Raw genomic sequence first — 106,711 nt, 5'->3', positions numbered from 1 at the left:
AAGATGTGGAGGGCGGGTGTGAAGTGCAGCCAGAAGGCAAGGAGCAGCCCCTTTAGATATTGGAACAGGGGCTGCAACTTCACACATCATGTAGACATAGAACACAGACTCGTCCAGGCTGGTGTGTCTGAACCAGGATAGGAACTCATGGGTGTAGCACCCTCCACCCCATGTCCCCTGGCCCTTCCTTCATCAACCCAGGGCTGCCTGGATGCTGAGCCTCAAGGTCAAGTTCTCGTTTATTGTCACTTAACCAACTAAGGTAGAGTGAGATTGGAGTTAGTGAGAACATAAGAAATTGCATGTCTTTTTGGGCCAAGATCAGGGGAATTCAAAGCCTTGGAAGTTGCAAGTTGTCGCCTGCAGGTGGTGCTGGCCCAGAGGAGGATCTACTATCATCCACTACATTTGTTTCATTCTTATAAGGTCATGGGATAGGAGCAGAATTAGGCCATTTGGCCCATCGTCTACTCAACCATTCAATCATGGCTGATCTATCGTTCCCTTCTAACCCCATTCCACTGTCTTCTCCCCATAACCCCTGACGTGATGGGCCGAATGGCCTAATTCTGCTCCTAGAACTTAAGAATTGATTGTGTTCGAGGGCCTGTGAAGCTGCAGCAAGTAAGAATGTCATTGTTCTGTTGCCGGCACATTTGACAATGAATCATCCTTGACTCTTAAGCATTGTCAATCATGAAAATAACGTTTCAAAACTTCTCAACTATTGAATGACCATTCACAGAAGCGCTTCGGACCATTTGGAAAACTCATTCTCTTAACAACAAGTATAAATTATTGTGTAGGAAGGAACTTCAGATGCTGGTGTACACCGAAGATAGACACAAAAAAGCTGGAGTAACTCAGCGGGTCAGGCAGCATCTCTGGAGAGAAGGAATGGGTGACGTTTTTGGTCGAGACCCTTTTTCAGACTGAGAGTCAGGGGAAAGGGAAACAAGACATAACGATGGCGATATAGAGAGATATAGATCAAATGAATGAAAGATATGCACAAAGATAATGGGAACAGGCCATTGTTAGCTTTAGGTTAAGTGAAATTAATTTCTTTATAAGGTGAACATTTCATTTCTACCAGCGGAGGGCAGTGTTTTACTAAGTTTCAACACTGGAGATCTGTTACAGACAGACATTACAACAGATAATCCTCCGACATTTTCGCCACCTCCAACGGGATCCCACCACTGGCCACATCTTCCTATCTCCTCCCCTTTCGGCTTTCCGCAGAGACCACTCCCTGGTCAATTCGTCCCTTCCCACCCACACCGCCCCCTCCTCCCCGGGTACTTTCCCTTGCAACCTCAGGAAATGCTACACGTGTCACTTTACCTCCCACCTCGACTCCATTCAAGGACCCAAGCAGTCGTTCCAGGTGAGGCAGAGGTTCACCTGCACCTCCTCCAACCTCATCTATTGCATCCGCTGCTCTAGGTGTCAGCTGCTCTACATCGGTGAGACCAAGTGCCGGCTTGGCAATCGCTTCGCCCAACACCTCCGCTCAGTTCGCAATAACCAACCCGATCTCCCGGTGGCTCAGCACTTCAACTCCCCCTCGCATTCCGAATCCGACCCTTCTGTCCTGGGCCTCCTCCATGGCCAGAGTGAGGCCCAGTGCAAATTGGAAGAGCAGCACCTCATATTTCACCTGGGCAGTTTACACCCCAGCAGTACGAACATTGACCTCTTCTTCTTTCGTGTGGCGTGCACAGCCTAAAGTTGTTGGACAACTTGTTCTATTTGATCTTCCGTTTGTGCACGTCGACATGATTGCATTAGTCGAAACAGGGCGGACCAAGCGAAGGTTGCAATCTTCCACCCCAACATTGACCTTCAATTTCAGGTAGTCCTTCCTTTCTCCATCCTTCCCCTCCCTTTCCCAGCTCTCCCACAGCCTACTGTCTCCGCCTCTTCCTTTCTTCTTCCCCCCCTCCTCCCACATCATGTTTAAGAAAGAACTGCAGATGCTGGAAAAATCGAAGGTAGACAAAAATGCTGGGGAAACTCAGCGGGTGCAGCAGCATCTATGGAGAGAAGGAATAGGTGACGTTTCGGGTCGAGACCCGTCTTCTGACTGATGAAGGAATAGGTGACGTTTCGGGTCGAGACCCGGAAGGGTCTCGACCCGAAACGTCACCTATTCCTTCGCTCCACAGGTGCTGGAGAAACTCAGTGGGTGAGGCAGCATCTATGGAGCAAAGGAATAGGTGACGTTTCTGACTGATGAAGGAATAGGTGACGTCACCTATTCCTTCGCTCCATAGACGCTGCCTCACCCGCTGAGTTTCTCCAGCATTTTTGTCCACCTTTGTACAGACAGACCTGTAACCTTGGAAGCCTGGCTGTTTGGACGTAAACAAGATAAGTGTTTAAAATTCAGGGACATGTCCCATCATGCCCATGCAGCCTATAATTTGGAAACAGTTGCTTAATGACTTGTCTATTACTAAACAAACCAAATTTCTCAAAACATTCTTGGTGCTCAAGATTTGTAATTGAATGTGCACGTCTGTTCACACTGGGTTGAAAGATCTTTGTTGTGTCTGAGATTATTGTTCAGCTTTGTTTTAAAGACAGGAGTGTTTGCAGGAGAAGAGTTTAACTGAAAACATGCAGCATCCCCTCCCTTGAATTGAAAGAGCTGGCAGCATAGTGGTTATGTGACAGTCTGAAGAAGGGTCTCGACCCGAAAACGTCACCTATTCCTTCGCTCCATAGATGCTGCCTCACCCACTGAGTTGCTCCAGCATTTTTGTCTACCTTCGATATTACCAGCATCTGCAGTTCTTTCTTAAACATGTTACTTTACCAGGTGTTACTTTAGAGGGACTTTAAGTTACATGACTTTCAGAAGTCATTAGTTCAGCCAGCAACACTGGAGGATACTCTCTAATTAGGAGATTGAGGGGGGAAAGAGAAACCAAAAATCTTAAGGGGTTGGACAGGAGATGCCATTTATTGTTCCCGATGTTATACCAGTACAAGGGTCACAGCTTAAGGATAAGCTGCTCCTTTAAAAACCGAGTGCATACAGAACTTTTTTTCACACAGAGAGTGGTGAACTGGAACTCTCTGCCACAGAGGGTAGTTGAGGCCAGTTCATTGGCTATATTTAAGAGGGAGTTAGATGTGGCCCTTGTGGGGGGATCAGGGGGCATGGGGAAGGCAGGTAGGGGATACTGAGTTGGATGATCAGCCATGATCATATTGAATGGCGGTGCAGGCTCGAAGGGCCGAATGGCCTACTGCACCTAATTTCTATGTTTCTATGTTACAGGACCAGCCATTGAGAGGGATAAGCACATGATTCAGAGTCATTAGTTCAAATGCTATCTCCGGAGGACTTTTAATCAGGTAAAATGTTAAAGACAAAGCCAAGTAATCCTAAAAGCGATGAAGGAGGTAAATCTCAGTCTCATGTCAGCACTCATCAACGTCAATGGGAACGGGAGAAGCAGTTCTATATCATTGCACCTTCAGCTGTGTGGGGCTGGCAACACAGAGCAGAAGGCAATGCTAAATAGACAATAGACAATAGGCGCAGGAGTAGGCCATTCTGCCCTTCGAGCCAGCAATGCCATGCTGTATCTCTAAACTAATACAAAACTAAACTCAGTAGGTGATCCCCTCTGATGTTCACCGAACACTGGAACAAAATGGAACTCCAATGACATCTGACAGTAAAGCTGGAAGACAGACACAAAATGCTGGAGTAACTCAGCGGGACAGGCAGCATCTCTGGAGAGATGGAGTGGGTGGCGTTTCGGATGGGAATCTTTCTCAGAAATCCAAAACGGCACCCATTCCTTTTCTCCAGCGATGCTGCCGCTGAGTTACTCCAGCACTTTGTGTCTATCTTCAGAGTGAACCGGTATCTGCAGTTCCTTCCAGCGCAGTAATGCTGAAGACTTGGAACCCAGGGTTGGCCACACCCTGAGCCAACTGACTGCAAACAACACTGACACGCATCTAACTGTGTGGATAATTGGTCAAGGTCTGCCCACAAGGCAGCATAAATCTGATTTAATTACTGCCCTAGAGCAACCCATTCGCAAAATGATGGAAAGTGGCAGATAATATTGGAGATAAACATAATCAAGTCAAACTCCAGTACAACAGGTAGAGCAAAGGGGAAGATACAGAGTGCAGAATATAGTTCTCAGCATTGTAGCATCAGCATCAGTTCCAGAGACAAAGTCCAATGTCCACAATGGGGTAGAGGTGAATCAGACAGTACCCCAGCTTATGGAAGGACCGTTCAGAAGCCTGATAACAGAGGGGAAGAAGCTGTTCCTGAGTCTGGTGGTGCACGCTTTCAGGTTTCTGTATCTTCTGCCCGATGGGAGTGAGTGGGGAGAAGAGGGAATGACTGGGGTGGGGCAAGTCTTACTGTCTCAGTGATTATGTGGGCTGGGTTTCCGCAGTCCTTTAAGAGGCGGAATGGTGGTGCACCAGTAGAGTCCGGGAGGCCCGGGTTCGATCTGGATTACGGGTGCAGTCTATACGGAGTTTGTACGTTCTCCCTGTGACCTGCGTGGGTTTTCCCCGGGTGCTCTGGTTTCCTCCCACACTCCAAAGACGTACAGGTTTGTAGGCTGATCGGTTTTGGTAACCTGGGTTTCTGGTGCTGTGAGGATGGAGTACAGACTGCAGCATAATCTGCTTCACCCCGGGTGTTGGTGCAGTGTGGATGTGCAACATGAGGGTGAGGTGGAGGCAGGCACTCTCACTGAACAAGTATTTGTTGACCAGTGGTATAGAAAGCTATGGACTGAGTGACCATAATGGTTACTTGGTGGCCGGTCATGGTGGGCCAAAGGACTTGTTGCCGTGCTGCCTGCCCGACTCCAGGACTCTCTGTAGAACTGCAGAGTTGAAATGAACAATTTGTCATCATGTGCTGGAGGTCAGACGGGCCCGTGGTGGATGTTGCTCCATGACTGGCCGCCGAGAAGGAAGAGGGGCTCGGAGTGGGGTGGGGTGGGGGGGGGGAGGCTGCCTAGAATAAAGAGGGACCCAGCATGGGGGGGTTGCTGAGGGGCCCGCCGAGAACAGAGGGACCTAGGGGGGGGGGGGGGTGCCGAGAAAAAGGAGGGGCCATTAGGGACTACATTGAAGACTCCAACTTTGTCAGTGCCCTAATACATGGCGACTCTTTGCATACTTTGCATACGGTATGCAAAAATAAGAATTTTGCTGTGACATGTCACATATGATTAAAAAAGTGTCAATCAATCAAACGTTACTCAAGGGTAATTAGCGATGGACGGCAGAGATTGGCTGCCAGTTTCCAATCTTTGTGTCTGATGGAAGAATGAGGTTGTAAGTGATAGGAGTAGAATTAGGCCATTCGGCCCATCGAGTCTACTCCGCCATTCTATCACGGCTGATCTATCTCTCTCCCTCCTAACCCCATTCTCCTGCTTTCTCCCCATAACCCCTGACACCCGTACTAATCAAGAATCCATCTATCTCTGCCTTAAATATATCCACTGACTTGGTCTCCACATCCGTCTGTGGGAAAATGAGGTGGTTTCCATGTTGGAAAAATTGGGACGCAGGCAATGATATCCTCACGATAGACTAGCTCATCACCTCTGTCTCTCTTGACGTACACAGAGGGAGGGGAATGGTGGCGGGGAATGCTGGAAACTTTGCTCAGCACCTGTGTTGTGAGAAATGGGGATAATGTTTCTTGTTTCAACAACTATTCAACATTAAACTCGAGCCGAGCCAAAATATTTCCAGCTTAACATTGCCAATGCAGTCCGAATGGATATCCAGCAGAAATATCAGCTCTGCTTCAGGTTGCCTGTTGGTAGGAGTGGAGAGAGTTTTGTGACAACTGTGTACATTCACTTAGCCCTTGGCAGTTGTCTGTATTTAGTTCTTTAATTGCAAAACAGCCAAGCTGCTCCCAATCAGCTTAATAAACACCAACCAGTCCCTTGTCCGATTCAGATTCAGATCAGATTCAGATTCAATTTTAATTGTCATTGTCAGTGTACAGTACAGAGACAACGAAATGCATTTCACTTCATGTGAAAACATTTTTGCTGCTGTTTACACGAGAAAAATGACAACGATATGCCTACAGAATATAACTTTTCTTTGCCATTAGACGATGCCTGTAAAATAAACCTAATTTGCCATAGATGAAAATGATAATATACGTTTCAGCTGCGTTTAGCTGAACAGGAACTGGTGCTTGGGTTTGTGGTGTGTTCCGTGAGGAAGTCAATGGGTGTGTCACTAAAGGAGAACCTCACGGCGCTGTGATGTCATGGAATTTCACAGGCCATCGCAGTCAATGGGAAGTAAAGCAAGAGGATTGAGAAATAGTTTAGTGTAGTTTAGTTTAGTTTATTGTCACATGTGCCGAGGTACATGTCAGCAGAAAGACAATACATGATTACAATCAAGCCGTCTACAGTGTACAGATACAGGATAAAGGGAATAGCATCGTGCAAGCTAAAGCCCAGTAAAGTCCGATTAAAGATAGTCCGAGGGTCTCCAACGAGGTAGATGGTTCGTTCAGGACCGCTCTCTAGTTAGTGAAAGGGTGGTTCAGTTGCCTGATAACAGCAGGGAAGAAACCGTCCCTGAATCTGGAGGTGTGCGTTTGCACACTTCTGTACCCCTTGCCTGATGGGAGAGGGGAGAAGAGGGAGTGACCGGGGGTGCGACTCGTGCTTGGTTATGCTGCTGGCCTTGCCGAGGCAGCGTGAGGTGTAGACGGAGTCAATGGAAGGGAGGTTGCTTTGTGTGTGATGGTCTGGGCTGTGTCCACAATTCTTTGAAATTTCATGCGGTCTTGGATGGAGCTGTTCCCAAACCATGCTGTGATGCATCCCGATAAAATGCATTCTACGGCGCATCTGTAGAAGAAGCAGAGAAGCCCTTTAAACATGCCAGACCACATTGTTATAGGAAAACATGAACTCAGTGTCCCTGGAGTACATGGATAGGTGACATTTTGGGTCGGGTCTGAAAAAGGGTCTTGACATGAAACGTTGCCTGTCCATATTCTCCAGAGATGCTGCCTGACCCACTGTGTTACTCTAGCACTTTGTGTCGGCTTACAACCAGCTCTGCTGTGTGTCCCTCTGGACTACACTAGCAACATTATACTACTCTGCCAAGCACTAGCTTGTAACTGCCAACAGAAGTAAGTGCTGCACAAAGTGCCTCTTCTATCGCTTTGAGCTCTCAGTGTTACTGGAAGGGGAGATCGTTCCTGAAATAAATCATATCGGTGCAAGAAAATCAGGAAAAAATGTAGTTGTATAAAAACAATGGTGGATTTTCAGTTTACCAGAATGCTGCCTCTATTAAAACATATTAACTATGAAGAGAGATTGGACAAATTTAGGGTGTCTTCTTTGAAGCGCTGGAAGTTGCGGGGGGACCTGGTAGAAGTGTATAAAATTATAAGAGACATAGATAGGGTAGACAGTCAGAATCTTTTTCCCTGGATGGAAATGTCAAAGACTAGAGGACATAGCTTTAAGGTGAAAGAGGAAAATGTTAAATTTGAATTGTGTATAGAAACATAGAAAATAGGTGCAGGAGTAGGCCATTCGGCCCTTCATTGCCTTCTCTCCATACCCCCTGATCCCTTTAGCCACAAGGGCCACATCGAACTCCCTCTTAAATATAGCCAATGAACTGGCCTCAACTACCCTCTGTGGCAGAGAGTTCCAGAGATTCACCACTCTCTGTGTGAAACGTGCTGCCAGGGGTGGTGGTGGAGGCAGATATGGTAGTGGTGTGTAAGAGTAAGAGGCTTTTAAATAGGCACATGGATATGCAGCGAATGCACAGACATGGATCATGTACTGGCAGATGAGATTAATTTATCTTGGAGTCATGTTCGGCACAAACATTGTGGGCTGAAGGGCCTCTTCTTGTGCTGTACCTTTCTACATTCTATGCCTATGTTTAATGTGTACGTTTAGTGCCAGGGTTTAGAATGACATCGCTGTAAAAAAAAGGCCCAAGAGGATTAACTTCAGATTTTAGAGATCCAGGCCCTTTGGCCCAGCGAGACTGCGCCAATCAGCGATCGCCCCGCACACTAGCGCTGTCCTACACACACCAGGGATCATTTTGATCAAAGCCAATTAACCTACAAACCTGCACATCTCTGGAATGTGGGAGGAAACTGGAGCACCTGGAGAAAACCCACGTGCAAGTCACGGGGAGAACGTAGAGACAGCACCCGTAGCCAGGATCGAACCTGGGTTTCTGGCACTGTGAGGCAGCAACTCTACCACCGTGACCACCCCTATTGTGCCACCGTGCCGCCCTGAAGGATCTTGAAATGAACTTAATAGCTCCTTCATTTGTAACTGGATATCACAGAGGAACGGCGGGCACTAGGGGTCTGGAAAATGCAAGATGAATACAAAACAGGCTGTGAGAGTTGGGTCAGGAGGAAGAATTTGTTTGGATGCCTTTCCATGTGGGAATACATGTTTATTTTCCTTTCTGAAAGCTCGTTTAGAAAATACTTTATTAAACTTCACCGGCTAATTATATTATGTAAACATGAAGAACTGGTTTTAAATGAAGTCTAGAAATATTTTGCCATACTTTGAAAATGAAACGAGAACCTTTCTGAAAAATCTCTTGGAAACTGAAAATAATCCTCAAAATATGAGCAATAAATAAAAATAAAAGTTCCTCGTAGACCAAATAGGAGTTGGAAATTGTAATTAGGCATCCAATGTTATCAAGTATTAAGGTTTAGGTGTCTGTCACACAATGTGCTTCAAACTGACGGAATGGAATATGTGTTGACATAAATCACACAACAGTTGAAGTAGAATCTATTAAATTGGGAACTGTTTGTTCCTGTAGATTGGGAACCCTCTCCAAAACAGACGTGAAGCTCACCGTTTGACTTGTTTTTACAAAATGTTAAATGGTCAGCTCGACATAGATTACAAGACCTACACCAAACCCAAACCAATTAGGAGCAGACGAGGGCATTCGATTGAATTTGTGATTCCAGCTACCAAGACAGATGTATACAGCAGGTTACACAAAAAAGCTGGAGAAACTCAGCGGGTGCAGCAGCATCTATGGAGCGAAGGAAATAGGCAACGTTTCGGGCCGAAACCCTTCAGGAAGGAATAGGTAACGTTTCGGGCCGAAAACGGGTTTCGGCCCGAAACGTTGCCTATTTCCTTCGCTCCATAGATGCTGCTGCACCCGCTGAGTTTCTCCAGCTTTTTTGTGTAACCTTCGATTCTCCAGCATCTGCAGTTCCTCTTAAACACAGATGTATACAGCAATTTGTTCTTCCCCCACACAATTAAAGCTTGGAATAATCTTCACCCTACCATAGTTACCCTACCAGATGCAACTACATTTAAGGCAGCTCTTTCTTCCCCAAAATCCTTTCTGCCTTAAGTCTTCCCTCCACCACCGTCATTTACGGGACAGGCCGGTGACGCACGAAGATTTCGTCCAGAACGAAATCCTGGAGCGCTGCGCGATACAGCGCGCAACTCCACACTCGTCCACGCCACTCCATTCGCCCGCCCCGTACTACCCACACGCTACCAAGTCGCGTAAATGGTGCGCAAATGACGGCCAAGTGGGACTGGCCCTTAATGGTATTCTTCAAGTGTCTGTGTTGGTCTGTAATTATTCTGGTTCTGGTTCTGGTTCTGGGTGATTACTGCGCAAACACCTCATCGGTGGTTATCTCGCGCAGGTTGGAGTGAGTGGAGTAGCGATTACATTTTGAAGTGGGCCTTTTTGACCAAGTTGAGGAGATCTAGTTGCTCAATCCCCTTTTTAAATGACTTAACATCAGGAGCAGCGCGTGTGTGGTGGATGGTAACATATTCCATTCCCTTATCGTCCTTGGGTAAAGGGGATATTGCTCGCAAAGTTTATTGAGATTTAGCGAGTTGATGATGCAGGGACCGTTATTTTGTCTTGTTTCATGGTAGTTGGTGCTCTGGGATGACGGGAGATTTGATGGCGTGATTTCGTGAATCTCCTTGTCAATTGCAATAAGTCCTAGCCTGATTCTGCGGAGCTCTAGGGTGTCCCATCCAAGAAAAGTCGGCATATTATTCACGCTTGATTTGCGCTTGTAGTCATTACATACAAAGCGGGCTGCCCGGCGTTGTACTCTCTCCAGGGTCATCTTGTTGGTGTTGAAAGGATCCCATACGGCTCCACAATACTCCAATTTGGTCCTGACCAAGTGTTTAAGAAGGAACTGCAGATGCTGGAAAATCGAAGGTAGACAAAAATGCTGGAGAAACTCAGCGGGTGCAGCAGCATCTATGGAGCGAAGGAAATAGGCAACGTTTTGGGCTGAAACCCTTCTTCAGACTTTCTTGGTCCTGACCAAGGACTTGTTTACCAATATGCATCATATTGGTAAACAATGTAAACAAGAGGACAGAACGTACACTTTTTCACACAGAGTTGTGAGTCTGTGGAATTCTCTGCCTCAGAGGGCAGTCGAGGCCAGTTCTCTGGATACTTTCAAGAGAGAGCTAGATAGGGCTCTTAAAGATAGTGGAGTCAGGGGATATGGGGAGAAGGCAGGAACAGGGTACTGATTGGGGATGATCAGCCATGATCACATTGGATGGCGGTGCTGGCTCAAAGGGCCGAATGACCTACTCCTGCACCTATTGTCTATAGACACCAGTTTACCAAGGATCCAAAGACCGCTGCAATGTAATCCGTTGAAATGGAAGGAGAGAATTACAGAAAAGGAGCAAATGATGAATTGTGGCAGATACATTGCAGAGTTTTCATTGAGTTTTATCACCTTGATACCTATGACATCCCGACCGCATCCTTTCTATGTGTGGACCTCGGAGCAGAGACGTTGTGTGTAATTGAGGGTACAGTACAGAGTTGACTAAAATATATAATGGACAAGTACAGCAAATATCTGCAAAATGATTCAAAGACTGCTGATGTTTATCATTTAGAAGTCTAGTGTGCAAAGAAGCAGGAAATACCAGAGCTATAAAAAAAACCTTGGTTACAGCACTCCCCGAGAACACAAAGTTAGCCTGTATTCCCTGCTGCAAGGAAGATTGAGTGGAAATCTGAATGGCATTCTGAAGAAGGGTCTTGATCCGAAAAGTCACCCATTCCTTCTCTCCAGAGATGCCGCCTCACCCGCTGAGTTTCTCCAGCATTTTTGTCTACCTTAGCTTAGTTTAGCATAGTTGATGTACCGAGAGATAGTGAAAAGCGTTGGTTACACAAAAAAGCTGGAGAAACTCAGCATCTAGATGCTGCTGCACCCGCTGAGTTTCTCCAGCTTTTTTGTGTAACCTTCGATTCTCCAGCATCTGCAGTTCCCTCTTAAACATAGTGAAAAGCTTTGTTTGGTGTGATATCCAGGCTGATCATACCATGAGTACAATCGTACACAAGTATAAGAGTGCAGTGATTTGTGCAGCAAATCCTCTTCGAGGACAGCACACAAAGAGTCGTAGAGTGATACAGCTTGGAAACAGGCCCTTCGGCCCAACTTGCCAATGCTGGCCAACACATCCCATCCACACTAGTCCCACCTGTCTGCATTTGGCCCTTATCCCTCTAAACCGGTCCTATCCATGTACCTGTGTAAGTGTTTCTCAAACTTTACAATAGTACTTGCCTCAATGCTACCTCTTCCAGCAGCTCGTTCCATACACCCGCCACCTTTTGTATGAAAAGGTTAGCCCTCAGGTTCCTATTAAATCTTTCCCACCTTACCTTAAACCTATGTCACCTGGTTCTTGATTCCCCTACTCTGGGCAAGAGAATCTGTGTATCTACCCAAGCTATTCCTCTCATAATTTTGTACACCTCTATAAGATCACCCCTCAATCCTGACCTCAAATGCTGTCTGTGTGAAGTTTGCATGTTCTCCAAGTAACCATATTCCTTCCGGGTGCTCCTGTTTCTTCCCAAATCCCAAAGACATACAGGTTTGTAGGTTATTTGTTCTCTGTGAATTGCCCACATTGTGTAGGGAGTGGATGAGTGAGAAAGTGGGATAACATAGAACTAGCGTGAACGGGGCATGGGCTTGAACCGATATTTGGGGGGGAAGGTGTGTCAAACGGCTTGGTTCTATGTGATTCTGGTTTTTTTTTTAACTGAAGATAGACGCAAAGTGCTGGAGTAACTTAACGGGTCAGGCAGCATCTCCTGAGAAAAGGAATAGGTGATGTTTCAGAAGAAGGGTCTCGACCCGAAACGTCACCTATTCCTTCGCTCCAGAGATGCTGCCTGTCCCGCTGAGTTACTCCAGCTTTTTGTGTCTATCCACACTACTACTTCTTGTTCTTGTGTATGGCGTGCACAGCCTAAAGTTGCAGGTCAACTTGTTCTATTTGATCTTGTTTGTGCACGTCGGGTTGATTGCATTAGCCGAAACAGGGCGGACCACGTGAAGGTTGCAATCTCCCACCCCATCCACACGACTGCATGCCGGAGTAAGCAAGGGATTCAGCAGAGTGCACCTGCTTCTGTTTTCCTGTAACCCTTCCTAAATGATGATTATTCCGGTGTGCTGGAATATTCCCAGCAGGGTGTGTTCAGTCTCTAGGTCTTTGTCCCTCTGTTGATAATTAAATACAATTCCTATTCAGGAATAATATCCTTACATAATGCAACTTTTAATCCCCTGCTGCGAGCTAGATTGAAACCGATTTTGACATAGATCGATCCCCGTAGGGCTACTGCGGACAACATTTGGCTTCTAACAAATTGTCCTTGTTTGTGGTATCATTTTTTTGTTTTGCAGTTTTAAAAGTTGAAACATATAAGATTGTTAAGGGCCTGGACACGCTAGAGGCAGGAAACATGTTCCCGATGTTGGGGCAGTCCAGAGCCAGGGGCCACAGTTTAAGAATAAGGAGTAAGCCACGGAGACGAGGAAACACTTTTTCTCACAGAGAGTTGTGAGTCTGTGGAATTCTCTGCCTCAGAGGGCGGTGGAGGCAAGTTCTCTGGATGCTTTCAAGAGAGAGCTGGATAGGGCTCTTAAAGATAGCGGTGTCAGGGGATATGGGGAGACGGCAGGAACGGGGTACTGATTGGGGATGATCAGCCATGATCACATTGAATGGCGGTGCTGGCTCGAAGTGCCGAATGGCCTACTCCTGCACCTGTTGTCTATTGTCTATAAAAGTTGTTTATAAAAATCGCTAAATTGTGGTGCCTGACAAGAATTTAATGAAATAAACTTAGTAACTATAGTTTTTGCAATTGCTATCTTCTTCTGCAATTATGCTATCGACAATGAAGGAGAGACAAGGAGGGAGGCTGCATCAATTCCTTGCAACCCATTGTCAATTTGTAGAAGGGAGTAGTTTGAAATAACAAAAATGATTGATTGAAAGATACAGCACGGAAACAGGCCCTTCAGCCCACCTTAAGTCCACGCCGACCAGCGATCGTTCTATCTTATCCCACTTTCACATCCACTCCCGACACACCAGGGACAATCTACAGAGGGCAATTGACCCAGAAACACACACTTCCTTTAGGATGTGGGAGGAATCCCGGGCACCCGGAAGAAACTCACGCGATCGCAGGAAGAACATGCAGGTAGTACCCGAGGTCAGGGTGGAACCTGGGTCCCTGGCGCTGTGAGGCAGCAGCTCCACCAGTAGCTATGGAGAGTGTTTAAGAAGGAACTGTAGATGCTGGAAAATCGAAGGTAGACAAAAGTGCTGGAGAAACTCAGCGGGTGCAGCAGCATCTATGGAGCGAAGGAAATAGACAACGTTTCGTGCCGAAACGTTGCCTATTTCCTTCGCTCCATAGATGCTGCTGCACCCACTGAATTTCTCCAGCATGTTTGTATACCTATGGAGAGCGTTTCTTTAAACACATCAGAAAAATAGTTTTTTTTTTTGCTATGTTAGTGCCTCAGGAAGTTACTTCTTCCTATCGGAAGCAATCCTATTACCTTAAATAGCGCCTTCCACGGTGCAGAAGGCCTCAAAAGCACTTTCAAGTGCATTAGGAGCTTTACATTTCTGTTCCTTACTGTAATGTGTGTGAAAGGTATAAATGTAAAAATATCTTGAATCAATAGGAAATTCCAGTTTCGGATAGCTATTGTCTGCAGTGAGGAAACAACTTAGCAGCAGATATGTCATTGCCATTTCCAACTCCCTTGGTTTCCTGAATGATTACTGATGCATATACAATGTATAGAGGTTACAGCAAGATAAAATATGAGCTGTAATGGCTTCACCCCAACACCATGTTAGACTAAAGTTGGGATGTAATGTTAAAATTGTACAAGGCATTGGTGAGGCCAATTTTGGAGTATGGTGTACAATTTTGGTCGCCTAATTATAGGAAGGATGTCAACAAAATAGAGAGAGTACAGAGGAGATTTACTAGAATGTTGCCTGGGTTTCAGCAACTAAGTTACAGAGAAAGGTTGAACAAGTTAGGGCTTTATTTTTTGGAGTGCAGAAGGTTAAAGGGGGACTTGATAGAGGTCTTTAAAATGATGAGAGGGATAGACAGAGTTGACGTGGATAAGCTTTTCCCACTGAGAGTAGGGAAGATTCAAACAAGAGGACATGACTTGAGAATTAAGGGACAGAAGTTTAGGGGTAACATGAGGGGGAACTTCTTTACTCAGAGAGTGGTGGCGGTGTGGAATGAGCTTCCAGTGAAGGTGGTGGAGGCAGGTTCGTTTTTATCATTTAAAAATAAATTGGATAGTTATATGGACGGGAAAAGAATGGAGGGTTGTGGTCTGAACGCAGGTGTATGGGACTAGGGGAGAATACGTGTTCGGCACGGACTAGAAGGGTCGAGATGGCCTGTTTCCGTGCTGTAATTGTTATATGGTTATATGGTAATACTCATACAGTATGCACAGCAGTACTGCAGGTTGCGTGCAGTCTCTGGGAACTAGGGAGCTGGCTTCGATCCTGACCTTGCACCTTCTGCCCGTGACTATGAGTATTACCCCAGTGGTGCTCATATCCTCTCTCACACCCTGAAGATGTGCAGCTTGTTTTTTTTTGACGACTGTAAATCTCCCTCGGTAAGGGCTGGATCGTGGAAGAATAACGAGGGAACCGACAGCCACGTGAGTGAGAGGGAACCAAGCCAGGTATGGGATTGCTGTGAGGGCTAGTATAGACTCAATGGCATCCTAATTCATGAGAAAATTAGGGAAATAAATATGAAAAAGTTTGTACATGGTGAGAACTGATTAATTCAACAAAACCTGCAGCACAGGTAGGGTTGCTGCCTCACAGCGCCTGAGACCAGGGTTCAATCCTGACCGTGGGTGCTGTCTGTGTGGAGTTTGCATGTTCACCCTGTGACTGCGTGGGTTTTCTCCAGGTGCTCTGGTTTCCTCCCTCATCAAAGACGTGCAGGTTTGTAGGTTAATTGGCCTCTGTAAATAGATTTAAGATCACAACACAAAATACTGGAGGGGCTTAGTGAGTTGGGCAGTACCTGGGGGTTGCACCGGGACATTGGGGTGGAAGGGCATGGGAAAGAAAGAGGAGGTGGGGGGGGGGGGGGGATTACTTAAAGTGGGAACATTCAACTTTCATGCCATTGGATTGTAAATGATCCAAGCAGAATATGAGATAATGCTCTTCTAGTTTGCCTGGGGCCTGACCATGGCAGTGCATGAAGTCCACGGCTTCAGATATATAGACAAAAGGGTTATAAGATATAGGAGCAGAATTAGACCATTTTGGCCATCAAATCCACTCCGCCATTCAATCATGGCTGATCTATCTTTCCCTCCTCACCCCATTCTCCGGCCTTCTCCCCATAACCCTCGACGCCCCTATTAATGAAAAATTAGTCAATCTCCGCCTTAAAAACATCCATTGACTTGGCCTCCACAGCTGCCTGCGGAAAGGAATTCCGCAGGTTCACCACCCTCTGGCTAAAGAAATTCCTCCTTTCTAAAGAAACATCCTTTTATTCTGAGGCTATGGCCTCTGGTGTTAGACCAGAGGGAAGTTCACAAAATTATTTCCCATCCATAGAATGATGCAGTTCTGGGATTGATGACCTGAAACTGGTGGAAAACCAAAACTTTGTTTGACCTGAAACAAAGGCGGAAACCTTTGTCACATGTAAAACACATCTGGATGAAGATCTGCACAGGACTATGAACCAGGGGCTGGAATTAACATAGAAAATAGGTGCAGAAGCAGGTAATTCCGCCTTTCGAATCAGCACCGCCATTCAACGTGATCATAACTGATCATCCAAAACCAGCACTGCGTGCTGTCTTATTCCCCATATCCCTTCATTCCCTTAGCCCTTAGAGCTAAATCTAACTCTCTTGAAATTAGTCTCAAACATTTGTTTTGTCTCCCTGCTGCAGTTTAATTCTCTGTGAACTAGTCTGCTGAAGTTTCTACCAGCCTCTCCAATTCACTATGGAATATCAGTTGCTGCAGCTAAGGCTCCTAAGATGCAACAGTTCCCCAACTTTTTTGGCAGAATGTCATGCATGTGGAAAATCTAAATGTCATTACTCATATGCAATGAGGAAAGACTCTAAAAATCTTAAAGCTCTTTACAAAGTCATCCCTTATCTCGCCCTTCTCTCCAAGAGGAAAGCCGAGAGTGGATGTGTTTACTTGACACCTCAAGCCTTCTTCGGTCTGAAGAAGGGTCTCGACCCGAAACGTTACACAAGCCAATTTACATTACCACTGCATGTCCAGGGACCTTTGCACTTTGGTTCATGGAGTCATAGGGTCATATTAGAGTCATGGAGTATGGAAACTGGCCCTTCGGCCCGACGTGTCCATGCCAACAAAGATGCTCAATCCCACACACTTGCTCGCATTTAGCCCATTCCTTTCCTATCCATGTACTTGTCCGAGTGCTTTTTAAATGCTGTTATAGTCCCTGCCTCAACTACCTCCTCTGGCAGCTTGTTCCACACATCTACCGCCCTCTGAGTCCCATCTTATGCACACACGGAAATGTTAGCAAATTAATTTGTGAGCAATCTGGTGATGGAGGTGCTGACTGCATTTTATTCATCAATATATCCCTCCACCTCAATGCAAAGAAATGTGACCGGTTCTTCCTACATTTCTGATTTTGGGGATAATTTTATTTAATCAAAGTGGATCTCACTGACTCAGAAAATATATGTATATATATATCTTGCAACATGACAGATTTACCAGAATATCTCCCTCTCTCCGCTCCTATATTAATCTGTATCTCGGCACTAGTGTGCATTCATTCATCACCATTGCCCTCCAGCAAGTTAGATTTCTCAGCTACCGCCAGAAGTGGTGAACGGAGGAAAGGGCTTTTTTTTAAAATACTTTATGTGCACAATTGTTTGCATACAAATAGAGCACAGTGTTAGACCGCCATGCAAATTAACACAAGCAATGGAGTACTGTGTTCGCCCAATGTATTCAAATCTAAAGGAAACTGCGCTGTTAATGAGGAGTGCTGATTAGCGGGGGAGGGGGGGGGGGGGGAATCATATATCATTTACTTTCATTGGATTGCCAATTGTATTTTAGTGTCTTCCAGGAATCGTGTTACATTTTGCAGTTTTAAACAAAGCTGTCATTAACCCATAATTTATTTCTCCCAAGTGTTTGTGTACATGGATTCTATGGATAGTCCTGAAAATAACCTTTATCGAATCTGCTTTCTGATTTCTCCTTAGATTTCAAACCACCGTTCATCACAAAGAGAGGCAGCGAGCTTCATAAACATAACTCTTCACTTCTTTCCATTTTCTTCTGCAAAATTCTAGCGGTTCCTCTTTGTTCCTGAAATTTGATCAGCTTACCAATGGTATTGGTTTCCTGCCTGACATTCTCCGCAGGGGAATATCTCAGGGCAACACATGGCACTCTCAATGACTTCAGAGGCCCCTGTTTCATTGTCCATTATAACCCTCCTGGCTCTCTGGCAAGTCACAAAATCAAGATAAATTATAACACTACACAAAGCTAGACTTTGCAATGCACAGTATTCAAGGTAAAATAATGTCGATAAACTCTGCTTAAAATTATTACCAATGCAATGCAGTGTTGCTAACATTAGACTTTGTCTCTGGAACTGATGCGTTACAATGCTGAGAACTATATTCTGCACTCTGTATCTTCCCCTTTGCTCTACCTGTTGTACTTGATTGTATTTATGTATGTAGTATTATCTGAGTTGATTGGAGTGCGTACAAAACAAAGCTTTTCACTGTACCTCGGCACACATGACAATAATAAATATAAGCCTAAGCATAAGCCTAAATCCAGTAATCAGATAAATAATATCCTTCGGTGGTACACAAAAAAGCTGGAGAAACTCAGCGGGTGCAGCAGCATCTATGGAGCAAAGGAAATAGGCAACGTTTCGAAACGTTGCCTATTTCCTTCGCTCCATAGATGCTGCTGCACCCGCTGAGTTTCTCCAGCTTTTTTGTGTGCCTTCGATTTTCCAGCATCTGCAGTTCCTTCTTAAACAAATAATATCCTTCTTCTGATTTAAGCCTTACATTTGGGAGCTTTATAGTATTTCAAATAGTATTATTGTGAGTCAGAAAGAGGGCAATATGTTACACTGCAGTGAAAAGAAGGGGTGGTAAGTGTTTAGTTTAGTCTAGATTAGAGATACAGGGCAGAAAAAGGCCCTTCGGCCCACCGGGTCCGCGGCCGACCAGCGATCCCCGCACACTTACACTATCCTACACGCACTAGGGACCATTTTTATATTTACCAAGCCAATGAACCTACAAACCTGCACGTCTTTGGAGTGTAGGAGGAAACCGAAGATCTCGGAGAAAACCCATGCAGGTCACGGGGAGAATGTACAAACTCCATACAGACAGCACCGGTGGTCGGGATTGAACCCGGGTCTCCGGCGCTGCATTCGCTGTAAGGCAGCAACTCTACCGCTGCGCCACCGTGACCACCGTAGGTAGGATTTTCAAATTTTGTTTTAATTGTTGCATCATTAATAATTCACTCATCCCAACAGTCCTGAACTACCATCTACCTCGTTGGTGACCCTTGAACCATCCTTTCAGAAGGAACTGCAGATGCTGGAAAAATCTAAGGTGCAGACAAAAATGCTGGAGAAACTCTGCGGGTGAAACACCAGCATGTCTATGGAGCGAAAAATCTTAGGGCTGCAGTCGTTTCTCCCTCTGGTGAGGCGATTCCGACCGGGCGATGGTACAAACAGTCCCGCAGCTCACCGAACCCCGCGAACGGGCCGGTTCAAACCGCAGACAAAATTGTGGTCGAAGCCGCCGGGGGGGGGGGGGGGGGGGGGGGGGGGTGGGGAGGCATGGGAAGAAGAAAGGTTGCATCATTAAAAAGTAGGCTGTGGGAGAGATCCCAACAGGGGACTACCATCTACTCTCGTGGGGAGAAAGCACTATCCTTTAGAAGGAAACTGCAGATGCTGGAAAAAAATCAAAGGTGGGATGCTGGGAAACTCTGGGGTGAGGCAGATGTAGGAGCGGGGGAATAGGTGACGTTTCGGGTCGAGACCCTTCTTCAGACAAATGTGGGGGGGGGGGGGGGGGGGGGGGGGGGAGGAGGAGGGGGGGGGGACAGAGGGAGGGAGAGGAGGCTGTGGGGGGGAAGAGAGGGGAAGGAGGGAGAAGAAAGCAAGGACTAAGGGGGGAGAGGAGAGGGGAGAGGAGAGGGGAGGGGGGGGAGGGGGGAGAGGAGAGGAGGGGAGGGAGGGAGAGAGGAGGGAGGGGGAGAGACGAGGAGGGAGGGGGAGAGGAGGATGGAGAGGGAAGAGGAGGGGGGGGAGAGGAGGAGGAGGGGGGGGGAGAGGAGGAGGGAGGGGGAGAGGAGGAGGGAGGGAGAGGAGGAGGGGGGGTAGAAGGAGGAGGGGAGGGGAGGGGGAGGAGGAGGGGGAGAGAGGAGGAGGGGGGAGAGGAGAAGGAGGGGGGAGAGGAGGAGGGGGGTAGTGAGGAGGGAGGGTGAGGAGGAGGGAGGGGGAGGAGGAGGGATGGGGGAGGAGGAGGGGGGGAAGAGGAGGGAGGGAGAGGGAGGAGGAGGGGAGGGAGGGGGAGGGGGGGAGAGGAGAGGGGGGGGGAGGGGAGGGGAGGGAGGGGAGGAGGAGGGAGGGAGAGGAGGAGGGGGGGGAGGAGGAGGGGGGGTAGCGGGAGGAGGGGGGGGAGGAGGAGGAGGGGAAGGAGGAGGAGGAGGGAGGGAGAGAGGAGGGAGGGGGGGAGGAGGGAGGGGGAGGAGGAGGGGGGGGAGGGGGGGAGGGGGGGGAGGAGGGGAGCCGGGCGGGCGAGCTGCGAACGAGCGGGGCTGCGGGGCCCACGGCGAGGATGGTCAAAAGTAGCGGAGGGCCGGCCGATCGCGGGTTCACGCGAGGGGAAGCCCACCCACACACGTGATAGATGATCGGGCGGGGGAGACGGAGAGGAGGTCGTCCCCCGTGACAGCCAGAGATCGCCAGGTGGGATCGGGATCACCAGCGAGGAAAAGGCGTCATGTTTCCCCGATTATTTATTTGCCTCTGTACACCAAATTTGAGATTTGTAATAGAAAAAAATCACATGTGGTTAAAGTGCACATTGTCAGATTTTAATAAAGGCCATTTTTATACATTTTGGTTTCACCATGTAGAAATTACAGCTGTGTTTATACACAGTCCCCCCATTTCAGGGCACCATAATGTTTGGGACATTCATGTAAATGAAAGTAGTCATGTTTAGTATTTTGTTGCATATCCTTTGCATGCAATGATTTCTTGAAGTTTGCGATTCATGGACATCACCATTTGCTAAGTGTCTTCTCTGGTGATGCTCTGACAGGCCTGTATTGCAGCCATCTTTAGCTTATGCTTGTTTTAGGGGCCAGTCCCCTTCAGTTTTCTCTTCAACAGATAAAAAGCATGCTCAATTGGGTTCAGATCGGGTGATTGACTTGGCCACTCAATAATTGACCATTTTGTAGCTTTGTAAAACTCCTTTGTTGCTTCAGCAGTATGTTTTGAATCATTGTCTTGCTGTAGAATGAACCGCCGGCCAATGAGTTTTGAAGCATTTGTTTGAACTTGAGCAGATAAGATGTGTCTATACACTTCAGAATTCATTATGCTACTACCATCAGCAGTTATATCATCAATGAAGATAAGTGAGCCAGTACCTTCAGCAGCCATACATGCCCAGGCCATAACACCCCCACCACCGTGTTTCACAGATGAGGTGGTATGCTTTGGACCTTGGGCATTTCCTTCTCTCCTCCATACTTTGCTCTTGCCATCACTCTGATATAAGTTAATCTTCATCTCAACTGTCCACAAGACCTTTTTCCAGAACTGTGGTTGCTCTTTTAAGTACTTCTTGGCAAACTGTAACCTGGCCATCCTATTTTTGCAGCTAACTGGTGGTTTGCATCTTGCAGTGTAGCCTCTGTATTTCTGTACATAAAGTCTTCTGCAGACAGTGGTCATTGACAAATCCACACCTGACTCCTGAAGAGTGTTTCTGATCCATAGGACAGGTGTTTAGGGATTTTTCTTTATTATAGAGAGAATTCTTCTGTCATCAGCTGTGGAGGTCTTCCTTGGCCTGCCAGTCCCTTTGCGATTAGTAAGCTCACCAGTGCTCTCTTTCTTCTTAACAATGTTCCAAACAGTTGATTTTGGTAAGCCTAAGGTTTGGCTGATGTCTCTAACAGTTTTATTCTTGTTTCTCAGTCTCATAATGGCTTCTTTGACTTTCATTGGCGCAACTTTGAACCTCATGATGATAAACAGCTATAAAAGATGATGGAAAGACTGGAGGAAAGACTAGGTGCTGAGAGCTCCCTTATACCTGCATTAAGGAGTAATTACAACACGCCTGTGAAGCCATGTGTCCCAAACATTATGGTGCCCTGAAATGGGGGGGACTATGTATAAACACAGCTGTAATTTCTACATGGTGAAACCAAAATGTATTAAAATGTAATAAAATCTGACGTAGTGCACTTTAGCCACATGTGCTAAATCTCAAATTGTGGAGTACAGAGGCAAATAAATAAATGATGGGTCTTTGTCCCAAACATTATCGAGAGCACTGTATCTTCTCTGCCTGCACATGATCCATCTCACTCCATTCCCTGCATATCCAAGTGCTTATCTAAAAGGCTCTTAAATACTACTATTCCGTTTGCCTAGCAGGCAGTGCGATCCAGGGACTCACTAATCTCTGTTTTAAAAACTTGCCCCGCATATTTCCTTTAAACGTTGCCCCTCTCACTCTGCCCTCTAGTTCTTTATTTTTCCACCCTGGAGAAAAAGTTTTTTTAAGGATGCAAATTAAATTACTGTAAACACATGGAGGCAAACTCACTGCAAGAGTTGAATATAAACAAATGTTTTAGGAATATGTGTTACGCCATTAGCTATTTGCATGATCTGTGCTACAACTCGGGGAAAAATAAGAATGTTTCTATAGAAACTAAATCATTAGGAAAATTGATTGTGCCACATATCCTTTTACCAGTGTGTTTGCGGTTAAAGGAGACAAGAGGTTATTTTCAGTCCCTGAGAGAGGTATTTTGAAATCATTGCAAAGTTAATTCATAGCTTTATCTCAGGATTTGCTAAGGCTCATTATGTCAGCCACACAACATTAACTCCCAAGATGGCGGAATAAAAGAAATCATGTCAAGAGAATCACTGTCCCCTCTTTAAAAATTAAAATTTTAGTCAGTTATACTCCAGGCTCCAAATATAAAGAGTAGAATCCAGCTTATAACATTAAGGCTGACACAATGATACTTTACTGTCATGTAGGGTCACCAACTTTCTCTCTCCCAAATAAGGGACAAAAGGTCAAAATAAGGGACAAATTCCCCACAGCAATTCGTTGACTGACTCGGCCATGGCTGGGTGAATGATGAGTTGGCCCGGGTGCTGGAATGGCCCCAGCTGAGGAGTTTTGGCCCGGGCCGCGCGATGTCGCGCGCAAAGTCCAGCACCGAATCCAACTCATGAACCGATGATCGGCCATGAGACGCAGGGGTGGTGGTGTCGGCGGTAAGGGAAGGTCTGAAGGTTGGACAGCGGGCCGGACCCTACAGGTCCACGGGCGAGGATCTGCTGCTGCACTCCATGGGCTGCACTACGTCAGGACGGGTGAGGCGGGGCCGGACACGGCACTCCGACCCGACATCCCCTCGACCCCAGTCAAATACGGGACAAGGGCGGTCCTGTACGGGACAAACCAATGTACAGGATGTTCCGGCTAATACGAGACAGTTGGCAACACTACTGACATGTGTACCTAGGTACGTTGAAATTTCTTGCAGCATATAATTCAGTAAAAATCTTACTATATAAAGGCACAATTACACTAAAATACAAGTGGGTAGGAATAGCAGATTACACTGAGAGAGGACACAAGAGTCACCATGTTTCTAGTGCCAATTTGTATCATTCAAGCCCAGAACTGTTAACAATGTATAGTTTTAACATTGCCGTAAAGGGCCGTTGTCCTGGTGGCAATGCTGGGTCAGAGTTGCAGGGTTCGGCATGGCCAGACAATGTTGTTGATGCCCTCCACTGCTTGTTCCACCGCTCTGCACCACTGCAGGCTGCGCCCGAACTGCACACTCGGCCCTGTGGAGCGGCGCCCAGCGTAATCGAACCCCAGGCTGATGTAGGGCCTCCGGTGGTTCACTTCACTGACGCCTCGATCCGGACACGTCAACCCACGAACACACCGCTCGTCACCTCGCACGGCCACAGCTCTGACTCCGTGTCCTGAGGCGCCTCCTGCAGACCAAAGTGCCTCTGAGGGTTCAGGAGGGAAGCCCCCAGCCCGCTCACCCTCACTGATGTTTTCCTGCATCTACTACCATCAGTGGTGATACAACTATCTCACAACTGCAGAGACTTTGGTTTAATACTAACCTCCTGTACAGTCTGGTTGGAATTTGTGTGTGCTCCCAAAAACTGCCTCGCGTTTTCCCCAGTTGTTTTACATTACACCCGCTTCCTCACGTTCCAGCCTTGGTAGATTGGAGACGAGAGGAACTGCAGATGGTGGAAGCTTGAGCAAAATACAAAGTGCAGGAGGAACTCGGGGGGTCAGGCAGCATCAGGGGAGGAAGTGGATAGATGATGGTTCAGGTCACAACCTCAGGACCCTTCTTCAGACTGATGGAATCGGGGGAGTTTAAAAAGAGACTTGGGGGTGTGTCATAGACTGGCATGTCATAGATGGATACAGGGATTTTTGCTCAAAATGAAATGTAATTAATTTGATTAAAAAAATTATAACATAAGAGATTGTAACAGAGGCAGGAAACATGTTCCCGATGTTGGGGGAGTCCAGAACCAGGGGCCACTGTTTAAGAATAAGGAGTAAGCCATTTAGAACGGAGGCGAGGAAACACTTTTTCTCACAGAGAGTGGTGAGTCTGTGGAATTCTCTGACTCAGGTGGAGGCAGGTTCTCTGGATGCTTTCAAGAGGGAGCTAGATAGGGCTCTTTAAAATAGCGAGTCGGGGATATGGGGAGAAGGCAGGAACGGGGTATTGATTGGGGATGATCAGCCACGATCACATTGAATGGCGGTGCTGGCTCGACGGGCTGAATGGCCTACTCCTGCACCTATTGTCTATTGTCTATTTATTGTCTATAACATGAGGCCTTTTCTGCTTTCTTCTATGTATCGGCGATGTTCAGCAGAGATAATTAAATCTGGGGGACCTTGGTGAATTTTCCTATCTCTTGAACAGGGACACAGACCTGCTGCAGTATTTCACTTGATGTTGCATCCGAGATTAGCTCATTCTGGAAATAAATCCAGGGATCTCAATCAATGCTGCATGATATACGCAGCCACTTGTAATGAGTGCAATTGCATCATCCCAAAATATTCAATGTATGGTGCTCTATCAAAGTCAGAGTATGTATTGCCAATGGACTAAAGGTAGAGGGTATAACTCACAGTAGTCTTGTGTACAGCAAGTACATTTATTTAGTATGCAGTCTGTTAAAACAGCAGAGAACATTAACTGCAGCAACAGCTCCAAGTAAAATGTAATTTCTCAAGAAAATGCAGTGAGTGATGGATGGTTACATACAAGTTATATGAATCAAATCAATCTCATTTGTATACAGCAATAAGTCCACCAAGTTTGATAGGTCATGGAATTATTCAAATCTCTCCACCACTCTTATTGGGCATTGCATTGTCAAAGACTTGGCCTATTTTTCTTTATGACTTGATTTTTAGTTGAACATTACTCATTTCTCTCCATGATTTGATTTTCTTACCTCTGTGTTGCATCAATAACTTAGCATAGTTCCCTCAAGCAATAGCAGCTCTTTCGAGTTTCCACCCAAGTGAATATTATTTGTCAGTATCCAAGTGTATATTATTTATGACACGGGTAATTAAAGCTCAGTGGAATGCATAATCACAGGAAAAGTCTCACTCAAGATTGTAGTGTCTATACGGACAGTACAATTAACTTCCGACCAAGGAAGGGAGATCCCGCAGTGGTCTTCCTCCCCTAGTCTCGGTGACATTGTTGTACACTCCTAGTTTCTCTTAGTTGAGATTAACTCACTCAGCATAGATTAGAAATCACATTTAGGATGTTTTTCTTGTTTGTATAGCTGAGTATCTCACTCGCAATTCATTTGTCCACTGCACAATAGAAAAATATGACATGCAATTTCCTTGCAACTGTTCACACATATTCATCAATATTGTGACATGGAGAGTAATTTAAAATAAAACGCATTTCGTAAGAAGCTTTCAGAAGATCATTGTGAAGCACGCACAGAAAATGCTAAATATTCAACTCAGATGGTTTGTTTAAAAACCTATGAAAAACAGATGCATCTAATCAACAATAGTGAAAGAGTGAGTTAAGAAATGCCACTCGACCCGAAACGTCGCCTATTTCCTTCACACCATACATGCCGCCTCACCCGCTGAGTTTCTCCAGCATTTTTGTCTACCAGTGATTTGTAATATTCATTAGGTTTCAGATGCACTGAAATTTGTGGACCATCAAATAATTTCTTTTTAAAAGAGGGAAATGATGAGGCACTTCAGGGCCTTTAAGAGGCCTTTAGATAGGCACATGGATATGTAGGGAATGGAGATTAGTTTAACTTGGTATCATGTTCGGCACAGATATTGTGGGTCGAAGGACCTATTCCTATGCTGTACTGTTCTATGTTCTAATATCTTGATTAGTATGGATGTTGGGGGGTTATGGGGAGAAGGCAGGAGAATGGGGTTGCGAGGTAAATCTGTGGAATTCTCTGCCACAGAAGGTAGTTGAGGCCAGTTCATTGGCTATATTTAAGAGGGAGTTAGATGTGGCCCTTGTGGCTAAAGGGATCAGGGGGTATGGAGAGAAGGCAGATACAGGATACTGAGTTGGATGATCAGCCATGATCATATTGGATGGTGGTGCATGCTCGAAGGGCCGAATGGCCTACTCCTGCACCTATTTTCTATGTTTCTAATGATAGATCAGCCATGATTGAATGGTGAAGTAGATTTGGGGGGCCGAATGGCCTAATTCTGCTCCTATCACATGAACTTATGAAAATTACAAAATTATTTTTTGCTTTTGCTTTCCAGAATGAAGCCTTGAAAGTGACAGCACTAGATGAAGCCCCACCTTCTCCATACATTATTAATTTCCTGCACAAAGTCATTATTTTTGACTTCAGGGAATCATTTGTTAATATTACATTCCACTTAAACATCTGGAACTAACTGGGTGTACTGAAAATGAGAGCAGACTTGGCCTTAATGCAAACAGGTGTCTGGTTATGGTGTGGTGGTTATCAGTGCCCTGAGAACACTCTACAGCTAGTCCTGCCAAAATGGTTTGAGTAACATAACACTATAAACTTTGTACATAAACATTTGAAGTGCTGCTATAATTCCTGAGGACTTGTTCAAGGTGTTAAATGCTAACAAGTTTTATGTGCCATCTGTTATTAATGAGGATACCCTGTTAAAATTACAAATGCAATTGTTCCCATTTGTTGCCACTCTGAGCAATAGCATGCACTTGTCTCTACCTGGAAAGCATAGACCAGACAAGAGTATTAGCATCAACTTTTTAATGTCAAAATACTCTTTCTAGTCTTGTCACATTAATCAGGGACTAAAATAGTAAATTCCAAATGGTAAATTCAATACGTCCTGGAATACTGACATGAACTAGAACATAGTTCTAGAATTTAGAATTTAGAAGATTGAGGGGGGATCTTATAGAAACTTACAAAATCCTTAAGGGGTTGGACAGGCTAGATGCAGGAAGATTATTCCCGATGTTGGGAAAGTCCAGAACAAGGGGTCACAGTTTAAGGATAAAGGGGAAATCCTTTAGGACCGAGATGAGAAATTTTTTTTTCACACAGTGAGTGGTGAATCTCTGGAACTCTCTGCCACAGAGGGTAGTTGAGGCCAGTTCATTGGCTATATTTAAGAGGGAGTTAGATGTGGCCCTTGCGGCCAAGGGGATCAGAGGGTATGGAGAGAAGGCAGGTACGGGATACTGAGTTGGATGATCAGCCGTGATCATATTGAATGGCGTTGCAGGCTCGAAGGGCCGAATGGCCTACTCCTGCACCTATTTTCTATGTTTCGATAGAACAGTAGTTTAGTTTAAGAGATACAGAGTGGAAAAATGCCCTTTGGCCCACCAGGTCCGCGACAGCTAACGATCCCCCTATGCTAGCACTATCCTAAACACGGGACAATTTTACTGAAGCTAATTAACCTACAAACCTGTACCTCTTTGGAGTGTGGGAGGAAACCGGAGAACCCGGAGTAAACCCATTCGGTCACGGGGAGAACGTACTAACTCCATATAGACAGCACCTAGTCAGGGTCGAACCTGGGTCTCTGGTGCTGTAAGGCATCAACTCTACCACTGTGCCACCATACAGCACAAGAGCAGGCTCTTTAGCCCACAATGTCCGTGTTGAACATGCCAAGACCACCCCTTATCTGCCTGCACATAATCCAATTCCCTCCATATCCTTGTGCCTAGTCAGACGTCTTTTAAATACTATCATATCTGCCTCCACCACCACCCCTGGCAGGGCATTCCAGGAGCCCACCACCCTCTGTTTAAAACACTTGCCCTGCACATTTCATTTATATTTCATATTCCATAGGAATATTTCATAGGAACATGGTTTACAACCTTGGAAATGCAATTCAAAGTGTAGAGAAGTATTTTTTGACCTGTATTTCCCTCGGAGTATGGCTAGTAAGGCAGATAGTCTAAATTATCCTTGTGCAATTTCCTAAGGGAATATGAAAGCATGATATTCTTTTATATTCCTACCACTGGAGAATGGTGGAAGACCATTTTTACTGCTCCCTATAAAATACATGTGACATTATGAGAGTCAATGCACATTTGAAGAAGTGTGCTGATTCATTTGTCTAATTCTCAGGGAAGACCATTGACTTGAATTTGCCTTGTGTCTGTCCATCCCACTCCCCCTGGTTTATGATGCAGAAGTCATGTTTGTTGCTTTGTGCCCAACTATTAGTCCATTGGGCAAAACACATAAAGTGCTGGAGGAACTCAACGGGTCAGGCAGCATTTGGAGAGGGAATAGACAGTCGACGTATAGGGTCAGGACCCTTCTTCATGTTCGTTCCTTCCGCGATGATGCTGCCTGACCCACCAAATTCCTCCAACATATTGTGTTTTGCTCAAGATTCCACCATCTGCAGTTTCTTGTGTCTCTCTCTCTGTCTATTGGATTAGAAGACGAGGAAGCAAAAGAATACGAGCAAATATGTGAAAATAAGCTTCCTCTCACCAGAGCACATGTCGAAGGCAAGTTGTGAGAATATGTATGTGGTGGTAGTTTGATCACACAGAACGCCACTGGTAAGTATTTGCAATTGGAAGTCTATAAGCAGAGGCTTACGAAGGAATTGGTATTGAAACACTTACTGTCTGTTATATACTGTATGTACATGCATTGACTGGGAATATAGGAAGTAAGATAAGTAACTTTGAAACTGATATGAAAATTGGTGGCGTTTTGATAGTAAGGAGAGTGTTTTATTGTCATATGTCCTAAAACAGAACAATTAAATTTGTACTTGCTGCAGCAGCACACAGGTGATTAACTGTACTCAATAGATAACATAATATTTTCTATTTATTTATTTATTTTATTTATTCCGAACAAGTAAAGACATTAAAGACATTAATAGTAACAAAATCGAAATTATCAAGCAATTGGACATTACAATCAATATTTACAAGCAATGAAAAGAACAAAAAGCAAATTTCCAATGTCCAACTCTGTGTCTGTACAAGCTCGAAAAGGAGTGAGAAGAAGAATAACTTATTAAATCTCACCCCTTTTCCCCAACACTTCTACCATATTTAAAAATCAATTAATTAATAATAATAATACTACCCCAGGCAATTTCCCATAATACCTACAGACATATATATATATACAACTATTATACACATACAAACTTCATATATGAAGTAACCAAACATAAGTAAACAATTGTAAAGCAATAGACAAACATCAACATTAAACATGTATTTAATTAATAAATAAATAAACATTTAATTAGTTAAAAAACCCACAATATTGTGCAAAAGCACAAAGTCCCCAGTGCAAGCCAAGCAGTTCATAGTTTAGTTGGAGTTTGATAGTGTTCAATAGCCTGATGGTTGTTGGGCAGGACCTGTTCCTGAACCTGGAGATCACAGTTTTCGGACTCCTTTAACTTCTTCCCAATGGCAGGAGTGAAATGAGAGCGTGTTCAGGGTGATGTGGGTCCTCGATGATGCTGGCTGCCTTTTTGTGACAGCACCTCCCACAGATCTGTTCGATGTTAGAGGAGTCAGGACCAGGCAATATTCACCACTTTTTGTAATCTCCTTCATTCCTGGGCGTTCAAGTGGCCAGTTGAAGTTTAAGGAGAGCTGTTCAGGCTGCTGAATGATGTTGATAAATGGATAGGGTTGGTAGAGCAATGGCAGAGTGAATACTGTGGTGAAGCAATTTGAGGGGATAAGACAAGGATGTTTAGAATGATTGGTCGGGCCATAGACAGTATGGAAGAACAGAGGGCTTTTGGCACACGAGTCCAAGGATCTTCAATGATGGCAATACAGGTAATTAAGCTAGTGAAGAATGCATATAGGACACTTGCCTCTTTAACTAGAGTATAGAATGCAAGTTGACAAGACGTCATTGAGGCCATACCTGGAATATTGTTTAGCACTCAGTCTCCTTAAATACCATCATGCAATTTAAGTAAAATTATATATTGGAAAAACTGTAGATTAGTCATCAAAAGGTTTAGTAAAGTCGTTATATTTTTCTTTTATGTTTTTGTGCCTTTTTGTTTAGAGATTATTTGCTTTGATTAAGGTAGTTTTCATTCCAGCAAGATGCTCCGTTACTAAATTAATAAATCTGGCTCTGTTGAGATGACTAAATATTCCTGGACTAATGCACTGTCTGCATGTAATACATTCAATCTCAAAATATGATTGGAATGTATACTATTATTTATTTTGTAATATAGATGTTGGGAAGTAATGTTAAAATTGTGCAAGGCATTGGTGAGGCCAATTCTGGAATATGGTGTACAATTTTGGTCGCCAAATTATAGGAAAGATGTCAACAAATAGAGCGAGTACAGAGGAGATTTACTAGAATGTTGCCTGGGTTTCAGCACCTAAGTTACAGAGAAAGGTTGAACAAGTTAGGTCTTTATTCTTTGGAGCGCAGAAGGTTAAGGGGGGACTTGATCGAGGTCTTTAAAATGATGAGAGGGATAGTCAGAGTTGACGTGGATAAGCTTTTTCCATTGAGAGTAGGGAAGATTCAAACAAGAGGACATGGTTTGAGAATTAAGGGACAGAAGTTTAGGGGTAACATGAGGGGGAACTTCTTTACTCAGAGAGTGGTAGCCGTGTGGAATGAGCTTCCAGTGGGAGTGGAGGAGGCAGGTTCGATTTTATCATTTAAAAATAAATTGGATAGGCATATGAACGGGAAAGGAATGGAGGGTTATGGTCTGAGTGCAGGTAGATGGGACTAGGTGAGAGTAAGTGTTCGGCACGGACTAGAAGAGCCGAGATGGCCTGTTTCCGTGCTGTAATTGTTATATGGTTATATATTGTCATTTGAATGCAAACCCTTTGCACTCAAACTAAATGGAAACTCATTTGTATGCTCCTTAATTAAAGGGTAATGATGAATATTAACAGATCATCAGAGGTGCATATATTTTACTCCTAAATATCAAGTTTATCAGTATTATAACCAGGGCAATTTAAAGTGATAACAAACACAATTAGAACAAAAATCTTCAGCATCAAGAAATAGAACTAAAATATAAATAACATGCTGTACAATAAGACCATATCTTATACCAAGCATTATTCATGAAGACAATAGTATTAAACAGTAAGGAAGATGCTATATGCTGATCAGATTCCAGAGTCTATGATAATATTAATCTATTTAAGAAAATCTTTCCACGTTTGATTTAGATTTTTTTCATTAACATTTTCCTGACCCATTACATTATGTAATCATATTTATTATGTAATTTATTTCGGTGACACTTTTACACATTAACAAATATAAGAACGTTTATTTTTCAGTTTGACCAAGCCAAACAAACAAAGATGTTGGCAATAGGTTTAAACTAGTTTTTCTTCTGATTGCCAATCCGAGAATGTATCTCTCTATAAATGTCTCGTTCAATGCTTGCTGCTTCAATGAATTCACCTGATTATGGTCTATGAGGAAAGATTGAGAGCAATTCATGCAACCGGCTCACCAAAATAGATGATTGTTAAAATGCTTTCTCAGTGGTGGAATAACTGGAACTTGGTAATAAATACTGGCATTGTCAACATTGTCCACATCTTGCAAGTGAGTAAAAGGAAGACACTTTCTCAGAGTGTTGTACAACACCAATATGAAGAATTTTATGATTTAGCTGGGGTTGATAAGTGAAAGGAATCAATGCAGACACAGACCCATGCCCAATTCACAAAGCTGACCTAGCAATTGCCTTGCACGTTCTGTACGGGAGCTTCATTTTAATTTGTACACCCATGATAACGAGATTTTCTCTTAGGGAATGCACCTATTTAAAGTAGGAAATGAAGGCCAAGCTCATTCCAATTTACCATATGGGGCATAATAAACACATCATTTTCAATTTAAAGCCCCATCTATCAGATAGCTAATGTGTTATTCATCAAGATCACCCTTCCTTTACTATTCTGAATGAAAACCTAACAAAGAATGTGAAAGCGCTGCAGTTTTTTCAGAATCTTAGAATTCTTCATCTTCCAGGGTGTTTTTTTAATAACATCCATATGGCTGTACACAAAACACCATATATTTTATGAGCTCACAAGCAGTTGCAATCCTTCCACTGTTAATCAGCAGAAAATTGATTTTTTTTTAAATGGAGTTGCAATACCTGTCCATTCACCTCCTCCCTCGTCATCACCTAGGGAGGCAGGCAGTCTTTTCAGGTGAAGCGGTGATTCACTTGCACTTCTTCCCACCAATTGTACTGCATTTGGTGTTCACAATGTTGTTTCCTGTAAGTTGGAGAAACCACAAACAGATTGGGTGATGGCTTTGCAGAGAACCAGCATTCAGTGCATAGGGGTGCAGAGCTCACATAACTCTTCATCTAGCTTCTATGCCTATTGGGTCTTTTGCACGGTTACAGTAAAACCCAAAGCAACCACGAGGAACAACACCTAAGCTTCTGTCTTCTGTAACCTTTAGGGCTAAGCATTTGAATTATCATTATTTCTTTTTGTGTGTATCAGATCTGTTCACTTCTGCCATCTGTAATTTTGGCTCAGTTTTCCCTCTCTTCATCTGTCTAGCCTATTCTAGTGGGCATGTCCCAGAGGTCCATTACTAGTAATATATAACAGAGACAACAAAGCATCATCTGATTCAACCTGTCGCATTAACTCATTTTGTCTCACTATGTCAGCAATATTTCCCCAACCCATCCTCCCATCCTCCCTTCCCAATTACACTGCGATTGAACACTAACTGATTTTTCTCCCTTTCCCAGTTGTTATCAAGAATTTTCCACTTGAAACATCAAGTCTCTTTCTCTTTCCACAGATGCTGCCTGACCTGCTGAGTGTTTCTGGCCATTACTGTTTTTATTTAAGTCAAACATGGAAAGTGGTAGGTGGTCATGAAAAGTGAATGACAGCGTTCAAAACACCAATCACAATTTTCAGTTTATAACTGTTCTTTACACCTGAGCTATTTAAAGAAATCTAGAAGAATAGGTCTCAGAGGAGCTAGGGTACATTTCAGTTCATGACATCATTGCAATGTCAGTTGAGTATAGGTATGAGACGTGCAGGTATTGTGGTCATTATTGCACGTAATATCAGTATGAAATACATCTTGATCCAGCGTCTTAGGCTCCTGAGGGATCAACAGGCAGCTAACCCCACGATCTGTGTCTCTATTAATTTTAATTTTACTCCCATAATAGTAAATATTTATAATGACAATGACATGCTGCAACAGCACAAAGTTGGGTCAGATCATTGATTGTTTACCGGGGAAACTTTTTTTTCAAGAAGGGTTTCTGCCAGTGACCCTGTAATAAAAGTCACTTATTCATTTCATATGTTGCAACAATGCAATGCCATTAATGGGAAATATATTGCAGCAAGGTTTTGATTTAGCAGGTTTCTAACTGGATATTGGGAGACACAGCATAGTACCTTATTAACTAAATTTGAATTCATTCTAGATTTAATGGAATTAAACTATTTGTTTCCAGTTTATAAAGATGATTAAAACATTTGGATGGTTTTGTAATAGCCATTGCAGTACAGATAATAGACAATGTTGCTCCTAAAGTGGTAAGCTAAGTCACAGATGATGTAAAGCTCCCCGACATTGAAAGTGATAGCATGTCTACTCGTATAGTAAAGATGCACTTCTCGTGTTTTATTTTAACACACATTGCTTTAGCCAAGGCACATGGAGCATTCGCAGAATTATTTTTTCCAAAAATAAACTTTATTCAGAATAAAAAATATACAAAACAAGAACTGTGCAAAAACTCTTCTAACATTCTCAACAGCTCTCCATAGATTCATTAGCGTTGGCAGCAAAGATCTTACAGCGGATAGGATCTTTGGTTGGTAGTGTTCACAAAAGCTATCAGTCTACCAAGCATTAGCAGAATTGTTTCACGTTAACTTGGCTCTGCCAACAGCGCCCTCACTGCTGAGTTAGAAAGCTATGGTTCATCTTCCACTCTTAGAACATAAGAAAGAGAGGCTTAAAGCTGTTATAAAGCTGATGTCATTGCAACTTTAAAGTATTATAGGAAGAGTAAATTTGTGTTCTCAATAATTTTTCCCCCTCAAACAAAAAACATTATATATCCATTGGCTGTTGTGATACAAACACTGGATTTAACTACATTACCTTTGTGTTTGAAGGAAATTGATTAGTTGTGAAGTGCTCAAGCTATTTTTGCTGGATGTATGTAAACTAGATCAATTGTTATGGAAATGCCCGGTGCTATTATTTTGACAAATAGGAAAAGATTAATATCTAAGAATCCATCAATGCCCGCGTTTACGACGCCGCCTTCACAGCTCTTTTAGGTAGATAATTCTCTGAGTGAAATTATTTTTCTCAACCTTATCCTGAACGTTTATCCTTTATTATGAGACTGGGCCGAAGGAACTCGTTCCTGTGTTGTACTGTTCTGTTCTACATTCCTTCATTGGGCACGGACACCAGACCTGTGCACAATATGCCAGATCAGGTCACATCAGGTCACTCTATATACATTGCCCTCCATAATGTTTGGGACAAAGACCCATCATTTATTTATTTGCCTCTATACTCCACAATTTGAGATTAGTAATAGAAAAGGGTCACATGTGGTTAAATTGCGCATTGTCTGATTTTATTAAAGGGTATTTTTATACATTTTGGTTTCACCATGATTAAATTACAGCTGTGTTTATACATAGGTAGACAAAAGTGCTGGAGAAACTCAGTGGGTGCGGCAACATCTATGGAGCGAAGGAAATAGGCAACTTTTTGGGCCGAAACCCTTCTTCAGACTGTTTATACATAGTCCCCCCATTTTAGGGCACCATAACCTTTGGAACACATGGCTTCACGGGTGTTTGTAATTGCTCAGGTCTGTTTAAATGCAGGTATAAAAGATCTCTCAGCACCAAATCTTTCCTCCAGTTTTTCCATCACCTTTGGAAACTTTTATTGCTGTTTATCAACATGAGGTTGAAAGTCGTGCCAATGAAAGTCAAAGAAGCCATTATGAGACTGAGAAACAAGAACAAAACTGTTAGAGACTCCAGCCAAACCTTAGGTTTACCAAAATCAACTGTTTGCAACATCATTAAGAAGAAAGAGAGCACTGGTGAGCTTACTAATCGCAAAGGGACTGGCAGGCCAAGGAAGACCTCCACAGCTGATGACAGAAGAATTCTCTCTATAATAAAGAAAAATCCCCCAACACCTGTCCGACAGATCAGAAACACTCTTGAGGAGTCAGGTGTGGATTTGTCAATGACCACTGTCTGCAGAACACTTCATGAACAGAAATACAGAGGCTACACTGCAAGATGCAAACCACTGGTTAGCTGCAAAAATAGGATGGCCAGATTACAGTTTGCCAAGAAGTACTTAAAAGTGCAACCACAGTTCTGAAAAAAGGTCTTGTGGACAGATGAGACGAAGATTAACATATTAGAGTGATGGCAAGAGCAATGTATGGAGGAGATCCATAATGTTTGGGGCAAAGACCCATCATTTATTTATTTGCCTCTATACTCCACACTTTGAGATTTGTAATAGAAAAAAATTACATGTGGTTAAAGTGCGCATTGTCAGATTTTATTAAAGGGTATTTTTATACATTTTGGATTCACCATGTATAAATTACAGCTGTGTTTATACATAGGTAGACAAAAGTGCTGGAGAAACTCAGCGGGTGTGGCAACATCTATGGAGCGAAGGAAATAGGCAACTTTTTGGGCCGAAACCCTTCTTCAGACTGTTTATACATAGTCCCCCCATTTCAGGGCACCATAATTTTTTGGACACATGGCTTCATGGGTGTTTGTAATTGCTCAGGTCTGTTTAAATGCAGGTATAAAAGATCTCTCAGCACCAAGTCTTTCCTCCAGTTTTTCCATCACCTTTGGAATCTTTTATTGCTGTTTATCAACATGAGGTTGAAAGTCGTGCCAATGAAAGTCAAAGAAGCCATTATGAGACTGAGAAACAAGAATAAAACTGTTAGAGACTCCAGCAAAACCTTAGGTTTACCAAAATCAACTGTTTGCAACATCATTAAGAAGAAAGAGAGCACTGGTGAGCTTACTAATCGCAAAGGGACTGGCAGGCCAAGGAAGACCTCCACAGCTGATGACAGAAGAATTCTCTCTATAATAAAGAAAAATCCCCCAACACCTGTCCTATGGATCAGAAACACTCTTCAGGAGTCAGGTGTGGATTTGTCAATGACCACTGTCTGCAGAACACTTCATGAACAGAAATACAGAGGCTACACTGCAAGATGCAAACCACTGGTTAGCTGCAAAAATAGGATGGCCAGGTTACAGTTTGGCAAGTACTTAAAAGTGCAACCACAGTTCTGAAAAAAGGTCTTGTGGACAGATGAGACGAAGATTAACTTATATTAGAGTGATGGCAAGAGCAATGTATGGAGGAGAGAAGGAACTGCCCAGGATCCAAAGCATACCACCTCATCTGTGAAACACGATGGTGGGGGTGTTATGGCCTGGGCATGTATGGCTGCTGAAGGTACTGGCTCACTTATCTTCATTGATAATACAACTGCTGATGGTAGTAGCATAATGAATTCTGAAGTGTATAGACATATACTATCTGCTCAAGTTCAAACAAATGCCTCAAAACTCATTGGCCGGCAGTTCGACAGCAAGACAATGATCCCAAACATGCTGCTAAAGTAACAAAGGAGTTTTTCAAAGCTAAAAATGGTCAATTCTTATGTGGCCAAGTCAATCACCCGATCTGAACCCAATTGACCATGCCTTTTATATGCTGAAGAGAAAACTGAAGGGGACCAGCCCCCAAAACAAGCATAAGCTAAAGATGGCTGCAATACAGGCCTGGCAGAGCATCACCAGAGAAGACACCCAGCGACTGGTGATGTCCATGAATCGCAGACTTCAAGCAGTCATTGCATGCAAAGGATATGCAACAAAATACTAAACATGACTACTTTCATTTACATGACATTGCTGTGTCCCAAACATTATGGCACCCTGAAATGGAGGGACTATATATAAACACAGCTGTAATTTCTACATGGTGAAACCAAAATGTATAAAAATGGCCTTCATTAAAATCTGACAGTGTGCACTTCAACCACATGTGATTTTTTAAAATTACAAATCTCAAATTGTGGAGTACAGAGGCAAATAAATAAATGATGGGTCTTTGTCCCAAACATTATGGAGGGCACTGTAATTGGAGCAAGGCAACTCCTTTGTAAATCCTCCTACGATAAAAAAACAATATCCAGCTTGCCTTCCTAATTGCTCATCATACATCAGGGTCAACTCTGAAAGCCTTTGAACTTCTGCCACATATCCTCATTATGAGCTATAATAAGAATTGTGGAGGTGTTAGTATAATCAAGTTGCATATACAACACAAGGTCTACAGTTGGAAAACATGTTTAAAATAAAACAGCTGGATAACAGAGGGTAGTTGAGGCCAGTTCATTGGCTATATATAAGAGGGAGTTAGATGTGGCCCTTGTGGCCAAGGGGATCAGAGGGTATAGAGAGAAGGCAGGTACGGGATACTGAGTTGGATGATCAGTCATGATCATATTGAATGGCGGTGCAGGCTCGAAGGGCCGAATGGCCTACTCCTGCACCTAATTTCTATGTTTCTATAAGAATAAAACAGAAAAATTACAGCTTAATCGTATAACAGTGAAAATTTGAAGATTTGAGAGGAATATTTTCACAGTTCATATTTTCCTTGAAAAATATCTGGAAAAGTATCAAACTGGAGTACAGGTACCACTAAATGGCTGTTTATATTGCAAATAATGTTTCTATGATGCTAAATATTTTAATTATTTAATTTTATTTCTTCTACTATTTTCCAATGGTGTCTTCATGCATTATGGAATGTATGCACGCTTTGTATGTGGTGGCATCCCATTACAGCATCTTTGTGAATGCAAGGTAACTCTCCAGGGAATTTTAGAATGTAACCCAAATGATACTGTTTCAAATAAAATGTGCTATAGAGGAAGACAGACAGCTGTGCTGGAGACACAAGAATTTACAGATGCTGGAATCTTGAGTTGTGCTGCTCGGCCATCTACTTATTTTTAAGCTTGTGGATGATTGGAAAATGCCAGAAAGACTGAAATGAACAACACAGACACGGAAAAAAAAAGAAAAAGAGAAGAAGAAAAAGAAAAAAAAACCCCCAAAAACCCCCCAGCAATTTTAAAAAGACATCACACAACAGTAAATTGGTGCAGTAAAGTTAATATATTTGCAATGACTTCCGTCTTGTTTCTCGAATGGGCATCCGTCTGTGAACTAAAACAAGTTTGTAAGACTTGGATGAAAGCCACTACCTTGTCCTTAGCTAAAAGTTCTAGCCGTAGGTACTCGGGGCATCAGGTAAGTCGGGACGTTTTTTCAGCATGATGAAAAATGTTTACGAGTGAAAAAAATAGCCCCGAGTACCTACGGCTGTCATAACGAGCCGCTACGATATATCCACGGACTCCTAAGGCCTCCTACGGACTCGTTTCGAACATTCTGCGAGTTTGAAAACTCGGGAGAATTCGTGAATAACTCAGGAGAATTCGTGAATAACTCAGGAAAGTGAGACAGGCCCTTACGACTTTACCAGACTTTTATTCTCTAGGAAAATTCTCTTTTAACCTTGTCTGCTTTCAGTTGTTCAGCAAATCTCCATTTTAAATTTACGAACAAAACCTGATCAAATTAAACTCTTTCAACATCATTGGCTAAAAGGCGCAGAAAGAAATAATCACCTAGCCCATCTTTACAAAACTTTATAAAATGTTGCAATATTTAAAGGTTTAACATCTAAATTACTTTTGCTGTCAGGTATTTCAGTTCTCATCCATCTTTTCCAGATCATTTATAACAGTCACTGTAGAGTGAGAATCATATAATATTCTCTGATTTAATCAAACTCTCAATATAATTTTTCCAAATATTCCATCCACTGCCTTCAACTGGCCATTTGCATGCCATAACCCTTTCCTGAAGCCAAGTCTCCATGTTCAAACAACATACATCAGTCAGAAATAATACTCATTGCAACTGCAACTATTTTTCCTTAATCATTATAAACTAGCATAGTTGACCTGTATTCCCCAATGAGTCTCCTCTATTTTTCTGATAAGTGAGGTGCCCATTTGCTTCAATTATTATCTATTTAATTGCAGCCAGAAAATTACCTGCAAAGGCTATTCTCAGCGCTTTTACACCATTATTTTCAGTCACATTAGAGTCTATCTTTCACCTCCTATTTTTAATCTTTAAGCTTACCCAGGCGATTAAATCTGCAAACAAGTGACAATCAGGTCTATCTCTCCACCACCTCAGATTGGTTATATTGTTCAATTGCTATTCAAAATTGGACGGGCAGTAATGTCCTCAAATTAAACATCGGAATACTGAAGTCATTGATTTTAATCCCTGTTTAAAAAAAATGTTCCTTGGCCAGCAATTCCATTCCTGACAACTCAAATGCTGAGTAAGAGCCTATGTAATCTAATTGTTGCATTAGAGAGTCTGGCCTCCTGTATATCTGTTCAGTCACCACACCATACAAATGCTGTAATAGCACTGAAGAGTAAGGGAGATTGAAACGGACATTGCAAAGGTGACATTTCTCCAATCAGACTGATCAATCTAAAGAAGGGTTCTGACCTGAAATGGCACCTGTCCATTCCCACTGAGTTGCTCCAGGACTCTGTTTTCCTCTATATACCTATGACCAGGTTGAATGTGGCAAGTGATAAGTCTGATTTGAATGTTTCGTACATCTCTCTCACAATAGTGCAAAATAACTAGTTGAAGATGTCTGAATGATGTAGGCCAATTAACATTCCACAGCATCATACGTATATTCAGCTAATATATAGACTGGTTAGTACTGGTTTGTACTTTACAGTACAATAGATTTTCTGAAGACTAGTTCTTGTTTGAGTTAATGCCTGCTTTATCCACGTCCCTGTACTTTTATAATCCCTGAGAAGACTGCATAGAATAAAAACATATCCACAGGCCTGGCTAAATGTTTGGCCCTTTCATATGCTATATACTAATAGCACCAGTACGGGTCAGTGGCACAGCTGGTAGAGATGTTGCTCACAGCACCAGAGAAGTGGGTTAAATCTCGACCTTGGGTGCTGTCTGTGTGGAGTTTGCACGTTCTCCCTGTCACCATGTGGGTTTCCCCTGGGTGCTCCGATTTTCTCCCACATCACAAAGATGTGCGGGTTTGGCCTCTGTAGACGGTCCCTGTGCCAAAGGTCAAGTCAAGTCAAGTCAAGTCAAGTCAAGTTTATTTGTCACATACACATACGAGATGTGCAGTGAAATGAAAGTGGCAATGCTCGCGGAACAACAAAACAACCAGACAAATTATAAACACAATCATAACACACATATTATTTTACGTAATAAATAATAGAAGGAAAAACGTTCTGTACAGTTAGTCCCTGGTGAGAAAGGCGTTTACAGTTCGAATTGCCTCTGGGAAGAAACTCCTTCTCAGCCTCTCCGTTCTCACTGCATGGCAACGGAGGCGTTTGCCTGACCGCAGCGGCTGGAACAGTCTGTTGCAGGGGTGGAAGAGGTCTCTCATAATTTTGTTTGCTCTGGAGTTGCACCTCTTGTTGTATAGTTTCTGCAGGGGGGTGAGTGAAGTTCCCATAGTGCGTTCGGCCGAACGCACTACTCTCTGCAGAGCCTTCTTGTCCTTGGCAGAGCAATTCCCGAACCAGATGGTAATGTTCCCGGACAAGGTGGCTGTAATGCTGCTGTCAGTAAGAATATCATTGTTCCATTGTCGATACTAATGACTATGAATAACTACATATGGTGCAATAAGTAAGAATTTATTTGCGTTATTCTCAGTGCGTGATAATTAAACACTCAACCATAGAATACAACACAACATTAACCTCAGTTAAAAACTATTGTCCGTCTTTGGTTGCACTTGGAACTTCAGCCTTGATATGGCACGAGTATGGTGTTTACAGGCCGGTTAGGCTGCAGTAAGCAGGAATTTCATCGTTCCCTTGTCGGTACAGATGACAATTAAACATTCTTGACTCTTGGTTCTTGAACACTCCACAACACTAACCTCAGCTATGAACTGCCTTCGGCTGCACTAATATCATCGGGCTTGATCATTAACTTGTGTTAAACAGGCATGTTAAGCTGTAACAAGTAAGAATTTCTTTGCCTTATTCTCAGTACGTGACAATTAAACACTCTTGACTCTTGAATGCTCCACAACACTAACCTCAGCTATGAACTGTCATTGGTTGCTCTAAGCTCTTTGAGCTTGATTATTACACATTATCCATGAATATTATGTTTATAGGTCTGTTTGGTTGAACAAGTAATAATTTATTTGCCTTGTGACAATTAAAATACATAACAATTAAACACTCTTGAACACTACACACTAACCTCAGCTACAAACTATGGTATTTGGTTGCACATGGGACTTCAGCCTTGATGATTGCACATTATCCATGAATATTATGTTCATAGGCCTGTATGGTGCAACAAGTAAGAATTTATTTGTCTTATTCTCAGTACATGACAATGAAACATTATTGAAAACTACACAACAATAACCTCAACTATGAACTATAGTCTGTCTTTGACTGTACTTGGGACTTCAGCCTTGATTATTGCATGATTGTGGCGTTTACAGGCTGGTTGGGCGGCAGCAAGCAGTAATGTTATCCATCGTTGGCTCGTCTCTGCAGATGACCATCAATGCAACCCCGCATTTCCTCTCTCTTTATCACTCCCCCACCCAAGTCGCACTAGCTTCTCGTTTTCACCCAACAAACAGCTAACAATGGCCTGTATCCATCATTACGTTTTTGCATATCTTTCATTCATTGTTCTTTATCTCTCTACAACATCATCATCTATAGGGGGGTTGCACGTAAGGTCATCGGGTCAAAGGGTGTGATGCACAGAGCAGCTGAATCCATCTGGAGGACATGGCAGCTGCCGGCATACACTATTAACAAACGAAACGCGTACTTTCTTACCTGTTAAAAACCGGCAAAATGGTCAATTTTTGCGCTGTAAATAATTGTGAAGGGTGACTGAGTGCTCTGAACCAAATGCTCTAGTATCTTTGCTCTGAACCCAAGCACTAAGGTGTAAGCGGCTGAAGGAGCGCATCCCTCGGAACAGCCCCCACTCACCCCCCATGGTCAGCACTGACCGGCCACGTCCACCCTCCGCCCCCCCATCCTCCCCGTGCGGCCGCACTGTCACAGGCTGTTGGTCAGCAGCGCCCATACACGGGACCGAGTTGAGCGGGGCCACGGCTCCTGGCAGCGGTCACACGGGGACTAAAACCTGGAAAGGTCCCCGGTCATCTGCAGCAGAGTTGGTGACAGTCTGGTCCCTCCACCCACCCAGAGTCACGACCCCCCCCCCCAGCCCCCCCACCGAGCACCCCCCCACCACCGAGCACACCCCCCACCACTGACCACCCAGCAACATCCTTGTCATCTGCAGCAGAGTTGGGGACAGTCTGGTCCCTCCGCACACCCAGTCACAGACCGCACTGCATCACCCCCCCCGACACTCCCCCCCCCCCCGACGACCCAACCCCCCGACCCCCCCCCCACCCCGACCACCCCCCACTCTGCCACCCCCCCCGGACCACCCAGCAACATCCCCATCAGCTGCAGCAGAGTTGGGGACAGTCTGGAACCTCCACCCACCCAGAGTCACTGACTGCGCTGCATCGGCATCCCCCTCCCCCCCGACCACCTCCCCCCTTCCCCCTTCCCCACCCCCGGCCGCAGGTGCTGAGACAGAAGACGGGCCCGCTACACTGGAATCCATGGTAAGTGCTTACCTGCAGTTCACCGCGTGTCCTCCAGTTGGCGTTGCATGGCAACAGTACCGGTCACGGGTCGTGACTCGACTGCCGTGCTACCTCCCTATATCTCTCGCTTCCCTTTTCTGTACCTAGTCTGAAGAAGTCTCGACTCGAAACATCACCCATTCCTTCTCTCCTTTGATGCTGCCTGTCCTGCTGAGTTACTCCAACTTTTTGTGTCTATCTTCATTTTAAACCAGCATCTGCTATTTCTTCTTACACATCAATGCGGGTTGATAACTCCCCCTCCCATTCCCACACTGACCTTTCTGTCCTGGGCCTCCTTCATTGTCAGGGTGAGGCCCAGCACAAATTGGAGGAACAGCACCTCATATTTCGCTTGGGCAACTTACACCCCAGCAGTATGAATTTTATCTCTGTTTGCTTTGTTATTTGTTACCTTCTCCCAGCTAACAATGATCTATTCTATAATTTCCTTGATCTCCATTCCCCTTGTCTTGTTTTCACACCGTACGATTCTTTATCTCTATACCTCTCCCCCCCGACTCACAGTGTGAAGAAGGGTCTCGACCCGAAACGCCACCCATTTCCCTCTCTCCACAGATGCTGCCCGACATGATCAGCCATGATCATATTGAATGGCGGTGCAGGCTCGAAGGGCCGAATGGCCTACTCCTGCACCTATGTTTCTATGTTTCTCAGCTGCACGGAGGAGGAGAGGAGAGCTCTTCAGCACGTCGTCCACAGAGCGCAGAAGATAATTGGGACACCGCTACCAGCCTTGGAGGGCATCTACCACACACGGTGCCTCAGGAAGGCCGTCAGCATTCACAAAGACTCCTCACACCCTTGTAATGGACTGTTCAAACTACTTCCTTCCGGCAGACGTTACAAGGCCTTCTACGCCCGCACCTCCAGACTCAGGAACAGCTTCTTTCCCAGAGCTATAGCTGCTCTGAACCGGCCCTGCTGAGTGCCCCCCACCCCCACGGACTGTCTCCCTCGGATGGTCACGTCGCACAGACACATCTGCACTTTAGTCTGTTTTGACTATTTTACTGTTGTATTGTTCTTTGTACAAACCATGTTCTCGGGGTATCTAAACCTAAATTTTGGTAGTTACTTAAGTTATGAGTCGGATGGAAGCTGCATACCCAGATCTCGTTGCACTTATGTGCAATGACAATAAAAGATATTATTATTATTATTATTATTACTATGACCCGCTGTTACTCCACCATTTACGTGTCTATCCCGTTGTTGACTGAAGAAGGGTCTCGACACAAAACGTCACCCATTTCGGTCCTTCTCTCCACAGATGCTGCCCGACCCAGCTGTTACTCCACCATTTTCGTGTCTATCCCCTGTTGCTGACTAAAGAAGGGTCTCGACACAAAACGTCACCCATTTCGGTCCTTCTCTCCACAGATGCTGCCTGACCCAGCTGTTACCCCAGCATTTCCGTGTCTATCTCCTGTTGCCCGACCCGCTCTCAACAGCCAAAAAGTCTGTCTCCTCCTTTTGCCTCTGGTACTTTGTTTTATTCTTCACACGCTTTAAATGATCAGAACGTTTTACTTATAATTGTCTACTGTACTGCATGGATGGTGTTTGTTATCCTTGCGGGTGGAGCGCAAAGGCAAATTCATTGTATGGTAACATTCATTTTCGTGTCTATTCCCTGTTGTTGACTGAAGAAGGGTCTCGACACAAAACGTCACCCATTTCCTTCTCTCCACAGATGCTGCCCGACCCGCTGTTACCCCAGCATTTTCGTGTCTATCTCCTGTTGCCCGACCCACTCTCAACTCTAGGATCTTTGCTCTCAACAGCCAAAAGTCTGTCTCCTCCTTTTGCCTCTGGTACTTTGTTTTATTCTTCACACGCTTTAAATGATCAGAACGTTTTACTTATAATTGTCTACTGTACTGCATGGATGGTGTTTGTTATCCTTGCGGGTGGAGCGCATAGGGAAATTCATTGTATGGTAAAATTCATGTTCGTGTCTACCTTCCTGTTGTTGGCTGTTGGCCGTTGACCGTTGGCCCGCGCGGGGTCGAGCGCGGGCACGCGGGGTGGGGGGGGGGGAGGGAGGGCGCGCGCGCGCCCGCCCGCGGGGAGGGAGGGGGCGGGGCTGTTGCGGGGCGGGCGGGCGGGCAGGCAGGTGAGGGAGCGCGTGCTGCTGCTGGCTCCGGCTCCGGCTCTGGCTCGAGCGCGGCGGTTTGTTCGTCTCTCCGGATAAAAGGCCGGCAGTGGGCGGGAGGAGGGAGACAGAGCGACAGCTCCTGCCCAGTGCCCGTCGGCCCACCACTAACGCCGGCCCTTCTCCTTATTTAAAAAAACACATATATATATATATACATATAAATATCAAAAAGGTGCGCTCTCAGTTAGCATTGTCGCGCAGGTAAGGTGATTTATAATGCGGGGATGGACAAAGGACATGTTTATGGTGTGTGTGTGTGTGTGTGAGGGGAGGTCGGAGCGGCGGTGGCCATTAGTGACGGCTGACTGGACCGGCGCCCTCTTCCCCTTCTCACTGTGTGTGTGTGTGTATATATAAAATGTACGCCCGGCAGCTGACAGGCTCAGGGCTGTGGCCGCCCGTGTTGTTTATTGTGCCGGCCAGCATGGCGGAGGCCGGCTAGGCCGCGGGCCTCCAGAGTTTGCTCTCTTTGTAAATACTTGGTGTCGGGGCCTGGGTGATTCTCCCCCCTCCTGCTCCTCGGCCTCGCATTATCTGGGAAGGTTACTGCTGCAGCGTTGCGGCCGTGAAGTCCGAGTAAATTCACCCCGCCTAACGTTTTAGTTTGCAGAACGGGAACAGTAAATATATCCTGATGAATTAACCCCTCTCTGGGTGTATGTATGTAGACATAAAGCAATTTTAATGCACGATTCTTCCCCGACGGTGAAGCACAATGAGCGGGCTCTTTGTTTCTGCTTGACACTTACTTTGCCTCTGTTGATGGGATTCGCCAGGCTCGGCCCTGCCTCACTCGGTGGGTAAACGTGGAGTGTTTAATGCCTGCAGTCCCAACACTACGTAATGTTGATATATTTTCAGAAGTAGCAGGTGCGAATTAGGCCGAGGTTAAAGGGGATTATTTTCCCAGTTGTCCTGCATGTAATGTTTAAATGTAAAATAAACTATTTGATTCCCCTGTGACTGACTAGTCTCAAGTTGAAATAATTATAGAAACCAGCTAGATGTCTTGACATTATGTCGTCCATTATTGTCATTGTATACTTTGTTTACAAGCAGATCAGATGATACTATAGATAAATACAATAAATAAAGGTGAAGCTGCAGTTCTTTTGTGATTTTGCTATTTTTCGTTTTGACCATGACCTTTATGTTTTCCCAGTTATGCTGGTCATCAAGTACCATGCTAGTCCTATTTTCCGTGGAGGTCTTGATGTGGTCATCTAAAAACTAATGTTGTGAGAGTGTCCACCTTCACCACCCACTTGGATAGTGTGTTCCAGATTTTGTCATCTGTGTTAAAAAAATATTTCCTGGAATTTCCTGTGCCTCAAACTGCTGTCTGGTCGGAGGAACAGCACATCATATTTCGCTTGGGCAGCGTACACCTCAGCGGTATGAACATTGACTTCTCTAACTTCAAGTAACCCTTGGTTTCCCTCTCTCCTTCCCCTCTCTCTTCCCAGTTCTCTGACCAGTCTTAAGGGCATGTCCCACTTGGGCGTCATGTGCGCGTAATGCATGCCATGCTCGCATCATGTGTGTGTCGTGACGTGTAAACGATGTCGCGTAAATGACGCCCAAGTGGGACAGGCCCTTTATTGTCTCCGACTCGGTTTATCTCTGTTTGCTTTGTTGTTGCCTTCTCCCAACAAACAATGGTCTATTGTGCAATTTCCTTGAACCTCATTCCCTTTGTCCTGTTTTGACACCATATACTTCCTTATCTATGTACCTCCCACTCCCCTGATATCAGTCTGAAGAAAGGTCTCGACCCGAAACTTCAGCCATTCCTTCTCTCCAGAGATGCTGCCTGTCCCGCTATTCCAGCATTTTGTGTCTATTTTCGATTTAAACCAGCATCTGCATTTCCTTCCTACACATGCTGTTTGATCATAATTGACCTTTCATGTACACCTCTCAATTTTGAATAACTACTATGTCTCCCCTTGGCCCCTCCCTAAAATTATCTGACTGGTGAATTCAGTTGAAGTATTCGTCTAAGATCTTGCCTACATACAAATTGTCATTTTGGTCCATAATGAAATAAAAGAACAACTTCTTCCCCATTGTTATCAGACGTCTGAGTGGTCTTTCCATAAACTAGGTTACAGTTCCTTTCATCTCTGCCCCATTGTAGACATTTGACTTTGTCTCTAGAATTGATGCGCTACAATGCAGCTATAGATGTTCTACACTCTGTATCTTCTCCTTTGCCCCATTGTATTTGAGTTTGACTATTTATTATTATTTATATATAATATATCTGATCTATTTGGATAACACGCAAAAAAATATTTTCACTACCTTGGGACAAGTGACAATAATAAGCCTAAACCCAAAATGAGTCCCACCCTCTCTGATTACTCTTTTCTCTCAATGTACTTGTAAAATCTACTTAATTTTTCATGATACTTGCCAGTGCTATTTCTTGTCTTTTTCAAATACGTTCATGCCCCCTTCTGCATTTTCAATACTCCTGTCAGATTTCTCCAGTTTTCACTTCTTCCTCATGCTATAGGCTATTTCTTTCTTGACAGTTTGGCCCATTGGCACTCAATTTGCTGGAACATACTGCCCTTGCATTTCTCCTTTACAGGAAAAGTTGACTCTGAACACCCTATTCCATTTTTGAATAACTTGTTTTAAGATAGGTGCCACCTCTGTCCCCTGTGCTATTCGTGTGAAATTGTTTAAGCTTGTGGGATAGCAGCTTTTTGTTTTACCAGCTTTGCTAGCAATGTTAAAGCAAGCTTGCTTTACTGACCAACAATTTCAAAGCTTATTCTCTTCAAGTACAGATTCTGTCAGCAAGAATCAACATTCCTGGAACAAATGGTGGTTGATCGAACGCAACAGGGTCAGCCTTCAAGTTGCTCTGCAATCTTGTAGCCTGTTCTATTTCTAGACTAAGTTCTCTCTGCTGGCCTGACATGTTTAATGTTGTCTTTCATTGTTGTACTGTAAACATTTTTATATTGTTTTGGATGATACAAAATTTGATTTCTCATTGCCTCCCTTTGACACGTCATTATTATGTCTGTCATTTTACTCTCTTTAGTTTTGTGCACTTTTTGTTTCTATGCAGGAAGTCTAACAATGTTTATGACTTCAGTGATTGACAACTGTTTCCCCCAATATTGAAGACCCAGGAAAGACTGAAATTATGCATTTTGGATTTTCATCTGACGATCTAAATAATGAGTACTTTCTATGATCGTGCTTGTAATAATGTTCATTTCCTAAGTGGTCGGAGTAATCATTACTGTTGAGGAAATATTGATCTTTTGGGGAAATTGCTTGATCTGTATTCATACAACTGAGAACTTTGTATTCTTCCAAATACAGACGCATGAGCATTACGGCGGTGCTTGATATTAATGTCACTGGAGCCTTTTTGTTACTTTGATTTGGAGCATACTGGGTGGTTATTAGTTAAATTGGATTTGTCCTACTTTAGAGCAGTATACCCGGGCAATTTTCCATAGGTATTGTGACTGCACTGGAACAGCTTGAAGGTGCAGATAGTTCTTGACTGGAGATCTTCAGTATGAAAGTTGTTTGTTGCCTGGTCTTGTGCCCTTTATATTCAGTGTTCTCAGTCATTTCTTGAATCAAGTGGGCTGGATTAAATTGGTTGAAGACGAGCGTCTATGGTGGTAGTTATACTTGAGAGAAAACTGAGAGTGATCATCTTTTGGCTTAATATAGTTATAAATGTTCTCCAGTGATTGCCTACTAGGCCCCGCCACCACCAGGGGATGGGGGTGTTCTTAAAGTCACTAAAACCATTTATTTTGAGATGTGAACTTCAACCTCATCCATTTGCTTGAGATAACTTGGCTCAGTTTTTGGTTTTCATTACACATTTAATCCTGACCTATTTCACTAGGCCGGCTTCTCATAATTTGTAGGTGTATCTGGTTTTGCTTTTAGTATGTCCTACATTCACGGAACCAGGGTCAATCTTCAATCTTGATAGTGATGATAGAGCAAAATAATTTGCTGGAACATGAGATTATAGATTTTGAAACAAAGAATTGTGTAAAACCTGCTGGTATCTGATTGAATCCTGTACCCTTTCAATATTCATGAAGTTGCACGAAAATGGAATTTAACAGATCAAACACCATCTGTGGAGGGAATAGACGGATGACATTTTGGGCCGGGACACTTCTTCAAGCTAATTAGAAGGGTCTCCACCTAAAACATCGTCTTCCTTCCACAAATGCAGCCTGACCTGCTGAATTTCTCCAACAATTTGTGATTAATTGGACGAAGGGATGAAGGAATTCGTAGTAACATTAGAAACATAGAAATTAGGTGCAGGAGTAGGCCATTCGGCCCTTCGAGCCTGCACCGCCATTCAATATGATCATGGCTGATCATCCAACTCAGTATCCCGTACCTGCCTTCTCTCCATACCCCCTGATCCCCTTAGCCACAAGGGCCACATCTAACTGCCTCTTAAATATAGCCAATGAACTGGCCTCCACTACCCTCTGTGGCAGAGAGTTCAAGAGATTCACCACTCTCTGTGTGAAAAAAGTTCTTCTCATCTCGGTTTTAAAGGATTTCCCCCTTATCCTTAAGCTGTGACCCCTTGTCCTGGACTTCCCTAACATCGGGAACAATCTTCCTGCATCTAGCCTGTCCAACCCCTTAAGAATTTTGTAAGTTTCTATAAGATCCCCTCTCAATCTCCTAAATTCTAGAGAGTATAAACCAAGTCTATCCAGTCTTTCTTCATAAGACAGCCCTGACATCCCAGGAATCAGTCTTCCCAGCAAATTAGCAAATTTGCAGATGACACAAAACTGGGTGGCAGTGTGAACTGTGAGGAGGATGCTATGCGAATGCATCCGTGAATGCAAAGAATGCATGGCAGATGAAGTTTAATGCGGATAAATGTGAGGTTATCCACTTTGGTAGCAAAAACGGGAAGGCAGATTACTATCTAAATGGCGTCAAGTTGGGAAAAGGGGAAGTACAATGGGATCTGAGGGTCCTTGTTCATCAGTCTGTGAATGTAAGCATGCAGGTACAACAGGCAGTGAAGAAAGCGAATGGCCTGTTGGCCTTTATAAGAAGAGGAATCGAATATAGGAGCAAAGAGGTCCTTCTGCAGTTGTACAGAGCCCTAGTGAGACCACACCTGGAGTATTGTGTGCAGTTTTGGTCCCCTAATTTGAGGAAGAACATCTTGCTATTGAGGGAGTGCAGTGTAGGTTTACAAGGCTAATTCCCGGGATGGCGGGACTGTCATATGCTGAGCGAATGGAGCAGCTGGGCTTGTACACTCTGGAGTTTAGAAGGATGAGAGGGGAATCTCATTGAAACATAAGATTGTTAAGGGTTTGGACACGCCGGAGGCAGAAAACATGTTCCCGATGTTGGGAGAGTCCAGAACCAGGGGTCACAATTTAAGAATAAGGAGTAAGCCATTTAGAACGGAGACAAGGAAACACTTTTTCTCACAGAGTGGTGTGTCTGTGGAATTCTCTGCCTCAGAGGGCGGAGGAGGCAGGTTCTCTGGATGCTTTCAAGAGAGAGCTAGATAGGGCTCTTAAAATTAGTGGAGTCAGGGGATATGGGGAGAAGGCAGGAACGGGGTACTGATTAGGGATGATCAGCCATGATCACATTGAATGGCGGTGCTGGCTCGAAGGGCCGAATGGCCTACTCCTGCACCTATTGTCTAATTATGACTTGGAAGTGGATTATATGTTGCATAATTTGAAAGATGACTCTTCCATGTTGGAAAATTGACTTGGGGCTGCAATAAAGACCCTTTAAAAAGGACACTTACCAATATTTATTTATTATGCAATTTCCTAATAACTGCAGTTCTCTTGGCTTAGTTTTTTTTTCTCCAGCTGCAGATGTTATACTGCTTTTCATCTTGTTAGGGAGGTATTTTTATTCGGTATTTAACCAATGAAAATAGCTATCTTCATTTAGTGTGTAAACCAGTAATTTGGTCACTCTTGCTCATGCTTGCTGCTACTAGGGTGGCCTTTTTTCTCCAAAAAGTAAGGAAATTTACATAGCCTTTTGCTACTTAAATGTTTCAAAGTGTTTTTTGTTTAGGTATTGTTGTTGTAATTTGAAGTTAGTGCCCAATTTGTTCATTAAGTTCCACATACTGCTGTGCAATTGCACTTCTGGCTATATTGATATGGGAAGAAGTTTGAAGAAGGGTTTCGGCCCGAAACGTTGCCTATTTCCTTCGCTCCATAGATGCTGCTGCACCCGCTAAGTTTCTCCAGCAATTTTGTGTACCTTTGATATGGGAATGTCAACTTCAGAATATCTGGATCGTATCTGTAGCCTTGGGTACCCGCATCAACTTGTTCCAGAATATCAACCTACGTCAATGTGTAGTACTCATTTTTTACCTTGTCCACATCCTCTTGCTCCAGGCATTAAACCCCCTATACTTCCAATTAATAATGCCCTTCTTGCATTTTATCTAATGGCCTTGTGACCCATTGGGCAAGTAAAATGTGTAGAACAGAGCATTGTTCAAATTAAAATGGATAGGATTGTGGTAGTGTTGGAAAAGATAGTACGATTAAAGAATAGATATGGCACTAAGGCTGTGTAAGCTTTGCTAGTATTACGGTTTTGGACAACTATCCTAGGAAGGTGCTAAGACTGGGTAGGAAGCACCAAGTAGTCATGGTCCACCATGATTCCAGCAATGTAAACAGAATTAAATTCTGCTGAAGGACCATAAGAGCCATAGTTTAAATTGTCAGAACCATAAGGAAATGATCTCGGGATTACTACCTGAATCATGTGCCAATTGGTTTAGTTGAATGTACGGCTCAGAAATTAGTGGGGCGAAATGGGTTTACTTTGTGGGACACGGGATCTAATACTAGGGAACGGGAAAGGTATTACATTTGGACAGGCTTCAGTTAAATTTGATAAGACCAAGGCTTTGGCAAATTGAGCTGGTTAGAGGTATTGTTGAATGAGAGAGAAAGTTCCCTTCAGTGAAAATTTGTACCCTTTAAGGGGACAAATATGTAGTGATGTATGATAGGAAGGTTGTGCACAAACATGAGTGCAGCAGCCGACATGAAGATAAGAGGGAAAGCTCTCCAGAGTTTTAAAAAAACAAATCAAACTTGTGGTAACACGTAGAATGTACGTAGCGGGTACGTTGGAGCTCGGGATGTCTTTTAACGGCTCGTAACGCTAACGGCAGGTACTCGGGAAACGCGGTAAGCTCGGGAAGACCTGTGAAGACTTTTCAACATGTTGAAAAATGTCCACGAGAGCCCCGAGTACCTACGAGCGGCCATTACCGTAATTCTCCGAGTTCGAATCGGGGGAAACTCGGGAGAACTCATGAATTAGCTTGTACAGTGGGACAGGCCTATAATAGCCCTGTCCCACGGTACGAGTTCATTCCAAGAGCTCTCCCGAGTTTAAAAAAAAATCAGACTCGTGATAAGCACAGAAAATGAATAGCGGGTACGTCGGAGCTCGGGGACGTCTCTTAGAGGCTCGTAACGCTAACGGCAGGTACTCGGGAAGACTTGCTAACAGCAGGTAAGCACGGGAAGACTCGTGAAGATTTTTCAACATGAGAGCCCTGAGTACCGTAAATGTTTCAACATGAGAGCCATTACCGTAAATCTCTTGAGTTCGAATCGGGGCAAACTCGGGAGAGCTCTTGAAATGAACTCGTACCGTGGGACAGGGCTTTTAGGCTGTGATGATTTGAAACATTTATTTTGGGTGCTGCGATAGTGTTTGAAGGTTTGGATATATTTTTGATTTCAACTTGGAATAAAATAAATTTTATGCTGCTGTATATGCTATGTCACCAATTAGCAAATATGGATACTGTATATTTGATATATTTGAAATCCAGTAGATTAGCTTTGGGAGTTTTTCCAGAGTTTGCTTGTAGATTACCACCAACATTTTCAGGAACAAGATTAAAATAAAGGTATTTATATAGAAACATAAATGATGAAATGCTCATTGGGATTCCTGAAGATACCAGAACATAAATAAAGTGGTTAAACGGGCACATGGGCTACGTCTGCATTAGCAAGGACATGGAGGGAGCAGGGGAAAGATTGTACAATTGTGTACAACATTTTGGTCAAGCCGCAAACCATACTGTTGGAGACGTACAGTGAGAATGACATGACTCCATAGGAAAGCCTTCAGAATGTTTCCTGGTGTGTTGTTTTAGTTATGAGGAGATACTAGATATTCTAGATTTGTTTTCCTTGGAATGGAGGAGGGATCTGATTTGGAATGATAAATAACATAGCAGATGTTTACAAAGCACAGAAGACATACCTTGGGTATCTTCTGATGTAAGGTTTTGATGTGAAATGTTGGATATTCCTTACCACCCACAGATGCTGCTTGAACTGCTGAGATTGTATTGCTCCTTTACAGTAAGTGAATGTTTTGGATAACATTTGAGGATTTTTGTCAACCTAAAGCCAGTTGGAATCTGGAACGCATCGCCTGAGGGGTTGGTGGAGTCCGAGATACTCACAACAATTCAGTATCTAGATGAGCACTTCAGTTGACAAGGTATAGAAGGCCGAGCCAGATGCTGGAAAATTGATGTTGTATAAATGAATACTTAATGGTTGGCATGGACATGCCCAAGGGCTTGTTTCTGTGTTCTTACTCAGTCATGGAATTATATAAGGGGTTGAATCTTTTATAGAAACTTGGCAAAATGTGAAATCGAGCATGTTGAGTTGCAGAGTTGAGGAAGTTGCCTCAAAACTGAGTTGCAATATGTGGGCAAATTAAAACTGAAACAAGTCAAGTGATCGAGGTTGTAGGGACAGATGTAAGCTAAATGTCATTGTCTTAAAATGCACAAGTGTCATTTGTTTAATTATGTGCTCCTGGAACAGTAAAATGAAATTCCTGCAGCTTTGCGGGCACACTCATGCAACAACACGGCATTTATTATATTGTATATTTATCAGTTGTACTAAGTAACTGGGCCTTAATAATGCAAGCTGAAGTACATTGTGCCACAATAGCAAAATTCCATATTATTTTGCTGAGGTAAGGTGGTGTGCTTCAAGAGCCTGATGGTTAATGGAAATAAGCTGTTCGATGGAGTATACTATTTAGAACTGAGATCGGAAGAAACATTTTTATCCTGAAGACAGTAACTGTGGCAATAGATGATCAATCATGTTGAATAATGTAGGGATAATTTACTGTTACTTGCTAAATCGTCTTTCGAAGTGAATTGGAAGCTGCAGCACATTTGGGACTGCTTGTGGCTGTATGTGTGAAGCATAAGATAAGTATATATTGTCTGTATATAGTATTTTCTAGGCCAGAGATATTTTTCCCTCTTCCTGAGCCCTAATTGATAAAGGCCATCCAATACAGAACATTTTTTGTGTAGGGGACATTAGGATAGTGTGAAATGGAATCTTCCCCAAAATACAGAGTGCTTAAACTTCTTTCATATTTGTGCATAATTGATTATTTGCACGTTTATTCTAAAATGTTAATTTGGTCAGTGACATAACTAATTTATTAAATGAACAGATTGAGAAATGTTGCAGCATTTTGAATTTTGACGTGAAATGACGTTACAAGAAAACAAATTTTACAACAAATTGAATAACTTGTTTAACACTTGCATAATGTGAAATCCAGTTTTATTTGGAGATTGAGTTGCATATATGTAACATTTGTATGATGTGTGCAACGATTCAATCTGGATAACAGCAAGCGGTTGGAAAGAATGATTGCTGTTTGATTTTTTTTTGGGGGGGTGGTGAGGTGTATAACTATTCTTTGGTGCATTCCTTTTTATTTTCAGAATCACGATGGAAATCTCTTATTTTCCCTTAAACAAAATTATGTGAAATACAGGAACATTTTTGTGGTTTGATAGGAATTTGGTTCTCTTGGGTGCATTTCAAATTAGAAATGCTTAAAGATGGGCCACTGGATTTAGTGCTGATAAAACAATTTTAATTTGGTTTTTGGTTGTCTTGGTGATGGCACAGTCTTGATCAGAAGATAACATGTCAAATATTGCATAGTTGAAAAATATTAATTGTATTATATGTATTCACCCCATCATTGAAATGCAGTTTTGTGAAGTATCCATTCAGCCTGGTCAGACCCGGAACATCACCCATTCCTTCTTTCCAGAGATGTTGCCTGTCCAGCTGAGTTACTCCAGCTTTTTGTGCCTATCTTCGGTTTAATCCAGTATCTGCATTTCCTTCCTACACATCCAGCCTGGTCAGTCTTGGTTTTGTTATCAGTCTGTATTGTATATTCTTCAATATCACCTCCTTTGGACCTACTGGCAGTACTTCCCTATCTTTTGCATTATTCAGTTTAATCATGCTATACTTAAAACATTGTTAACTTTAATTGTTACCATGTGTGATATGCCTGTGTTCCATCTTTGTTCTGCTAAAATTGTTGCTGGACATGGATTAGAAAATTAGTATCTTCCAGTTTTCATTCTTTGTGTATACTTTCCAAATGTACGTACTTTCAAATTTTGATCAGAGTTTCAGAATCTCTAATGTAATTTTGAAAAATGTTCTGGCACTTATGCAATCACCTCTTGCCTTTTGTTCTAAGAAAGCATTTGCTCTTCTATTTTAATAGCCAGCTCTACCTGAGCTGCTGCTACTTCCTAGAGTCCTTGGTTCTGTGTTTTAATCATATTGTGTCCTATCCCATGGGTTATTGCCCTCTTGTGGTAGACCCTGATGTGCTGAGTATCTCCAGTATTTTCTGCTCTTCAGATTGTTTTTGTTGCTTGGCTGCTGAATGCCAAATTAATTCACAAGTTTGAATACTTGGCGTTTAGGAAGGAACTGTAGATGCTGGTTTAAACTGAAGATAGACACAAAGCTGAAGTAGACAGCATCTCTGGAGAAAAGGAGTGGGTGACGTTTCGGGTTGAGACCGTTCTTCAGATACTTTGCATTGGATTTCCTAGGAAACTAAACTTGGCGAACATTGTTGAAGATGTACTAAAACAAGTTAGTACACTAGGGAATTTTACAAAGTATAAGAAGCTTAACTAATTTATAACTTGGCAGAGTTTTCTGCTTTATAGGGAAATTGCTGTATTTTTCAAAGAACAAATTGTCTTGTTTCTATCTTCACTGCAAGGATAGACCATGGAATGATTTAAGCTCATAAGTCATAGGAGCCATTCGGCCCATCGAGTCTACTCCACCATTCAATCATAGTGTTTGTTCTTGAGGACTTTTGTGCACAGGTTAACAATTGTGCTCTGGCAACTAGGCCACAGTAAAATACAACCATTCTGTGATTTAAAATGCCATTCTTACACAAAAAATCCTGGTTAAATGAAATTTCCAACATTGGCGGGCTGGGTAGAATGTATTATGCATATTTTTATGGTATATTCATGAAAATACAGTGTTCAGCCTAAGGTATATTCATATCCCTTAAGAACAACGGTGTAGCAAAAAACAATTGTAAAGAATGCTGAAAATGCTCTGCACATAAGACGGCATCAAAATGCTTCAATGATCTTTCTGCAGAACCAGGGCTGCGGAGTTGATACCCAAAACACCCGACTCCTTGATTTCTTGTGTATTCGACTGACCCAAAGGTATAATAATTCTAAATCTGCTATGATGACATCACACAAGATGGCATTTCAAAGGAACCACATGAATCATCAGGCTACCTTTTAAACCCATGTCCTTAAAGATTTGAGTCTAATGGTTGTAGCTATGCTATTGTGGCTTTTTAATAGTTTATTCTTGAAATAAAACATAATTCATTATGCTAAAAGAAAAAAAAATTACAGAGGACCACGACAAAATTAAAATTCCATTGATTTAAGTAAAAATTATAATAGCATTATTCCAAAATGTATTAAACTAAGGCCACAGGTATGAGCCAAATAGCTAAATTATGACCAAAGAAAATTCCCAAATGCAATAGAAATTAAAGGTAAATACATAGGTAGTTAGGTTTGTTACAAAAGTACATACCTAAAATTTATTAATAACTTGTCCTTAGGAACAGAATTGCTTCTGCCAGATCCTCTTTCATTGAAACCCTTAAATCTGATTTAATTATTTTCAGTGCGGAGAACCGTCTTTTTACGCTGAGCTGAGTGGGTGGTATGGCTGTTACTATCATAGCCGCACATTTTACTATTTCTGGATAAGCAGGGATGATGGGGAATTATAGACCAGTTAGCCTGGCATTGGTGGTGGGGAAGATGCTGGAGTCCTTTATTAAAGAAGTAATAATGGCGCATTTGGATAGCAGTAAGAGGATTGGTCCAAATCAGCATGGATTTATGAAGGGGAAATCCTGCTTGACTAATGTTCTGGAATTTTTTTGAGGATGTGACAAGTAAAATGGATGAAGGAGAGCCAGTGGATGTAGTGTATCTGGACTTTCAGAAAGCCTTTAATAAGGTCCCTCACAGATTAATGGGCAAAATTAGAACACACGGTTTTGGGGTTAGGGTATTGACATGGATAGAGAATTGGTTGGCAGACAGAAAACGAAGAGTGGGAATAAACGGGTCCCTGTCAGAATGGCAGGCAGTGGCTCAGTGCTGGGGCTGCAACTATTTAGAAAATATATTAATGATTTAGATGATGGAATTAAAAAGTAACACTAGCAAATTTGCAGATAACACAAAGCTGGGTGGCAGTGTGAACTGTGAAGAGAATGCTAGGTTGCAGGGTGACTTGGACAGGTTGAGTGAGTGGGCGGATGCATGGCAGATGCAGTATAATGTAAATAAATGTTAGGTTATCCACTTTGGCGGCAAGAACAAGGAGGCAGATTATTATCTCAATGCTGTCAGATTAGGAAAGGGGGAAGTGCAACCATGCAGGTAGTGAAGAAAGCTAATGGCATGTTGGCCTTCATAACGAGAGGATTTGAGTATACGAGTAAAGAGGTCCTTCTGCAGTTGTACAGAGCCCTGGTGAGACCACATCTGGAGTATTGTGTGCAGTTTTGGTTTCCTAATTTGAGGAAGGACATCCTTGCTATTAGGCGGTTCACAAGGTTAATCCCCGGAATGGTGGGACTGTCATATGAGGAAAGATTGGATAGACTGGGCTTATATTCACTGGAATTTAGGATGAGAGGGTATCATAGAAACACATACAATTTTAAATGGACTGGACAAGCTAGATGCAGGAAAAATGTTCCCAATGTTGGGGGAGTCCAGAACCAGGGGCCACAGTCTTAAAAATAAAGGGGAAGCCATTTGAAACTGAGATGAGAAATCTTTTTCACCCAGAGAGTTGTGAATTTATGGAATTCTCTGCTGCAGAAGGTAGTGGAGGCCAATTCACTGGATGAATGTAAAAGAGTTAGATAGAGCTCGTGGGGTTAGCAGAATCATGGGATGTGGGGAGAAGGCAGGCATGGGTTACTGATTGTGGATGATCAGCCATAATCACAATGAATGGCGGTGCTGGCTCGAAAGGCCAAATGGCCTCCACCTATTTTCTATGTTTACATTCAACCTCCCAAGGTGCAGCACCTCACACTTGCTAGGTCATTAGGCCAGAGGTAAGGAAGGGCATTGAATATGTGTCGGGAAGTAATGAAGTCATGATGCAGCTCTGTAGGACTTTAGAGGCCGCCATAGAAACATAAAATTACAAAAGGACTGGACAAGCTAGCGGAATCGAGGGGTATGGGGGGAGGCAGGCACAGGTTACTGATTGTGGATGATCAGCCATGATCACAATGAATGGTGGTGCTGGTTCGAAGGACCAAATGGCCTCCTCCTGCTCCTATTTTCTATGTTTCTATTCCCCATCTACAGTATTCACTGTATTCCCCTCACCATTTTATGCACGCAGGGCTTTTATGCAATAGTATTGGTGTTATTAATGTATTGAATTTGTTTATTGCATGGTACCTATGTATATTGGGTTAGGAAAGATAGCTGAATGGATAGAAAATTGGCTTCACCCTCTGCTTCCTTCCTTGATGGTGCAAGGTTGCAAAGAGGCCTCTCACTAGTGATGTGCCTCGGGGTTCGGTGCTGGGCCTGTTACTGTTTGTCATCTATATCAATGATTTGGATGACAACATACAGGGCAAGATTAGCAAGTTTGCTGGATACAAAAGTGGGTAGTTTTGCAGATAGTGAAGATGATTGTGAAAAATTGCAGCAGGATCTGGATCGATTGGCCAGGTGAGCTGAGGATTGGTTGATGGAATTTAATACAGAGAGATTTGAGGTGTTGAATTTTGGGAAGTCTAACATGGGCAGGACCTACACAGTGAATGGTAGGCCTCTCTGTAGAGCTGAGGGATCCAGGAGTACAGGAACATAGTTCATTGAAAGTGGCATCACAGGGAGATGAAGTGGTCAAAAAGACTTTTCAGAGTATTGAATTTAGAAATTGGGCCCTCGTGGTGCAGTTGTATAAGATGTTGATGAGGCCACATTCAGAGTTTTGTGTTCAATTTTGGTCACTATTTTCGAGGAAAGATGTCGTCAAGCCGGAAAGGGCACAGAGAAGATCTACGAGGATATTGCCAGGCTAGAGGGTCTGAACTATAGGGAGAGGTTGTGTAGGCTAGGACTCTATTCCTTGGCGTGCAGGCCGATTAGAGGCGATGGAGTAAAATCATGAGAGGAATAGATCGGGTAGATGCACACTCTTGCCCACTCCACCTATTATTGTGGATAATTGGCCTAAACATCGCGTTTGGGAGAGATGCCTGCTGTGTTTTTAAAAACTGGTTATTTTTGTGATCAAAATTCAATTGCAGGTACATAGCTCCTTGAAAGGTAGACAGGGTGGTCAAGAAGGCTTTCGGTACATTGGCCTTCATTAGTCAGAGCATTGAGTGTAGAGGATTGTGTTCAGTTTTGGTCACCGTATTATAGGAAAGATGTTGTCAAGCTGGAAAGGGTGGGCAAGGTGGGTCGAAGGGCCTCTTTCCATGCTTTATGACTAAGAAAAAACATTGAATAAAATGAAGAGATTGAATGTTATTTGGATCATGTTCAACACGGACATTGCAGGCCGAAGAGATCTAATATCGCCCTCCTAACCCCATTCACCTGCCTACTCCCCATAACCCCTGACATCTGTACTAATCAAGAATCTATCTATCTCTGCCTTTAAAAATATCTACTGACTTGGCTTCCACAGCCTTATGTGACAATAAATACCACAGATTCACCACCCCCTTACTAAAGAAATTCCACCTCATCTCCTTCCTTAAAGAATGTCCCTTAATTCTGAGGCTTGGTCCTAGACTCTCCCAATAGTGGAAACATCCTCTCCACATCCACTCTATCCAAGCCTTTCACTATTCTGTATGTTACAATGAGGACCCCCCTCATTCTTCTAAACTCCAGCGAGTACAGGCCAGTACCGACAAACGCTCATCATAGATCAACATACTAATTCCTGGGATCATTCGTGTAAACCTCCTCTGGACCCTCTCCAGAGCCAGCACATCCTTCCTCAGATATAGTGCCCAAAATTGCTCACAATACTCCAAATTAAGCCTTACCGAGCCTGATTATATGATTCTATGTGCTGAGGTTCTCTCTCTGTATGTAGCCGTTTGCAGCAACAGGGTTTTATCGGCATGGCAATGTGAGATTAGACGGCAGGTGGTTGGGCATATTTTAAAGATGTCGTCATTTGTGGGGTTGTGGATGGTGATGGTGTCATTGGCATTTATGATCCACCCCTAACTAACAGGATGCGGATTTCACTGCTGAGGCTTAGCGTTATGCAAGGGTGAAAGTTGGAGGCTTCTTCCCCGAACGTCCTTACTGAACTAGTGTGAAGGAGAAATTTAAATGCTTCACCTATATGCTTGATTAAATGCTGAGCATTAAAATATTACTATTTGACCTATGCTTGAGATTAGGAACTGAGCATAGGGGCATTATACAATTAAGATCGGGGAACTATATGAGACTGGCAAGGCTTACTTCATAATGCGGGCTACAGGCCAATGGCTAACTTTGGACTAACTGGAAGGTACCATTAGCCCTCGGGAGGAAACGTCTGTATAGTTAGAGAATGGAGAAGTACAGAAGATGAACATATCTAGAAATTGGGTCGTTAGTGCTGAGTCTGGAAAAATCTGATAAAGCCAGTAACTGACCTAATGGTCATTTGTACATCTGTTGGCATTAAATAAGAATAACTTGACTCTTGACCAACTGTAAGACCGTTTGTATTATGTAATCAAACTCATGATCACCCTTGAGTGCTTCTTGTTTTATGTGTATAAATATGCTGCTTACCCACTCCATCAATGAGTGGGTCTCCGAGAGACAAGTAGTATGTAACCATACTGATTGTAACTCTCCCACTCCCGGTACCGTAATATAGCTTGATTCTTTTAATGATAATTTGTCTGATGTACTCTGTTGTCATCTAACGAACTTTTACAGTAGTTCAGTTTCAATTTATGTATAGGAAGGAACTACAGATGCTGGTTTAAACCGGATAGACACAAAATGCTGGGGTAACTCAGCGGAACACGCAGCATCTTTGGATAGAAGGAATGAGTGGCATTTCGGGTCAAGACCCTTTTTCAGACTCCTTTCTCTCCAGAGATGCTGCCTGTCCTATTGAGTTACTCCAACATTTTGTGTCTTATCTTCAGTTTCAGTTCAGTTTAGTTTATTGTCACGTGTATCGAGGTACAGTGAAAAGATTTTGTTGCTTGCTGACCAGTCAGTGGTAAGACAATACATGATTACAATCGAGCCATCTACATTGTACAGAAACATGATAAGGGGATAACGTTTAGTGCAAAGTAAAGCCAGCATAAGCCGATCAAGGATAGTCTGAGGGTCACCAAAGTGGTAGATAGTAGTTCAGCACTGCTCTCTGGTTGTGGTAGGATAGTTCAGTTGCCTGATAACAGCTGGGAAGATACTCCTGTGCTTTTTGCCTGATGGTAGAGGGGAGAAGAGGGAGTGGCCAGGGTGAGACTCGTCCTTGATTATTCTGCTGGCCTTGCCGAGGCAGCGTGAGGTATAAATGGAGTCAATGGAAGGGAGGTTGGTTTGTGTGATGGGCTGGGCTGCATCCACAATTCGCTGCAATTTCTTAATGCTTGCTGAACTTTTTTCTTTTTGTGTGGTGTTTAGTTTATTGTCATGTGGACGGAGTCATATGGTCAGCATGGCCTGATTCTGTTCAGTTTAGCTTTATAACCATATATTCATCTTGAGAACATACACAGCATGATTAGCAAGTTTGCAGATGGTACTGAAATAAAATTGGTTGGTACAGTGTCAGGGGTTATGGGGAGAAGGCAGGAGAATGGTACTAGGAGGGAGAGATAGATCAGTCACTTGCCTTTTTTAGATCAAACAAGGACAGGTCAAAGTGAGATAGAGAAGTAAATGAGCAAGTAACTAGATTTATTCCTAAATTCATTTGTTACAACTACCACACTTACTTTATTTGGGTTTATTATTGACAGAAAGACTGACTGAACTTTATTGCCTTCCATCACAGTGATCACTGTGGTGGATGTTTATGTTAAGTTTTATCATTCTTTTTAATTGTGTTGTGTTCTTTTAATTGTATGGTAACCCAAATATCACTATCTTAATTGGTGCATGTGATAATAAATGTGAATCTGAATCTGCATCACATGTACTGAGGTACAGTGAAAAGTTTTGCATGCTGTCCAATCATATCAGAGAAAACTATAGATGAAACAATGTCAAGCACGAGTACATTTGTGCAAAGGAGAAGATTCAGTGTGTAGAATATAGTTCTCAGCAATGTATCGCATCAGTCCCCTAGACCAAGTCCAATGTCCACAATTGATGGATGTGAATTGGCTACAAAGCTAGCTAATGGAAGGACCCGTTAGAACTCTGTTAACAGAGGGAAAGAAGCTGCTCCTGAGTCTGGTGCATACTTTCAAGCTTCTATAACTTCTGCCAGGCAGGAGGAGTGATCAGGCTCAGATAAGTCTTTGATTATGTTGTCTGCTTTTTGAGGCAACATGAAGTGTGAAAGGGGTAGAGTGGGGAGGTCTGGTCTGTGATGGACTGGACTACAACTACAACTCTGCAATTTCTTGCAGTCTTGGGTAGAGCTGTTCCCAAACCAAGCTCTATTGCAACCTGATGGTATGCTCTATGGTGCTTCTGTAGAAGTTTGTAAGAGTCAGTAAAATGTCCCGAGTCTCCTTGATCTCAGGAAGTAGAGATATTGCTGGACCCCCTTGGCTGTTCCATTAATGTGGTTGGTGATATTAATGCCAAGGAACTTAAAGCTCAGCCATTTACATTTTAGCACCATTTGGGGCATTTGATCCATCTTGCTTGTTGAGTTGATAACTAGATCCTTTGTCTTGTTTACACCGAGTTAGGTTATTGTCTTCACACCTACTAAGTTCTCTCTCCTTGCTCTACCCCGCTTTGTCATTGTTCGTGATCCTGCCCACCACAGTGATGTCATCTGCAAACTTGTAGACTGGGTTAGAGCCATATTTGGCTGTACAGTCATGAGTGTGTAGGGAGTATATTGGGAGACTGTGTATCTGTATAGATAAGACCCGGTGTGCGACCTTGCATCACCCGGCGTGGCTTTAATGGCCGCGGAACAATCACCATCGCCTGCTGGGGGCTTTGACTTTGACTGACATCGGGGGGGAGTGCAGGGGAGAGAAGTTTTTTTTCTGCCTTCCATCACAGCGATGTGATGGATGTTTGTGTAAATTGTGTTGTGTCTCCGGTCTTTTTCGTTTTGTAATGTATGGCTGCAGAAACGACATTTCGTTTGGACCTCAACGGGGTCCAAATGACAAATAAATTGTATTGTATTGGTTGCACGAGGGCCTCTGTGATGGAGATGGATTTGACATTAACTATCCCGGAGCATTGTCCCACTAGTGCAGAAAAATGTGTATTATGAGAAAACATCTTTGAATGGGAGAATATCAAAATGACCACTTGTAATTTTCTGTTGTTAGCTCAGTAATGTTTCTAACTGTCAGGATGCAGAAAATTTGCCCAATATTTTGACATAGAAAGTGAAGAGGTCAATTACTGGCAGAAAGTTGACATTCATTATGGTTAAATGACGCTAACTTTTTTTTTTTTCTACCTTTTCCAGAAATGAGTCGTCAGACTGCCACAGCACTCCCTACAGGTACATCAAAGTGCACTCCTGCCCAGAGAGTCCCTGCATTGACGGGAACCACAGCTTCCAATAGTGATTTGGCAAGTCTATTTGAGTGTCCGGTTTGCTTTGACTATGTGCTGCCACCAATTCTTCAGTGCCAGAGCGGCCACCTTGTCTGCAGCAACTGTCGTCCGAAGCTTACATGCTGCCCCACTTGCAGGGGCCCATTGGGCTCCATTCGTAACCTGGCGATGGAAAAAGTGGCTAACTCTGTACTGTTCCCCTGTAAGTATGCCTCTTCAGGTTGTGAGATAACACTACCGCACACAGAGAAAGCAGACCACGAGGAACTCTGTGAGTTCAGGCCATACTCGTGTCCTTGCCCTGGAGCCTCGTGTAAATGGCAAGGCTCTCTGGATGCTGTAATGCCACACCTGATGCATCAACACAAGTCGATCACAACCTTGCAGGGTGAGGACATAGTTTTCCTGGCCACAGACATAAACCTTCCAGGGGCAGTAGATTGGGTCATGATGCAGTCCTGTTTTGGCTTTCATTTTATGTTGGTCTTGGAAAAACAAGAAAAATACGATGGCCACCAGCAGTTTTTTGCCATAGTACAGCTAATTGGAACACGCAAACAAGCTGAAAACTTTGCATATAGACTTGAACTGAATGGCCACAGACGGCGATTGACTTGGGAAGCAACTCCTCGATCAATTCATGAAGGCATTGCCACAGCCATTATGAATAGTGACTGTCTGGTTTTTGACACTAGCATTGCACAGCTTTTTGCAGAAAATGGTAACTTGGGAATCAATGTAACGATCTCAATGTGTTGAAACCATGACATTTCATAAATTCTCTTTCCAGGGGCCGGAAATGGGGCAGTAAATGCTGTACATTGAGCTAAATATTGGAGGAACTGTGCAACATTTTGCTGCTGAGCATTTATCAGACTGGCTTCATGGATTCTGTTTGAAGTCACAATTCTAACGTAGAACTGGCTTGCAGCAAAGTTAACACTAATTATAAATGCAGTAAACCACTGAAGAGACATTTTTTTGTAGAAAATAGTGCTAGGAGCCTTAAGAAAATGGGCATAAACACTTGCAAGTGCTACAATCCTGTTTGTTTTGACTGTACTCAGCTAAAAGTGTTGAAATTGTTCTGATTGTCTTTACCGACAAGCCATGTTGTGCAGTTTAAGTTGCTGCTTTTCTCATTTGTTTCTACATAGAATTGCTGCTGTTTTGTGTAAATTTTGTGTATGGATATTTTTTATGAACTTACTAGTTTTTCATCAATAAATTTCCCTTCCTTTTTTGTACTAAGCCCTTTGGAGCTATTTAAGTTCATCTAATATCTATTCAGTTTACAAGGTAGAATCCCATAATCTGTCCCAACAATGAGTCTTGACTATTAGGCTCTTGACTTTCAACATAGTTTGTGGCAAGTATTTTTAAATCCCTTAAGCTTTTGAGTTGTGATATCTATTGTCATTGCACAATGGTTAACAGAACTGACATTAATACATTTTGGTTATTTAGAATCGAGGTGCATTTGTATCTGAAATTGGAAGTGTTTTAAACTTCCCAATGTTTATCCAAACCTACAAGACACTTGGCCTCTTGCTCTTTTTTTCTGCCTGTTGCTTATCTTTTACTCCATTTTCCTCAGTGGTGCTACTTTGCTATTCCTCTTTGTTTTGTGTGTGTGTGTGTGTGTGTGTGTGTGGAGGTGGGGGTGGGGGGGAGGGTGGGAAATAACTAATCGTGGTAAAATGGAATAAAAGGTTCAGACATCCTTTTTGCTGTGGTGAAAGTATGCTGGTGTTATTGCATGAATGTAAACTTCAGTACCTTTTCCCTCTTTGGAAGAGAAGACTATTAGTTTAGACAAGCCTGCTTTAAAACATTTTATTTGTAGTTACATGTGAATAGCTGATTTAAAAATTGCCAAGCCCGTCTACTCTACCTAAGTTTTCTGTAGTTTAGTGTTTTGCTGAAATGCAAAAAGTTGCACACTTTTTAATTTTATACTGTGTAAATTAATACTTTCATTTAGTCCTGTTTGATTTAATTTTGTGATCATGTTTTAATGACATGCAGCTGCTTCCCTGAATGTTTCAACAAACACTGTCATTTTACTGTAAGTCAAGGTTCAGTTGTGGTCATAATTATGTGCAGAGCTTTTCCGATTCTCTGTTGTCCGAATTAGTGTTCTTTCAAATGGCTTCCAATCAGAACTATTCAGGTACATACTGTACAAGATCTGTGTGTGCCCTCTTTTTTGACTCTTTAAATTTCTCTCTCCTCACCCCATTGAAAAAGCAGAGTTTAAGTACTTGGGCAACTTGAAAAAGAAATCAAATGTCTGCATTTTTGTAACGTAACTTTTTTCTCCTCCCCTCCCATGTCCAATGCATTTAGTGAAATTATACATAAATACTCATATTCTCATTTTTGTTTAAATATGCTTGTCATAGATATTATCCAGAAGTCTGACCATAACTAAACATGATCCAGTCATTAACGCAGATGATGTTTTGCCTCTCTGACAGTATTACACCACAAGGTAATATAGTATGAGTTGCTATAATACCCAATTAGTATACATTTAACTGCTTTTATGCAATTAAGAGCTGATTGTTTAGATCATTAAACCAGTTTGTGTAAGTATAAAGACAGGAATTTGTTTCTTTCCCCCCGAACATTTTGTTTTAAGGAAGGCCACCTTCGCCCAATTTTGATTATTTAGACAGAGTTACATTGCCAAAACTGCATGATGCACATTGTTAACAGTATTTAATGTTTAAAACTAAATTAATAAAGATGGAACTCTGCAGTTGAAGTCTGCAGCGTCTGGTCTATGCGGAGTAACTGGATTACTTTAAATACACTGCACCTGGCTAAATTCTGTAACCATTGACATTTTAAATTTGTTCTATTTTCAAAGATGCAACAAACAATGTCCTCTGAATTTTAAATATCAAACTATAGTGGGAATGGATTTATACACTTGTGTAGCAAGCTTTACTTAGATACAATTGGCATCTATTATTGCATTAATTTCATGTGAACCTTTTTGAATCATTTGTGAAAACACTAAATATTGATCCAGACCTCTTAATAATACAATGCAAGATGAATAAATATTACTATCAGATCCTAAATGGCAGCTTATCTTTGATTAAACTGTTGTAACTTTGTAATTAAACTTGCTCAATGAATTTCTTCAGATTAGAATATAATGAACTAGTTGAGTTTGGCTGCAATACTACTTAAATAGTAGAATTTTTACTAATATTTCCACTTAGGGAAGAAACCTTCCCCCCCCAAATGAGTGAAGTATGTTAGCGCTATCTCAATAGTAATTCAGTCATACAAATCCTTAATTTTGATCTAAGGTTTATGGAATTGAGCCACCTATTGTGCAATGTACTGCCTCTTGAAGTTACTGGTGAACTTGCTCTCTCCTGCAAACATTATTTGCAAGCAACATTTTATCTAAAACCACTTGTCTTACACACACTAAGTTTATCTTTAATACGAGGTGGCCCATTTACTTTAACCATGCTATTGTACAGTAAATGCTGTGTAAGAGTTTCGGTTAAATCTTTTTAATACTGTTCTGCCTGAAACTTGATTTATTGTGTGTTTATGCTTATTTGCATTTTAAGCTCCAATAAAAGTTGATTCTCACCTGTTTTTAAATGGTCAGCTTCTTCTGGCAATTAGGAGAATGGTGCCTAACTTTTAAAAATGCCAGGAATTTGTTTGAGTTCTCGGGTTATTTGGGTCTTGAGCTTTTGCGCAAAGAGTAAAGAAAAATTAAACGCTCAACTGTTCAAAAGCAAACTTGTTGCAGAATAGCATCACTCTGTTGTCTATGGATTTGATGTCATTCCCCACATTAAAAAAAATACAGCTGCCAGCAGTCTAACATTGAATTTTGTGTGGGTTTTTGTAGCAGGGTTTTGCACTTTGAAATGCAAAGGTACCATGGACAGTTTATTTTCAGAATGGGAGTGGGATTTTTTTGGTGAATATTTTAAAGAAAATGTTCAATTTCACCTTAAATGTGAAAGATGAAACACACTCCTGTGCAAATAAGGTGGCACTCTACTCTAAAAAAGTTTTGACATTGGTCAATAACAAATGAGGTACATCTTTTCTAACCAGAAAGAAGTGGGACCACATTCAATTCAGCACACCTACTGCCTCTTTGCTGTTCAACAAATCACAATGATGTCAGCTTTTAAAGATGCACTCTCCATGGCACGCAGATCACAACAGTATTATGAAAGTTGCATGGAGAAGAGATGGAGTGTCCCAAGGTATGTAGAAATGTTCATGATTTAGACGCATGCCAGGAGCTTGAGGCTCGCTAGGAGCAAGAATCAACATTGGAATAAATTCCAGGAGATTGCTAGACATGTTAAATATACACCTTTTCATACTAACTTGGCCATAGATGTGCACATTCTTGCCCTGTGTCTACAATCTACCCAACACAGGTCATACAATGACTTGCCTACATTAGTTACCTAATTTGAGAAATTGAGACCATTGACGAAACTCGAAATGACCCCTTTTCCAAAGTGCCATCCACCTCAACATGCCAGTTGTGTTCTTCAACATTTTCATTGAGTAGATTAGCCCTTTTGCAATTCATTAAAAATAGATCTATGGCGTGTTGCTCTCCCCCCCCCCTCCCTCCCCCACCCCACAGTGGTGAATCTAAGAGTTTCTGCAGGGTCACTTGGGATATGTGCTGATTTCAAGCAAAATGAAGTAGTCTTCCAGCAGCAGTCAGAATGCAACCACAAATTTAGTACTAAACCATCGCTCCCGAATAATAATTGATCAAAATGGAGCCGCATTAGTGTGATTAAGGTGAAAAACAAACATAATGTGTTAAGGTCAACACATTCTTTGACTTCACTTTATACTGTAATTTTTAACACACAAATAACTTTTGTTTTCATTTAGGACAATTTTTTCAAATTGCAGTGCTGACACAGCTGCTTGGCCATTCTGCATAGCCAGTGACGCTTCACTTTCACACTTAGAAAGAGAATGGTATGCATTTTGGGTCTATGGTGCAGTTCTTAGCTTCTGAGGGATGTTCCTTAAACAAAAGGGATTGCTTTACGATGGTGTGGCATGAATGCAAAATAAGTACAACTGAAGCTATTCCTAGTGTTTAATATGGGGGAAGAATGACAATGATCTCTGACATTAACTTGGAATTCTCCACCTTGTTTGTGCTCTTAAAGGTTTCCATGACATTGTGTGAAGTTGGGGGGGTAGGGGGAGGTGGGAAAGAACCTTCTATGAGAATCGTACCAAGACAACAGTGTAATGAAACATCCTCTTAGCAGAGATGAAAGCTGCACAAGCACATCAAATGCTGTTTGGCTACGATTCCTTCATCAGAATAGCAGTATGAATATGGTAATTCAGTTAAGGTTTCATCTGCGGTTTACCATTGTGTATCGTGATTATTTGTTTCAATGGCTTATTGTGAAGCTCGAGTTCAATGAGGGTGTTTTCATTGCTGAAGGTGTGTGGACTTAATTGGCTTGAAGTTACCCCTTCAGTGCATCTCAATAACTCTTGCATGTTGATCTCATGAGTACATTGTGACAACCATTACTCCAAGCAATGGAGTAAATATTTACCATTGATGTTGAGCAGCCAGCAAAAATGTTAAGTCTTTTAACCATTAATACGAGTGAAGGATCTCTAAGGAAAGTGTTTTTTGTGCAGTTTAGTGTTTTAAGTAAGATGTTATTCATCAGTATATACAGAAATATTGAAGTCATTTAAATGGAGCAAAGATTACTTACTGCATGTGCCATATGCAGTGTAAGGAATTTGCAAAACAGCATTTGAGGGAATTGATTCCGCATCTGTGAGCTCTCAACTGTTTAATAGTGTACTGCAGCGGTAGACAGGGTTGCTTGTTTTTTTGCAGAGATGCATGTTCTGTAAGCATGTTCATGTGAGGTGAATCTCAAATCTCACTACATGGGAATTGCATGCTGTTTGTCGGCTGAACTCCTGGTGATGTTATGATGGACATCTCACTCTTGATGCAGGGTTTACAGAAACAGTATGTGTTTAGTCCAGTTTAAAAGCTATCCCAAGATTCTTTATATGTATCTTAAAAACAGAGTAACCAGGGAGAAGGTAGGACAATAAAGAATAAGCAGGGAATTTATGCTTTGAGTCGGGATGTTGTTGATGTACTAAACAAGTACTATGTGTCTGTATTCACCAAGGAGGACAGTGAGATCAATGTGGGGAAGACTAATGTGCTATGGTAGTTTGCGATCAAGAGGTGCATTGAGGTGGATATATGCTGGTAGCAACCATTCCAGGTTATTGAAAGAAACCTGGAGATTGTAGGTGCCTTGACAAAGATGTTTGCATCCACCCGAACCACAGGCGATGTCCAGGAGGACTGGAGAGTAATTAATGTTTCTTGTTTAAAATGGAATGTAGAGTTAATCCTGGAAATTATAGACTGGTGAGCCTCGTATCAGTGGTGGGGAAGCTATTGGATTCTTAGGAATAGGATTTACTTGCATTTAGAAGGATAAGGGCATCAGTCTGAAGAAGGGTCTTGGCTCAAAACGTGGCCTATTCCTTTGCTCCATAGATGCTGCCTTGCCCACTGAGTTTCTGTCTACCTTTGCTACTTGGGGACAGTCGGTGTGGCTGTCCACAGGAGGTAATGTCTTGTGTATTCGAGTTATTTGAGGAGGTGATCGATGAGCGTGGGCCTGTGGATGTTAAGGCATTTAATTGCGTATCTCATGGGAGGCTGTACCATAAGATTATGTATGGGATCCACGGTAACTTAATCGTTTGGATTCAGACCCAGCTTATTCATAGACAGTAGTGGTGGAAGGGTGTTATTCTGGTTAGAGCTCTGTGACCAATGGAATTCTGCTAGGATCTGTGTTGAGACCTCCGTCTATATTACAAGGGTATTACCATAGAAACATAGAAAATAGGTGCAGGAGTAGGTCATTCAACCCTTCGAGCCTGCACCGCCATTCAATATGATCATGGCTGATCATCCAACTCGGTATCCTGTGCCTGTAAAATGTTGGCACAAACTTGGATTGTTTTCTCTGGAATGTTGGAGTTTAAGGGGAGACCTGTCAGATGTGTAGTTTTTATGGAGGGTAACATATTTCCACACATTTAGCTTTGTAATCATGCAATTATGATATGGTTAATCTTGTCAGTTACTGCAAATGTAACATCTCAATTCCTTAAAAGTGAGGATGAGTTTGCTGAGCAGGAGTTTAAATTAATCTGTAGTGAAATAGATTAAAATGATGGTTAAAGGTGCAAAAAAATGTTACGAGAGAAACAACGCAAGGATATGATTTTATATAAATGTTATAGCAATCAACAGTGCATAAATTAGCTTAGTACTTATCTGTTGATTTAATACTACATTTTCTGGAAACATCAGTGTAACTGAACACAACTCTATCTTAATTGTACCATTTCCATTGCATCAGACATGTCGCAATATAACAGGAATACTGTTTAAACCCTAATTTTCCCAAAATTATAATGTACAGTTTAACTTCATCCATTTTATATTCTTTATCTCTAGACCACAAGTCCTAGGTAACCACCAGAATAATGTGCATGTGCTTGAATCCAACCTTTTTTCTTCCCCTGCTCGAGGTAAGTGTTTGGCCTTTACACAGCACCTTCCTTTGACTGGGATCTATGAGGGAGGAAAACTACCAGTGTAGGATAGTATTAATCAAGCATAATTTCTTGAATTATCAGTTGGATTAATGTTAAACCATCAACAGATGCTATTTTAAGTGGCAGTGATCTTAGAGTTTACTGTCTAAAATACCATGCCGTGACTCAGCTGGGAATCCTCCTTCAAATGCAGCATTAAGCACTTCATCTAAACAAAAAGCAGTCACAAAATCCAGATCTTCTCTCATGTTGGCAGGAATCTCCTCTAGGTCCTTCTCATTTCTCTTTGGTAGTATGACTCTCTTCAGACCAGCTCGATGTGCAGCTAAAACTTTATCCTTTATTCCACCCACCTATTATAAACCAGAAATTAAAATTATTCAGTGGGATTATTTACAAGATAATCTAATTCTTCGAAAGATTAAACTGACAAAATAAACTTTCAACCCACCATAAAGATTTAACTGAAGAATAATTTTCCTCCTTAAAGAACGCAAACATACTTTTATGTTTTAACTACTCCGGAACCCCTCGTACTTACTGGGAGAACAAGGCCTCGGAGCGTTATTTCGCCTGTCATAGCAACATCAGAACGTACTAAATGGCCACTGAACAGAGAGGCAAGGCAGGTTACTATAGTAACTCCAGCAGATGGTCCATCTTTTGTGACGGCTCCAGCTGGAAAGTGCAGATGTATATCTGTGTTGTCGAGGAGGTCAAAGCTTCCAGCAGCTAAATGTCGATACAAGAGAAGGTTGTTACTGTCTAGATTAGAGACAATGTTCCCATAAAATCAAATACACTTGTGTACAGTAAGGAATCATAGTTGTTATACAGCTATTTAGTTGCGATAGCAATGCTACTGCCCCAAAAGATACTCTTGCTCACAAATTTTATTTCAACAGCTGAACAGATCTAGGACAAAGGACATTTATTGCCAATTGAAATTTGAAGTTGCCAGGCAGTGCAGTGAAATTTGAGTTGCCAGGCAGCACACAAATAATATAAACACAACACTATAGAATTTAACATTAAACATAAACCCCCCCCCCCCCCCCCCCAGCTGAATCTACATTTCCCACTGAGGGAAGGCAACAAAGTTCAGTCCACTTTCTCTGTTCACCCGTGTTCAGGGCCTATTAAGGCCTCCGCAGTCGTCGCTACGGCAGCCCGATTTTTCTTGCCCTCTCACCAGATGATGGTGCTCCGGCATCGGAAGAACACTCTCAGCAGCTTGGAGTTCAGAAACGACCGCTTCCTACCGGAGACCGTGGTTCCCGAAGTCCACAGGCCGCACTGGGCGGAGCTCCAACACTGGCGCCCTCAGCAAAAGATCCCAGGCTCCGCGGTGTTAAAGTCAGCGGCGCCTGACATTACAGCGCAAAACCTGGTCTGGATGCACTCTCAACCATTTCAGTAGCAGTGTGGTGCTTTTTTGGGGGAGCTTGGAGGCTTTAGTGGAGAACTAACGTTGATTTAGTTGGCAGGAAGGGTTGGGTTCAGAGGTTATCTAGGGATTGGAGTGGTGAAGTACAGAGGAGGTGGATTGTAAGGTGGTAGGATTGACAGAAACAAGCTGGATGTGAAAGAGTTGGAATAGAGGAGCAAACCAAGAGAATTAAGACAAGTGGTCAGATGGGGTATAGGGAACGGGGAAGAGATATTGCTGATGAGATAATTAATTGGGAGGATCAGACAGGACTAAACACGCTTGCTATGGGATCAAAGTGCAAATAGCTGTGGAAGTGAAGGCAAAGGAATGAATAAAAATCTGCATCTCTTCTGGCACAATTTAAAAAAACTAAAAAAAAAACCTGACTTTGAAAATATGTATGACCATTCTTCCAGGCTAATGGGGATATGTTACCAGAAACATTAAATTTTGATTTTTCCCAGTTTGCTGCTAGATTTTGAATGGCAAATGTTACTATTCAACTTGAAGCTCAAAAGCTAACTGTATTTTATTGACTCACAGTGCATCTTATAAAACTGAAGATCAATACAGTTGCTGAAATCATATATACCGCTGTTCTCAGTAGAAAATTTATTAACATACCGTTTGTCAAATGGTATTTTTTAGCATTGCTGCGTAACCAACTTATTGCGAGATGAGCCGATTCCTTCATAACATCTCCTAACTGCCCTGTTAAAGTAAGCTGTCCCTCTCCTTCCATTCGACTCGCTTCCACAAACATAATCTCACCACCCAATGGTGTCCAAGCCAAGCCTATTGCTACCCCGGGCTGGCTCAGCCGCTGAGATACCTGTGTAGCAAAAGAAACATATTTATCAGGAAACTAATGCTTTTATAGTGTGTTAGATGCCCTGTATTTGTAGTTATGCGAGTTCAAAGTCTTGGGCCTATTATCCTATCTGTCCTATTCAAGTTATGGTAAGGATACTACATTTGGGTGGGAATTGGGAAAACAGCTGGCAATTCTGCTGTAAATTGCTCATCAAGTTAAAGCTCATTCAATATGCCCACAACATCTGTCCAAGTCAAGACCAAAACACTAACTTTCTCTTCGCACAGATGCTGCCTGACCAGCCAGGTTTTTCACTGTTTCAATCAATGACTTTTCAATGGGGGGGGGGGAGATGCGAGTATGAAGAAAAATGAAGGAAATAATCAAAGGGAAGGTTCTTTGTGCCAGGATGAAAGGCAGAAGATACTAAATAATAAAACAACGATGAACACTAGACACTAGGACAAAGGAACACTTCTGGAGAGAGAAATTATTAAGAATAACAATTGGGTTTCATGAAAACTGAACTGGAAGTGACTATTCCTCCAGCCTTGGTCTCTTTGAATCTACACGTGGTTTCTTGCTCTCTGATCAAATTAAAAGATAAAGTAGCCCACTTAGTCCACAGTCACCATCGATTCTTGCTAGTTCTATGTTACCCCACTTTCTCATTCACTCCCCACATATTAGGAGCAACTTGGAGGACAATTAATCTTAACGGACACATCCTTGGAATGTGAGGGCCCAGAGGAAACTCGGAGCACCCGGAGGAAACTCACATAGACATGGATAATTAAAAGTAGAGAAAATGATCAAATGTTTGGATGGATGGTATAGTTTACCTAATCTGGAACATATTGCTACAGGTGGTGGATGCAGATATGATAGTGATGTTTAAGCAGCTTTTAAATAGGCAAATGGATTTGCAGGCAGATGAGGTCCGTTCAGCTACACACTGTTCAGCACAAATATTGTGGGCCCAAGTGCCTGTTCCCATGCTGTATTGTTCTACAGATTACTAAAATTGTGCAAAAATTACTTGCCATCAGCTATTCAAGAACAACTCCAAATTAGTAGCTGTTCCCTCTGCTTTAATGCATCATTTGTAATAGTTTTAGCTGGTGGTTAAACCAATCATAAAATACTAGAAAGCTTATTGCATAATGTGGAGGGGGGGGGAGGGCATGATAGTTAAGAGCACAGCAGTATGTTTACTAAATATTTCTGATTACAATCTGAAAGGGTAGCTGGCTCTCACTTTGCATCAATTTAAAAGAAATTGAGTTCTACTATTGATTCCATTGTACGGGCCTTCTAAACTAATTCTAAATGTGGCGGCTGGGCTTGCATACTCAAATTCAGAAGGATTGGAGGGGATCTTATTGAAACATACAAGATTATTAAGAGATTGGACATGCTAGAGGCAAGAAACATGTTCCCAAGGTTGGAGTCCAGAACCAGTGGCCACAGTTTAAGAATAAGGGGTAGGCCGTTTAGAACGGAGCTGAGGAAAAACATTTTTACCCAGAGGGTTGTAAATCTGTGGAATTCTCTGCCTCAGAAGGCAGTGGAGGCCAATTCTCTGGATGTTTTCAAGAGAGTTAGATAAAGCTCTTAAAGATAGTGGGGTCAGGGGATATGGTGAGAAGGCAGGAACGTGGATAATCAGCCATGATCATATTGAATGGCAGTGCTGGCTCGAAGGGCCTACTCCTGCAAAATGGTCAACCAGTCAAGCTGAAGTCATGACACGGCTATTCACTAGTCCCCAATTAACATTCATGGGTTTTTCTCGGACAGCCATACATAAATATCACGGCTGCCTAGGAGATATTTCAATCAACTGGCTCTATAACAATTCTCAAATGGTAAATTAAAAAATGTAAGTCTATTGAAAAATTCATTCCTCATCAATTTATAATTTTACAAAGTTCTGACGACTTTGGTAATCTAATCACGTTACCAAGATTTATCCGAGTGGATTAAACAAGATTTAAAACCAGAATGGTATCACTGGAAATGCAGATCTATATTTGTTTCCCCTGTCAAACATGGCAATTTCTCAGAGCTATTTTGACTAGCATTGTGCTTGCATGCACCATAATGCTTCAGGAAAAAAGTTTATTTAAAATTTAAATATGTTTAAGCTTTTGTAACCAATATGTGCATTTAGTTGACATCAAAACGGATAAATACTGCAAAACAAACATAAGTATCATGCACCCACCAGTTCACTGGTTATCACAAATATTCTGTTGACATTTTCAGGTAATTGCAATAAAGGGATTGTCCTCGCATGCCAAAATAAAATTACAAATACCATCCTACCTCCATTTCATAAATGGGTGTTCCCAGAATGTCTTTCAATGCATGTCTATCAATCACAATGGGCATCTCAGGTGGCAAGGCAAGATCAGTTACATCATCAATGGATTCTTCTTTGGTTTCCTCAGGGACACTTTCTTTAACTTTAAAATAAGGGGGAAAAAAACATTAGTTGAACCATAAAGGTGTTACTTAATACACAGAAGAGGATATATATCAAATAGAGGGGGGAAAAAATCAGGGAGGATTGGAAGGGTACGAATTAAGTTTGGAACATCTGAACATTTAAGTGAAAGTTTAGTAAATAAGGCATTGCTGAAGATTGATACACTTACCAGGGGAGATTTAAAAAAAAAAAGCAGTCACGTTCATTCATGTTCCTTATTAGGAAACTGTGTCTCTGATTTTAAACCAATTTAAATGTCCAATGGAGAGCAAATACGCTGCTATATTGATTCCGAGCTGCACGGCCAGAAATGCTATGCTAGAAATTTAAGTTCATGATCAAGTGAGTTTATTGTCATGTGTCCCTGATAGGGCAATGAAATTCTTGCTTTGCTTCAGCACAACAGAACATAGTGGGCAAGTTCTCAGAGCTATTTTGAGTCTACAATTTCAGCTGGCTACTCATGACTCCTACAGTATTATTTCTAGCCCGTGTAGTTTTCCCTGGATTTTTGTCAACATTTTGCTTTCAATCAAATATAAACAATAAAAGTTGTCAACACAAGTGATCTTTTATTTCATTGTTCTTTATGCATTTTTTAAATTGGGTTTGCCAATATGACAACACATAATTGCATTTTGACAGATTTGATAAAATCCAAAAATGGCAACAAATTCCAACTAAATCTGACTTTCTTTTCTTGTGTGGTTTACTATGGTAATTAACTGAGACTGAGAGATTTCTTTCAGTCCATGATACATTCCCCTGAACTGTGCGGTTTGACGAGGGCATTGCAGAAGCCCACTGCTCTGCTGTGGAGTTCCATCACACACGGTGCCTCAGGAAGGCCGTCAGCATCCATAAAGACTCAACACACCCCTGTAACGGACTGTTTGAACTACTTCCCTCTGGCAGACGTTACAAGGCCTTCTACGCCCGAACCTCCAGACTCAGAAACAGCTTTATTCCAAGAGCTATAGCGGCTCTGAACCGGCCCTGCTGAGTGCCCCCCACCCCCCCATGGACTGTCTCCCTCGGATGGTCACGACACACAGCTTATTTATTTATTTTACTTTTCTTTTTCATTGGTTGGAGCTGCATACTAAATCTCGTTGCACTAACGTGCAATGACAATAAAAGATATTATTATTATTATCCTGGGATGCCAGGTAACTACTGCAAATTTTCCTTCCCAAAGGACATGAGTAAATAAGATGGGATTTAAAATAATAAATCATCGTTTCACATTCAACATTGCCAATTAACTTACTGTTAGATTTATTCAATTAGCCAACCTTGAACTCTCCATCTGCCATGATGGGATTCAGAACCATGTCTGTATCATTAGCCCAGGTGTCTGGATTACATAAACATTATTTGACAGTATCTCATATCATCCTTCCTAGGAAGGGACATTTACCTCAAACCCTTTGAATTTAGGAATGTTACACTTTCAGAATTATGACCTAGTTTAGGACACCCACACAAATGGAAGCATATTCCGTTCTTCTCCGATTGAACCTTTTACTCTGTAGAACCCTAAGTTACCTTTAGTGGATGGTAACAATAAACGTCACTTACAGCTGCATACAAATTAAAAATAAACTAATTGTTTTTCTCAGATCTTTGATCCGTTCTATCTAACATATGATTAGATTAAGCTAATCCTTAAGACTCAAAACATTTCTCAAATAGATTAAGACTCAGCAAATTTTGATGTTTAATGATTTTGTTAAGTTGCAGCTGAGTGATACAATTAGATTTGTAGTTCTTGGATGGTGGGTTGCCAATCAGTTCTGTTTCATGGTCCTCATTACTTTGCACCACCCTTGTTATATATTGCAGAAACATGCTGGTCGGCCCATCCATACTAATCCCATTTACCAGCACGGTGTATATAACTAGAAGCTGACTTGAACACTTATACCAATCCTGGGTCTCTAAGTCAATGTCTGTCTTTGTCCTTATTCCTGTGCATGTCATGGGGTGGAGGGCAGTTGATGTGGTTGAACATAGGTCAGGTAATAGAATAGTACTCGAAGCACAATCAGGCCACTTAGTGCGGGTGAAAGGACTATCAGTGTAAATTTAGAAGAATCAATAACTACTTTCAGAGCATAAGAAATAAAAGCAAGAGTGGCCTATTCAGCTCCGAGTGCCTCCAGTGGCCGACCTTTCGCCGTGGGAACACTACTGTACCAATCCCATCTTCCTCAATTCCCCATAGTGTTTAAAAGGCTATTGATCTTGGACAAATACATTCAAGAACTGAATCACCACAGCCTTCTTGGGTAAATAATTCAAATCATTCACTACCCTCTGGGTGAAGAAACTTCTCATCTCACTTCTGAATGACTGGCCCTTATTTTGAGATTAAGAATGCTTTTTTTATTTTTACGACCAAAGTGGATGATCTGCTATTTCTTTATGTATGCTGCAGTGTTAAATTGCAATGTCAGACATGTGTTAATGCGTGCTAATTAATATCCAGTTGTTTCCAAATGTTGCATGCCGATGTTTCTAATTTGCCTGCATTTTGCTCATACCCTCCTAAACCTCTGCTATCCATGTACTTGTTTAAATGTCTTTTCAATGCTGTAATTGTATCTCCCTCAATTACTTCCATACACTTGCCACCTTGTGTGAAAAAATTTGCTCTCGTCCCCTTTAAATATTTTCCCTCATCTTAAATCTATGCCCTTTGGTTTTAGATTTCCTTACCCTGAAAAAAAAAACTTACAAATTCAGTTCTGATGAAGAATCTTCAGTGTAAAACATTGGACAGATTCTGAACTGCAGAATGTTTCCAGTTTGTTTGTTTTCTTCTAACCTGAAGGACATTTTTAATTGCTTGAATTGAGTTTAGTTATTGCTTACCTTATTCTTTTTATAGCCTTTTAGGACGTTATAACCAGTAAGTGTGAATGAAGGTCAGTTACATATGTTAGGCACAACTTTATTTATTAATTGATGTACCACCCAAGAGATCAAGGTGGCAGCTGCAAACTTGCTTTATAAAATTATTCCTAAATACTAAACCCTTCAGAGATTTGTCAAAAGTGAATGTTAAATTGAAACAAAATAGTCATTATTTTAGCTTTCTTTGAAAACAGCTGTTGTCCTCCCTTTTCAAAAACCCATTTAAAATGCTAACAAGATTTGAAATGTCTTCCCTGAAGTCTGTAACTAAAGCCTTGGGCTGAAGATCTGCTCTTATGGAAACAGGATCATCTGCCATTATATCGTATATAAAACTAGCACTGAAGTGGAGTGACCAGAAATCCAGCAATAATCTCACAAAGTAGGAAGTTCCCTGGGGAAATGCTGGCAGTTACAAATAGAACTAAAATCCAGGCCAATACAGTAAAACTCCAATAATCAGCACTTTCACAAACAGTCTGGAGGTTTATCTATTGGATATTATTCCCTTCAATGCCATAACATCGTTTTAATTCACTTTTATTTTGAAAAAAGGTATTGCACAGCAGCATAATTTTTTTTTTTAGTGAACTGGTCAAGTTTAAAGGAATACACGGAACATTACTCATTGAGACAGATGCCAAACCATTAGGATTTCTGAGCAATCAAATGGCAGATTACTAGATTGATGGTATTGGAAAACAAGTGTAAACACTCATCTCCAATACAAGAGCCTAATTGAAAGCTAATACTAATTCTGTACTTGACATTTGGTTAAAATCTTGAGCAGCAGTATAACAGGAGTGTTCATTTTTCAAGTGCATGCACAGACATGTTGAAAGCTGGGCACAGTTGTCCAAGTGAACAATTACTGAACCAATGTGGGCCAGTGGAGTCAACCTTTTCAGAGAACTTCCGTTGTGGGAAGAATTTTTTTTATTACAAAGTGTCAGAAAACAAGTTGTATTACGGAAAGTAAAAATTTCAAATCATAATGTGCATCCACTGTTCATATATTGGTGACAATCGCTAAAGACTACCACACATTCAAATATTGTTAACTATTGCCTGATCTCCCAGCCTATTTCATTGCGGTCCTTGCACTTTAAATAAACTGGAGTTGAAACGCTGTAATGGTGCAGCACTGCATTCTGCACTCTGGTTATTTATTTAGTTTAGTTTTAGAGATATAGTGTGGAAACAGCTGAGTCTACGCCGCCCAGTGATCCCCTTACACTTGTTCTATCCTACGCACTAGGGACAATACAAAAAACAAGTAACCTACAAACCTGAAGGTAGACAAAAATGCTGGAGAAACTCAGTGGGTAAGGCAGCATCTATGGAGCGAAGGAAATAGGCAACATTTTGGGTCGATTGGCTATATTTAAGAGGGAGTTAGATGTGGCCCTTGTGGCTAAAGGGATCAGGGGGTATGGAGAGAAGGCAGTTACAGGATACTGAGTTGGATGATCAGCCATGATCATATTGAATGGCTCGAAGGGCCGAATGGCCTACTCCTGCACCTATTTTCTATGTTTCTATGAACCCCTTCTTCAGACTCTTCCTTCACTCCATAGATGCTGCCTCACTCGCTGAGTTTCTCCAGCATTTTTGTCTACCTTCGATTTTCCAGCATCTGCAATTCCTTCTTAAACTTACAAACCTGCACGTCTTTGGAGTGTGGGAGGAAACCAAATCTGTAGTCAGGATCAAACGCGGGTCTCTGTCCACTGTGCCGCTACAATAGCGATACGATATAATGGCAGATGATCCAGTGCCACTGTATCAGGTGATTATCTGGTCATTTCATCATTCTGTTTCGAGACATTGCAATAACACTCGACTCTTCACACTACCTATTGTGCTCATACATGGCTTGCTTGGACTCATGTATGTTATGATTTGACTGGATAGCTCACCAAAGATTCCCACTATATGTTGCTACTAATAATAAAACAAACCAAAACGCAGACTATTCTAATATTTAGCTAATTGATTACTTCAAAGATCCAACAATTGTTGATACCTGGATGTTTTTTTTCCCTCACATTAATTTCATTAAGTAATTGACCAAATGTGATTATTGACATCCAGAAACACAATGTCATCAAGCAGACAGTTCACGTTGAAACCAGGCCACAAATTAAAACACCAATTATATAATATAGGGGCCAGGAGCCACAGTTTAAGAGTAAGCCATTTAGAACGGAATCGAGGAAACACTTTTTCTCACAGAGAGTGGCGAGTCTGTGGAATTCTCTGCCTCAGAGGGCGGTGGAGGCCGGTTCTCTGGATACTTTCAAGAGAGCTTGATAGGGCTCTTAAAAATAGCGGAATCAGGGGATATGGGGAGAAGGCAGGAACGGGGTACTGATTGGGGATGATCAGCCATGATCACATTGAATGGCGGTGCTGGCTCGAAGGGCCAAATGGCCTACTCCTGCACCTATTGTCTAAAACATTTATGGGAACAAAATGTGGACTGAGCAAACATGAAATAGCATAAATGTTTTTAAAAAAGCACATCTTCACACAAAATTAGATTTTCAGGCTATGGTGCTTACTAGAAATAACATTGATATTCTGTTAAAATCTCAATTGTACTCAAATCAGTAAGACAACCCTGTTTTTGTACAGTAAGAGCAGTTCAAAACATGTTGAAGTTGTCATCAATTAAATTACACGAGAAAGATTTCCATCTGTCAGAAATTTAAAAAACACTTGGTGTGAAGATGAATATCACTGGAATACCGCATTTAATTGTACCAATCAGGATATTAAAAGTTGCTATTTCAAAACATTGACGACATTGATAACTTCCACAAAATATAGAACCACATCTTGAGATCTCAAACCTTCTGTTTGAAAGAACTGTGCTCAAACATTTGCTTCATTCTTCCCTTAAGAAGACTTCCATCAAAAACTAACCATCTGGCTTACAACCTTCCCTTGCATTTCCCCACCACTGGGTTCTTCCCATAACACGAGCAAAACTGATCACAGCATTCCCAGGCCCCATGAAAATGTCACATTCTTAAACAGATCCTTGTTTCCTCACCTTTCTCACTTACTGGTCCGCAGTTAGACTCAGTAACCTTGTGTTGACACTCTGCCACCTTTACAGCCACAGCCCGACAAATGGCACCTATTTTCCTCTCAAGAGACCGCACTCCTGCCTCCCTGGTATATCTGAAAAGAATTAAACGATTTGTTTTACATGTTTAACTTGTTTTAAAACAAGGTACTCAAAAAAAAACCATTATAAACGTCGCTCCATAGATGCTGCCTCACCCGCTGAGTTTTTCCAGCTTTTTTTGTCTACCTCCTATTATAAATGATTAAGTCACCTACAGTTAATAAGATCAGCATTAAGTTACAATATTCATTATTAACTGGTGGGCCTGTTTTTGAATGTTGTACTCTGTTTGAACAGATGTAACTACTTCAATTTATAAGAAATTTATCAGCATCTCAATAGAAATCAGAATGAAAAGCACTGCATCCAAGTTGGCCATTGGCAAATGCATAACCTTGGGAGTCATAGAGTCATACAGCACAGAAACAGGTCCCTTGCCCAACGCACCCATGCCACCAAGGCGCACCCATTCATACTAATTCTATGTTGACCCACTTTCTCATCCACTCCCTACACATTAGGGGCAATTTTCAGAGACCAATTAACCTACAGATTCACATGTCTGGGACGTGCGAGGAAACCGGACCACCTGGAGGAAACCCATGCGGTCACAGGGAGAACGTGCAAACTCCACATGGACAGCACCCGAGGTCAGGATCGAAACAGTCTCTGGCGCTGTGAGACAGTGTGAATGGGTGATCGATGGTGGGTGTGGACTGGGTGGATCAGTCCATGCTCCAAAAATGACTGACCTGCTGATTATACCTTCCGTTGCTTCATGTTGAATCTGAATCTCTTGGGACGTTAGCCCATGCAGCTCCAGTTGTTTAGGAATCAAATGCCTATGGGCAATTTCCATTTTCTCCTCCTGAATATAACCTAATATTTGAAGAATTAATTAATATTAAAACTTGTGATAAGCATGCAATTATAACAACATATGCAAATGCATATCCTCTTCTTGCATCTCATTACATCAAGGAATTCCCCAGAATTTCGCAATTCTCCACTCAACTTGCACACGTTCCTTTAAATAATGCACTGTGTCATGTTAATTTGTGGGTTACCTTATACAAACGGATTGGAAATTGATCCGACAATGCAGTTAGCCATTTAATACATGCTGTTGCTATTAACTGCGGCATTGGACTGAATTATGTAATAACAAAATAAATTAAACACACAAATTGTGGATAATTACGAATAAGATGAATGCATTCTGAGAAAAAACACTAAGTGCCGGAGGAACCCAAAGGGTCAGGAAGGCTGCTTCCACAGGTGCTGCCTGACCTGCTGTGTTCCTCCAGTATAGTGTGTTTTGCACCGGTGTTCAAAGCAGTTCAGGCCAACAAGCAGGCAAGACTTAACTTTGGATATGTAGGAGATACGTTCTCCGACAACAGAGCACAGAAATCCCAGCGTTTGGGCTTTCTTCCCTGATAATGCATGTATTCAGATTTGATTAAAACAATAGACAATAGGTGCAGGAGTAGGCCATTCGGCCCTTCGAGCCAGCACCACCATTCAATGTGATCATGGCTGATCCACAATCAGTACCCCGTAACTGCTTTCTCTCCATATCCCTTAACAAATATCAAAAACAGTTGATATTTGAGCGATAATTTCCTTTTGAGTTTACAGAGTTGGCTTTTAAAACTGCAACACTTTGGGATTTTACCTGGCACTTGGATGAGTTCCATTCTGTCAAGTAAAGCAGGAGGGATGGTAGCAGTAGTGTTGGCAGTAGCTATGAAAAGCACTTGCGACAGATCAAAGGGGACATTTAAATAGTGGTCCGTAAAACTATGATTCTGCTCGGGATCTAGCACCTGAAAATAAATGGGCACCATAAATTATTCTATTAAAACACAACCCATCAGTGCAGAGAACAGGACAAATAAAACATTGACAACACGCTGTAAAGACACACACTGCAAAAAGATAAAAAATAATTCAATAAAGTTTTCATTGTTTTGTGTTCCTAACATCCCACATTCAGGGTTATCACTGAAGGTTTATGATGGCTGTAGGTGATCTATTAAATCATTTTTAGTATCGTAAATCATAAAACAATTACGACTATTAAACCATGAAATGGACTCGGTGCCAACTCTTCCGCAAACTACTCAGCTTCCCAGAACAATGACAGCCCGAGCAGGAAATATTTACTTTCAATGAAGTCTTTGTTCTCATGCAATTGGAACACTAACTAGATGGAGAAGTGATGGAGATATAACTGGGAATAATGGTCTAAAGAAGGTAGTGCAGTTGGCTGTTAAATAAAAAGTGAGGCATCCATACCCTTTAAAGTGTAAAACGTGTTTCTGAAATTTCTCATCCCCATTTTAAAAAAAGAATGGTAAAATAAAACATTCTGAGATATTAAAATCTGTTAAGATGCCTGGTACTAAAAGTAACTTAAAGTAAGCATGCGGGTACAGCAGGCAGTGAAGAAAGCAAATGGCCTCATAACAAGAGGAGTTGAGTATAGGAGCAAATAGGTCCTTCTGCAGATGTAAAGGAACCTAGTGAGACCACACCTGGAGCACTGTGTGCAGTTTTGGTCTCCCAATTTGAGGAAGGACAATCTTGCTATTGAGGAAGTGCAGCGTAGGTTCACCAGGTTAATTCCCGGGATGGCGGGACTGTCATATGTTGATAGAATGGAGCGTCTGGGCTTATATACTCTGGAATTTAGAAGGATGAGAGGGAATCTTATTGAAACATGTAAGATTATTAAGAGTTTGGACACGCTAGAGGCAGGAAACATGTTCCCGATGTTGGGGGAGTCCAGAACCGGGTGCCACAGTTTAAGAATAAGGGATAAGCCATTTAGAACGGAGATGAGGAAAACCTTTTTCACACAGAGAGTTGCGAGTCTGTGGAATTCTCTGCCTCAGAGGGCGGTGGAGGCCGGTTCTCTGGATGCTTTCAAGAGAGTTAGATAGAGCTCTTAAAGATAGTGGAGTCAGGGGATATGGTGAGAAGGCAGGAACAGGGTACTAATTGTGGATGATCAGCCATGATCACATTGAATGACGGTGCTGGCATGAGGGGCCGAATGGCCTACTCCTGCACCTATCATCTATTGTCTAATCACCCTCATGATTTCTTCAGTTCTGCTTAAAACAGGTCAAATAAAAAAATGTATTCATGCAAATGTTCAAGACTAGAGAGCCTGCAAAGGTAACATTTCTATGTTGGACTAAGGAGGGTCTGTAAGTAAAGTGGAACAGTTCAAAGTGAAAAGGTTCCTAATCATTTCTACTCGGTGATGATGTACTGTGCTTTCACTTTTTTCTAAAGTAAAATGCAATCTGAAGGGTCCCGACCCGAAACGTCGCCTATCCAGTGATGCTACCTGACCTGCTGAGTTACTCCAGCACTTTGTGTCCTAAAATGCATTTCAAACCATATTCATCTAATTGCTGGCAGTAATACATTTTGAGATACGAAGAAACGAGCTCTAATGCATCATAATTTAAGCGTTCAGTTTGTGCTTCCTTTTAAGCCAAGAAAAATATCATTTATTTAAGCTTGTTTACTTAAATTATTTGTATTAATCAATGAGGAGCATTGGGGTAAATGCAGGAGATGCCTAATTCAATGAGTGCACAATTTAATAGTGGAATGCATCTTTTGTACCTCCAACAGTGCTGCTGCAGGGTCTCCTTGCAGACTCTTTCCTAATTTATCTATTTCATCCAGCAGGAAGACAGGATTGCTCACGCCAACAGTTTTTAAGCCGTTCACGATTCTGCCAGGCATGCTACCTACATATGTCCTCCTGAAAGACAAAGCACTTCAGAAGATAGGAAGCACAGGGTGTTGTTTACATACGTGGGTGTACTTGAGAACAATATGGAGGACACTGATCGACTGGAAGCATCTACCAGAGGTAATAAATCTCACCCACATCTCTTTTCCAGCTTTCTCCCACCCCCGCTCCCCCAACGGCAATCAGTCTGAAGAAGGGTCCCGACCCAAAGTGTCGCCTGCCCATTCACTCCACGGATGCAGCCTGACTCCTGAGTTACTCCACCCCTCAGTCTCCTTTACTGCAGGGAGTAAAATAGTCCCTACCTATCCAGTCTGTTCCTATAATGCAAACCCTCGAGTTCTGGTAACGTCCTGGTGAATCTTTTCTGCACCTTTTCCAGCTCAGTGACATCCCTGTACTAGAGGCGTTAGCAAATGCACCAGTTTGGAGGAGAGCTGTAAAAGGCCTTATGCCTCAGGACGACCCATAAAAACAAAGTAAAATGTTTATGAGGAGCAGCCAAGCTTAATTAAATACCAGTGACATCACAAGCTCCTTTTCCCTTTTGGATCTTTTGCAAGATCTTAGAACAAGAGTTAATTTTTTTTTTTAAACCTGTACAACATAACACTTGGAGGAAAGACACAAAATGCTGGAGTAACTCAGCAGGTCAGGCAGCATCTCTGGAAATGAGTCTGAAGAGGGGTCTCGACCCGAAACATCACCCATTCCTCTCCAGAGATGCTGCCTGTCCCGCTGAGTTAGTCCAGCTTTTTGTGTCTATACTCAGAGATGCTGCCTGATCCGCTGCGTTATTCAAGTACCTTCTGACTTTTTTCATAAACCAGCATCTGCAGATCCTCGTTTCTAAATAGCGCTATGAAGTATAATTAACTCTGAACCATTAGTGAGTAAAAATGTCCCAATGTAAACAGCATAAGTATAATTACACTCAAGGGCTGTATTGGGTTTTGTTACAGTGCTTTCAGCTGAGGGCCATGCACGACAATGAATAAATGTATAACAGTCACTTAGACTCAAACTAAACCATATTTATGGATAACGATATCAGGGTTTGTGGGAGACACATACCATGTTATTATAATGGGATCCCTTGTTAAAGAATTGTTTACCTCCCTTCCAGATATCAATTTTAGAAGCAATTATTTAAGGCAAAATAAAACAAAAGAGATCAAAACACAATATGTAAGAGATAGGGCGTGAATGACTAATTGGTGTTAAAATCAAATTTACACAAACGCAGTCTCAAAATATTACTTTTATCTAAAAATGCAATTTATATTAGTAATTGTTCAATACCTGTGACCACGGATGTCAGACTGATCGCAGACACCACCCAATGCTATCCTGTAAAACTCTCTGCCAAGGGTCTTTGCTATTGATCTGCCAACACTGGTTTTGCCCACACCAGGAGGTCCCACAAAGCAGAGGATGGGTCCTTTCAAATTGTTCTTCAGTTGTCTGACAGCGAGATACTCCAACACCCTCCGTTTTAGCTTCTGCATTGCATAGTGGTCACTGTCGAGTAATACTCTTGCAGCATGAAGGTCTAAATGATCTGGAAACCAATGACATTAAACATAGTCGTTCAAGAAAGAAATGCAGATGCTGGAAAAAAGCATGTCCTTCTTTCACCCTAATGATGTGGGGTGCCCAAAGGAAATCAGAAGTTCAGTTTGGGAGCTCATGTTTTTTTTTTTTAATCAAAAAATGTATTCAATTATTAAAAATAATATTTACACTACAATAAAACAAGCCAGAACCCATCACAATACAATACGAACATATATCAATAATAAACTATAATACAACTATGATACAATGCTACAATTCTTCGGACTGATGAAGGAATAGGTGACGTTTCGGGTCGAGACCCTTTCGGGTCTCGACCCGAAACGTCGCCTATTCCTTCGCTCCATAGATGCTGCCTCACCCGCTGAGTTTCTCCAGCATTTAACATACTAAGGACGCTACGACTCTTTGGGTGACTAGGAGACTACTCACGACCATACAGGCGACACCCTGGCAACATGTCGCGGGGTGAAGCATGTATGGTCGTGAGTAGTCGCCCAAAGAGTCGTACCTTGTTCTGGTCGCCGCTGGATTTTCAACATGTTGAAAATTTTCACGACCTGTAATTACCTATGACGGCTGCCGGCAGTCGCAAAAAAAAAATTGCGTAAGTGGGACAGCCCCTTAAGGATGACCAGGAAATCTTGAACGTGGCCTTTCCGTTCTGCTTTTGTGGAAGTCCTTTTACTTATAGCAGCAAATTGAAAATGTACGATAAAGCTTACGTTTTGTACAAATTCTGAACCATGGAATGATGGAATTAATTCTTTCCAGACGTCCTCTGATGGCTATACCTTTGGTATAATCTGGTTTCAGCATTTAACGCTTCTTATACTTTCTATATGGTTTAGTTTTTAGTTTTAGAGATACAGCGTGGAAACAGCCCCTTCTGCCCCTCATACCTGCACCAACCAGCGATCACCCGCACACTAGTTCTATTCTACACACCAGGGACAATTTACAGAAGCAATCAACCTACAAACCTGCACGTCTTTAGAGCGTGGGATGAAACCGGAGCACCCGGAGAAAACCCACACAGTCACAGTGTAGATTGGTTATTTCCTACTAACCAATTGCAGTGCTTATCAATAGTTGCTCTGCCTAATATGCGATTTATATTACCAAGATCTTGCTTACGTCATTCAGTCTGAGTAGCTGCTAGTTACTGTAATGTCCTGCAGACCAATGGTGTAAGTGGACTTTAATAAATATGTGTTGTATCTTGGCGTGTGTACGACTCGACTCATTACACACAGGGAGAGCGATCAAACTCCGTACAGACAGCACACGGAGTCAGGATTGAACCAGAGTCTCTGGTGCTGCAAGGCAGCAATTCTACCGCTGTGCCACAATGCCACCCACATTTGTAAATACGGTTATTAGCTTTTTATGATCACGGAACCTCTTGATTTACATCATAGTGTTTATCATTTTTGAACACAATGTATTGAAGAGGTCCAACTCCAAAGTAAATTTGATCAGAAGATTATCTCAACAGGGAGTAACATCTTGTCGAGGAGGATTAGCAAAAAAACGACAGCTTCCAGATTACTGAACAAAGGGAATTAACGGCACTGAACGAAGAGGACCATTCATAAAGCAACTTCACTAGACACAAATCCTTCTGCAAAAAATACATTGAAATGTAAAAATGTAGACATTTAAATTAGCCATTTATAGGATATTTGGACAAGTACGTGGAAAGGAAAGGTTTAGAAGAACATGGGTCAAATGCAGACAGGTGGGACTGGTGTAGTTGGGACATGTTGGTCAGCATGGGCAAGTTGGGCCAAAGGGTCTGCTTCCATGTTGCACAACTCTATGACTTTAATGGGAATTACTGCAGGTTTGATCCTCCAAAGCTACTAAATGAACAGGGAATGGTTGCTGCAGTTCAGCCCATTACACAAGCACAGACTTCTAGCATGCACAATTTAACATCATCTTCCTGTTACCCATCAACAATCAAGTGAATGCAGCCACTTGATAAATTACAACTCAGCAAAAAGCATACAACCACATCAAGCTACTGTGCGAATTGCACAATCCGCAGGAACATATGAAGAGTGTTCCACAAGACTAACTACTACATTCAGCACTTTTGTCTGTATTTATAGCAAATCCCCAAGGTTTAAAAGGCAGCACTAGTGCAAGCAATTTTTACGCAAGGCATTACAAAAGTTTAACCCCTTCAAATCGGAGTGATTTGTAATGGATTTAATGAGATACAAGTAGGAGTTGTTGCTGTGAAATATCGTATGAGATTAAATGCAACAAAAACATACCAATACAAGGGAAAAAAGTGCACAGAAAATAGGCAGAATTTGAAAGACTGGTGGATGGGAGGATCAAAAAGGCAGGCAATTGGCCCATCAAAAAAAATGCCAACAAAGATCAGTCTGTAGAATGGTCTCAACCCTAAATGTCACCTATCCACGTTCTCCAGAGATGCCGTCTGATTTACTGTGTTACTCCAGCACTTTGTGTCTTTTTGTGTATTAACCGGCATCTGCAGTTCCATGTTTCTTCACAAAAAAAAACCAACCAATTTCTAGTTTTAGTGGGAATGTCAAGGAACATTTCTTTACAGTGGTTTATTTAATCAAGGCATTTCCTCTGTGATTTACCTGATCGCATATCCATGGGTAGACAAAAATGCTGGAGAAACTCAGCGGGTAAGGCAGCATCTGTGGAGCGAAGGAAAAATGCGACGTTTCGGGTCGAGACCCAAGGGTCTCGACCCGAAACGTCGCCTTTTTCCTTCGCTCCACAGATGCTGCCTCGCCCAAGGTTTAGACCCAAACCTTCACCTTTTTCCTTCGCTCCATAGATGCTGCTGCATCCGCTGAGTTTCTCCAACATTTTTGTCTACCTTCGATTTTCCAGCATCTGCAGTTCCTTCTTAAGCATATCCATGGGGATCAGTCAACTTCCCAGCCAACCTGCTCCACTGAGCATCACTGCATCCCGTGAGCAGGTGAGCAGACTGCCCGATCACCGTGACTACTACAACACACCAGCCTGTGGGCTTTTCATCCTATTAGGATTCCAGTGCCTGGGGACCCTGCTTTAAGGTGCCCTACAGTGAAGCTGATGAATATTACTCCTAACCTCACTCCACTCAACCTCACACTCTAAAATGTTCACAAGTTGCAACATCTCTTGGACCCACAATACCTCAACTCTGGTCAAGAAGGCTCACCAGCGTCTCTTCTTCCTGAGGAGACTGAAGAAGGTCCATCTGTCTCCTCAGATCCTGGTGAACTTCTACCGCTGCACCATCGAGAGCATCCTTACCATGTATCTGCAACAGTATGGTATGGCAACTGCTCTGTCTCCGACCGGAAAGCACTGCAGAGGGTGGTGAAAATTGCCCAACGCTCGGTTCCTCGCTCCCCTCCATTGAGTCTGTCCAAAGCAAGCGTTGTCTGCGAAGGGTGCTCAGCATCGCCAAGGACTGCTCTCACCCCAACCATGGACTGTTTACCCTCCTACCATCCGGGAGGCGCTACAGGTCTCTCCGTTGCCGGACCAGCAGGTCCAGGAACAGTTTCTTCCCTGTGGCTGTTACACTACTCAACACTGTACCTCGGTGACTGCCAATCACCCCCCCCCCCCAGACACTCCTACCACCAGGAAAAAATAAAATTGCACTACTATGACTGTATGCACGGAAATATATTTATTTATTGCTCATATTCTATGCCGCTCTTCTAGGGAGATGCTAACTGCATTTCGTTGTCTCTGTACTGTACACTGCACAATGACAATAAAGTTTGAATCTGAATCATAGATAACACAATAAACAAAAGAAAGTTCAATAAATTACAAATAAATTTTGCCAACTTAATTTCAGTTCCATAACTCAGCACGATAAGCCAAAGGGAATCTGCTTACCTACAGAGTATACAATACTAAGTGTGCCTACCATTTATACATTTCTCCTCTTTAATGTTTTCAATAGTTCCCTGTGGGACCACAAGCCCCTGTATATCTACAGGTTTCAGCCACAAATGCTCCATCACCAGTAACCCCTAGCAAGGGGAAATAAATAAACCGCAATATAAATGCATGCCTGGTTTACCCACCCATTGTATTTTAACTGTTCCCACTTGGTTTTTACTGCATTATATGAAAACTAGAACGTGTTCACTTTGTCTTAAAATGGCAAGAAAGTTTGTGAGGGAAACGTGGTGTATATTGTATTTTGTATATCGTGCTATTCCCAATATATAAAAGTGATAGTAATAGTGCTCTTGTGCACAGTTATAGAATGCTGGACTGTTTCAGTTTTTAAGCCTTGCATTATACTTCAACAAAAAATATAATCACATAATGTTCTGGTAGTTTCACTTACCAAAACCTATGCAAATTCTTGTCCTAAAAAAAAATAATTCTAAACTTCCTCCTACAAAGGAACAGCAAACGAGAATATAGTGCACCCCCATCAAACAGCAGTTTGTGTATTGGAAAGTCACCCTTACTGAGTTCACCAATCACTGCCCGAAAATTGAGATACAAGTAATTCACTCTGCCAGAATTTTATATATAAAATATAATAAGATGAACACGATATATTTCTCACGTTATTGCCGGAATGCTTCATGCTGGGGATTTGCTAGGAACGCAACCCTTCCATAACGCAATGATTTATATCACAACTTTTAATCTCTTTGTCACAAGCATCATTATTCACTTCCCTCAGCCCAGAGGCATCCACATACAAGAGCATCCACAGCCTCACAGCGCCACATCGATCCTAATTCACTGATTCGAACTCGCAGAAGTGGTCTGTGTGGAGTTTGCACGTTCTCCCTGTGAGTTTCGTCCCAGTTTCCTCTCACACCCCAAAGACATGTAGGTGTGTAGGTTAATTGGCCTCTGTAAAGTGCCCCCGGTGTGTAGGGAACAGTCGAGAAAGTGGGATTACATAGAACTAGTGTGAACGGGTGAACGATGATTGGCGTGGACTTTGTATGTTAAATAAAACAATGTGCAATAGATACAAGCGCAAATGATGCTAGCCGAGGATAGAAATAATGAGAGACACAAGAAAACAAAAATAGTGCTGCCATGAGCGAGATGAAAGATCTCCACAATAACCCTGTTCTAATGATTCCTGCATTTCACAGGGCGCTTGCAGAATTTGAATAGACTTATATGCATGAGGAATGATAAAAATATTTCACATTTGTGCGTTTTCCTTTTCCGGTGCTGCTGCTACAGGAATGTTTAAGACAAATTTGTGCAACTTGAAGTATAACTCCCTAACCCTGGAAGCAGGGTCCAGACCACACTGCGAACAGCTGAGGTACAGTAGTAAAAGAGGGAATGTACATCAATGTCAAACCTAATACACGGTTTCTCCAAAAGTTAACTGGAACCATGACAGGAATTTGAACAGATGTCAAAATTATTTGGGAATTAAAATGTTAAAATATCCCACTTCATTTTCTGCCCCGCTCAACATTTACTCTAGGGCATGTCCAACTGTACGAGGTAACTCAAGAGTTCTCCCGAGCTTTCCCCCGATTCAAACTCGGAGAATGTCCGTAGCGGGTCCATAGGAGTTCGTGGATGTCCCGTCGTGGCTCGTACGAGTAAAAAGTAACAATATTTTTCATCATGAGTATTTTTTTTTACTCGTGGATATTTTTCAGTGTTGAAAAAACGTCACGAGTTTACCAGATTTCCCGAGTACCCACCGTTAGAATAACGAGCCACTACGGGACATCCACGAACTCCTACGGACCCGCTACGGACATTCTCCGAGTTCGAATCAGGGGAAAACTCGGGAGAACTCCTGAAGTACCTCGTACCACGGGACAGGCCCTTCAGTGTATAGAACTCACTGGCTTACAATAGAACTGCCTCAAAAAAAGCTCAGAGTACTGTTTAAATTTACTTTTTAGTTTCAAGATTGCAGGGAGTAGTCTCTTACCCGTTGTACTTTTATTCCAAGGTAATTCTGCCATTAATTCCAGGTAATTCCGGGTTAAAGCAAACTCTGGCATTGATTGAGGCATCTTTTTTAACCTGTAAATGGCAAAATCCATGGAAAAATATAAGCAACATGGTTTGTGGAGAGTTCTTACATTTATACGTTTAAGAAAGAACTGCAGATGCTGGAAAAATCGACGGTAGACAAAAATGCTGGAGAAGCGAAGGAATAGGTGACGTTTCGGGTCGAGACCCTTCTTCGGACTGATGAAGGAATAGGTGACGTTTCGGGTCGAGACCCTTCTTCGGACTGACGAAGGAATAGGTGACGTTTCGGGTCGAGACCCTTCTTCGGACTGATGAAGGAATAGGTGACGTTTCGGGTCGAGACCCTTTCGGGTCTCGACCCGAAACGTCACCTATTCCTTCGCTCCATAGATGCTGCCTCACCCGCTGAGTTTCTCCAGCATTTTTGTCTACCTTCTTACATTGATACACTCACTTCAGTTCAGTTAATGATTGCCACGTGTACCAAGGTACATTGAAAAGCTTGTTTGTCCCGTGCTATCCAGTGAGCGGAAAGACAATACATGATTACAATCAAGCTGACCGCAGTGCACAGATACAGAATAAAGGGAATAACATTTAGTGCAAAAGAAATAAAACTCTGTACAGACAGCAACCACAGTCAGGGTCGAACGCGTGTCACTGCTCTGTGGAAAACAGCAACGCTACCACTGCGCCACTTAATTTATTCAATTAAGCTTGGCGGTTATATTTGTTTATTGTCAAGTTTATTGTGAAATGCACAATTACAGCGAGGCACAGGTACAATGAAAGTCTTAATTGTGGCAAAATCACAGGCTCACGAAAAACAAATTATCCATAAATTGTCCACAAAATTACACATAAAATTCTGCCAGACGGCAAAAAGACGACTGTGCATAAACACAGGACATTAATGCAAAACACAATCAGAAAAAAAAACAAAACAAAGTCCACAGTCGTGCACTAGGTGGTCTGTGGTGTTTCATTGTCACGGTAGAATCGGGGGTTGCCTGGGTCAGCTCAAGAACCTGTTGGATGTCGGAACTTGTACAGAAAATACTAGAATCTATCAGTGGGCATGTGGTAACAGGGGAATTAGAAAATCATAATGGGACACATATTTCAATGCTCCTAATTTTTCAGCTACCTGCTCTTGGATCGCATTGTTTCTTCCAGCAAGGAGCAGAAATACGCCATTCGGCCCATCAAGTCTACTCCGCCATTCAATCAAAGCTCATATATCTTTCCCCCTAAACCCCGTTCACCTGCCTTCGCTCCATAAGCCATGACCCCCCCCCATACTAATCAAGAATCTGTCAATCCTTGCCTTAAAAATATCCTTTGACTTGACCTCCACAGCCTTCTGTGGCAATGAATTCCACAGATTCACCACTCTCTGACCAAAGAGATTCTTCCTCATCTTTCTAAAGGAACGTCCTTTTATTCTAAGGCTATGACCTCTGGTGCTAGTCTCTCCTGCTAGTGGAAACAAGCTCTCCACACTCACTATACCCAGACCAGATCAGTGTGAATCCCAGCTGAAGCGGTTCTTCTGGCTGGTTGCGCCCTGCTCCAGTTATGATAGCTGCCTCAAAAAGGCAGCCAATATCAAAGACCCATCCACACTGGCCACGCTCTCACTTCACTCCTACCATCAGGAAGCAAGTAAACTTTAAAATAATATTGCTACTTATAAAAAAATTGTACCTAGTTCATGAAGTTTCAATGCTGCCACAAAAGTAGTTACTATTGCTACTCAAATGTTAATTACGCACCTTTTGAGTTCCTTCATGCAAACTTTCATTGCTTGCTCTGGCATATTTGTACTTTTAATCTTCTTTTCCAGCATGACGATATCATCACCATCATCATCATCTTCCTGCTCCAGACCATCCAAGTGCAGCTGTCCTCCTGGAATCTGGTTGTTTTTTCGAATAGATCGGATGGTCACGATCTAATGGTTGCAAATAATTCTCTGGTAAATACAACAGGATCTCTAACATCAGTTATCACAACTTAATTGGGATAGCTGTTTCCACAGCAATAAAACTTTGCAGAACATTTACCAAGAAGTGCATACAGGCAGTTCTGTTACAACGAGCGTTTCCGAAACATGAATTGGAGATAATGCAATTGATGATTCAGGAAACAATTATTTGCATTACGTGCGCCAAATTGTATACAAATGCGATTTTGAACAGAAGCCTGAGAACCACATTAAGGTTACATTGAAAAATCGACAGACAGATAAAAAGCTGTGTTTAAGAGGGAACTGCAGATGCTGGAGAATCGAAGGTTACACAAAAGTGCTGGAGAAACTCAGCGGGTGCAGCAGCATCTATGGAGCGAAGGAAATAGGCAACGTTTCGGGCCGAAACCCTTCTTCAGACGGATAAAAAGATGTCGTGGATTTAAACTGTATAGGTGGAAAAAAACTTTTATCCATGTAACCTCCCCGCAGTAATCAACACCATTATCTTAGAGGCTACATTAACTGTGGGATGTCATTGAAATTCTCAAGCGATCACTTCTGCTGACACTTATCCAAATATGTTCTGTTAAAAAATGTAAAAGTACAGCCTTTGGTAAAATAGAATTGGAATGAAATAGTGCACACTTTACAACACCAATGAACTCAGTTAAACTTACCGCAAGTTTTTAAATCAAGAGGCAAACTCCTAAATCGACAGTAATGTAGAAACAAAGAACTGCAGATGCTGGTTTATACCAAAGATAGACGCAAAGTATTTGAGTAACTCAGCTGGTCAGGCAGCATCTCTGGAGAAAACGGATGGGCGATGATTCAGGTCGTGACTATTCTTCCAACTTCAAATGTGAGTTTGAAGAAGGATCCATACCCAAAGCTTTTTCTCCAAAGATGCTGCCTGAGTTACCGCATACTTTGTGACTATCTTCCTAATTTGACAGGAACCCACAAGCTCACTGACATGCCAAATCATTTTATCTCCAATATAGCAAAGAATAAGATATTTAAACAAGCTAAAATATTATAGCTCAAGTATAGCACACAATATGATATTTAAAGCAGTGAAAATATTTCACAGACTGTCCATTTTGCAATGGTTTTAGAAAAAGGTAGGTTTTGCAGGGTACAGCGCCTAAAGTTTTTTGATGTTCAACCATTCAATAGGTTTTAAACTGCAGGTAGACAAAAATGCTGGAGAAACTCAGCAGGTGCAGCAGCATCTATGAAGCGAGGGAAATAGGCAATGTTTCGGGACGAAACCTTTGGGAAATAGGCAACGTTGCCTATTTCCTTCGCTCCATAGATGCTGCTGCACCTGCTGAGTTTCTCCAACATTTTTGTCTACCTTCGATTTTCCAGCATCTGCAGTTCCTTCTTAAAAACTTTTAAACTGCCTTTGGCCAACAATTAATACAGTTTTTACATTGTCCATTATTATGCTGTACCCTTACTTTCAAATAAAAAATATATAATTTGTGGTTTTGCAGTCTCCAGCACTGATGTTTAATGGACTAAATAATTTTTGCAGAATAACGGATACCTACCCTCTTTTCATCACTTGGCGTGGATTTGCGAGTTTTTTGAAGTAATTTAAGTCCCTCAATTTGCCGAACAAGCAACGGAATGGTCTTCTTAAATCTCTCCTCTAAACCAACAGCATCCAGTATCTGTGCACCAAAGCAAAGATCAAAACAGTAATAGGTATTTCTGAAATGTTCCAAAAGTGTTACATCTACAGATCACAGACTCGAATTGCATCCTGCAAATGTTCCATGCAATTATGCAAATTAAAAGGCATATCATTTGTTGCACAATTATAACACTATCAAATGTTACGATAAAATGCCAACCTTTCAACATTTAAAACTTCAGAATTGGAAATGCTGTTCTTCACTCATATTCAAGTAAAACAAAATGCATGGTGCCATGTATTTCAGGGGAGCCCCTTTAAGTAACATATATTTCCCACTCCCCAATATATAGACTCCACCACTCCTCCTTACCCTTACTACCCAGTTTAAGGTCCCTGTCTGAGGGACATTTGCAACACCCAATGCAATCTAAGGCTTCACAAGCTTTGGAATTTCCCAAAGGGGGATCCATGGCAAACAAACAGCTTAACCCAACTCCACACGTGACTATTAGTTTCAAGCCCAATTTGTTTTCTGCAGCAGAGCTGTAAATTGCATTTCTTGTGAGCAAAAAAAAGGATGTTCATGAAACCATTTTAATTTTCAAGTCCATGGTTATTCAACCTCCTTCATGAATTCTTAACATTTAGGCTCCACGTTGAGCTTGAAGTGGACATTTTAAATCAAACATACCTGGAGCTTTTCGTTAGCACTGGTGCGGATAATTGATGCCACGATGTCGGGCAAGGTATCTTTAGGAAGGCTGTCCAACAACTGTCTCAGTTTGGCCACCACAGGTACAGACATATCCAGCATTTCCACCAGCTGCAAAGGTTCAATTCCCCCATTACTACACGATTTCCAGCATGTGTCCTGGCTTTGTCAACAGTGCCTGTTTTTTTAGGTTTAAGTTGAGTTTATTGTCACGTGTACAGTGAAAAGCCTTTGTTGCTTGCTAACCAGTCAGCGGAAATACAATACTTGATTACTAATCGAGCTATCCACAGCGTACAGATATATGATAAAGGGTATAGTGTGAGTGTTTTACAAGATTAAAGAATTCACCATTAAATCAAACACTCCCTTTATGGAGTTTTACAGGGTTACTAACCAATTCACCCCAAATACCAAGTTGGAGTCAGTTGGAATATTTTCTATGAACTGCCTTTGGTTGCACTAAGAACCTTGGGTTTTCTTTGCACTAGGTTTGGGGTTATTAATTAATCAAATTTGTATATTATCTGTGTGTATCGTGACCACCGATCAGCCTTTCACACTAGTTCTATGTGATCCCACTTTCTCATCCACTCCCTACACATTGGGGCCAATTTCACAGAGGCCAATCAACCTACAAACCCGCACGTCTGGGATGTGGGAGGAAACCGGAGCACCCGGAGGAAACCCACACGGTCAGAGCACATGGTGGGTCGCAGGGCCTGTTTCCATGCTGTATCTTTCAATAGTACATTAATTTCTCCTTGCACAGCTAAAATTTACCATGGTGGGGAATAAATACAAAGTAGACAAAAGTGCTGGAGAAACTCAGCGGGTGCAGCAGCATCTATGGAGCGAAGGAAATAGGCAACGTTTCGGGCCAAAACCCTTCTTCAGACTGATGTTGGGTAGGGGGGAGGGGAGAGAAGAAAGGAAAAAGGAAGAGGAGCCCGAAGGCTGAGAAGGGGAGGAGATAGCAAGGGCTACCGGAAATTGGAGAATTCAATGTTTATGCCGCTAGGGTGCAGACTGCCCAAGTGGAATATGAGGTGCTGCTCCTCCTAGACAAGAGGCACTTTTGTCTACCTTTGATTTTCCAGCATCTACAGTTCCTTCTTAAACACGGGTAATAAATACAATTTGCTAAATAGAAACATAACTCATTACACAGCTCTTGCATCAGACTAACATTGATCCATGACAATTATGGAAGTTCTATGACAAGTGTGAATGCAGAACACTTTATACAGACCTGTACCGCATATTTGTAGAACTCCTGAGAAAGGTCACTGAGCTCCCCAGTACCATCTGCGTATTCCTCTAGGTGGTCAAGTTGTTCCACTTTAGCGACTAGGAACGGCTTCTCTTTCACCACCTCGAGTATGTTGAATCGACATAGGCCCGTGATTAACAGTGTGTAGTGCGGCTTTGGCCAGTTACTCCCAACTATCTGCACTGCAATACCCGCTGTTCCGATCCTAATCACCAACATGAGAGAAACAACAACCAAATTCAAAATGCACACAGTGTGAATTGGCTGTTTTTAAGAAATGCCGTGATGTAAAACCCAGCATGCACAGTCAAATAGAACAAGTTGTCCTACAAGGTACACAAAAGTGCTGGAGAAACTCAGCGGGTGCAGCAGCATCTATGGAGCGAAGGAAATAGGCAACGTTTCGGGCCGAAACATTGCTATTTCCGCCGCTCCATAGATGCTGCTGCACCCGCTGAGTTTCTCCAGTACTTTTGTCTAACTTCGATTTTCCAGCATCTGCAGTTCCTTCTTAAACAAGCTGTCCTACAACTTTAGGCTGTGCATGCTATACGCAAGAAGAAGATATGTTTAAGAAAGAACAATTAAATTCTTACTAGCTGCAGCACAACAGAATATGTAAACATAGTACACTGTAAATAATATGATAAACGAGAGAGAGGAAAAAAATCTTTCCCAATGGCCTGTCAATAAATTGTGAAAAAATAAACAAAGGCATGTAAATTGTCTAGATAAATTCTACTGTGATGCTACCTTATAGCGCCCAATTCGATCCTGACTACCCTTGCTGTCTGTACGGAGTTTGTACGTCCTCCCTGTGACCGCGTGGGTTTTCTCCGGGTGCTTGGGTTCCTCCCAATCTCCAAAGACGCGCAAGTTTCTGAAGCTAGGCTTCTGAAAATTGCCTAGTCCGCAGGATACAACGAGTGCATGGGTGAATGCTGGTCGGCACGGACACGGTGGGCCGAAGGGCCTGTTTCCACGCTGTATCTCTAAACTAAACTAACGAAATACTGGGAGAATTTTTGAAATTAACAGATATTGCAACCCTACCCGGACTAGAAGGAATAAATGAATTTGCAACAAGAGTGAGGACAGGATAGAAATCTTCAGTCACGTCCTGTACAAATGATTTCCCTGCCTCTTAATTACCTATTTTTCCAATTATATAGGCAATTTATTCTATGAAATTTAAATTTCTTATTTAAATTTAGCAAAGGTGATTAAATGCATTCTTTATAAAGTTGGTCACGTTATATAGATTAGGCTAAACAAACAAACAAGCTCGCTCCAAAGTTTTCAAACTAGGCTGAAGTCCATTGAGATTATCCTGATGTAACTGGATTGAAATCAGCTTTCCTTCATTTTAACCCGTGCTGTTGTTGAGCAGATCTCCAAATAGCTCTACAAATGGCTCATAATTTTGCTTCTCTCATTAACATCTTACTTTGTGCCTGCTCCACAAACTGCTTTATGTTTGGTTATTTCACATTATATACGTAGCTCTTTTTTTTTTTTAAAGCATTCCCCTGTCTGCAGGCTTATCTCAGGAACAGAATTACTCCAGCATTGTGTGTATCTCTCAAGTGATGAGCAGCTTCAATCTTAAAGACAACTAGACCAAGTGGGACTCGTTGGGTCCTGTCCCCGAACGCAGGTCCCCGAACGCAATATTCCACCACACCAATTGGTCCCAATACTCACCACTCCCTCGAGAAGGAGGGGGGATAGAGAGGGAGGGTGGTAGAGGGGCGGGGAGGTAGAGAGGGAGGGGGGGGGGTTAGAGAGGCTCGCCTGCCATCTGAATGCATTGTGACGTGCGCTGGAGTGCCACACCCCCCCCCCCCCCCCCCCCGGAGTGTCCCGTCCTGCCTAGCGAGTGGATTGTGATGTCACTTGGATTTTTTTCCCCGAAATGGGTTTTCGGGCTGTTTTTAAAACTTTAAATGATTAATAAGTTCGGAAATATAGGTGGGAATGTGACGGGAAGATGTTTATCGCCTCGACGGGAAAAATGTGTGTAGACAGTGTGAAAATGGGAAAGCTGTGGCCTAGCGTTTGGAGGAAATAGGAAAATTAACCAGATTGACACACACACAGCCACAAAGACAAAGAGTTTTAGTATTATAGAGATGTGTTGTTAATAAAAATGTATCTACATGATACTGCGGGGAGATTACATGCAAATAGTTGCTCTTGGTCTAGATTGGTTGTCTTTAGAATTAATTAGCCGATACCACCATTGCATAACTATTGAAGATGATGAGGCTGACCCTGGGCCTAGGGCTACCTGTCACTTGTCCTGGGCCTACCTGTGCAGTTCAATAGTACTTTATTGTCACATGTAACTAGATAAAATGAAATGCTTTGTTTTGCATATAATCCTGCAAAATTATACGAGACATAAGCACAATCATACATAAATACAACAGTGCAATGATTGTAGTGTTGTTGGTTTGGAGAATTGTAGCACCTGCTGTCTGACTGGTCCAGGGCCCGGGTTTACCTGTGTAGGTGAGCAGGCCCTGGGCCTCCCTGTTACTGGTGCTGACCCCGGGCCTATTACTATCTGTGTAGGGGAGCAGGGCACGGGCCCACCCATCGCTGGAGCTACCCCAAACCTGCCTGTGTTGGGGAGTGGGTCTCGGGCCTACCTGTGCAGACGGGGCCGTGCCCGGGCCTGGTTCCCGGCCTACCTATGCAGGGTTCGGGCCCAGGGCCTGCCTGTTGCCAGTGCTGATCCCGGGCCTGGGGTTTTAGGGCCTTCTTGTAGCGGGGTCCCGGGACTCGGGCCTACCTGTTGCTGGTCCCACCTGTTACCAGTGCTGACTCCGGGCCTGGGTTTTAGGGCCTACCTGTTAAGGCCTACTTGCAATGGGGCCCTGGAGCTCGGACCTACCTATTGCCAGTGCTGACCCCAGGCCGGGGCTCGGGCCTACCTGTGAAGTCGCTGGTCTCGGGGTTCGGGCCTACCTGTGGTCCCGGGGCTCGGGCCTACCTGTGGAGCCGGGGCTCGGGCCTACCTGTCGCTGGTCCCGGGGCTCGGGCCTACCCCGGGGCTCGGGCCTACCTGTCGTTGGTCCCGGGGCTCGGGCCTACCTGTGGTCCCGGGGCTCGGGCCTACCAGTGGAGCCGGGGCTCGGGCCTACCTGTGGTCCCGGGGCTCGGGCCTACCTGTGGGGTCCCCGGGGCTCGGGCCTGCCTGTCGCTGGTCCCGGGGCTCGGGCCTACCTGTGGTCCTGGGGCTCGGGCCTACCTGCCTACCTGTGGTCCCGGGGCTCGGGCCTACCTGTGGAGCCGGGGCTCGGGCCTACCTGTCGCTGGTCTGTGGTCCGGGGCTCGGGCCTACCTGTCGTTGGTCCCGGGGCTCGGGCCTACCTGTGGTCCTGGGGCTCGGGCCTACCTGTGGTCTCGGGCCTACCTGTGGAGCCGGGGCTCGGGCCTACCTGTGGAGCCGGGGCAGCTGCTGGTCCGGGTCGCCGCCGCCGCTGGGCCCGGGGCCGGGGCCTGTGCCGGGGCCTGTGCTGGGGCCTGTGCTGGGGCCGGGGCCTGTGCCGGGGCCGGGGCCGGGCACTACGCCGATGATGGTGCTGCGGACCGAGTTCCCCCGGAGCAGGCGGCCCCGCACCAGCTGCAGGTTCCGCGCCGAGTCCACGCCGACGCGCAGCGAGGATCCGGGCAGCAGCACCTCGTCCCCGGCCAACAGCAGCAGCGGCAGCCGCTCGGGCAGCCTCACCGTGATCCGCTCCATCTCTCCTGTCGCCGCCGCCGCTTCGGCCCCGCCGCTGCCTCCTAGCTCTCCGCTTCGGCCTCGCCCCCTCCTCTCCTCCTCGCCACCCCCGCGGTCTGTGCACACTGACGCCGCCCAGAGGGTCAAAAACCATTCACCCTGCAAACACTTACAACCAAAGATACTGCTTACAACCTTGCAATAAAATCATAAATAGACTAATCTGACTGTGTGCATTGTATTTAAACCTATGCCCACTAAATTACTCTTGTTAGCAGACTAAAGCCATGTTCAGGAATCACTGCCCAGAGGTTCAAAGCCTCTAAAAACTTACAACCTTGCAATAAAAGCAAATAAAGTCTCATCTGACTGCGTGCATTGTATTACATCTATCCCCCAAATTACTCTTTAGCAGACTAAAATCATGTTCAAGAATCACTGCCCAGAAACCATTTCCATTGCAATCTTGCATTAAAACAGGAAAAGGCTCGTCTGTGTGGATAACATTTTAACAAATGCCCCAAATCACTCTTTTCCAGGTTATGACCACGTTCAAGAATTGAGAAACACCATCCAAAAGGTCAAAAGCAGTCACCCTGCAACAGGCATTAAAGCAGTGAAAGGCTTCTCTGTGCAGATTAGATTTAATTATGTTCCCCAAATTACTCCTTTAACGGCTAAAACCATGAAAAAAAATTAAGAATTACCCCTTTATAGGCTAATACCATATTCAAGAATTATTGAAAACTCTACAACAAGCATCACAGCAGATAAAGGCTCATTTATGTGGATTATATTTAGATATACGCCCCAATTTACTATTTTCCTGCCCCAAATCACTCTTTTCCAGGCTAGGACCATACTCAAGAATTCAGAATCACTGCCCAGAGGTTCAAAAAACCAACCATTCACCATGCAACTTTGCAGTAAGCATTGCAGCAGATAAAGGCTTCCTGTGTGGATTGTGTTTAAACATATGCCCCAAATTATTCCTTTATAGGCTAAGACCAGGTTCATGAATAGACAATAGGCACAGGAGTAGGCCATTCGGCCCTTCGAGCCAGCACCGCCATTCAATGTTATCATGGCTGATTCGATATGATCAAGGCTGAATCAAGACCATGTTCAAGAAGTCTGAAGAAGGGTCTCGGCCCGAAACGTTGCCTATTTCCTTCGCTCCATAGATGCTGCCTCACCCACTGAATTACTCCAGCATTTTTGCCTACCTTCGATTTTCCAGCATCTGCAGTTCCTTCTTAAACGCAATGTTCAAGAATCACTGCCCTAAGGTTCAAAACTATTCACCCTGTAACAAGTATTATAACAGATAAAGGCTTTTCTGCATTGTATTGTATTCAAACATATGCCCCAAGTCATTCTTTTCCAAGCTAAGACCATGTTCAACAATGGAATATCACCGTCCAGAGATTCATAACCATTCACACTGCAAAACGTGCATTAAAGCAGATAAAGGCTTCTCTGTATGGATGATAGAACATTGAATTCAGAGAACATGAATATTGAATGTTCCAATTTTAGGTTTACTAACCTACAACCAATTCGGTCCTCTCCCCCCCCCCTCCCCCCTCCTCCCCCCCCCTTCTCTCCTCTCCCCCCATCTCCTATTCTCCCTCTTTTCCTCTCTCCTTCCCTCTGGCCCTCCCTCGTATCCTTCTCTCCCTCTTTTCCTCTCCTTCTATCCCCCTCTCATCCTCTCTTTCTTGCTTCCTCTCCCCCTCTCTCCTCCTTTTCCCTTCTCCCCCTCCCCGCCCACTCGCCCACTCCCCACCACTCAGTCACGCTTTTTCTCTCTCTTCTCAAAGCAAGTCAGACCTCTGACCTATCCTGTTTGCTTCAAGTTGACAGAAGGGTCTCAACCTGAAACGTCACCCATTCCTTCTCACTAGACATGTTGCCTGTCCCGCTGAGTTACTCCAGCATTTCGTGTCTGTCTTCAGAATATAATGAGGACTTTATCACATTCTGAAAGTTCACACCAATTGCATCCATTGGCATTTCTCATGAAAACATTAATTTCATGTTGTCAGATGCAGCCTAACCTTTCCAACACCATGCTGGCCCTCCGATCAGTTGAACGTTTCCGAGATTTTCTCCCACAGCTTCCTTAATTACAAATTCTGGTCATTCCCTAACAACAGATGGTAATTATCTTGACAGCAGATGTTAAATGACATGGTTTATAATTATCCTGTTTCTCTCTCTCACCTTCTTGAAACAACTGAGTAACAAGTGCAGGTCTCCCGCGTGGTTCTTGATCGAAGGGATCAGTGGAAGACTATTTACTGCATCTAAAACGTTCTCGATTATCGCCGCTAAAACCCTGCATGGAAACCATCTGGTCATGTGGGCTGTTGATCTTAACTCCCATAATTATCTCAATTACTGTTATTTTGTTTGTGCTTTCACAGAGGGCCAATTAACCTACAAATCCGCATGAGTTTTGGGGATGTGGGAGGAGATCCCAGGAGATCACAGCGAGAACGTGCAAACTCCACAGAGACAGCACCCGAGGTCAGGATCGAACATGGGCCACTGGCCCTGTGAGGCAGCTTTATCTACACTTTCCCTTTTGCCATTTTCGAGAGGCATTCTGTATTCATGCCTTCTATATTCTGTTGTGCTGAAGCAAAGCAGGAATTTCATTGTCCTGTCTGGGACACAGGACAATAAACTCTCTTGAATCTTGAATCTTGAATCTTGAGGCACAAGGACATGCAGAGAACTGAGGGATATGTGCAGGCAAATGTGATTAGTTTAACTTGGCATCGTGTACGGCATGGACACTGTTGGCCGAAGGGCCTGTTCATGTTCTGCGGCCTATTTATAGTAGGAACTTTATCAGTCCTCCAGTGCCCTGACAATGTTTCTGATCACTCTTCAATATACGATTGTAAAAGTCTTTTGTGTTGATTTTAAAGTT

General features: G+C 42.7%; 2 protein-coding genes and 2 long non-coding RNA genes across 7 annotated transcripts; 2 read left to right on the top strand and 2 right to left on the bottom strand.

Moving 5' to 3' along the window:
• Positions 1–29,192: 29,192 nt before the first annotated feature.
• Positions 29,193–46,258, bottom strand: LOC129705016 (uncharacterized). The gene is made up of 3 exons (XR_008724839.1): positions 46,168–46,258; positions 32,489–32,612; positions 29,193–29,972 (listed from the first exon to the last, which is right to left on the bottom strand). It is a non-coding gene; the product is annotated as an uncharacterized LOC129705016 (long non-coding RNA).
• Positions 45,365–65,886, top strand: siah1 (siah E3 ubiquitin protein ligase 1). Of its 3 annotated transcripts, none has more exons than XM_055648389.1 (3): positions 45,365–45,619; positions 46,581–46,813; positions 64,549–65,886. In XM_055648389.1, the coding sequence occupies exon 3, from the start codon at positions 64,551–64,553 to the stop codon at positions 65,397–65,399; it is 849 nt and encodes a 282-aa protein (XP_055504364.1). In that variant the 5' UTR covers positions 45,365–45,619; positions 46,581–46,813; positions 64,549–64,550; the 3' UTR covers positions 65,400–65,886. The 3 variants fall into 3 exon arrangements, with proteins under 3 accessions (XP_055504364.1, XP_055504365.1, XP_055504366.1); XM_055648391.1 differs by lacking the exon at positions 45,365–45,619 and adding an exon at positions 46,076–46,214; XM_055648390.1 differs by lacking the exon at positions 46,581–46,813.
• A 429-nt stretch (positions 65,887–66,315) lies between these two features.
• On the top strand, positions 66,316–69,851 carry LOC129705014 (uncharacterized). The gene is made up of 3 exons (XR_008724838.1): positions 66,316–67,134; positions 68,742–68,896; positions 69,552–69,851. It is a non-coding gene; the product is annotated as an uncharacterized LOC129705014 (long non-coding RNA).
• A 2,103-nt stretch (positions 69,852–71,954) lies between these two features.
• On the bottom strand, positions 71,955–103,849 carry lonp2 (lon peptidase 2, peroxisomal). 2 transcript variants are annotated; one of them, XM_055648388.1, is made up of 16 exons: positions 103,612–103,847; positions 103,487–103,545; positions 100,020–100,245; positions 98,747–98,878; positions 97,967–98,089; positions 96,211–96,389; positions 94,389–94,483; positions 88,175–88,433; positions 86,740–86,881; positions 84,773–84,923; positions 83,847–83,973; positions 83,017–83,147; positions 76,877–77,016; positions 74,359–74,566; positions 72,844–73,034; positions 71,955–72,655 (listed from the first exon to the last, which is right to left on the bottom strand). In XM_055648388.1, the coding sequence occupies exons 1-16, from the start codon at positions 103,789–103,791 to the stop codon at positions 72,434–72,436; spliced, it is 2,565 nt and encodes an 854-aa protein (XP_055504363.1). In that variant the 5' UTR covers positions 103,792–103,847; the 3' UTR covers positions 71,955–72,433. The 2 variants fall into 2 exon arrangements, with proteins under 2 accessions (XP_055504363.1, XP_055504362.1); XM_055648387.1 differs by having other exon boundaries at positions 103,487–103,849.
• Between the last annotated feature and the right edge of the window lie 2,862 nt (positions 103,850–106,711).

The sequence above is a fragment of the Leucoraja erinacea genome, chromosome 17, assembly GCF_028641065.1.
Source record: "Leucoraja erinacea ecotype New England chromosome 17, Leri_hhj_1, whole genome shotgun sequence".
In the NCBI taxonomy this organism is placed as follows: domain Eukaryota; kingdom Metazoa; phylum Chordata; class Chondrichthyes; order Rajiformes; family Rajidae; genus Leucoraja; species Leucoraja erinaceus.
Note: the sequence above shows the minus strand (reverse complement) of the source record. Positions and strands in the feature narration are given on the sequence as shown.

Coding starts and splice junctions, on each gene's coding strand:
- siah1 (XM_055648390.1), top strand. CDS start 64,551: ATGAGTCGTCAGACTGCCACAGCACTCCCTACAGGTACATCAAAGTGC.
- lonp2 (XM_055648387.1), bottom strand. CDS start 103,791: ATGGAGCGGATCACGGTGAGGCTGCCCGAGCGGCTGCCGCTGCTGCTG. Junction 83,974..84,772: donor GGAACTCATCCAAGTGCCAG/GTAAAATCCCAA, acceptor TTCAAATATTAG/GTTATATTCAGGAGGAGAAA. Junction 83,148..83,846: donor ACGGAAGGTATAATCAGCAG/GTCAGTCATTTT, acceptor AATTCTTTTCAG/ATATACCAGGGAGGCAGGAG.